At 45.6% G+C, this 144,179-nt stretch overlaps 2 protein-coding genes across 3 annotated transcripts; both read left to right on the top strand.

Moving 5' to 3' along the window:
- The first annotated feature begins 27,846 nt into the window (after nt 1-27,846).
- On the top strand, nt 27,847-94,114 carry RABGEF1 (RAB guanine nucleotide exchange factor 1). 2 transcript variants are annotated; one of them, XM_069761247.1, is made up of 10 exons: nt 27,883-27,942; nt 34,456-34,496; nt 35,036-35,218; nt 36,154-36,323; nt 45,240-45,406; nt 50,002-50,083; nt 71,752-71,884; nt 71,990-72,081; nt 90,576-90,832; nt 91,010-94,114. In XM_069761247.1, exons 3-10 carry the CDS (start codon nt 35,040-35,042, stop codon nt 91,406-91,408), a joined length of 1,479 nt encoding a protein of 492 aa, XP_069617348.1. In that variant the 5' UTR covers nt 27,883-27,942; nt 34,456-34,496; nt 35,036-35,039; the 3' UTR covers nt 91,409-94,114. The 2 variants fall into 2 exon arrangements, with proteins under 2 accessions (XP_069617347.1, XP_069617348.1); XM_069761246.1 differs by lacking the exon at nt 34,456-34,496 and having other exon boundaries at nt 27,847-27,942.
- Nucleotides 94,115-103,673: 9,559 nt separating this feature from the next.
- On the top strand, nt 103,674-137,638 carry TMEM248 (transmembrane protein 248). The gene is made up of 7 exons (XM_069761245.1): nt 103,674-103,824; nt 122,775-122,951; nt 127,499-127,784; nt 131,200-131,350; nt 131,801-131,984; nt 133,104-133,247; nt 135,737-137,638. Exons 2-7 carry the CDS (start codon nt 122,790-122,792, stop codon nt 135,755-135,757), a joined length of 948 nt encoding a protein of 315 aa, XP_069617346.1. The 5' UTR covers nt 103,674-103,824; nt 122,775-122,789; the 3' UTR covers nt 135,758-137,638.
- Nucleotides 137,639-144,179: the final 6,541 nt, after the last annotated feature.

The following is a 144,179-nucleotide window of genomic DNA, read 5'->3' as shown; positions in this document are numbered from 1 at the left end:
CTGGGATGCAGAATGGCCCCTCCGCACCGTGAGTCGGTGCGGAGGTCTTTTTGCACACTCTGCGTGGTCTTTTGTAGGTTTTTGTGCTGATCGCAAAGTTACCTTTCCTATCCTCTGTCTTTTTAGTAAGTCTGGCCTCCCTTTGCTGAAACCTGTTTCATTTCTGCGTTTGTGACTTTCATCTTTACTCACAGTCAATATATGTGGGGGGCTTCCTTTACCTTTGGGGAATTTCTCTGAGGCAAGGTAGGCTTTATTTTCTATCTCTAGGGCTAGATAGTTCTTAGGCTGTGACAAGGCGCCTAGGTCTGGTCAGGAGCGCTCCACGGCTATTTCTAGTGTGTGTGATAGGATTAGGGCTTGTGGTCAGCAGAGCTCCCACATCCCAGAGCTCGTCCTGTATGAGGTTTAACTATCAGGTCATTCCGGGTGCTCCTAACCACCAGGTCATAACACTGCGCTCCTGCAAGCGCCGATCAAACTGAATGGCCAGAGACATAGAATCACTCAGATTGGAGGGTGTGGGAAACCCCAACATAACATCTTTAACGGATTCAGAAAGACCCTTTCTGAAAATTGCCGCCAAAGCATCATTATTCCATTTAGTCAATACAGACCATTTTCTGAATTTCTGACAATACAATTCTGCCGCCTCTTGACCCTGAGACAGGGCCAACAAGGTCCTCTCAGCTTGATCCACCGAATTAGGTTCATCATACAGTAATCCTAACGCCTGAAAGAAGAAGTCTACATTAAGCAAAGCAGGATCCCCAGATTCCAGGGAAAATGCCCAATCCTGTGGATCACCACGCAGCAGGGAAATGATGATTTTAACTTGTTGAATGGAATCACCGGAGGATCGAGGTTTCAATGCAAAAAACAGTTTACAGTTGTTTTTAAAACTCAAAAATTTGGACCTGTCACCAAAAAACAAATCCGGAGTAGGTATCTTCGGTTCTAAAGCAGGAGTCTGAACAATGTAATCAGAAATACCCTGTACTCTAGCAGCAAGCTGGTCTACATGAGAAACTAATTCCTGAACATTCATGCTAGCACAAGGCTCTTCAGCCACCCAGAGATAAAGAGGGAGGAGAAGACAAAACAGACTGGAGAAAAAAAAATGGCTCAAGATCTTTCCTCCCTTCTTCTGAGATGCAATTAACTCATTGCTGGCCAGTAGTACTTTTATGATCAGGTGGCCTTGGAGCAGCATGAAATGACCTTCGCTGGAGCAGTGGTAACTTTACTGACCGCAAACCCTGATCCTATCACCGCAACTAGAAGTAGCCGTGGGGTGTGCCTAACCAGACCTAGACACCTCGACACAGCCTAAGGACTAAATATCCCTAAAGATGGAAATAGGAAAACTCTCTTGCCTCAGAGTAGATCCCCAAAGGATAGGTAGCCCCCCACAAATAATGACTGTGAATAGGAGAGGAAAAGACATACGCAGACAGAAAACAGGGATAAGCAAAGGAGGCCACTTCTACCTAGATAGGAAAGGATAGTACAGGATACTATGCGATCAGCATAAAACACTACAAAATATCCACAGCAGAAAAATACAAAAACTCCACCACCTAACTAAAGATGTGGAGAGTATATCTGCGACTCCAGCGAGTCCAACTAGACTGAGAAAAACATCAGGCACAGTCTAGCAGGAACAAAATAGAAACAAGATAAGCACAGAAAATAAACACACAGCAGTGTGTCTAAAAAAAGAAGCAAACACTTATCTTAGCTGAATTCGCAGCAAGCAGGAGAGGCCAGGCAGAGGACCAACACTTCCAAAGGAACATTGACTACTGGCAAGGACTAATGAGTCCTGCACAGCTAAATACCCCAGTCAGAATTGCAATTAGCAGAAACACCTGTCCAAGACTGCTGCTCAGGAATAACTGCATTACCATCAACAACCACCGGAGGGAGCCCAAGAGCAGAATTCACAACACAATGCACCAAATTAATTATACCAAGGAAGTAGCAGGCACATTAAAATATGTTTCTAGATGGTAAAGCGGCAGATGACAGACAGCAGACAGCAAGCAGAGGTGGGAAGTTGTACCATTAGAGTCTATTGCAGGAGATCAGACAGCAAGCAGAGGTGGGAAGTTGTACCATCAGAGTCTACTGCAGCAGATGAGACAGCAAGCAGAGGTGGGAAGTTGTAACAGTAGAGTCTATAGTACCATTAGAATCTATTGCAGCAGAAGAGACAGCAAGCAGAGTTGTGGAGTTGTACCATTAGAGTCTATTGTACCATTAGAGTCTATTGCAGCAGATGAGACAACAAACAGAGGTGGGAAATTGTACCATTAGAGTCTATTGTACCATTAGAGTCCATAGCAGCAGATGAGACAGCAAACAGAGGTGGGAAGTTGTACTATTAAAGTCTATTGTACAATTAGAGTCTACTGCGGCAGATGAGACATCAAGCAGAGGTGGGAAGTTGTATCATTAGAGTATATTGTACCATTAGAGTCTATTGCAACAGATGAGACAGCAAGCAGAGGTGGGAAGTTGTACCATTCGTCTATTGTACCATTAGAGTCTATTGCAGCAGATGAGACAGCAAGCAGAGGTGGGAAGTTGTACCATTAGAGTCTATTGTACCATTAGAGTCTATTGCAGCAGATGAGACAGCAAGCAGAGGTGGGAAGTTGCACCATTAGAGTCTATTGTACCTGTGTGAAGAGAGAAGATGGATGTTAGTTCTCTGCCATGGAATAACTGCTGTATCACGATGCTTAGCTTCGTGACACTTTGCTTCTGGGATGCTTGCGTGCACCCCCACATGCGATACCATACAACTACAGAATTAGTAGCAGAGTAACATAGTTAGCAAGGCTGAAAAAAGACATTTGTCCTTCCAGTTCCAGTAATGGATAGGTGCCTTATAGACGCCTCTCCATTACTAAGCCGTGGGATTGATGTCACTGGACAATACAAAGGGGACATCAACCCCACAAATATGAATATGAACCCCACTTGCCACCGCTAAAGGGCAAGTGGGAAGAGCCGGGCAAAGCGCCAGAATTGGTGCATCTAATAGTTGCGGCTTTTCTGGGCGACTGTGGGCTGCTATTTTAAGGCTTAAAAGGGTGGAGGGGGCCAATATCCATAGTCCCTTACCAGCTTAAGAACACCAGCCCCTATCTGTCTGCTTTAGTGGAGCGCCCCCAGACACAGGGCCACGGGTTACTCGGTACCGGTCCTCTCTGTCTCAGTTCTGGGGTTGTCACGGTGGCTGGACCCGGTCCGTGACCCTGCTAAGGGGCGTCCAATAAAAGGGGTGATAGTAGTTTGTCAAGGGTTTGTGACGCCACCTGTGGTGTTCGGTCAGGGTGACCGACACTGCTTAGGGGTTCGCTGGGGTGATGGAATGGCAGCTAGATGGTATACCTTCCCACAGGTGAAGTATATCCCCAGGGCTTCCCAGAGTGTAGGTGGCGATGATGTGAGGCGCAGTTAATAACGAGGACACAGGGTTGCAGTCTCTTTACCGTTTACTGAAGACTTCGGGATCCGCAATCCAGAGCACTGTTAACTGGGCTGGCTGAGTCCGGCCAGTCTGAAGGCACATCCAGAGTTCCCTTTGCAGGTGGAAATCAGTGCCTACCAACTAGCGCCTGTGTGTTGTAGTTCTTCCCTGCTGAGCATTCGGGATAGTCCTCACAACTTTCGTATCTGTTCTTTCTCTTTCTCTCCGTCCCCCAAGTTTATGTCTGGATAGGATGCACCCGTTTGACGGGAAGGCTCGGAGCTATTCTGGGACCCTAGAGACGCCCCTCTGCAACTTTGCCCCCTATGTCTGCTTAGGTGATGTATGGTAGATAGCCAACCTAAAATCAACTGTCCTGCCGCTGTTTGAAGTAATGCTTGGAGTCTGTTACTTCCCCGGCGTTCCGGCCACCGGCTACGCGCTTCAGTAGGATGTTGCCGATCACGGGGCACGACTCCTACTGGATATCTCCTTGTGCTGCGATTTCGTTTCTCACTTCTCCACAATATCCTTCGCTTCGTGTCCTTCTTTAGGATACCGCCGCAGGGTAGCGCAGGCACGGTTCCGTGCGTTCTGTCCTTTCTCCTAGGTACCTGCCAGGAACCCACCCCTGACAGGTCCTCCCTGAAGCTCTCCCAGGCTGCGTTCTGTCTAACTTCCTATCCAATCCCCAGTTTTACCAAAGTGTGAGGAGTGGTCTAATACATAGTGCCTTTTGGCGTCACGAACATTCCCTTTAAAGACCTTTCCCTTTTACAACGGACCTCCCGAGGGCCATAGACCGGGTCAGCCACCGTGACATCCCCCTGAGAACCGAAGGACCCGGTACCGAGTACCCCCTAGCCCTTGGGGGCGCCCCATTTTATTTTCACCCCTTTATGACCTTTGAAATATAGGTGCGTCATAGGTCACTTACCCCTCTTTTATTGCGGGCTTCGGCACTGAGCCTGCACCTTTTCTGGCACATGACAGCTGATATGATCAGCTGTCATATGGCTCTAACAGCCACGCGTGGAATTGCGATCCACCCCTGACTGTTAACATGTTAAATTCCACTGTTAATCTCTGACAGCAGCATTTAACTCGCACAAACCGGATCTGCGTCATTAGCTCTACCCATCTGCGCCCTTATCACATGACCGCGGGTCATGAAAGTTGTTCATAGCAGATGAACATTTTTGCCACATATAGCAAATGCTTGTCCCCTGACAGAACTATGCAAATTGTAGCCAATATTGGCCGATGCATTTATTTCACGTAGCTATATAAGATCTATGACATTGGCCAACAAATGAACAATCTTTATGGAAGCGTTGTTTTAAGGAAAGATCAAAGATTTTTCACAGAAACGAAAGAACTTCTGGCTATAGGACTGAAAATGTAAGCGTAGCGGACTTTCCCCAGGTTAGGATGGTTTCATTAGTAGGTTAAAACAAAGTTTGTTGTAAAATTAGACCTAATGAATGTTCTTACGGATGAAAATCGTACATCCAGACAATTCTGGTCCACATAAATGATTGCCTACTCACCGGATCAGTGAGTACATTACCATAGCACATGGGAAGGACTGCGGAAAGCCTTTTATCTTTCTTTCGTGTGACCCTGGGATGTTCCGATCTTGTAACCATAACTTAACAGCAGCCTGGAAAATTATTTCAAGGCCAAAGATGAGCATGTTTTTTGGAAACTGAAACCAATCTATAGATAACATATTCATGGCTTGTGGCTCATAAATCATTCCTTCAGGGGAAGTGAGCAATCTCGCTGATTTACTATTGTCATGTAAATGTCTCACATGCTGATAAGTGAATATCTACATCTAACACCTTTTCCTTTTTAGTTTCCTCATCATAAATGTTCACAAAGCGTGTTCTCACTTCTAATGCCCTGAGAATTGATTACTATACCTATAACACACACCATGTTATGTCTTATAATGGGACCAGGACACATGTATCGTGCGGAAAATCAATAGCAAACAATGTGTCAATAATCAGTGACCCCCGAGAATAGAAAATGGAGGCATGATTTCCAGCACGGAAAGTGGACGTCCTGCAGCGAGCCACGGTCCGTGCAGCCATGTATGCAGCATGTATTTGTAGCACTACACTGCAGCACTGTGCTATTGTATTCCTAACCCTAAGGACACCGATTGTGCTGAACTGTGGGCTCAGACTCACTTGGAAGAAACTCGGGTGAGTCTCGGGTGTCAATACCCGGCACTGTATCGGGCACTCAGGAGCGGAGCGTGTATCTGCATGTATTGCTATGCGGCCGCATGCTCCGCTCCTGAGTGCCAAGTGCAGTGCCGGGTATTGACGTGCGAGACTCATCCGAGTTTCTCGCAAGTGAGTATGAGCCCTTACAATGTGAATAGGGCAGTTTTACATTTTACATATGCCATGCTGGGACACAACCTATGACGTATCTATACATAGACAGATAGATAGATAGATAGATAGATAGATAGATAGATAGATAGATAGATAGATAGATAGATAGATAGATAGATAGATAGATAGATAATGAATGGGTTAACTTAACATTTTAATAAACATATTCTTCAAGAGAAAACATTTATGTTTTTCTTTGAACTTTGCATATTTTTTATATTACAAGATCACAGCGTTTCTGACTAGTTTGTGACTTGCGCCATCTAGTGGAATTCATTTTATCTTCTACCTCAGGAATATTTACTGTGGAGCAATTTAGGCTAGTTTCACATTTGCGTTCGAATCCGCAGCGTTTAATCCGCATCCGCAAGTGCAGGAAAAAACGCATAGAAACACGTACAAACGCAGCGTTTTTTAGACGCATGTTGGAACGCATGCGGTTAATAAAACGCCGCGTTTTCACGCTTTTCCATGCGTTTTGCCATGCGTTTGCGGTTTTTGTGCGCATGGTGGAAAATTTTACAGGAGAAAAATCTAGATAACCAGACTCCGCCAATGGGACTACAGAGGGCATGTATTATGGGATATCTATATATAGATCCTTGAACAGCTGTAATCTTCAGATTTTGCTCCTGTATCCTGTGTCATGATGGATCTTCGCATGGAGAGCTTTTATTTCAACCTGGATTTAAGCATCAAGCTGTTTCTTGCCTGTCCATTTACTTGGGAGCAACACAGAAATCGCAAAAGATGGAGAAGGAGACGGCGTAGGTGTTTTTGGCGACACCAAATTATCGAACTATGTGAGAGCCGTGGAGCCTATGACACGCTGTATGGCGAGCTTAATGCCAACCCAGAGAAATTCCATGAATATACAAGGATGTCGCAAGACTCATTCCGGGATTTGCTTGCTTGTGTCCAAGGAGCCATCCGGAGACAGGACACCCAGCTCCGTAGAGCGATTTCACCCGAGGAACGTCTGCTGGTTACATTAAGGTACATAACAATTCTAAACAAATGCCAGTCATAATTTTGGTTGTTCTGACATGTATTCTTTGTATTTTCCTTTATGTGTTTAGCAGAACAACACCATAAATAGAATTGATTGTAAATTATTTTTTATTCATTTTCTTCCAGATTTCTGGCAACCGGAGAGAGTTTATCATCCCTCCACTTCCAATACCGGCTTGGAATTTCCACCCTGGAATAGTTGCGGACACCTGCCGGGCTTTGTGGAATGTTCTCCGGGATGAGTTTATACCCCTACCCACCGTGGACATGTGGAAGGGAATTCCAGAGAAATTCTGGAGTGTGCGTGATTTCCCCAACTGTTTGGGTGCGGTGGATGGAAAGCACATTCGCATTATCAAACCAGCCAGAACAGGATCGGAGTACTTCAATTATAAAAAATACTTTTCTGTTGTGCTCATGGCAATTGCCGATGCGGACTGTCACTTCATTGCCGTGGACATTGGAGCTTTTGGCCGTGACAACGATTCCCAGACTTACAAGAACTCTGATATTGGCCGCAGTTTGTATGGCAAAAATTTTAACTTTCCACGGCCACGACCTCTTCTCAACACTCAAGCTCCACCAATGCCATTTGTTATGGTTGGGGATGAGGCCTTCCAGATGTGGGAAAACCTACTGAAGCCATATTCCAGTCAGGACTTGAACCACACTAAAAGGATCTTTAACTACATACTGACCAGGGCCCGAAGAATAGTAGAGTGTTCCTTTGGGATTCTAGTCTCAAAAGGGCGCATTCTTGCAACAACCATTAATCTAAAAAGGAAGACAGTCGATGAGGTTGTCAAAGCCTGTATGGTTCTTCACAATTATATAATGGCTAAGGAGCGACTCAACATTGAACTGGATGAACCAGTTGCAAACCCATTGCCAGATTACCAGCATCACCTGCTGCGGTCAACTTCTGAAGTTGGCCACATGCAAGACCAATTTTCTGCCTTTTTTTATTCTGATATTGGACGTGTGGCATGACAGGACAATATTGTGTAAAATGTCCTGTTGGGTTTGGGTCTGTACCAGTTATGTTTTATATGTTACTAATATTTGTTGTTAATAAAGTTTACTTTTTGGTATCTTGACCGTGTCTATGTATTTCCTCTACAAACCACTTAGGTTGTTAGTGGTAGAGTTGTTGACGTCATTGCGTCAGGATTCTGTTTTGCAGTATCTATCGGACGCAGACTGAAGAGACGATGGCTGTTTAATACAAAACAGATCTATACTCATCAAGTCAGCTGTCAGAAATAATGAATTCATGATGCACATATAACAGCCTCATGAATTTACTATTTCTGACATGTCCAGGTGAGCATAGATATGCCGTGTGTGACTGCCATCGTCCCTTCACTTTGTGTGAAATAGATTACGTACACAGAAGAGAAAATGGAGGTTATACAAGGCAGTTCTCTACTGAGTTTTTTGGACACCTGACCTGTTGAGTAGAGTTCTGCATTGTATTGCCGCCATTTTCTCTTCAGTCTGCAACACTAGTCACAGACTAAGCAGAAGGAACAGATTATGGATAAAATACAAGAATACATTTTTTGGCCCACCTCATATCTCTATACTAAAGAGACACAAAGCTGCAGTGTTGTATTTGCTAACTACTGGAGCTATGAGGTGGCCAAAAAATAAAGTGTGCGGCAGTGTTTTATTTGGCGCACGGTGTGTGTTGCCGGCGGCAAAATACACAATTAACCAAACATATTTGGGGGCAAAAAAGATTATTATTTGTTTTTATAACAAAAAAAAATTAACCGCCTGCTTGGGGTAGAGTGCTGGAAATGGGGGGTATGTAGCTGTGAAGCTTGACTCACTGTGGACGACGCAGGGGTGGCAGGAGAAGCGGCAAGTAAATTACTCGGGTCTGACAGATCGGGGATGAGGCTCGACGCATGAGAGGGCTGAGACACACTGGAAGGGTGAGACAAACCTGACATTACAGACACATTGGGAGGTGAGGGGGGAGGAATAGAAATAATCCGCTGTTTTTTTTCCCTTTTTGGGATCGGCGCTGCGGTCTGGGGAGCCTCGGCGGGTTCATTTCTTGCGGCCTGGTCATAGTGGCCGAACTGTCAGTGTCTTTGTCCTGCTGCTGCTGCATGGTTGCGGTAGGAGGAAGGCCATGCCAGGGTCCTGCTGCATCGTGGTTGGGGAGCGGAAGGCCATGCCAGGGTCCTGCTACATCGTGGTGGCGGAGCAGAAGGCCATGCCAGGGTCCTGCTGCATCGTGGTGGCGGAGCGGAACGGAATGCCAGGGTCCTGCTGCATCGTGGTGGCGGAGCGGAAGGGAATGCCAGGGTCCTGCTGCATCGTGGTGGTGGAGCAGAAGGCCATGCCAGGGTCCTGCTGCTGCATGGTGGTGTCAGTAGAGGAGGTCCGAGCAGGAGCAGCAGTTGTCATGGTCAGCGTCGGACTGGGGTGTCTGGGGCCCACCAGGGGAATGGACTCTAGGGCCCACCCTACAGCTATATGCAAATATCTGTCATTATAGTGGAGCATCAGCTGTAAAACACCGGTGGCTGCTGCACATCTACCGTGTGCCCCAATAATTGGGATGTATAATTATGGTAGTTTACATCAATGGGGTTCTTGGTTAAAACAAGTTATCACCGATCCATGGGCTCCACAGGATAGGTGATCGCTTCGGTCCGACCATTAGAAACTGCACCGATCAGAAGATTTGGGAAGTTTTATCCCTGACAGGACACTTTTATCACTATTTTAAAATGCAGCGGCAGGTGGGATGTCTAACCGCAGCTCCATTCATTCTCTTTGGGGCTTCCAGAAAAAAGCAAGAGCAGCCACAGAGTGAATGAATGGATCAGTGATCTAGTCGGACATGCCACTCCAGTCTAATGGGGATAAAAAGTTCCACATTTTGCTGAATGGGTCCAAGCAGTCAGACCCCCACCAATCAATACGTTATCACTTATCCTGTGGAGAGGTGATTACTTTTTTCCACAGGAAACCCCCTGCAAGTGCATCTCCGCCGCTGTGTACAAAGCATTAAAACACTAATGGAAATAAAGAATCTTCTCCTAATTAATATCAGAGAGAACAAATGACCGCCATACACAACACAATCCACTATACCAAGACCAATAATACCACATACAGGAAGAAATACCACCACACCATGACCAAACCACATAGTGACCGAATAATACTACATACAAGGGACAAATACCGCCACACCATGACCAGATCACATATTACCACCCCATAGTGACCGAATATTATGACATATTAGGGCAGCACGGTTCAGATGTTAGCACTGCAGCCTTGCAGCGCTGGAGTCCTGGGTTCAAATCCCACCAAGGACAACATCTGCAATGAGTTTGTATGTTCTCCTCGTGTTTACGTGAGTTTCCTCTGGGTAATCTGGTTTCCTCCCACATTTACAAAGACATACTGCTAAGGAATCTAGATTGTGAGCCCCATCGGGCACAGTGGCAATAATGTCTGTAAAGCGCTGTGAAATTAATAGCGCTATATAAATCACTACAAATAAATAAAAATAAATATTACCAGCATATAGGGACCAAATGATACCACATACAAGGAGAAATACTGCCACGCCCTGACCAGACCACAAATTACCAACACATAGTGCCCGAATACTACAATATTGATTATGAATACAAACCACAATACAACACTGTTATTACCACCAGTGACAATGTACACAGTACCTCTGTATATAGTGTCAGTGTACAGGTAATACAGTGATCACAGGAGACATTATACACAGGAGCTCTGTATATAGTGTCAGTGTACAGGTAATACAGTGACCACCAGTGACATTACACACAGAAGCTCTGTATATAGTGTCAGTGTACAGGTAATAGTGATCACCAGTGATATTATACACAGGAGCTCTGTATATATTGTATAGTGTATGGGTAATACAGTGATCAACAGTGACATTATACACAGGAGCTCTGTATATAGTGTCAGTGTACAGGTAATACAGTGACCACCAGTGACATTACACACAGAAGCTCTGTATATAGTGTCAGTGTACACATAATACAGTGATCACCAGTGACATTATACAAAGGAGCTCTGTACACAGTATATAGTGTAAGTGTACAAGCAACACACTGACTCACCGGTGACATCTATAGTTGAGGTCTTTTTACTTCATCCAGTGCAGACCGCCATTACTTCTTCCAGCAAAGACTCGTCTCTGCAGAAAATAACACAGTTAGCTATAGCTGATCGCTTCCAGAGCACATTCCCTACTATTTTCCTCGACTTCTATACTATGTCAGATGAAGAAAAAAAAGACCACCCTGTGCCACCCTGCTCAGTAGCAGGACCATTTTGTTCTCTCCATGGAAGACAGTAAGATCAAAAGTAAATTACAGCAGTAATAATGTCCCCTGATTGGCCCCTACAGCAATTATGTCCCCATTTGCCACCATAAACCAATAATGTATGTTCCTCATCCTGACCTCAATATAGTAATTATGTCACCCCTTTATTTAATAAGGTGCCAGATCCTTGGTCCCTCTATTTAATGTCTCCATCTTGGACCCCAATGTCCATCTTAATAAGGTCCCTATCCTGGGCCTCTTCCAGTAATAATGTCCTCATCCTGGGCCCCTTTATTTAATGTACCCTCCCTGGGCCGCTATGTCCGTCCCTATGGCCACTACCTTGCCCAACTACAGAGGGGGGGATTCTTGTCACCTTCTTGCGCTCCCCAGCATCCTCTTTTGGCTTCATATTCGGCGTGGTTGTTACAATGGCTGCCGACTGCAGCTGTGACAGGCCGCTCTGCTCTGTGACAGGCCGCGAGCTGACGTCACATAGCAGTAACATTAAAAGGCCTATCAAAGGCTGCAGGAGTCATTTAACAAAACTGCTATGTGACTTCAACACATGGCCTGTCACAGAGCAGAGCGCCCTGTCACAGTAGCAGCCGGTTTTCATCTTGATGTGTGTTGTCGCCAGGGTCGGCTCCAGGTTTTCATGGGCCCCTTTAACACATGCCACAATTCCTGATGTACAGATAAAAAAACAGATATAGTACAAAATATAGGCACCACACAGTGTGCCATACAGTATTACGGGCACCTCATAGTCCTCCATACAGTATTATGGGCACCTCATAGTCCGCCATACAGTATTATGGTCAACACATAGTGCTCCATACAGTATTACGGGCAACCACATAGTCCGCCATACAGTATTATTGGCCCCATATAATGCTCCTCCATACAGTATTATTGGCCCCATATAATGCTCCTCCAGACAGTATTATTGGCCCCATATAATGCTCCTCCAGACAGTATTATTGGCCCCGTATAATGCTTCTCCATACAGTATTATGGGGACCTCACAGTCCTCCATACAGCATTTTGGCCAACCACATAGTCCTTCATACAGTATTATTGGCCCCATATAAAGCTCCTCCATACAGTATTATGGGCACCTCATAGTCCTCCATATAGTATTATGGGCCCCATGTAATGCTCCTCCATACAGCACATCATGGGCCCCCTGCTCCTACATAAAGTATTGCGGCCCCGTGCTTCTCCACACAGTATTATGCCCCCCAACTCCTCCACACAGTATTATGGGACCTCTGCTCCTCCACACATTATTATGCCCCCCCAGCTCCTCCACACAGTATTATGCCCCAGCTCCTCCATACAGTATTATGGGCTCCCCGCTCCTCCACACAGTATTATGCCCCCACGCACAGTATTATGCCCACCCCATGCACAGTATTATGCCCCCTGCACAGTATTATTGCCCCCTGCACAGTATTATTGCCCCCATACAGTATTATGCCCGCACAGTATTTCCCCCCAGCTACTCCACACAGTATTATGCCCCGGGTCCCACACAGTATTTCCCCCCCAGCTCCTCCACACAGTATTATGCCCTGGGCCCCGCACAGTATTCCCCCCCCCCCCCAGCTCCTCCACACAGTATTATGCCCCGGGCCCCACACCCCCCAGCTCCTCCACACAGTATTATGCACCGCACAATATTCCCCCCCCAGCTCCTCCACACAGTATTATGCCCCGCACAGTATTCCCCCCCCCAGCTCCTCCACACAGTATTATGCCCCGGGCACTGCACAATATTTTCCCCCCCAGTTCCTCCACACAGTATTATGCCCCAGGCCCCGCACAATATTTCCCCCCAGGTCCTCCACACAGTATTATGCCCCGGGCCCCACACAGTATTTCCCCCCAGCTCCTCCACACAGTATTATGCCGCGGGCCCTGCACAGTATTTCCCCCCCCCCCAGCTCCTCCACACAGTATTATGCCCCGGGCCCCGCACAGTATTTCCCCCCCCCAGCTCCTCCACACAGTATTATGCCCTGGGCCCCGCACAGTATTTCCCCCCAGCTCCTCCACACAGTATTATGCCCCAGGCCCTGCACAGTATTTCCCCCCCAGCTCCTTCACACAGTATTATGCCCCGGGCCCCGCACAGTATTTCCCCCCCCCCCCCAGCTCCTCCACACAGTATTATGCCCCGGGCCCCGCACAGTATTCCCCCCCCCCCAGCTCTTCCACACAGTATTATGCCCCGGGCCCCGCACAGTATTTCCCCCCCAGCTCCTCCACACAGTATTATGCCCCGGGCCCCGCACAGTATTTTCCCCCCCCCCAGCTCCTCCACACAGTATTATGCCCCGGGCCCCGCACAGTATTCCCCCCCCCCAGCTCATCCACACAGTATTATGCCCCCTCCCCCTGCACAGTATTATGCCCATCCAGCACAGTATTATTGCACCCCCCCCCGGCACAGTATTATGCCCTCGCTCCTCCATATTTATTATGGACCCCCGCCCCAGTCAGACATAAAGAAAAAAAAAATCCTCACCTCTCCCGTTCCCAGCGCAGGTCCGGTGCACTCAGCGTCTCTCCGGCTCTGCAACGCTCAGGACAGAGAGGCTGAGCGCGCAGTGATGACGTCATCGCACCCTCTGCCCTAAGACGTCGCAGAGTCAGAGGGCGCTGAAGACGCTGCAGCTGCCGCAGGAACCAGGAGAAGTGAGTATTAGAACGGGGGCCCGATGCCAGCGCTGGCACCGGGGGAAGGGGCCCTGGTTGTGGCGGCGGTCGGCGCCGCCCGAAGATTTAAAGGGTCCGCGTCTCATTTTTTTCTTCTTCTTCTTCCTCCTCCTCCTTCTCTCTGGGTCGGGGCCCACCGGGCATTTCACCGGTATCCCGGTGGGCCAGTCCGACCCTGGTCATGGTGGTGGCGGTGGGCTGTCCTACAGCACTCGGCATGGTGGTGGTGCTGTAGTGGTGTCCGGCAGTGCTTGGAATTGAGGTGGCCGTGCAGTGGTATGCAGCAGAGGTCGGCATTGAGGTCAAGCGTGACAGTGTAGGCACAGGTGGATATGCCGCCACTGTCTGCTGAAAATATCGACTCTGCTGCATAGCCTGCACGTAAGCAGCATTGCAGGCCTGCATGACACTAAGCTAGAGATCAGGAGTAAGGTATTCCGACATGCCCTGTTCAATTTGATTAAAAAAATGATGTGCTGGCCTCTGGAGGTCGACTTTTACTTGGTCAAGGCTTTTGGTGACCTCCTGGATACATGTATTCATATGGTTAATGGCAGTATCCAGGCGGTCACACAAAGCCTTGATTCCATCGTGAAAAACCGAGCTCAAGTGCAAAAACTCGGGCATGAGTGACCTGTCCGAGGCCCTCTGCCACTGCCGGGAGGAGCTCCCCAAAAAAGGGGCAGAGGCAGAGGACTGGGAAAGGGGAACATCTGATGGACCAGCTTCCTGGTCTCCAGTTAGTGTGGCAGACCCACTTGCTGCAGCGCTGCTGAATGGCTGGGACGGGTCCGTGGCTGTCTGATGAAGGACCGCTCCAGAACCTGGGTCAACAGTGCTGCTCCATGTGCTGAGAAAAAAGAAAAAAAATTAATACCAAACGTTTACAAAACGCCAACTCCTGTGGAATAGAAACATACAGATTATGGCAATACAACACAACCTAATACACCGAAAAAATACTTACGTTCTCTGGACAAGGACCGGTCTTAAAAATGCCAGAATGCGGTGGTATTTATATTTTCGGATCCTTGCTCCAGAACCACTAGGAACACGGCTCTCTTGACGCAGGTCCTTGTTGAAGCGGTCCTTTATCGAACGCCAACGTGTTTTGAAAATAATGGTCAGAAAATGGACTTTTGCCCGTGCTCACACAACTCTCTGTGATGAGAGAAACTCCTGAGAGTTTCTGTCATCGCACACAGTTGAGGGAGCACGGCCAAGGTCTCTGCTGCATCACACTGCATTGCAATACTTACAAAATACATTTCGGACCCGAGTCGGGGCATTGTCCCAGCCATCCCACATCGCATTGGCCACCTCATTCCATAGGCGCCGAATCGTCACATTGTCCGAGTGCTGTGGAACCTGGGTGTCCTACAATGGGACTTGCTCATGGACCAGGGAGATGAGGATATCGTTGTCAATGAGGTCCTCATCCCGTTCTGGAACCTAAAACATAAATGAAGACATTAAATGTTGTATACATTAACATAAGGAAAAGAAAGAAAACAGAGGCAGAGAAATGGCATGAATAATGAAAGTCAAGATAAAAAAGAGTCCAGAAGAAAAATGTAAAGAAAGAGGAAAGTAAAGAAAGGAAGATTCAAGAATACTAAAGTGAGGATACAATAAACAGTAAGCCAGGTATACTTACATGCTGCCGCCTTGCCACCCGACCGTGAACCCGCTGCGCCTGCCCAGCCTCTGACGCAGTGGAAGAAGTGCTCTAAAAAAAGGGGAAAAAAATTGTCACATGTGTAGATGTGACCGTGAATACTTACCAATCTGAAGAGTTGAGTACTCACTTCACTGACATGTTCGGCTTGTGAAGGACCAGGACGTTGCTTCACATCAGAAGAAGATGACATTCTGATGCATGCAGAAAGAAAGAAATGGCAGAAATTAGGACATGTAGAGACAGAAAATAGAAAATACAGGCATTGGCTTTGATATACTCACATTGTTCAGAGTCTTGTTTCCTCCAATGTGCTTTCGTCTTTCTGGTCTGGTTCTCTGTCTGCTGAGTAGTGACCTGCAAATGTCCACTCCCTCCCTTTATCACCTTGTATGTGGGGGGTGGCTAATCAGTTTCTAGACATGTTTTCCTGTGGTGCAACGCATGCGTTCACAAACGCAAGCAAACGCATGTGCTTGCGGCCGCATGCGTTCACATAGACAGCAATGTGTTTTTTTGCCGCATTCCATTCGCTAACAACCGCATACGTTTCTAGGCGGCAAATTGACACCTCTAAAATTACTACATGTACCGTTTACCATGCCAAACCGCAGACGCCAAAACGACGCATGTGTCGTCAAAAGCTGCAAAACGCAACCGATCGCAGACACATGCGTCTCTAATATTAACCCCTCTGTGACCTTAGACGTACTATCCCGTCGAGGTGCCCTGGGCTTATCTGACCCTGGACGGGATAGTACGTCATAGCCGATCGGCCGCGCTCACGGGGGGAGCGCGGCCGATCGCGGCCGGGTGTCAGCTGCTTATCGCAGCTGACATCTGGCACTATGTGCCAGGAGCGGTCACGGACCGCCCCCGGCACATTAACCCCTGGCACACCGCGATCAAACATGATCGCGATGTGCCGGCGGTATAGGGAAGCTTCCCGCAGGGAGGGGGCTCCCTGCGGGCTTCCCTGAGCCCCCCGCAGCAACGCGATGTGATCGCGTTGCTGCGAGGGTCTCACCTCCCTCCCTGCTTCCTCCAGCCCCGGATCCAAGATGGCCGCGGATCCGGGTCCTGCAGGGAGGGAGGTGGCTTCACAGAGCCTGCTTAGAGCAGGCACTGTGAAGGCTGCAGCGCTGCATGTCAGATCAGTGATCTGACAGAGTGCTGTGCACACTGTCAGATCACTGATCTGTGATGTCCCCCCCGGGACAATGTAAAAAAGTAAAAAAATTTTTTTCAAAATGTGTAAAAAAAAAATAAAAAAAAATATTCCAAAATAATGAAAAAAAAATATATATATTATTCCCATAAATACATTTCTTCATCTAAATAATAAAAAAAACCAATAAAAGTACACATATTTAGTATCACCGCGTCCGTAACGACCCGACCTATAAAACTGTCCCACTAGTTAACCCCTTCAGTAAACACCGTAAGAAAAAAAAAAAAAAAAAAAAAACGAGGCAAAAAACAACGCTTTATTATCATACCGCCGAACAAAAAGTGGAATAACACGCGATCAAAAGGACAGATATAAATAACCATGGTACCGCTGAAAGCGTCATATTGTCCCGCAAAAAACGAGCCGCCATACAGCATCATCAGCAAAAAAATAAAAAAGTTATAGTCCTGAGAATAAAGCGATGCAAAAATAATTATTTTTTCTGTAAAATAGTTTTTATCGTATAAAAGCGCCAAACCATAAAAAAATGATATAAATGAGGCATCGCTGTAATCGTACTGACCCGAAGAATAAAACTGATTTATCAATTTTACCAAACACGGAACGGTATAAACGCCTCCCCCAATAGAAATTCATGAATAGCTGGTTTTTGGTCATTCTTCCTCACAAAAATCGGAATAAAAAGCGATCAAAAAATGTCACGTGCCCGAAAATGTTTTCAATAAAAACATCAACTCGTCCCGCAAAAAACAAGACCTCACATGACTCTGTGGACCAAAATATGGAAAAATTATAGCTCTCAAAATGTGGTATTGCAAAAAATATTTTTTGCAATAAAAAGGGTCTTTCAGTGTGTGACGGCTGCCAATCATAAAAATCCGCTAAAAAACTCGCTATAAAAGTAAATCAAACCCCCCTTCATCACCCCCTTAGTTAGGGAAAAATAAAAAAAAATGTATTTATTTCCATTTTCCCATTAGGGCTAGGGTTAGGGCTAGGGTTAGGGCTAGGGTTAGGGCTAGGGTTAGGGTTAGGGCTAGGGTTAGGGCTAGGGTTAGGGCTAGGGTTAGGGCTAGGGTTAGGGCTAGGATTAGGGTTAGGGCTAGGGTTAGGGCTAGGGTTAGGGCTAGGGTTGGGGCTACAGTTAGGGTTGGGGCTAAAGTTAGGGTTAGGGTTTAGATTACATTTACAGTTGGGAATAGGGTTGGGATTAGGGTTAGGGGTGTGTCAGGGTTAGAGTTGTGGTTAGGGTTAACGTTGGAATTAGGGTTAGGGGTGTGTTTAGATTAGGGTTTCAGTTATAATTGGGGGGTTTCCACTGTTTCGGCACATCAGGGGCTCTCCAAACACGACATGGCGTCCGATCTCAATTCCAGCCAATTCTGCGTTGAAAAAGTAAAACAGTGCTCCTTCCCTTCCGAGCTCTCCTGTGTGCCCAAACAGGGGTTTACCCCAACATATGGGGTATCAGCGTACTCAGGACAAATAGGACAACAACTTTTGTGGACCAATTTCTCCTGTTACCCTTGGGAAAATACAAAACTGGGGGCTAAAAAATAATTTTTGTGGGAAAACAAAAAGATTTTTTATTTTCACGGCTCTGCGTTATAAACTGTAGTGAAACACTTGGGGGTTCAAAGTTCTCACAACACATCTAGATAAGTTCATTGAGGGGTCTAGTTTCCAATATGGGGTCACTTGTGGGGGGTTTCTACTGTTTAGGTACATTAGGGGCTCTGCAAACGCAATGTGACGCCTGCAGACCAATCCATCTAAGTCTGCATTCCAAATGATGCTCTTTCCCTTCCGAGCCCTCCCATGCGCCCAAACGGTGGTTCCCCCCCACATATCGGGTATCAGCGTACTCAGGACAAATTGGACAACAACATTTAGGGTCCAATTTCTCCTGCTAACCTTGGAAAAATACAAAACTGGGGGCTAAAATATAATTTTTGTGGAAAAAAAAATATATTTTATTTGCACGGCTCTGCGTTATAAACTGTAGTGAAATACTTGGGGGTTCAAAGCTCTCACAACACATCAAGATGAGTTCCTTAGGGGGTCTACTTTCCATAATGGTGTCACTTGTGGGGGGTTTCTACTGTTTAGGTACATTAGCGGCTCTGCAAACGCAATGTGACGCCTGCAGACCATTCCATCTAAGTCTGCATTCCAAATGGCGCTCCTTCCCTTCCGAGCCCTCCCATGCGCCCAAACGGTGGTTCCCCCCCACATATGGGGTATCAGCGTACTCAGGACAAATTGGACAACAACTTTTGGGTTCCAATTTCTCCTGTTACCCTAGGGAAAATACAAAACTGGGGGCTAAAAAATAATTTTTGTGGGAAAAAAATTTTGTTTTATTTTTATGGCTCTGCATTATAAACTTCTGTGAAGCCCTTGGTGGGTCAAAGTGCTCACCACACATCCAGATAAGTTCCTTAGGGGGTCTACTTTCCAAAATGGTGTCACTTGTGGGGGGTTTCAATGTTTAAGCACATCAGTGGCTCTCCAAACGCAACATGGCGTCCCATCTCAATTCCTGTCAATTTTGCATTGAAAAGTCAAACGGCGCTCCTTCCCTTCCGAGCTCTCCCATGCGCCCAAACAGTGGTTTACTGCCACATATGGGGTATCAGCATACTCAGGACAAATTGGACAACAACTTTTGAGGTCCAATTTCTTCTCTTACCCTTGGAAAAATAAAAAATTGGGGGCAAAAATATAATTTTTGTGAAAAAATATGATTTTTTATTTTTACGGTTCTGCATTATAAACTTCTGTGAAGCACTTGGTGGGTCAAAGTGCTCACCACACCTCTAGATAAGTTCCTTAGGGGGTCTACTTTCCAAAATGGTGTCACTTGTGGGGGGTTTCAATGTTTAGGCACATCAGGGGCTCTCCAAACGCAACATGGCGTCCCATCTCAATTTCTGTCAATTTTGCATTGAAAAGTCAAACGGCGCTCCTTCCCTTCCGAGCTCTCCCATGCGCCCAAACAGTGGTTTACTGCCACATATGGGGTATCAGCGTACTCAGGACAAATTGGACAACAACTTTTGAGGTCCAATTTCTTCTCTTACCCTTGGAAAAATAAAAAATTGGGGGCAAAAATATAATTTTTGTGAAAAAATGTGATTTTTTATTTTTACGGTTCTGCATTATAAACTTCTGTGAAGCACTTGGTGGGTCAAAGTGCTCACCACACATCCAGATAAGTTCCTTAGGGGGTCTACTTTCCAAAATGGTGTCACTTGTGGGGGGTTTCAATGTTTAGGCACATCAGGGGCTCTCCAAACGCAACATGGCGTCCCATCTCAATTCCTGTCAATTTTGCATTGAAAAGTCAAACGGCGCTCCTTCCCTTCCGAGCTCTGCCATGCGCCCAAACAGTGGTTTACTGCCACATATGGGGTATCAGCATACTCAGGACAAATTGGACAACAACTTTTGAGGTCCAATTTCTTCTCTTACCCTTGGAAAAATAAAAAATTGGGGGCAAAAATATAATTTTTGTGAAAAAATATGATTTCTTATTTTTACGGTTCTGCATTATAAACTTCTGTGAAGCACTTGGTGGGTCAAAGTGCTCACCACACCTCTAGATAAGTTCCTTAGGGGGTCTACTTTCCAAAATGGTGTCACTTGTGGGGGGTTTCAATGTTTAGGCACATCAGGGGCTCTCCAAACGCAACAAGGCGTCCCATCTCAATTTCTGTCAATTTTGCATTGAAAAGTCAAACGGCGCTCCTTCCCTTCCGAGCTCTCCCATGCGCCCAAACAGTGGTTTACTGCCACACATGGGGTATCAGCGTACTCAGGACAAATTGGATAACAACTTTTGAGGTCCAATTTCTTCTCTTACCCTTGGAAAAATAAAAAATTGGGGGCAAAAATATAATTTTTGTGAAAAAATATGATTTTTTATTTTTACGGTTCTGCATTATAAACTTCTGTGAAGCACTTGGTGGGTCAAAGTGCTCACCACACATCCAGATAAGTTCCTTAGGGGGTCTACTTTCCAAAATGGTGTCACTTGTGGGGGGTTTCAATGTTTAGGCACATCAGGGGCTCTCCAAACGCAACATGGCGTCCCATCTCAATTCCTGTCAATTTTGCATTGAAAAGTCAAACGGCGCTCCTTCCCTTCCGAGCTCTGCCATGCGCCCAAACAGTGGTTTACTGCCACATATGGGGTATCAGCATACTCAGGACAAATTGGACAACAACTTTTGAGGTCCAATTTCTTCTCTTACCCTTGGAAAAATAAAAAATTGGGGGCAAAAATATAATTTTTGTGAAAAAATATGATTTCTTATTTTTACGGTTCTGCATTATAAACTTCTGTGAAGCACTTGGTGGGTCAAAGTGCTCACCACACCTCTAGATAAGTTCCTTAGGGGGTCTACTTTCCAAAATGGTGTCACTTGTGGGGGGTTTCAATGTTTAGGCACATCAGGGGCTCTCCAAACGCAACAAGGCGTCCCATCTCAATTTCTGTCAATTTTGCATTGAAAAGTCAAACGGCGCTCCTTCCCTTCCGAGCTCTCCCATGCGCCCAAACAGTGGTTTACTGCCACACATGGGGTATCAGCGTACTCAGGACAAATTGGATAACAACTTTTGAGGTCCAATTTCTTCTCTTACCCTTGGAAAAATAAAAAATTGGGGGCAAAAATATAATTTTTGTGAAAAAATATGATTTTTTATTTTTACGGTTCTGCATTATAAACTTCTGTGAAGCACTTGGTGGGTCAAAGTGCTCACCACACATCCAGATAAGTTCCTTAGGGGGTCTACTTTCCAAAATGGTGTCACTTGTGGGGGGTTTCAATGTTTAGGCACATCAGGGGCTCTCCAAACGCAACATGGCGTCCCATCTCAATTCCTGTCAATTTTGCATTGAAAAGTCAAACGGCGCTCCTTCCCTTCCGAGCTCTCCCATGCGCCCAAACAGTGGTTTACTGCCACATATGGGGTATCAGCATACTCAGGACAAATTGGACAACAACTTTTGGGGTCCATTTTCTCCTGTTACCCTTGGTAAAATAAAACAAATTGGAGCTGAAGTAAATTTTTTGTGTAAAAAAGTTAACTGTTCATTTTTATTTAAACATTCCAAAAATTCCTATTAAACACCTGAGGGGTTAATAAACTTCTTGAATGTGGTTTTGAGCACCTTGAGGGGTGCAGTTTTTAGAATGGTGTCACACTTGGGCATTTTCTATCATATAGACCCCTCAAAATGACTTCAAATGAGACGTGGTCCCTAAAAAAAAATGGTGTTGTAAAAATGAGAAATTGCTGGTCAACTTTTAACCCTTATAACTCCCTAACAAAAAAAAAATTTGGTTCCAAAATTATGCTGATGTAAAGGAGACATGTGGGAAATGTTAGTTATTAAGTATTTTGTGTGACATATCTCTGTGATTTAATTGCATAAAAATTCAAAGTTTGAAAATTGCGAAATTTTTAAAATTTTCGCCAAATTTCCGTTTTTTTCACAAATAAATGCAGGTACTATCAAATAAATTTTACCACTATCATGAAGTACAATATGTCACGAGAAAACAATGTCAGAATCACCAGGATCCGTTGAAGCATTTCGGAGTTATAACCTCATAAAGGGACAGTGGTCAGAATTGTAAAAATTGGCCTGGTCATTGACGTGCAAACCACCCTTGGGGGTAAAGGGGTTAAATATAGGAACAGACAACGCATGCGGATAACTGCGGAAGAAACGCTGCGGACACAACCGCAAATATGAAACCGGCCTTAGTTTGGTTTATGGATGAAAGAATGAAAGTAAAAGCAAAATGAAACATGGGTTGTGTCTGGGACAGCAGCTCATTCCTATTCACCCCAGCAATGGATCCTAAGCAGCTTGAACCCTTTCCTATCCGACAAATTTAATTCTTGCAGATTCATTTTTTCCTCGACATCTTCCAAGAACCATAAGGCCGGGTGCCAATTATCACGAAGTGGCAGCGCTTTGGACACATCCTTTGTTAACAAAACTGTGCAGAATCATAGCATCCAACACATTCTATGGGTGAAATTTCTGTTGCGGAGACTAAAGCCTCTGCAAGAGAAATTGACATGCGGTCTGGAGAGACATGCCGCATGTTCATCTCCGTTGGGTGATCCGCAGGCGTCTCTGGACACATAGTGGACATGGGATTTCTTGAAATACAGCCACTATGCTGTAACATCTGGACACTGCAGGTTGGACGCTGCAGAAGTACGCAGCGACAAACCCACAGAAAATACCGATCGTGTGCACATACCATAACTTTTTTATTTTTACATCTACCTGGCAGTATGAAGGCTTATTTTTTGCAAGACAAGTTATAGTTTTGAATAACGTCATTCACTTTACCATTCAATATAGTGAAAAATGGGAACAAAAATTCAAATAGGGGGAAATGCGGACGAAAGTGCAATTCTGCCATTGCTTTTAGGGTATGTTTCCACAGTCAGGAAACGCTGCTTGTTTGACGCTGCGTTGAGTCGCAGCGTCAAACACGCAGCGTCCAGATGTTACAGCATAGTGGAGGGGATTTTAAGAAATCCCGTCTCCACTATGCTTGGTAACACGCATCCGGCGGCCCTGCGACTCCGGACATGCGGCGCGTCTTTTTAGATCGCAGCATGTCCGTTTACCTTGTGGCGACGCTGCGCTGCCGCAAGGTAAAACACAGGGCCCTATGTGTAGGGTGCGATGATTACGGATGTGTGCAATGAACACATCCGGCATCATCGCGTCTCCAGAAGGGGGCGGAGCTTTGGGAGGAGCGAGTTTTCCGCTCCGTCCAAAGCGCCGGCCATATTGAACGTGGACACATACCCCGAAGGTTTTTTTTTATAACATTTATTGTGTAGTAAAAATGACCAGGCAATGTGATTCTGCAGGTTAGTACGATAAATTCAATACCAGGCTATCATTTTGGTGTACATACGATGGGTTGATCCTTTTTAGTGCATCTTTGGAGGGTGGTGTGGTGACCATATGATTTCTTTATTTTAAGATTGAGAAATGGGGTGATTCAAGATTTCAAATATTTTATTACTTCTGTCTTATTTTTAAAGCCCCCAAGGGGATGTGAACTTGCGATCATTTGATCACTTGAATGTTGTACTATACATATTGTAATATTTCAATATTAGAGTATGTAGTAAAAATCACAATTTCCAGCCAAAAGCTGGGCTTTATGAGAGTACAATGATGGTGACGACAGGAGGGCCGAAGGGTTCTGAAATGGATGTCTACGACCACTTCAATGTCATAGTGAGAGATTGACATCAGCATTTAAGAGGAAAGGCAACTGAAGAATAGCCAGGGTCTAGGGCAGTTTAAAAGGCGTGGGTCCCCCAACCCTCAATGCAGGGCCAGAGTAAGGTATTTTTGTACCCTAGGCAGATGGAACCAATGGTGTCCTCCCCGATGAACCCTCAGCCCCCAAGGTATTTTGTTGCCCTTGGCAGATGGTGTCCCACCGATAAACCCTCTGTCCCCGAATGAAGGAATGAGTCAGACACTAAGGTAACAGGTCCCATAATACTCCCTCCTCCTGCTCTGATGACTACTTTTGCTAGAATTGTTACCTTTTTCTCCCAAAAATACCATCAACAGAGGATGTGTTTTCAAAGTTAGATATAGAATCTTTGTTTGCTGACCATTTACACAATATGAGGGACAAATAGCATTATTCCTTCCTGATATCCTATATTTTAAATTTCAGTCCTAAGGACGGTCATGGAAACTAATATAGCTTAACTATTATGGGGGTGTTTGATCTGAATTAAGGTATCTAGCATTTGGCAGATATCCTAATGGAAAGTAAATAGACCCTATGATAGAGAAAGGGATTTGTCTGATGGTTTTTACAGTTTCTAGTGCCATATTCCTGTACGGATAGTGGTTCTGGTGATGTATTCATGTATAGATGGTGATTCATTTGATGTATTCATGTAGTGATGGTTGTTCTGGTGATGTATTCATCACCAGAATCATCATCAGTACATGAATACAAAAACAAAATCCTCATCAGTACATAAACAGAACACCAGAGCCATCAATAGTACATAAATTCAGCACCAGAACCTCCAACAGTACAAGAATACATCACCAAAAGCATCATAACTACATGACTACAAAGGCTGACATACCGCATATGGAGCCGGTGTGGCAGCAGCGGGGCCTGGAGGTGGAGGAGGGCCCCTGCAGGGCGACTAAGATTGAGGGCAATCTGGCCTGTTTATCTGGTCCTAAGGGGCCCCAGCCAGATTGCCCTCATGTACGACAGGCAGGGAGAAATCCCTGCAGCTCCGCTGCCTACAGGAGACAATGGCAGTGAAGCAGAGCTGCAGAGATCCATTCTGCTTCTTGCCGGGGCTTCCTGTCTGACACAGCAGCGTGGCTGGAAAATGTCAGCATTCTGCGCGCAGCTGTTTCAGAGAGAAAGCTTCAGGCGACATAGATGCTGCGGGGAACGTGCGGAGAGATGAGTGGTGCTGTGTGTGTGTGGCTGAGGGGAATGTCCAGAGAGGTGAGTACCTCTTGTGCAGGCATGTACTACGGAGGACAGAGAATGAACTTCAATCCAATATTGCGGCCAGCATGCAGCCAGCAGGTAAGGAAAGGGTGAATCAAACACCTGAAAACTCCGCCCATATGACCGAAAAACCGGTCCCGCCAAATTTAGGTGACAGGTTCCCTTTAACAAGAGGCGGCACTAACCAAACACCATGTAGACCAAGGAGATCTTCAAACAAGTCAGGGACAAAGTTGTTGAGAAGTACAAGTCAGGGTTGGGCTATACTGTAAAAAATATCCCAATCCCTGATGATCACCTGAAGCACCATCAAATCTATTATCGTCAAATGGAAAGAACAAGGTACGACAACAAACCTACCAAGAGAGTGCCGCCCACCAAACTCTCAGCCGGGGCAAGGAGTACATTAGTCTGAGAGGCAGCACAGAGACCAAAGGTAACCCTGAAGGAGCTGCAGAGTTCTCAGAGACTGGAGTATCTGTCCATATGACCACAATTAGCTGTACACTCCATAGAGGTGGCCTTTAGGGAAGAGAGGCAGAAAAAAGCCTTTACTTACACGAAAAATTGTAAAGCTCGTTTTGAGTTTGCTAAGAGACATGTGGGAGACTCCCCAAATGTATGGAGGAAGATCCTGTTTTACACGAAAAAATTGTTAGGCTTCTTTTGAGTTTTCCAATAGGCATGTGGGAGTCTCCCCAAATGTATGGTGGAAGGTACCTTGGTCAGAAGAGACCAAAATTTAACTTTTTGGCCTCCAAGATAAACGCTATGTCTGGCACCTAAACAACATAGTTAAACAATTCAAAAACAACATACCCACAGTGATACGTGGTGGTGGAAGCATCATGCTGCGGGAATATTTTTGGGCACCAGGGACAGGGAAAATGGTCTGAGTTAAGGGAAGATGGTTGGTGTGAAATACTGATTGATGGCTGCGGATGGAGCTCAGCTTCACTTGTTGCTGTCGGAGGCAAACAATGCCGGTGTAACAAAGTGTCTTCTGATATAAGCTCCAGAAAAGAAAATATTCATACGTTTGGAACCGCCACAATTGCGCTGACTTGCAGAATAAATGTAACACATCATCTGTACCATGTGGTAAATGATATAACTGAAATCTAGAAATCAATCCAAAAAGCTGCAGAATTTCAGTTATTTTTTGCATCAAACACACAAAAAAGTTTTATAAAATCTAATCAATAAATTATATGCGTCCCAGCATAGCACTAGTTAAAAATACAACTCATACCTACGGGCTAGGTTTTAGAAATACATGTAAACATGAAAAAAATTGTCAGGTCAAAACATGTGGGTCTTTGTGGGGATAATATTTCAAATATTTTAGCTTTTCTTTTTCAAAAATTAGACCCTTCTGACAACTTTGGAGCGTCCAAGGATGTAAGGCTACTTTCACACTAGAATCGTTTGGCCTCCGTCGCAATGCGTCTTTTGGAGAAAAAACGCATCCTGCAAAGTTGCCTGCAGGATGCGTTTTTCTCCATAGACTTTCATTAGCGACGCATTGCGACACGTTGCATCCGTTGTGCGACGGATGCGACGTGTTTTTGCAGTCCGTCGGGACAAAAAAAAGTTGCTTGCAACTTTTTTTGTCCGTTGGGTCCGCTTTTTCAGACCGTGCATGCGTGGCCGGAACTCCGCCCCCTCCTCCCCAGACCTTACAATGGGGCAGCGGATGCGTTGTAAAACTGCATCCGCTGCTCCCGTTGTTCATTTTCTTCACAGTTTGCGTCGGTACGTCGGGCCGATGCATGGCGACGGGTCCGTACCAACGCTAGTGTGAAAGTAGCCTAAAGCGTCACGCTGCTCTGCGTGTGACATATGGAGATCATGCAGCTGCAGGAGCGGGATGGCCGGACTCCCTCCAGGGAAGGCAGAGGCGACTTATTACCATCTCTGCCTGCGGCATTGCCCTATGCACAGTGCACTATAGGAAGCGCTGTCACTGGGGGTGGAAGGGGCAGGAGTTGGGGTCCTGAGAGACCCTGGCCAGCTCTGCAGTGCAGCCAGGAGGTAACTGGAGCCCACACACCAGCCCCAGTGGCCCCGAAGGTCCTTTATGTCCCCATGGAGCAGACTACAGAAAATAAACAAACTGGGGGGAAGAAACGAAACACCCGCCAGTCCTAACAGCGGGTTATAGCGAACGGCATAAAGTCCAGGAAATAGAAACAAATGTTTTAGCTTTTTGTGGTCAGAAAAATAATTAAAATAGGCACGGACATTTTTTTTCTCTAAAAAGTTGATATAAGTAGGAGACAAGAGACATTACAGATTGGAGTGCACTAGAGACTGAATGCTATACAGTGGACTGCGCCCCACTGCGGTCACCACCAGGTTTGTGATCAGTCAGTACAAGTTCTACAGACTATAACAATACAGTACTGCGCAAAACCGGAAGTGATATCCGCAACGAGGCTTGAGGCGCATCACCGTGTGACGTCAGTACGTCAGGCCTGGCTTGTCAGCGCTCCGGGCTGATAGAGGAGACGTTAGGGAGCCGAGGCTGCGGGCTGACCGGGACAGGTGAGAGCGGCTCTCTGAGACACTGAGGGCAATGTGGCCGGAGGGTGGGGGCTGCACACCGTGTACGGGGCTCTTATAGCGGCACCCCTGTGGCCCCGCCCGGATGTGACTTGTTTTCAAATGTGACTTCCTTATTATGACAGGCCATAATGTGCAGTCACCGCCAGCCCCCACAGATACCTGCTCACTGTGCAGTCACATTGTATGGAGGATCTGACAGTCCAGCTCTGGTCTGTACAGGCATCCCATAATAATCTCCACTACACCTAGCCCTCTTATTGTGTCATCTGTTTTTGCTCCGCGTCCCCCTTTTTACCCTCTGCGTCTGCTCCGCGCCCCCTTTTTTTACCCTCGGCGTCTGCTTCTTGCGTCCCCCCCCCCCCCTTTTTACCCTCGGCGTCTGCTCCTTGCGTTCCCCCCCCCCCTTTTTACCCTCAGCGTCTGCTCCTTGCGTCCCCCCCCCCTTTTTTACCCTTGGCGTCTGCACCTTACGTCCCCCCCCCTTTTTACCTTCGGCGTCTGCTCCTTGCATCCCCCCCCCTTTTTACCCTCGGCGTCTGCTCCTTGCGTCCCCCCCCCTTTTTACCCTCGGCGTCTGCTCCTTGCGTCCCCCCCCCCCCCTTTTTACCCTCAGCGTCTGCTCCTTGCGTCCCCCCCCCCTTTTTTACCCTTGGCGTCTGCACCTTACGTCCCCCCCCCTTTTTACCTTCGGCGTCTGCTCCTTGCATCCCCCCCCCCTTTTTACCCTCGGCGTCTGCTCCTTGCGTCCCCCCCCCTTTTTACCCTCGGCGTCTGCTCCTTGCGTCCCCCCCCCCCTTTTTACCCTCGGCGTCTGCTCCTTGCGTCCCCCCCCCTTTTTACCCTCGGCGTCTGCTCCTTGCGTCCCCCCCCCCTTTTTACCCTCGGCGTCTGCTCCTTGCGTCCCCCCCCCCTTTTTACCCTCGGCGTCTGCTCCTTGCGTCCCCCCCCCCCTTTTTACCCTCGGCGTCTGCTCCTTGCGTCCCCCCCCCCTTTTTACCCTCGGCGTCTGCTCCTTGCGTCCCCCCCCCCTTTTTACCCTCGGCGTCTGCTCCTTGCGTCTCCCCCCCCTTTTTTCCCTCGGCGTCTGCTCCTTGCGTCTCCCCCCCCTTTTTTCCCTCGGCGTCTGCTCCTTGCGTCCCCCCCCCCCTTTTTACCCTCGGCGTCTGCTCTGCACGTCCCCCTTTTTACCCTCGGCGTCTGCTCCTTGCATTCCCCCCCCCCTTTTTACCCTCGGCGTCTGCTCCTTGCATTCCCCCCCCCCCTTTTTACCCTCGGCGTCTGCTCCTTGCGTCCCCCCCCCTTTTTTACCCTCGGCGTCTGCTCCTTGCGTCCCCCCCGCTTTTTTACCCTCAGCGTCTGCTCCTTGCGTCCCCCCCCCCTTTTTACCCTTGGCGTCTGCTCTGCACGTCCCCCTTTTTACCCTCGGCGTCTGCTCCTTGCGTCCCCCCCCCTTTTTACCCTCGGCGTCTGCTGTGCACGTCCCCCTTTTTACCCTCGGCGTCTGCTGTGCACGTCCCCCTTTTTACCCTCGGCGTCATTAGTGATTTTCACAGAGGGATAAATATATTACTAAACTTCTATCCTTTGCAATGTTGAATATGGACTGTACACTGATGCCGTCCGGATGCTTTATGTGCTTCTCACAGACCCATACCCTTGTATTAATCCTTGCCATCCGTGCAGCACCATAGATTATAACGGGTACCTGATGAGTCCATAAATAAACAAACAAAACAGTGCAAGTTTCTGAAATCCGGACATCTGAATAGGCCTCCGTATCAGACTATGGCAGTCCTCTCTGACTTTGTTTAGAATCACATCTCCCAGCATGCCTTGCAGGGTATGGTGGGTGTTTTAGATTTGCAGCAGCAGGAGGTCGCTGATCTGTGTATGTGTGTCATTCCCCCACTGTCCTGGCAGCCATACCCCAACATATCAAGAACCAACCTTCATTTGATTGAAAGGGCTGTATCATCATCATGAATGGGTAAAATTGCAAACTACTAGTAAAAAAAGCAACTTTGCAATTTACCTTTTATTCTACAGTCAGGATCAGAAGTTATTGAGACTGACACAAATTTAACTTTTTCCAAAGTTTTCTGCTTCAGTGTTTTTCTATCTTTTAGTCAAATGTTTCTTTGGTTACTGTAAGTACAATTATCAGCATTTCACATTTCATAAGATTTTATTAAATACATCAAGGTTATGTAAAGACTCAATATTTATAGTGCTGCCCCTTATTTTTCCATACTTCTGCCCTTTGCCATGGCAGCGGGATATCGGCTTCTGGGCCAATTCCTGACTGATGAATGTCCTTGTGGTCGTCAGCGCTTGGCGTTTATCACAATTTCTGTGTTCCTGTTTGTCCACCTGCTTTTTGAGGATTAACCACATGTTCTTAGTGGGACTGAGATCTGGGGAGTTTCCTGGCAAGTAACCCCAAATGTCCATGTCTTCACCGAGACACTTATCTGTCACTCTCACCTTGTGACATGGGTTACTCCTGGACGGTTGGGAGAAGTTGCTCCTGGAGCATGTTTAGATCCCATTCTTTATTCATAGCAGTGTTCTTAGGCAAGATTGTGAGTGGGTCTAAAGCGAAGTCCCCACATGAATGGTCTCAGGAGGCTTTACTGTTGGCATGACACAGGACTCGCCCACTTTTTCTTCTCCAATCATTCTTCCAGATGGCACAATCTGAAGGGGGCTTCATCAGAGAAGGCAACCTTGCAGGACGAACAGGGATTCGACTGTAGTGGACTGGAGTAACGTCGTTTTCTCTGATCAAGCCCTTTTCACCATGCTGCACCTCTACCTTAATATTTCTAGTAGTGAAATAATGTCAGACACTCCCTTTCATACCACGTTGGATTTCTTTTCAGTCCATGTTTCATTCTGTCACAAAAAAGTGTCCAAGCAAAAAGTGGTGAGTTGTGTGTGGGGGCGCAAATTTGTTTCTAGGATTTGCTTTGGCCAATCACTAGCTATTATGGGGCTATTTTTTTTTTTTTTATACATGTCGATGTGACATCCTATGGTAGCCATTGGCCAGTGTAGTCACCTGACTACTATTGTCATTTGTGAATGCAGGGGACAAAGCTTTCCTACGTGGTCTCACGTAAGGAATATTCTTAATGCATTGGGGCTGTTTTGCCCCCCATTTGCACCATTCTGTGAGGCTTAAGCTGCATTCACAGATCAACTTTTCTCATCTGTTTGCTGCCCATTTTTAAAACAGACACTCCCTGTGACTGCATACTTGTTAATCTTCACATGGCACGTTGTGAAGATTCACAGGGCCGGCGGTGAGACTGGCTGGTCATGTGACTGCAAGTATGTGAGAATGCATACTCCTGGGCACATGTCGACTGTGTGCGCGCGCAGCTGCTTTACGTTCACTTGTATTGACTGAGGCCGTGCATGTCTAGTTGGAATGTGGCCAGGAGTATGCATGTCACATGACCGGCTGGTCTCGCCGCCAACAGTGCACACAATGTGAGGATTCACAAGTCTGCAGTCATATAGAGCCCTATGAATAGAAACTTCACATCAAAATTGCCATAAGGACCACAGATATTTTGGATGAAAGTTGTCTGGACCTGTGGATATCTGCAGCATTGGCCGACTATCTGATATGTATGGCGGCTTCCCATGATGAGAATCAATATGTCGATCATGTGCAGCAGTCGGACATCTATGATGTATGGGCACCATCAGGCTCTGATCATATGTCTGAGTATTTGGAAAATACATTTCAAAAACCTGATCTGCACATCCAAACATAGACTGAGTGTGAACAGGTGCTGAACCCAGAGTCGCCAACTCGTATATAGTTAAGTAAATAAGGCAGCACACTGCAGCGCTAGAACATACAAACTTGAAATACGAAATTTGAACTGCATTACTGCACTAGAGATATGAAAAATGAAAGCGTTTAGCGCATAAAAATGGCCAATTTTATGTGTACCTCGTAGCCACTTTACGGCATCTCTCTTATACGAGGTCCTACGCTTGACCTACCTCGCTGAGAATAAACGTCTCCATCTGAATGGGTACATGTGAAACCTCTTCTTGGACTCAAATTCTCTCTCTCTGTGGAGGGGTATTGGACCTACTATAATTAAAACACCTGTGGCTAGGAGGCGGGGAGTGCACGATCAGAAGGCTAAAGAATACATTTCAAAAACCTGACCTGCACATCCAAACATAGACTGAGTGTGAACAGGTGCTGAACCCAGAGTCGCCAACTCGTATATAGCCAAGTAAATAGGGCAGCACACTGCAGCGCCAAAACATGCAAACTTGAAAACACGAAATTTGAACTGCATTACTGCACTAGAAATATGAAAAATGAGAGCTTTTAGCGCATAAAAATGGCCAATTTTATGTGTACCTCGTAGCCACTTTACGACATCTCTTATACGAGGTCCTACGCTTGACCTACCTCGCTGAGAATAAACGTCTCCATCTGAATGGGTACATGTGAAACCTCTTCTTGGACTCAAATTCTCTCTCTATGTGGAGGGGTATTGGACCTACTATAATTAAAACACCTGAAGCTAGGAGGCAGGGAGTGCACGATCAGAAGGCTAGAGAATACATTTCAAAAACCTGACCTGCACATCCAAACATAGACTCAGTGTGAACAGGTGCTGAACCCAGAGTCGCCAACTCGTATATAGCCAAGTAAATAGGGCAGCACACTGCAGATGGAGACGTTTATTCTCAGCGAGGTAGGTCAAGCGTAGGACCTCGTATAAGAGAGATGCCGTAAAGTGGCTACGAGGTACACATAAAATTGGCCATTTTTATGCGCTAAAAGCTCTCATTTTTCATATTTCTAGTGCAGTAATGCAGTTCAAATTTCGTGTTTTCAAGTTTGCATGTTTTGGCGCTGCAGTGTGCTGCCCTATTTACTTAACTTGAGTATTTGGAAAGACATGTACGACAGTGAGTATAGCCTGGTGTATACCTTGGACGTATGCTATTCTGTAGGTTCACAGTGATGTACGTTGCCCTTTGAAAAAGCTGACACTGTGACTTTTCTGTACATTAGGAAAAAGTCCAGGACGACACCCTCCTGTCATCCTTCTGGGTCATTAATCCTTATAGATGTAATTAACTTATACACCGGAGCCGTTCTCGGTGTGTACGTCAAAAGCAATGTGAACAGAGTCTTGCTCCTCTCATCCTGCCTCCCTTAAATGTAGACATTGCTTCAGGGTACCCTAAGGTTTCACTCATCCATTAACCCCAGACCGTGCTTATATTGGAAGAGCATTAGAGGCATAAATGAAGCTGTTGGCTACGGCTGGGAAAGTTCTTCCAAGACCGCTCCATGTGTCCCAGATGTGACCCCGGTGTGAGCTTATTCCTCCCAGCACTCACTCCAGGCCTTCATGTTGTGCGGTTCTGTAGAACTGCTTTATTCTTCCATGTGGCCGGTCATCCCTTCCCTTAGTTGTTTAGTTTTACAGAATTATTGTTTCCCCTTTAGAGACAGACATCACTTGTCTGAGCTTCCAGCACCCGGTAGTATGACGTGATTGCAGTCGGGCTGTACAGGAGCCGATGGAAGCCGTTGTGTTATTAGCCGGGTGTGAGGAGCGGTACTCGTGACGTTCCCTCTTGCTGATGCCTTATAATTTGTAGCATAATGTCTCTTCTCATGATCTGGTTTCTTGTATTTCCTTTTCTTGACATTTCTGGGCTCCTGTTTATTTCAGTGACTTCTCTTATGAGCTGGTGTTTGTTTTTTTTTACATGGAAAAATAGCAAATGCAATCACATGTGATCCATGTGCTAATATTTGCCTTCAGTGCTTTGTGTATTAGTGACATTAACCTGTTGTGCACATATAGGGCAGCCTGCGGGGTTTGTAGTGTCAAATTATGACATTTTCATCTAACGGTGCTCTTCATCAGTACTAATAGTAATGGTTAATCTGTGTATCTAGAGCACGAGGAGGCTCAGGCTTTAGCCCATTTACCTGGTAGAATTGGGGTTCTGGGACCAATTCTCCCAACGTGGTCGTCCGAGTGGGCATGTGTTCTTCATAGTGACCGGAGAACAACGCATTTCAAAGCAATACTTGCACTTTCATTGGGTTACATTAAATAACGCACATCGTAGAGTTGTGTATTATGTGCACCGCTCTAAGGACACAAGCGGATGACCGGGAATCTCTGTCCAGCATGTATTGCTATGAGGCTGCCACGTACGCCTCTAGCCTAAAGAAAGCACAATAACTACTATGAAAACTACTTATCATATTGTTATCTGGTAAAAATGAAACGAGATAAGAAAATAGGAATATTCTGCATTTTGATGAAATATAAATCCTGGATTTCCATTTCTTACCTTTGAAAATAATTTGGAGTTTTAAAAGCCAAATTAAGGCCTCCTTCAGGCATCTTTTTTTTTTTTCTTGTAAGTTTATACATAAATGTAAAACACCGAAAAATGATTCCTTGTTCACATTTATTAATGCAGGCACTCTTGTCCGCACGGTGCTGTGCAGAATAATCACATCGGTAAGTCCGCTGCATTGTGTCTTTGGGTTTCTCAATTCCTCACTATGTGCTGAAAACACGACGAGTAGGGAAGGCTAATTAGTGATTAGAAGCTCCTCGATCTGGGGGTCCATCTATCAGCTGCTGACAATGTCACCGGAATTGATAGGTATATGGCATTGTTGGCTGGCCACGTATGATCGTTTATTCGTTCATAATAAGGTGATTGATAATGGTCTGGAAAGATAGTGCTCGGCTGCAGCGGTCATGTGTAGGCAGAGTGTATAAGGATAATGCCAATGTTGGTCTCTATGAGGAAGAGGAGTGGTTTGTGGTGGATGGCATCATGCCTGAGTCGTTTTTTTTTTTTTTTTTTTTTTAGCTGTAATTTGGAAATTGCTGCCATCGCTATTCCTTTTGAGCATGACATGTCACTAAGACTTTCTGCAGATCTTGTACAATGCACAAAAACTCTTGTGATTCGTCCATCGTCAGGGATAGTTTACAGTGGGCTTTATGTATCTTTAGATCCAGTAAATTAGTTATTTTTGTTGCCTTAGGAAGATGAGCCTTAAATCGGAGCGGCGAGCCATCCATGTGGACCAGTCGGAACTACTCTGTAAAAAAGGCTGTGGCTACTATGGGAATCCCGCGTGGCAGGGGTACTGCTCAAAGTGCTGGAGGGAGGAGTACCAGAAGGCACGGCAGAAACAAATCCAGGAGGACTGGGAGCTTGCAGAACGGTATAGTACTCCTCTACAGAACCGTTACATTTATATTAAAGCCACATTGTCATTGTGATATTAGGTCTTCAGGAGGACGGACATGTCACTTTGGGTGCGTTTATATATTCCATCAAGCAGGTTTCTCTGCTACTATTTCTCTTGTGTGAGCCGCAGCAGAGAGAGGCTGAGTATCTGCATTACATTGATTGGTGTTTATTTGATTGGCAGCCATGAAAGATTGCATTCCACTAGTGATGAGTGAACGTGCTCTGATAAGCATGCTCGGGTGCTAACAGAGTGATTTCGGCGTGCTAAAAAACATGTTCAAGTCCCCATGGCTGCATGTTTTGCTGCTGTTAGACAGCCGCAACACATGCAGGGATTCTCTGTTCGACAGTCGCAACATATGCGTGGATTGTCTAACAGCCATGAGACATGCAGGAGCGGGGAATCGAATATACTTTTTGAGTACGTGAAAGGCACTCGGTTGGCACATGAGCATGCTCAGATAACACCTTATCCGAGCACTTTTTCTCATCACTACTCTGCACAACTCCGCGGCTGTCTGCTGATTTCCCCGGCGGGTTGTCCGTCCATCAGCTGATTTAATTTTACAGAGAATGATGTTTTCTACTGAGCCAATGTATTCTCTCTGTCTGCCTGATGATCTTTCCTTGTGGATTAAAATGATTTTACACCTTTTATTAAATGAGACACAGATTATCAGAAGAGGTCCCGCTCCCTAATGCGAGAGATGGGGGGAGATTTCTGAGCCTGGTACTAGATTGTTAACATGCTCCCATCCATGCCAGTGTGAATGCCCTTCACTTTGATAGATATCTTGACCTTTTCTGTCCCGCTTTCTTCAATCTACGTACCGTAATATGCTGGGCAATTCCCACAAGCAATATTATCTGATCTCTGGGGCCTAAATTTGACATTTGTCATTCTAGCTTGCAGCGGGAGGAAGAGGAGGCTTACGCCAGCAGCCAGGGAGCGCAGGGGGGTCAGACGTCTCTTGGCTTCACAAAGTTTGAAGAAAAGAAATCCAATGAAAAAACCAGAAAAGTGACAACCGTGAAGAAATTCTTTACAGCCTCATCGAAAAGTGTACCGAAGAAAGGTAATCGCAGTCCACGCAACCTACACTGCCTTACTCTGTGCATTGCCCCTGTAATGTTCTGCATCCGATCGGTAGAACGTCACTCTCAGAATACATCGCCTTCTACACCGGAATGGTGTCTTGTTCATCTGTCATGTGACATTCCCACTTTGGTCACAGCATTTCTGAAATTTGGAGTATGCCATCCACAGACTAGTTTCTTTTTCTGTTCCTTAAAGAAAAATTCCTGCAGAGCAGCCAACTTACAAAGTGCTTTGTCCGAGCAAATGTTTTCTTCACTAAGATGATGGCTTGCTGTAAAGAAATGCAGCGCCGAGGCATACTGTGCCCAAACTGTGCCAGACCTAATGATCTGGGTAGACAGACACAAACCTGAGGCAATGGGAGCCCCAATTGTGTGCTTGGTTCTGCTTTATTGCTTTAATTTGCATTTTTATGTTTCATCCATTAACCATAACTTCTTTCTTTCTGCATGTATTTTTTCCTTATCCTGATTTTACCCATCCTCTGGTCATGTTAACTTTTTTGGCAATCTGGTTTGGTCCTGAAATAATTCAGACACTGAAGAGAAGCCTGGTAAGGCGGTACAGGCAGGAGGGAGGGAACGCAGCACTGATATTCTCAGGGACCTCAAGGGTCTTTTTGGCCCCCCCTGGGAGCTGGCCTCCCCTGCTGAAGGTAACGTGGCTTAGCCGGTGCTACTTGCTATTTAGTGTATTGTTGCTGTTGTGTGTATCAGTGTGGCGTGTGTCTGTGCTGAGCTCTGTAAGCTGTATAGGAAGTGTCGCTCCACCTCACTATAAGGCGGCCACCTTCACGCTGCGGAGAGGGTGTACCTGCACTGTGTGTGGTAGGAAAACTCTTCACCCAAACGATGTGCGTATCCATTGCCCCGTAGTTCACCTGACAGGCTAATTTGGTCTCAATCTATGCAGCATTTGTTTAGATTTCCATGTTTTTTACTTTATGGGATACTATACCAGTCTGCACTAGTCCATAACATGGCATTTGGTGTAAAACAAAGAAATGCATGTTTCTATATTTTAATTTTTTTTAACAATCACGTTAAAACCTATTCGTCACACACGATCGTTGATCCTTTACACCCGGGGTTTTCCTGGCTTGTGCATATAACAAAAGCAAGAAATGTACAGTGTTAAGAGAAAACCGTATATAGTAAGTGTAAAATGGGCTTCTCTACTTGCCATGTCCATGCCGCATCTGCTCATTGCTGTAGTCACAAAGCAAACTCGCTGCAGCTCTCAGTGCTGCCAAACATTAGCGATGGCCGGAGCACTCGCCAGATTTCCACAGGAACTTGTGTCTGCCGGGTATGTCCTGACTCTACAGCATCTGATTGCAAAAAAATATGAAAGAGAGAGAGGTGCTCTCTCGAGGGGGTTGTTTGGGCAAAATTGGAATTTTACTCATAGGTTGGTATAACATGTAAAAAAAAAAAAAAATATATATATATATCTCTGCATTTGCCTGGATCTGGTGTCAGTTGCTCCGTGGTCTGTGTTTAACCCTGAAATAGAGAAGTCACCATTCCAGCAGCAGCGGTGTGCCCGTGAATGGCTGCCGTGGTCGGGTGACTTCAGCAGTGCGTCAGCAATGACATGCTTCTGCTCCTGGAATGGTGACATCTGTATTCCGACGTAAACGCAGACCACGGAGCGGACTGTGCAGGATCCAGGTAAGTGCCAGTAGGGGTGTATAGCTCAGTCTACTTTCAATGTACCAAGCCATTGGTAAAATGTCAATTTTTCCAAGACACCACCTTTTAATACAATATCGTATCGATGCGCGATGGAACTAATAACCTGCGCTTTTCATGGAGTTTGCTGATTGTCCATTTCAGCATGTGCAGTAATGGCGATTTTCTTGTCAACCTTGAGCAGATACGAGGATCAGAAATGAATACTGGAATCCTGCTCCCATCACTCCTTAGTGAATATTATTTGTAGATGAGTCAACCTTGTCCTAGGTTCTGCGTCATGTCCCCTGTACATCTAGTGGTTGTTCTGCAGAAATGATTGGGAGAAGTTGTTGTAGAAAAGTAACACTAATGTGGCAAGAATGAAGGACAAACCTGAGAGATTAATTTTATACTGACTAAATGGGACATGGGTAATGGTAGAGCTTCGCTTTATAGTGATTTTTTTGTGGTTTGGTGAAGTCTTTTAATATATAAAAATCTTACAGAATAAGATATTATAAAATACCTCTGGCGTTAGTATACAGTGAAATGTCTGTTTGCAGATTGTGCTATACTCCTCCCAACCTTATGGACTATCCCATAGTTTGCCCATTAAGGCAAAAGACGAGGTTAAAATTACTCTTGTCACGTTAATAAGCTGTAATACTGTTAGTGACGTCTAATGTGGTAATAGCACTATCTGGTGACGTTTAATTGTATTGCAATTTGTTTCTCTGCTAAGCAGTCAATTGCATTGTGGGTGAAACCAATGCATTGTGGGTAAGAAGGTCCTGGTGAAGCAGTCATTTTGTAAGAAGTAGTGATGGGCAGTCCGGCTCTCTTTGATTGCACTATGTAACACAATTTTTGTTCCTGGCTTCCAAATGTAATATTTCAACTGCTTATGTTTAAAGACTATGGAAAAACGACTACATTCAGCACAAAATTAGATTTTATGACCACAGGCCAGAAAAACTTTGTATTGTGTCAAAAAAAGGAAATGACACTATAACAAATTTGACCCCAGGACAGCGGGCAGGTTTCTGGGGAGTAATGGTGGAACCACACACGGAAATGGCAATGTCGGGCATAGGTACATTAGTAGAGGGAGGAAACACAAGGAGTTCATACTGAGTATTCTTCATTGTCCTGATCACAGAAGCAAAGTTTTTGTGAAACAACAACTATTTTCTATTTGTTTTAGGTATAACGGGTTAGGAAAACACACTTTGGACCCAGGAACAAAAAGTAAAATAAAAATTTGTTACACAGTGTTATTGGCTCTCCTGGGTCCGCTCCTCAAAAAAGAGTAGTCTCTTTTAGACCCTAAAAGGATCTCTATTAAAAAGTGTTCAAAATAGGTGAACACAAATTTAAGCTGCTGCTGAAACCCCAAACACACACATCTGATACTCCGACTACTTGCTGTTAACCAATTAAACTGATGAGTGGCTGAAGTTTGGTTTCAGTGGGTGGGATTACGTTCATCGAACACCGGAATTTTACGCCCAGTGAGATCATTCGGAGAGTTTCGTGGCTCTCACTGGGGTGCCGGCTCCCATCGTCCACAGCAGGGAGCCCGTTCTTTGTACCAGATCGTTCACGAACAATCCATCACAAGTAAAAAGCAGTCTAGCAGAATAGTTTTGTTAAACTTTCTCCTGCATTATGGTACTAAAACTCCATATATCTGTTTTGCCATCCACACATACATTATGATTCATATATACCAGCCTATAGACCAATGAACAAGTTAGGCCATGTTCACACAGTGCGTTTTTTACCGCGGAACCGCGGCGGTTTTGCCGCTGCGGTTCCGCAGCTGTTTTCCATGCAGGGTACAGTACACTGTACCCTATGGAAAACAGGACACACTGTGCACATGGTCCGGAAATTGTTAAAAAAAAGACGCGCTGAATAGCTCCCGGAAAAAAGAAGGAGCATGTCAATTCTTTTTCCGGAGCCGCAGCGGTTCTGCACCCATAGACCTCCATTGTGAGGTCCAAACCGCAGTAATACCCGCAGATCAAAAATATATCTGCGGGTTTTACTGCGATTTGATGTGCAGAACCGCTGCAGCAGGAAGTGCGGGGAGCGGGCGGAAGTGCGTGGGCGGAGTGTGGCTGCCCCCCCGTGCTCCGATCCCGCCCCCCCGTGCTCCGATGCCCCCCCCAGTGCTCCGATGCCCCCCCCCGTGCCCTAATCTCCCCCCCTTATACTCACCCGGCGTCCCGGTGTCCGTCCGGCCGTCTTCTCCCTGGGCGCCGCCATCTTGCAAAATGGCGGGCGCATGCGCAGTGCGCCCGCCGAATCTGCCGGCCGGCAGATTCGTTCCAAAGTGCATTTTGATCACTGAGATATAACCTATCTCAGTGATCAAAATAAAAAAATAGTAAATGACACCCCCCCCCCTTTGTCACCCCCATAGGTAGGGACAATAAAAAAAATAAAGAATTTTTTTTTTTTTTTTTTTCACTAAGGTTAGAATAGGGGTAGGGTTAGGGGTAGGGTTAGGGTTAGGGGTAGGGTTAGGGTTAGGGGTAGGGTTAGGGTTAGGGTATTTTCAGCCATTTTAACCCTAAAAAAATTCCTAGAAAACACACAGACTCTGGCTAGAAAACTGCATCAAAAAAACGCATCAAAAAACGCATCAAAAAACGCATCAAAAACGGACCAAAAAAGGACCAAAAAAAGGACCTGCGTTTTCTGCCAAGAGCTGCAGTTTTTTAAAAAACAGTCAGGAAAAAAAAAGGATGGAAATCCTGAACGTGTGAACATACCCTTAGACTGCAGAGGACGGTCTGCTTATTTTGGTAAACACAGAAGGTTTATGCTGTATGTCAGATTGCACACCTTGAGAACGTGTAAGAAGTCAGAACGTCCCTCATCTAGACTCAGTTGTCCTTACAACTTTCCATCTTGACTCATCGATGTTCTCCACCATAAGTCATAGTCCCTAAAGAATATATGGATAAAGATGGTCGTTGCCTTTTTAAATGCAAAGCTGGTGTAAGCCCTAATGATCAACTTTCATGTGCATAAGCAGAGAACAAACCCAATAGGGAAACCTTTTGCACAGAGTACCTGATGATACTGATATTTTACTCCGGTGTTGTGCTTTTTAAAATAAGCATAACATTATTCGTCTTGTCCCACCAACAAAGTGCATTTAGATCTTGAAATAAAAATAAGTTCCACAATTAGACATGTTAAAAAACAAAAAATCTGTTCTCATGCGGAGACAATGTTTTAAATGTGCTCCTACTGTGTAATGGCTGTGTCTGACCACGCAGAGCTGCTCCAGTTCACAGTCAACACATAAAGGGACAATTTTTTTTTTTTTTTTTAACATAAAATTGTGAAACTTTTATTATTTCATGATGTGTTGATTTAAAATGTACTTCGTTCGTGGGATAACTCGCCTCTATAATTCTGTGAAATATATGGTGTTTCCAGCCTTTCCAGCTTTTCAGACCTACACTGGCAGGCAGGTAATGTTAGGTGGACCCCGGCTGCCATGGTAAATCATCCACCATCGTGCTGTGGCCTATGGGCAGATAGATGGATTTCTCTCTCTGTCACATTGTCAGTTGCAATGGACTATGGCACCTAAGTGATTGCACCATCAGCGGGTAATTTTCCTGGTCTCTGATCAGTGCCCGATGAGGCTGTTGGTAGCAGTCTGGATATCGAGACTGTGCATGGTGCTGCCATCTTCTGAAATGCCGTGGTAAAAATGTAGCACACACAAAAATAAAGTCTCATTGGTCACCACAATAACACGATATGGTTTCAGCCACTCCACTTTCTCAGAACCTAAAAAAAAAAACCCTGTGTTCATCCATTGCTTAGTAATCCCACTGGTAATATGGATGTGAAGGGGAAATGGTTCTTACACATGGCGGCTGTCACAGATTTCGCCGTGCTCCGTATGGATGGATGATCCGCGCTTCTCTTGTAAGATTGTGCCTTGCTGTTGGCAATGTCTGTGCTTGTTGCATGTGCTTTTCTTGATGTTTTACTTGCACTCTTAGGGCTTGTTCACACATTGCGTATTTGCTATGGAGAAAAATGTAGCGTTTTACTGTAACAGCAAAGTGAATTCTCTCATGCACATTCTGTTTTTTTTTTCAGATTTGCAGCATGTTGATCCGTTGAGCGTTTTTCACCCATTTAAATGAATGGGGTTAAAAAAAAATGCTTATTTCCCACAGCGTTCGTACAGCAGCAAAATGTTATGCAAATACTAAATGTGTGCACACTCCCTAGGTTTGCCATCGCCTTCCTTCATTTATCATTTGCTTCAATCATACTGTGTTTTAATGTGTCATTGTCGTGTTTTACTTCATTACCCCTCCATTGATACACAAGTGCTTTATGACAAGATCAGAGGTGGGTCCATAACTATATGTGCTTGTGTCTGTGTTTTCAGTGTACGTGGAGTATGTTCATGTATGTCTGTCATGTAGGGACAACCTGACAGCTTCATTTTATGGAGCCAACCAGAGGTGTACCGGTCCGTGTACCTCCATTACAACACTACCTCTTTGATTCAGATCCATGGTGTCATTTTTTTTTTAAATCTTGATTTTTTTTTTTTTCCCAACCTTAATGTAAGTGCAGTGGTGGCGGAGGGTATCGCTGCACCTGTAATCGGACCCCTTCGGTGCAGCCCGCCCTCTGCTGCATCATTCACCACAGATACAGGGGCTACGGTGGGGGTTGTCGCCTATGCCGCATACCGAAACTTTGTGCATGTGTTCTTCATGCTTCACCCCAGCCAAAAGAAGTCTTTGTCTGTGGTCAGCCACACAGTGGTGGACAGCACCAGACGGGAAAAATAAGACTCTCTCAATACTCGTGCTTGTACATAAAAAGCCGTATTTCGCCACAATGGCACAACACTTCCCAACCAGAGAGACATCGGGATTGTTGCACCCTGACCTTTACAGCACTACCTCTGGGCGACACCATAAAATGACGCCGGCAGGTTCCCTTTATTGCATTGTGGGATAGAAATTTTATTTCACCAAATGGGAGATTTAAATCCATGGAATATGTTTTCGTTTTGCCCAGGAAATAATGGATTAAACGAAATTATTAACACGTGATGTATCAGATGCTGTAGTAGTCCTCAGCTTAACTTCTGCAAAAACATCCTTTATGGGGGGAAAAGGTAGTATTAACCCTTTCACGACCACATAACAAATTACATGTGTGCAAAGGGAGTGTATGGAGCCTAGAGATGTTGGCTGTCTTGCCCTCCTGGCATCTGCCTAAAAAAGCACCGAACAGGGTTACCACCGATCGCTGCTGTATAATTATTGAAATGCCACTGTCAATCGCTGATGGCATAAAAAAAAGTGTAAAAAATAGAGAAAAAAAATACTCTGTCAAATGTATGTTTCCCAAAGTGGTATCAACAGAGACTAACCGTCAGCTGAGGCTACATTCACACTTGCGTCGTTTGGCCTCCGTCGCAATGCGTCGTTTTGGAGAAAAAACGCATCCTGCAAAGTTGCCCGCAGGATGCGTTTTTTTTCTCCATTGACTTGCATTAACGACGCATTGCGACTTATGGCCACACGTCGCATCTCTCGTGCGACGGATGCGTCGTGTTTTGGCAGACAGTCGGCACAAAAAAAGTTCCATGTAGCTTTTTTGTGCGTCGCGTCTGCCATTTTCGACCGCGCATGTTCGGCCAAAACTCCGCCCCCTCCTCCCAAGACTGCAGAATGGGCAGCGGATGCGTTGAAAAACTGCATCCGCTGCCCACGTCGTGCAGTTATTTTCACAACATACGTCGGCCCGACGCATTGCGACGGGCCCGTCCTGACGGAAGTGTGAAAGTAGCCTTACCCTTTGAAAAGCAAGCCCTCACACAGCTCCTTCAGCAGAAAAATAGAAAGATATCGGTATCAAAAAATGGTGACACAAGCCAATGTTTTGGTTTTTTTTATTATTTTTTTTTTTTTTTTTTTTTTAAAGCCAACTATACAAGTTTGGCATCACTGGAATCGTACTGACCTGGGGAATAATGTTGCCAGCTCGTTTTTAGCACACCATGAACGCAGTAAAAATTAAACTAAAAAAAACAATGGCGATGTATTTTTTTTTTTTTTTTTACAATTTTACCACTTGTATTTTTTTCTCTGTCCATTATATGGTAAAGTGAATGGTGTTGTATAGTAAACTACGACTCGTCCCAATAATTAATAAAGACCCCTAACCGGTTCATACACTGCACAAACATGGCAAGCACTTCATTAAGAGCTGCATAATGCTTCCTTTTTCTTACTGCGGTGACTAACTGAATACCTTGTCATAACTTCATTATTTCAGTCAACAAATATTATTGTACTTACTATTAAATGTACTAGGTGGAGATTATTTACTTTACAATGGAAACTAATGAGGCACCGTGAGGAATGTGCTCATGAGCTGTTACATGGGAGACAGTAGCAAAGTGCTTTTAAAAATGAGCAACATTGCAAATGATCCCTTATTAAAAAAGCCTCTCCAACGGCCGGAGTTTTTTTTTTTTTTTTTTAATTCTAGCGTTCACAGCTCATTGTGAGGTTACCGGTCTCCCCTGAGTGTGGCCAGTGTCAAGGAGCATGTATTTGCTGTACAGCCTGCAAGCACTTCTCTGAAGCCGGCTGGATCTAGGCAGTTTCATGCCTTTGTGCTGTACAGGAAAAGCTGCCTCTACTGGCAGCAGGGGAGAGAGGGCTGTACGGGCAGGAGCTCAGCCGGGCCTCCGACCCGAACTGTCAATCTTAAGAAGCGTCCTGGTCCTCATCCCCACCCCCCTGTCAGTCAAAGAGCAGGGGAAGTGATTCTAGTGAGTGGTGACCATTACATCCCCTCACTGCCCCGATGACGGTGAGTGGCTGCAGGGAGAATAACACTTTTTCCCTGCACTCTCTCTCTCTAGGCCAGCAGAACATGTTTACACTGCTATTTACCTGCAGATTATTACTATGTCAGCAGGAAAATCCTATTTTTTGCAGCAGACAGGTCCCTTAAAGTGTGAAATCTATCATGAAACTCTGTTACATGTAACTCAACCCAGTAAAAAAAAAAAGTAGTCACGATTGCAAACGTTAGACGTACCATCCATACGTCATATAGCAATGTTTTCCATTTTTAATTATAGTTATAATAAAGCTTATATAAGATAAAATAGTTTTTTCTTGTTCTTTTTTTGGAAACAGATATGAAAGAAGCTAAAGCCCCCAGCCCTTCTCTTACTCGCCAGTACAGTCTCGAGACGGATCGGGTATCTAAAGATTTTATTGAGTTTTTAAAGACGTATCATAAAGCAGGACATGATGTCTACAAACAGTGCAAAGTCTTCCTGGAAGCCATGCACCACAAGAAGGTTTGTGGGTCTATTTCCTTGGCACCGTCATCCTTTCGTTATTAGTTGGTGACATTATAAGCAGTCCATACATCGGCCCTCACAATTGCTTACCTGGAGTATAATAATCTAATATATAAAGCTGAATGTGTGTGTGTCTGGGATTGGCATCTGAACCGTCGCAGCTACAGCCACAAAATTTTGCACAGTCACACGTCTCGACCCCGAGAGCATCATAGGCTATGTTGTGAGGTGAATTTTTAACCCCACGCGTTCCAATTCACCAAACAATTTTGCCCCTATCTACATAATGGGGAAAAAGTGAAAGGAAAAGTGTTGGAGGCAAATTGACAGCTGCCAGATGTGAACAAGGGGGACTTAAAGAATGAGAGCGATGGCGCCAAAGAATATATATCGTACAGTTGCTAAGGTGGGGCCCCGACATGGGATACTCACCACACACGGGGATATGAACACACAAAATGTACCACACACTACCACGTGCTTGAACACATATACCACCCTCAGCACACATTTCACCACACATACACCAACCTCGCCACATAAAAGTCGCCACTCAAAAGTCGCCACTCAAAAGTCGCCACTCAAAAGTCGCCACTCAAAAGTCGCCACTCAAAACTCGCCACGTGCAGAACTCGCCACATGCAGAACTCGCCACATGCTAAACTAGGCTTACGCAAAACTTACCTCATGGAAAACTCGCCACACACAAAACTTGCACAGCGGAAAAATTGCCACATGCACAAAAGTTGCAACACATGCAAAAGTTGTCTCACACAAAAGTTGCACATGCGCAAAGCTTGCCATGCGCAAAACTTGCTGCACACAACTTGCTACACTAACCTGTCACATGCAACTCGACACAGTGAGTATATGTTTATTTTTTTTTTATTTTTTTTCCAAACTGTTTTTATTAAACATTTTCAATTAAACATTTTCAACATTAGTATATTAACATGCAAACATAGGTACAAGGAATTACCTCCCTCTTTCCGGTATTACAGAAGCCCATTATTAAAGACGGTAACTATTTTAGCGTTCCAATTTGCAAATTAAGGCAAAGTACCTCTCAATCAAGATAAACATAAGGCTAAAAACATAGAATTCAACATGGAAATACAATACGAGTGGACTACCACTCTGTAACTAGATAACCCCAAATGATGAGAGAGGGGAAGTTATAGCTAGAGAAAAAATGAAAAACAAAAATATGTTTATTTTTTTAATTTAAGTCTTTTTTTTTTTTTTTTAACCACGCATATAGTGCCCACATTGCTATATACTACGTGGGCTGTGTTACATACTGCGTGGGCTCTGTTATATACTACATCTCTGCTATATACCGTATTTTTCGGACTACAAGACGCACTTTTTCGCCCCAAAAAAAGGGGGGAAAATGGGGGTGCGTCTAATAGTCGCAATGCAGGCTTACCGTGGCGGCAGAGGTGCGGTGGCAGAGGTGCGGCGGCAGAGGAGGCGCAGTAAGCGGGGTCCCTTTCTCCGGTGAGGTGATGCAGCAGAGCCGGGTGAATCCTGTTATCGGTGGTGGCGGCCATTTTCCTGAGGCCGCGCGTGCGCAGATGGAGCGCTCTGCTTCCCGGGGCTTCAGGAAAATGGCCGCCGCGATCTCTATCTGCGCACGCGCGGCCTCCCGCAGCCATTTTCCTGAAGCCCCGGGAAGCAGAGCGCTTCATCTGCACACGCGCGGCCTCTGGAAGATGGCCGCCCCCACCGATAACAACAGGATTCACCCGGCTCTGCTGCTTACCGGGCTGCTGCATCACCATACCGGGGAAAGGGACCCCGCTTACTGCGCCTCCTCTGCCACCGCACCTCTGCCGCCACGGTAAGCCTGCATTGCCTGCACGGTAAGCCTGGGACCCCTCAAACGCCATACCTCTCACTGCACCTCCTGATCCCAGCACCTCCTCATCCCAGCACCTCCTCATCCCAGCATCACCCCACCTCTGCCGACACCTTGCCTCCTGTGACCCTGCTCTGCCACCGCCAGCCCTCAGGTAAGATACTGTAAATTCGGACAATAAGATGGACCCCCATCTTATAAAAAATCTTTTTTTCTGCAGTTTTCACCCCAAATTTGGGGTGCGCCTTATGGTCCGGTGCGTCTTATAGTCTGAAAAATACTGTACTATGTAGCTGGGCAATATACAACGTGACTGTGCAATATACAACGTGACTGTCCAATATACTAGGTGGCTCTGCTATGTACTACGTGGCTGACCAATATACTACACACCTGTGCAATACACTACGTGGCTGTTATATACTACGTGGCTGTGTTACATACTACGTAGCTCTGTTATATACTACGTTGGTTGTATTATATACTACGTCACTGTGCAATATAGTACGTAGCCTGTGCTATATACTGCCTACATATTCTAGAATACCGGATACGTTAGAATCGGGCCACCATCTAGTATACTATATACAGAAGGAGATGACATACAGGTATATACTATATAAAAGAGAAGACACATAGGTATATACAGGAGGAGATGACATACAGCAGGTACAAACTATATACAGGGGAGATGACATACAGGTATATACTATATACAGGAGATGACATACAGGTATATACTATATACAGAAGAGATGACACAGGTATATACTATTTACAGGAGGAGTTGACACATAGGTATATACAATATACAGGAGGAGATGACAAACAGCAGGTATATACTATTTACAGGGGAGATGACAAACAGGTATATACTATTTACAGGGGAGATGACATACAGGTATATACTATGTACAGGTGTATACTATATATAAGGGAGATGACTAACATGTATATACCGAGGTGAAAATGAGAGGTGTGAGGTGAAAATGAGGTGTGAGGGAAAATAGTGGAGTGATCGGAAAATGACAGATGTGAGGTCGAAATGACAAGTGTTGGGGGAATGAGAGGAATTAGGGGGAAAATGAAAGATGTGAGGGGGGGAAAAGGAGAGGCGTGATTTGAAAATGAGATGTGAGGGGGAAAATAAGAGGCGTGATGGGAAAATAAGAGCAGTGAGGTGCTATAACTAACCACAGATATTTACTATGCCCAGGCAACACCGGGCTCTTCAGCAAAACAATATGTTACAATATGTATTCCATGGACTTAGACTCCTCTAGCGTAATTGCAAGTTATTACAATTGGAGAATTGTCAGATGTTGCCATTTACCAACTTCAGTTACTGGTTAACATCTAATAACCAAGCTGTAAGTATGTCAATTGCTGACATATTCTGCGTGGATAGGACGTCAGGGGCAAGTGCCACTTACAGATTGACCTGGGTCCTCAGATGAGGGTGTAAGCTCTGGCAGTATCCCACTGGTTCCCCATTGTTGATGACGACAGCCCACTACAACGATGTCCCAGCATTATTGCCTTTTCATGTCCACATAATACAACGTGCCAGTTTCCATCAGGACCTGTAAAGGTGAGGCATATTCACCCCTAGATCGTGAACCCTGGGCTGCAATATAGACAGCATCCAAGTCCCAGATGAAGTTATTAAAATGTGATTTATTCTGACCAGAACACCAGTGACACTGTATCAACCTGTAATACGTCTTTATCAAGTGGGTTTATTGGATAATGGGACTTTGCGCCTCTATGGAGAGTGCTGACAACAGATTGCTTCTTTTTTTTTGCCTTGGGCTCCCTTGGTCTTAACAGTGCTCATTCCCAGCTACTAGCACACACAGTGCAATTGCATTGCATTGAGCTAATGGATTGGATCTCTTTACATGCCGCTGTCACCATTTATTGCGGCATGTAAGAGGTTATTTGCATCGGAGTGCTAACAGAGCTGCTGGAGAAACCAGAGAGCTAACAATGTCCTTCTGATCTGCAAAAGACCTGGCACAATCTATCGGGCAATCTGACCGCATACTACTGACAGGCTGGATAACACCACTGAAGTAGTGCAGAGCATCATCTGTGGATCATGTGTTCATGGCCCCTTAGGGGACTAATAAAATAATAACAAAATACAGAGTTGTTTAATTAAAAAACACTCTCCCAAAACACCCACATTATTTATTTTTTTGTCTGTCATTTATTCCCCTTCTTCAACAAGCCATCATATATTTTTTTCCTATTGACATAGCTTTATGAGGACTTGGCGGTGGTGGTGGGAGTTATTACTACAGCGCTCATTGGGTGGTAGCAATAGACAGTGGGAGTTTCCAGGTCTTTATGACCACTTTCGACAATACCAAAAGTTTCTGTTTTGTCCCCTTAATGGACTTGAACTTGCCATTCCCTATTCTGTATACTGATCTACAGCAGGATTGCAGTATATGGAAAATGATGGCAGCCATGTGGCCCATCGGCCCCTCGTGATCGCATGTCCCTGGTGTGGTGCAGGCTCAGCTCCTGAGCCCCCTCCATACATCGGCACTCCAAACTTGATATACCAGTACATTGTGTATTGGGAGGGGTTACATATAATTTATCTAGTATTAAGGTGTGACTCACTTCTTATCTGTGTCTATATAGTTTCCGAACACAAAACCCCACTTTTTTTTCCGCTGGACCTCACATTTCACCCTGTTCATTTTTTCTCTATGTCCAGGAGACAAACATCGATGAGTTGTCAGAATTCACTCAGGATTTCTACCAGAACACGGCGGATAAGCTGCAGATGTATTGGAAAGGTAATGTTGTTCCTGGAATCTGCTAATAACAGACATAACCTCCGCTATTCCTAACATAGTAACATAGTTATTAAGGTTGAAGGAAGACTATAAGTCCATCTAGTTCAACCCATAGCCTAATCTAACATGCCCTAACATGTTGATCCAGAGGAAGGCAAAAAAAAACCCATGTGGCAAAGAGTAAGCTCCACACTGGGGGAAAAAATTCCTTCCGGGCTCCACATACGGCAATCATACTAGTTCCCTGGATCAACACCCTAACAAGGAATCTAGTATATATACCCTGTAACATTATACTTTTCAAGAAAGGCATCCAGTCCCCTCTTAAATTTAAGTAATGAATCACTCATTACAACATCATACGGCAGAGAGTTCCATAGTCTCACTGCTCTTACAGTAAAGAATCCGCGTCTGTGATTATGGTTAAACCTTCTTTCCTCCAGACGTAGAGGATGCCCCCTTTGTCCCTGTCTCAGGTCTATGATTAAAAAGATCATCAGAAAGGTCTTTGTACTGTCCCCTCATATATTTATACATTAACATAAGATCACCCCTTAGCCTTCGTTCTTCCAAACTAAATAGCCCCAAGTGTAATAACCTATCTTGGTATTGCAGACCCCCCAGTCCTCTAATAACCTTGGTCGCTCTCCTCTGTACCCGCTCTAGTTCAGCTATGTCTTTCTTAGAATACTGTGCACAGGTATGGTCTCCAGTGTATAAGTGTGGTCGAACTAGTGACTTGTATAGAGGTAAAATTATGTTCTCCTCATGTGCATCAATGCCTCTTTTAATGCATCCCATTATTTTATTTGCCTTTGTAGCAGCTGCCTGACACTGGCCACTGAATATGAGTTTGTCATCCACCCATACACCCAGGTCTTTTTCAGTGACAGTTTTGCCCAGAGTTTTAGAATTAAGTACATAGTTATACATCTTATTACTTCTAACCAAGTGCATGACCTTACATTTATCCCCATTAAAGCTCATTTGCCATTTATCAGCCCAAGCTTCTAGTTTACATAAATCCTCCTGTAATATAAAATTGTCCTCCTCTGTATTGATTACCCTGCAGAGTTTAGTGTCATCTGCAAATATTGAAATTCTGCTCTGTATGCCCCCTACAAGGTCATGAAAAAATGTTAAAAAGAGGAGGGCCCAATACTGACCCCTGTGCTACCCCACTGCTAACCGCGACCCAGTCCGGGTCAGTTTTATGATGTGAGGCTCACTGTACGTACGCCATGCCTTGGGTCAGCACTAGTGATGGGACTTGTGTTCACCGGCAGGGACTTACAGAATTTATATGGTGGTGATGAATTTGATCACTGGGTAATATGTTAGTATTAGGCTGAAATGAGTGTGCTACCGTCATCTTTGTAGGAGAGAATTACAATATGTCAGCCACAAAAAACGGTATTTTATAGCGAGTATGTATAGTGGTCGGCCTAAAAACCTTTGTGCTGCAGATGTCACACCTTGCTTACTTTGAAATCTGGCACCTGAGGTGATCGCCTCTCGCACAGGTGGTCTTGTGACATTTAGAGAGGTTTCATTACAAAGTGTCTATAGTTTACCTTTTTAAAGCTACACCTTTTTATCTATTACGGTAATTTATAAAATGGCCTCCTTGTCCAACTACACCCAAACCACTCATAAGCAACTTTCTGTTTAGAAATCTGCTGATCATTAGCGTGGGCAGGCTTACACAGGGATCAGCATTACAGGCTCTGCTAGATTATGGTAAGGATGGTGGCTCAGTGATTTGCAGCTTTGCAACGCTGGGGTCCTGGGTTCAAATTCCACCAAGGACAACATCTACAAGGAGCTTGTATGTTATCCCCGTGTTTGCGTGAGTTTCCTCCTGGTACTCCGGTTTCCTCCCACACTCCAACGACATATTGATAGGGACTCCAGATTGTGAGCCCCAATGGGGACAACTATGATATCTGTAAAGTTATGTGGAATTAATTATGTTATGTAAGTGAGTAAAATAAATTAATATATCTGCAGCAGAGAAAACTAATACTACTGATATTAAGTGACAAATTGCGGTTATCGAGGTCTCTGTCCCTGCATCTTGGTGCAAAACCTGCCAACAGACTCCCTTTAACTTCTATAACTTGGGAGTTCTCTGCTGTGTGTGTAAATACATGCATTATAAAAGCCAGACCTTTTTCTTTTACTGAGTTTTTCAAATACAAAGAATGATAGACAGAGGATATGTGTTAGTATTGGTTTGTGAAGCAGAACCTAGAAAGACACATCAGTGTGACGTGAATAATGCTCCGTTCACCTCTTCTAACATACAGTTAGGTCCATTTATATTTGGACAGAGACAACATTTTTCTAATTTTGGTTATAGACATTACCACAATGAATTTTAAACAAAAAATTCAGATGCAGTTGAAGTTCAGACTTTCAGCTTTCATTTGAGGGTATCCACATGAAAATTGGATGAAGGGTTTAGGAGTTTCAGCTCCTTAACATGTGCCTGTTTTTAAAGGGACCAAAAGTAATTGGACAATTGACTCCAAGGCTATTTCATGGACAGGTGTGGGCAATCCCTTCGTTATTTCATTCTCAATTAAGCAGATAAAAGGCCTGGAGTTGATTTGAGGCGTGGTGCTTGCATTTGGAAGGTTTTGCTGTGAAGTAAACATGCGGTCAAAGGAGCTCTCCATGCAGGTGAAAAAAGGCATCCTTAACCCCTTTACCCCCAAGGGTGGTTTGCACGTTAATGACCGGGCCAATTTTTACAATTCTGACCACTGTCCCTTTATGAGGTTATAACTCTGGAACGCTTCAATGGATCCTGGTGATTCTGACATTGTTTTCTCGTGACATATTGTACTTCATGACAATGGTAAAAATTCTTTGATAGTACCTGCGTTTATTTGTGAAAAAAACGGAAATTTGGCGAAAATTATGAAAATTTCGCAATTTTCCAACTTTGAATTTTTATGCAATTAAATCACAGAGATATGTCACACAAAATACTTAATAAGTAACATTTCCCACATGTCTACTTTACATCAACACAATTTTGGAACCAAAATTTTTTTTTGTTAGGGAGTTATAAGGGTTAAAAGTTGACCAGCAATTTCTCATTTCTACAACACCATTTTATTTTAGGGACCACATCTCATTTGAAGTCATTTTGAGGGGTCTATATGATAGAAAATACCCAAGTGTGACACCATTCTAAAAACTACACCCCTCAAGGTGCTCAAAACCATATTCAAGAAGTTTATTATCCCTTCTGGTGCTTCACAGGAATTTTTTGAATGTTTAAATAAAAATGAACATTTAACTTTTTTTCACAAAAAATTTAATTCAGCTCCAATTTGTTTTATTTTACCAAGGGTAACAGGAGAAAATGGACCCCAAACATTGTTGTACAATTTGTCCTGAGTATGCCAATACCCCACATGTGGGGGTAAACCACTGTTTGGGCGCATGGCAGAGCTCGGAAGCGAAGGAGTGCCATTTGACTTTTCAATGCAAAATTGACAGGAATTGAGATAGAACGCCATGTTGCGTTTGAAGAGCCACTGATGTGCCTAAACATTAAAACCCCCCACAAATGACACCATTTTGGAAAGTAGACCCCCTAAGGAACTTATCTAGAGGTGTGGTGAGCACTTTGACCCACCAAGTGCTTCACAGAAGTTTATAATGCAGAGCCGTAAAAATAAAACAAAATTTTTTTCCCACAAAAATTATTTTTTTAGCCCCCAGTTTTGTATTTTCCTGAGGGTAACAGGAGAAATTGGACCCCAAAATTTGTTGCCCAATTTGTCCTGAGTGCGATGATACACCATATGTGGGGGGGAACCACTGTTTGGGCACATGGGAGGGCTTAGAAGGGAAGGAGTGCCATTTGAATGCAGACTTAGATGGAATGGTCTGCAGGTGTCACATTGCGTTTGCAGAGCCCCTAATGTACCTAAACAGTAGAAACCCCCCACAAGTGACACCATTTTGGAAAGTAGACCCCCTTAGGAACTTATCTAGATGTGTGCTGAGCGCTTTGACCCACCAAGGGCTTCACAGAAGTTTATAATGGAGAGCCGTAAAAATAAAACAAAAATTTTTTCCCACAAAAATTATTTTTTAGCCCCCAGTTTTGTATTTTCCCGAGGGTAACAGGAGAAATTCGACCCCACAATTTGTTGTCCAATTTGTCCTGAGTGCGCTGATACCCCATATGTGGGGGGGGAACCACTGTTTGGGCGCATGGGAGGGCTCGGAAGGGAAGGAGCTAGACCCCCTAAGGAAGGGAGGGAAACTAGACCCCCTAAGGAACTCATCTAGATGTGTTGTGATAGCTTTGAACCCCCAAGTGTTTCACTACAGTTTGTAACGCAGAGCCGTGAAAATTAAAATAAAAATCTTTCCCCCCAAAATTATTTTTTAGCCCCCAGTTTTGTATTTTCCCGAGGGTAAGAGGAGAAATTCGACCCCAAAAGTTGTTGTCCAATTTGTCCTGAGTACGCTGATACCCCGTATGTTGGGGGAAACCACCGTTTGAGCGCATGGCAGAGCTCGGAAGGAAAGGAGCGCCATTTGGAATGCAGACTTAGATGGAATGGTCTGCAGACGTCACATTGCGTTTGCAGAACCCCTAATGTACCTAAACAGTAGAAACCCCCCACAAGTGACCCCATATTGGAAACTAGACCCCCCCAGGGAACTAATCTAGATGTGTTGTGAGAACTTTGAACCCCCAAGTGTTTCACTACAGTTTATAACGCAGAGCTGTGAAAATAATAAATCTTTTTTTTTCCCACAAAAAATATGTTTTAGCCCCGAGTTTTGTATTTTCCCAAGGGTAACAGGAGAAATTGGACCCCAAAAGTTGTTGTCCTATTTGTCCTGAGTACGCTGATACCCCATATGTTGGGGTAAACCCCTGTTTGGGCACACGGGAGAGCTCGGAAGGGAAGAAGCACTGTTTTACTTTTTCAACGCAGAATTGGCTGGAATTGAGATCGGACGCCATATCGCATTTGGAGAGCCCCTGATGTGCCTAAACAGTGGAAACCCCCCAATTATAACTGAAACCCTAATCCAAACACACCCCTAACCCTAATCCCAACAGTAACCCTAACCACACCTCTAACCCAGACACACCCCTTACCCTAATCCCAAACCTATTCCCAACTGTAAATGTAATCTAAACCCTAACTGTAACTTTAGCCCCAACCCAAACTGTAGCCCTAGCCCTAACCCTAACCCTAATCCTAACCCTAGCCCTAACCCTAGCCCTAACCCTAACCCTAGCCCTAACCCTAGCCCTAACCCTAGCCCTAACCCTAACCCTAGCCCTAACCCTAGCCCTAGCCCTAACCCTAACCCTAGCCCTAGCCCTAACCCTAGCCCTAACCCTAACCCTAGCCCTAACCCTAGCCCTAGCCCTAATGGGAAAATGGAAATAAATACATTTTTTTAATTTTTCCCTAACTAAGGGGGTGATGAAGGGGGGTTTGATTTACTTTTATAGTGGGTTTTTTAGCGGATTTTTATGATTGGCAGCCGTCACACACTGAAAGACGCTTTTTATTGCAAAAAATATTTTTTGCGTTACCACATTTTGAGAGCTATAATTTTTCCATATTTTGGTCCACAGAGTCATGTGAGGTCTTGTTTTTTGCGGGACGAGTTGACGTTTTTATTGGTATAATTTTCGGGCACGTGACATTTTTTGATCGCTTTTTATTCCGATTTTTGTGAGGCAGAATGACCAAAAACCAGCTATTCATGAATTTCTTTTGGGGGAGGCGTTTATACCGTTCCGCGTTTGGTAAAATTGATAAAGCAGTTTTATTCTTCGGGTCAGTACGATTACAGCGACACCTCATTTATATCATTTTTTTATGTTTTGGCGCTTTTATACGATAAAAACTATTTTATAGAAAAAATAATTATTTTGGCATCGCTTTATTCTCAGGACTATAACTTTTTTATTTTTTTGCTGATGATGCTGTATGGGGGCTCGTTTTTTGCGGGACAAGATGACGTTTTCAGCGGTACCATGGTTATTTATATCTGTCTTTTTGATCGCGTGTTATTCCACTTTTTGTTCGGCGGTATGATAATAAAGCGTTGTTTTTTGCCTCGTTTTTTTTTTTTTTTTTTTCTTACGGTGTTTACTGAAGGGGTTAACTAGTGGGCCAGTTTTATAGGTCGGGCCGTTACGGACGCGGCGATACTAAATATGTGTACTTTTATTGTTTTGTTTTTCTTATTTAGATAAAGAAATGTATTTATGGGAATAATATATATATATATATATTTTTTCATTATTTTGGAATTTTTTTTTTTATTTTTTTTTTTACACGTTTGAAAATTTTTTTTTTTACTTTGTCCCGGGGGGGACATCACAGATCAGTGTTCTGACAGTTTGCACAGCACTCTGTCAGATCACTGATCTGACATGCAGCGCTGCAGGCTTCACAGTGCCTGCTCTGAGCAGGCTCTGTGAAGCCACCTCCCTCCCTGCAGGACCCGGATCCGCGGCCATCTTGGATCCGGGGCTCGAGCAGGGAGGGAGGGAGGTAAGACCCTCGCAGCAACGCGATCACATCGCGTTGCTGCGGGGGGCTCAGGGAAGCCCGCAGGGAGCCCCCTCCCTGCGCGATGCTTCCCTGCACCGCCGGCACATCGCGATCATCTTTGATCGCGGTGTGCCAGGGGTTAATGTGCCGGGGGCGGTCCGTGACCGCTCCTGGCACATAGTGCCGGATGTCAGCTGCGATAGGCAGCTGACACCCGGCCGCGATCGGCGGCGCTCCCCCCGTGAGCGCCGCCGATCGCGCTGGACGTACTATCCCGTCCATGGTCATAGGGGCCCACCCCACATGGACGGGATAGTACGTCCGATGTCAGAAAGGGGTTAAGCTGCGAAAACAGAAAAAACCCATCCAAGAAATTGCTACAATATTAGTAGTGGCAAAATCTACAGTTTGGTACATCCTGAGAAAGAAAGAAAGCACTGGTGAACTCATCAATGCAAAAAGACCTGGGCGCCCACGGAAGACAACAGTGGTGGATGATCGCAGAATCCCCTTCACAACAGCCAACCAAGTGACCAACACTCTCCAGGAGGTCGGCGTATCAATATCCAAATCTACCATAAATAGAAGACTGCATGAAAATAAATACAGAGGGTTCACTGCACAGTGCAAGCCACTCATAAGCATCAAGAATAAAAAGGCGACACTGGACTTTGCTAAAAAACATCTAAAAAAGCCAGCACAGTTCTGGAAGAACATTCTTTGGACAGATGAAACCAACATCAACCTCTACCAGAATGATGTAAAGAGAAAAGTATGACGAAGACGTGGTACGGCTCATGATCCAAAGCATACCACATCATCTGTAAAACATGGCGGAGGCAGTGTGATGGTTTGGGCATGCATGGCTGCCGGTGGCACTGGGTCACTAGTGTTTATTGATGATGTGACACGGGACAGAAGCAGCCGAATGAATTCTGAGGTCTTCAGAGCCATACTGTGTGCTCAGATCCAGCCAAATGCAGCCAAACTGATTGGTCGTCGTTTCATACTACAGATGGACAATGACCCAAAACATAAAGGCAAAGCAACCCAGGAGTTTATTAAAGCAAAGAAGTGGAATATTCTTGAATGGCCAAGTCAGTCACCTGATCTCCACCCAATTGAGCATGCATTTCACTTGTTAAAGAATAAACTTCAGACAGAAAGGCCCACAAACAAACAGCAACTGAAAACCACCGCAGTGAAGGCCTGGCAGAACATCAAAAAGGAGGAAACACAGCGTCTGGTGATGTCCATGAGTTCAAGACTTCAGGCAGTCATTGCCAACAAAGAGAATTCAACCAAGTACTAGAAATGAACATTTTATTTAAAATTATTGAAGCTGTCCAATTACTTTTGGTCCCTTTTTAAAAACGGGGTGGCACATGTTAAGGATCTGAAACTCCTAAACCCTTCATCCAATTTTCATGTGGATACCCTCAAATGAAAGCTAAAAGTCTGAACTTCAGCTGCATTTGAATTGTTTTGTTTAACCCTTTCCCGACCTTTGACGCACCGTATGCGTCATGAAAACCTGTGCCATTCCGACCTGTGACGCAGCATATGCGTCATGGCCGGATTGGGCTCCTGCAGGCCGGGTGAAAGGGTTAACTGTAATTTCACCCGGCCTGCAGGGACAGGAGGAGTTGTACTTTAGCCCAGGGGGGATGGCTTCACCCCCCGTGGCTACGATCGCTCTGATTGGCAGTTTCACTTTCAACAGCCAATCAGAGCGATTTGTAATATTTCACCTAAAAAACTGGTGAAATATTACAATCCAGCCATGGCCGATGCTGCAATATCATCGGCTGGAAACACTCATTTGCACCCACCCCACCCCACCGATCGCCCCCCCCCCAGCCCTCCGATCTGTGGTCCGCTCCCCTCCGTCCTGTGCTCCGCTCCCCCGTCCTCCTGTCCGCTCCGCCGTGCTCCAATCCCACCCCCCTGCACTCCGATCCATCCCCCCGCACTGCGATCCATCCCCCCGCACTGCGATCCATCCCCCCGTGCTCCGATCCATCCCCCCGTGTTCCGATCCATCCCCCCGTGTTCCGATCCATCCCCCCGTGTTCCGATCCATCCCCCCATGCTCCGATCCACCCCCCCCGTGCCCTGATCTCCCCCCCCCCCCCCCCGTGCCCTGATCTCCTCCCCCCCCCCCCCCTTATACTTACCTAGCCTCCCGGGGTCCGTCCGTCTTCTTTCCTGGGCGCCGCCATCTTCCAAAATGGCGGGCGCATGCGTAGTGCGCCCGCCGAATCTGCCGGCCGGCAGATTCGTTCCAATGTGAATTTTGATCACTGTGATAAAATCTCACAGTGATCAAAATAAAAAAAACAGTAAATGACCCCCCCCCCTTTGTCACCCCCATAGGTAGGGACAATAATAAAATGAAGAATTTTTTTTTTTTCCCCCACTAAGGTCGGAGTTAGAACTAGGGTTAGGGGTGTTAGGGATGTGCACACGTATTCTGCTCCTCTGTGGATTTTTCCGCAGCGGATTTGATAAATCCGCAGTGCTTAACCGCTGTGGATTTATCGCGGATTTACCGCGGTTTTTCTGCGCATTTCACTGCGGTTTTACAACTGCGATTTTCTATTGGAGCAGTTGTAAAACCGCTGCGGAATCCGTAGAAAGAAGTGACATGCTGCGGAATGTAAACCGCTGCGTTTCCGTGCAGTTTTTCTGCAGCATGTGTACAGCGATTTTTGTTTCCCATAGGTTTACATTTAACTGTAAACTCATGGGAAACTGCTGCGGATCCACAGCATTTTCCGCAGCGTGTGCACATTCCTTTAGAATTAGGCTATGTGCACACGGTGCGGATTTGGCTGCGGATCCGCAGCAGTGTTCCATCAGGTTTACAGTACCATGTAAACATATGGAAACCAAATCCGCTGTGCCCATGGTGTGGAAAATACCGCGCGGAAACGCTGCGTTATTTTCCGCAGCATGTCAATTCTTTGTGCGGATTCCGCAGCGTTTTACACCTGTTCCTCAATAGGAATCCGCAGGTGAAATCCGCACAAAAAACACTGGCAATCCGCGGTAAATCCGCAGGTAAAATGCAGTGCCTTTTACCCGCGGATTTTTCAAAAATGGTGCTGAAAAATCTCACACGAATCCGCAACGTGGGCACATAGCCTTAGGGTTGGGTTGGAATTAGGGTTGTGGTTAGGGTTAGGGGTGTGTTGGGGTTACGGGTGTGTTGGGGTTAGAGTTGTGATTAGGGTTACGGCTACAGTTGGGATAAGGGTTAGGGGTGTGTTGGAGTTAGAATTGAGGTGTTACCACTGTTTAGGCACATCAGGGGGTCTCCAAACGCAACATGGCGCCACCATTGATTCCAGCCAATCTTGTATTCAAAAAGTCAAATGGTGCTCCCTCACTTCCGAGCCCCGACGTGTGCCCAATCAGTAGTTTACCCCCACATATGGGGTACCAGCATACTCAGGATAAACTGCGCAACAATTACTGGGGTCCAATTTCTCCTGTTACCCTTGAGAAAATAAAAAATTGCTTGCTAAAACATCATTTTTGAGGAAAGAAAAATAATTTTTTATTTTCACGGCTCTGCGTTGTAAACGTCTGTGAAACACTTGGGGGTTCAAAGTGCTCACCACATATCTAGATAAGTTCCTTGGTGGGTCTAGTTTACAAAATGGGGTCACTTGTGGGGGGTTTCTACTGTTTAGGCACACCAGGGGCTCTGCAAACGCAACGTGACGTCCGCAGACCATTCCATCAAAGTCTGCACTTCAAAAGTCACTACTTCCCTTCTGAGCCCCGACGTGTGCCCAAGCAGTGGTTTACCCCCACACATGGGGTATCAGCGTACTCAGGAGAAACTGGACAACAACTTTTGGGGTCCAATTTCTCCTGTAACCCTTGGGAAAATAAAACATTCTGGGCTAAAAAATTATTTTTGAGAAAAGAAAATTTTTTTTTTATTTTCATGGCTCTGCGTTATATACTTCTGTGAAGCACTTGAGGTTTCAAAGTGCTCACCACACATCTAGATAAGTTCCTTGGGGGGTCCAGTTTCCAAAATGGGGTCACTTGTGGGGGAGCTCCAATGTTTAGGCACACAGGGTCTCTCCAAACGCGACATGGTGTCCGCTAACGATGGAGATAATTTTTCATTCAAAAAGTCAAATGGCGCTCCTTCCCTTCGGAGCCTTACCATGTGCCCAAACAGTGGTTTACCCCCACATGTGAGGTATCGGTGTACTCAGGAGAAATTGCCCAACACATTTTAGGATCCATTTTATCCTGTTGCCCATGTGAAAATGAAAAAATTGAGGCTAAAAGAATTTTTTTGTGAAAAAAAAGTACTTTTTCATTTTTACGGATCAATTTGTGAAGCACCTGAGGGTTTAAAGTGCTCACTATGCATCTAGATAAGTTCCTTGGGGCGTCTAGTTTCCAAAATGGGGTCGCTTGTGGGGGAGCTCCAATTTTTAGGCACACGGGGGCTCTCCAAACGTGACATGGTGTCCGCTAAAGAGTGCAGCCAATTTTTCATTCAAAAAGTCAAATGGCGCTCCTTCCCTTCCAAGCCCTGCCGTGCGCCCAAACAGTGGTTTACCCCCACATATGAGGTATCAACGTACTCAGGACAAATTGGACAACAACTTTCGTGGTTCAGTTTCTCCTTTTACCATTGGGAAAATAAAAAATTGTTGCTAAAAGATCATTTTTGTGACTAAAAAGTTAAATGTTCATTTTTTCCTTCCATGTTGCTTCTGCTGCTGTGAAGCACCTGAAGGGTTAATAAACTTCTTGAATGTGGTTTTGAGCACCTTGAGGGGTGCAGTTTTTGGAATGGTGTCACTTTTGGGTATTTTCAGCCATATAGACCCCTCAAACTGACTTCAAATGTGAGGTGGTCCCTAAAAAAAAAATGGTTTTGTAAATTTCGTTGTAAAAATGAGAAATCGCTGGTCAAATTTTAACCCTTATAACTTCCTAGCAAAAAAAAAATTTGTTTTCAAATTTGTGCTGATGTAAAGTAGACATGTGGGAAATGTTATTTATTAACTATTTTGTGTCACATAACTCTCTGGTTTAACAGAATAAAAATTCTAAATGTGAAAATTGCGAAATTTTCAAAATTTTCGCCAAATTTCCGTTTTTATCACAAATAAGCACAGAATTTATTGACCCTAAATTTACCACTAACATGAAGACTAATATGTCACGAAAAAACAATCTCAGAACCGCTAGGATCCGTTGAAGCGTTCCTGAGTTATTACCTCATGAAGGGACACTGGTCAGAATTGCAAAAAACGGCCAGGTCATTGAGGCCAAAATAGGCTGGGTCATGAAGGGGTTAAAATTCATTGTGGTAATGTCTATAACCAAAATTAGAAAAATGTATCTGTCCAAATATATACGGATGTAACTGTATATCAGAGTATTTCCGGACTGTGATACATGTAACATTGTGTAGGGGCGAAGCAGCAATCATTGTTCCGAAGACGACCCCCCCCCCCCTCCCCGGTGAGAACATTTTCCTGTATCCCTCCGTCTATCTAACCCCTATGGCTTGGGACCCCACAATTGCAGATCTCCCGTGGACTTTTAGATCTCCTTAGTTCAACTGGTTCCTGGTCAGCAGTGAAAATACATGGCTCAGCCAGGTGTCAGTTCCCGCTCTGCTACATATTCATTAGGCTTTTCTCTGACGTTTCAAGTGAAATCAGAGGAAGGAGCGGGTCTGTGACGTAGTCCAGCTCCAACTGCGCTGAGACTGCTGCAAATGCCGGTCCAGACACACCCCTTACCCTAATCCCAAACCTATTCCCAACTGTAAATGTAATCTAAACCCTAACTGTAACTTTAGCCCCAACCCAAACTGTAGCCCTAGCCCTAACCCTAACCCTAATCCTAACCCTAGCCCTAACCCTAGCCCTAACCCTAACCCTAGCCCTAACCTTAGCCCTAACCCTAGCCCTAACCCTAACCCTAGCCCTAACCCTAGCCCTAGCCCTAACCCTAACCCTAGCCCTAGCCCTAACCCTAGCCCTAACCCTAACCCTAGCCCTAACCCTAGCCCTAGCCCTAATGGGAAAATGGAAATAAATACATTTTTTTAATTTTTCCCTAACTAAGGGGGTGATGAAGGGGGGTTTGATTTACTTTTATAGTGGGTTTTTTAGCGGATTTTTATGATTGGCAGCCGTCACACACTGAAAGACGCTTTTTATTGCAAAAAATATTTTTTGCGTTACCACATTTTGAGAGCTATAATTTTTCCATATTTTGGTCCACAGAGTCATGTGAGGTCTTGTTTTTTGCGGGACGAGTTGACGTTTTTATTGGTATAATTTTCGGGCACGTGACATTTTTTGATCGCTTTTTATTCCGATTTTTGTGAGGCAGAATGACCAAAAACCAGCTATTCATGAATTTCTTTTGGGGGAGGCGTTTATACCGTTCCGCGTTTGGTAAAATTGATAAAGCAGTTTTATTCTTCGGGTCAGTACGATTACAGCGACACCTCATTTATATCATTTTTTTATGTTTTGGCGCTTTTATACGATAAAAACTATTTTATAGAAAAAATAATTATTTTGGCATCGCTTTATTCTCAGGACTATAACTTTTTTATTTTTTTGCTGATGATGCTGTATGGGGGCTCGTTTTTTGCGGGACAAGATGACGTTTTCAGCGGTACCATGGTTATTTATATCTGTCTTTTTGATCGCGTGTTATTCCACTTTTTGTTCGGCGGTATGATAATAAAGCGTTGTTTTTTGCCTCGTTTTTTTTTTTTTTTTCTTACGGTGTTTACTGAAGGGGTTAACTAGTGGGCCAGTTTTATAGGTCGGGCCGTTACGGACGCGGCGATACTAAATATGTGTACTTTTATTGTTTTGTTTTTCTTATTTAGATAAAGAAATGTATTTATGGGAATAATATATATATATATATTTTTTTCATTATTTTGGAATTTTTTTTTTTATTTTTTTTTTTACACGTTTGAAAATTTTTTTTTTTACTTTGTCCCGGGGGGGACATCACAGATCAGTGTTCTGACAGTTTGCACAGCACTCTGTCAGATCACTGATCTGACATGCAGCGCTGCAGGCTTCACAGTGCCTGCTCTGAGCAGGCTCTGTGAAGCCACCTCCCTCCCTGCAGGACCCGGATCCGCGGCCATCTTGGATCCGGGGCTCGAGCAGGGAGGGAGGGAGGTAAGACCCTCGCAGCAACGCGATCACATCGCGTTGCTGCGGGGGGCTCAGGGAAGCCCGCAGGGAGCCCCCTCCCTGCGCGATGCTTCCCTGCACCGCCGGCACATCGCGATCATCTTTGATCGCGGTGTGCCAGGGGTTAATGTGCCGGGGGCGGTCCGTGACCGCTCCTGGCACATAGTGCCGGATGTCAGCTGCGATAGGCAGCTGACACCCGGCCGCGATCGGCGGCGCTCCCCCCGTGAGCGCCGCCGATCGCGCTGGACGTACTATCCCGTCCATGGTCATAGGGGCCCACCCCACATGGACGGGATAGTACGTCCGATGTCAGAAAGGGGTTAAGCTGCGAAAACAGAAAAAACCCATCCAAGAAATTGCTACAATATTAGTAGTGGCAAAATCTACAGTTTGGTACATCCTGAGAAAGAAAGAAAGCACTGGTGAACTCATCAATGCAAAAAGACCTGGGCGCCCACGGAAGACAACAGTGGTGGATGATCGCAGAATCCCCTTCACAACAGCCAACCAAGTGACCAACACTCTCCAGGAGGTCGGCGTATCAATATCCAAATCTACCATAAATAGAAGACTGCATGAAAATAAATACAGAGGGTTCACTGCACAGTGCAAGCCACTCATAAGCATCAAGAATAAAAAGGCGACACTGGACTTTGCTAAAAAACATCTAAAAAAGCCAGCACAGTTCTGGAAGAACATTCTTTGGACAGATGAAACCAACATCAACCTCTACCAGAATGATGTAAAGAGAAAAGTATGACGAAGACGTGGTACGGCTCATGATCCAAAGCATACCACATCATCTGTAAAACATGGCGGAGGCAGTGTGATGGTTTGGGCATGCATGGCTGCCGGTGGCACTGGGTCACTAGTGTTTATTGATGATGTGACACGGGACAGAAGCAGCCGAATGAATTCTGAGGTCTTCAGAGCCATACTGTGTGCTCAGATCCAGCCAAATGCAGCCAAACTGATTGGTCGTCGTTTCATACTACAGATGGACAATGACCCAAAACATAAAGGCAAAGCAACCCAGGAGTTTATTAAAGCAAAGAAGTGGAATATTCTTGAATGGCCAAGTCAGTCACCTGATCTCCACCCAATTGAGCATGCATTTCACTTGTTAAAGAATAAACTTCAGACAGAAAGGCCCACAAACAAACAGCAACTGAAAACCACCGCAGTGAAGGCCTGGCAGAACATCAAAAAGGAGGAAACACAGCGTCTGGTGATGTCCATGAGTTCAAGACTTCAGGCAGTCATTGCCAACAAAGAGAATTCAACCAAGTACTAGAAATGAACATTTTATTTAAAATTATTGAAGCTGTCCAATTACTTTTGGTCCCTTTTTAAAAACGGGGTGGCACATGTTAAGGATCTGAAACTCCTAAACCCTTCATCCAATTTTCATGTGGATACCCTCAAATGAAAGCTAAAAGTCTGAACTTCAGCTGCATTTGAATTGTTTTGTTTAACCCTTTCCCGACCTTTGACGCACCGTATGCGTCATGAAAACCTGTGCCATTCCGACCTGTGACGCAGCATATGCGTCATGGCCGGATTGGGCTCCTGCAGGCCGGGTGAAAGGGTTAACTGTAATTTCACCCGGCCTGCAGGGACAGGAGGAGTTGTACTTTAGCCCAGGGGGGATGGCTTCACCCCCCGTGGCTACGATCGCTCTGATTGGCAGTTTCACTTTCAACAGCCAATCAGAGCGATTTGTAATATTTCACCTAAAAAACTGGTGAAATATTACAATCCAGCCATGGCCGATGCTGCAATATCATCGGCTGGAAACACTCATTTGCACCCACCCCACCCCACCGATCGCCCCCCCCCCAGCCCTCCGATCTGTGGTCCGCTCCCCTCCGTCCTGTGCTCCGCTCCCCCGTCCTCCTGTCCGCTCCGCCGTGCTCCAATCCCACCCCCCTGCACTCCGATCCATCCCCCCGCACTGCGATCCATCCCCCCGCACTGCGATCCATCCCCCCGTGCTCCGATCCATCCCCCCGTGTTCCGATCCATCCCCCCGTGTTCCGATCCATCCCCCCGTGTTCCGATCCATCCCCCCATGCTCCGATCCACCCCCCCCGTGCCCTGATCTCCCCCCCCCCCCCCCCCGTGCCCTGATCTCCTCCCCCCCCCCCCCCTTATACTTACCTAGCCTCCCGGGGTCCGTCCGTCTTCTTTCCTGGGCGCCGCCATCTTCCAAAATGGCGGGCGCATGCGTAGTGCGCCCGCCGAATCTGCCGGCCGGCAGATTCGTTCCAATGTGAATTTTGATCACTGTGATAAAATCTCACAGTGATCAAAATAAAAAAAACAGTAAATGACCCCCCCCCCTTTGTCACCCCCATAGGTAGGGACAATAATAAAATGAAGAATTTTTTTTTTTTCCCCCACTAAGGTCGGAGTTAGAACTAGGGTTAGGGGTGTTAGGGATGTGCACACGTATTCTGCTCCTCTGTGGATTTTTCCGCAGCGGATTTGATAAATCCGCAGTGCTTAACCGCTGTGGATTTATCGCGGATTTACCGCGGTTTTTCTGCGCATTTCACTGCGGTTTTACAACTGCGATTTTCTATTGGAGCAGTTGTAAAACCGCTGCGGAATCCGTAGAAAGAAGTGACATGCTGCGGAATGTAAACCGCTGCGTTTCCGTGCAGTTTTTCTGCAGCATGTGTACAGCGATTTTTGTTTCCCATAGGTTTACATTTAACTGTAAACTCATGGGAAACTGCTGCGGATCCACAGCATTTTCCGCAGCGTGTGCACATTCCTTTAGAATTAGGCTATGTGCACACGGTGCGGATTTGGCTGCGGATCCGCAGCAGTGTTCCATCAGGTTTACAGTACCATGTAAACATATGGAAACCAAATCCGCTGTGCCCATGGTGTGGAAAATACCGCGCGGAAACGCTGCGTTATTTTCCGCAGCATGTCAATTCTTTGTGCGGATTCCGCAGCGTTTTACACCTGTTCCTCAATAGGAATCCGCAGGTGAAATCCGCACAAAAAACACTGGCAATCCGCGGTAAATCCGCAGGTAAAATGCAGTGCCTTTTACCCGCGGATTTTTCAAAAATGGTGCTGAAAAATCTCACACGAATCCGCAACGTGGGCACATAGCCTTAGGGTTGGGTTGGAATTAGGGTTGTGGTTAGGGTTAGGGGTGTGTTGGGGTTACGGGTGTGTTGGGGTTAGAGTTGTGATTAGGGTTACGGCTACAGTTGGGATAAGGGTTAGGGGTGTGTTGGAGTTAGAATTGAGGTGTTACCACTGTTTAGGCACATCAGGGGGTCTCCAAACGCAACATGGCGCCACCATTGATTCCAGCCAATCTTGTATTCAAAAAGTCAAATGGTGCTCCCTCACTTCCGAGCCCCGACGTGTGCCCAATCAGTAGTTTACCCCCACATATGGGGTACCAGCATACTCAGGATAAACTGCGCAACAATTACTGGGGTCCAATTTCTCCTGTTACCCTTGAGAAAATAAAAAATTGCTTGCTAAAACATCATTTTTGAGGAAAGAAAAATAATTTTTTATTTTCACGGCTCTGCGTTGTAAACGTCTGTGAAACACTTGGGGGTTCAAAGTGCTCACCACATATCTAGATAAGTTCCTTGGTGGGTCTAGTTTACAAAATGGGGTCACTTGTGGGGGGTTTCTACTGTTTAGGCACACCAGGGGCTCTGCAAACGCAACGTGACGTCCGCAGACCATTCCATCAAAGTCTGCACTTCAAAAGTCACTACTTCCCTTCTGAGCCCCGACGTGTGCCCAAGCAGTGGTTTACCCCCACACATGGGGTATCAGCGTACTCAGGAGAAACTGGACAACAACTTTTGGGGTCCAATTTCTCCTGTAACCCTTGGGAAAATAAAACATTCTGGGCTAAAAAATTATTTTTGAGAAAAGAAAATTTTTTTTTTATTTTCATGGCTCTGCGTTATATACTTCTGTGAAGCACTTGAGGTTTCAAAGTGCTCACCACACATCTAGATAAGTTCCTTGGGGGGTCCAGTTTCCAAAATGGGGTCACTTGTGGGGGAGCTCCAATGTTTAGGCACACAGGGTCTCTCCAAACGCGACATGGTGTCCGCTAACGATGGAGATAATTTTTCATTCAAAAAGTCAAATGGCGCTCCTTCCCTTCGGAGCCTTACCATGTGCCCAAACAGTGGTTTACCCCCACATGTGAGGTATCGGTGTACTCAGGAGAAATTGCCCAACACATTTTAGGATCCATTTTATCCTGTTGCCCATGTGAAAATGAAAAAATTGAGGCTAAAAGAATTTTTTTGTGAAAAAAAAGTACTTTTTCATTTTTACGGATCAATTTGTGAAGCACCTGAGGGTTTAAAGTGCTCACTATGCATCTAGATAAGTTCCTTGGGGCGTCTAGTTTCCAAAATGGGGTCGCTTGTGGGGGAGCTCCAATTTTTAGGCACACGGGGGCTCTCCAAACGTGACATGGTGTCCGCTAAAGAGTGCAGCCAATTTTTCATTCAAAAAGTCAAATGGCGCTCCTTCCCTTCCAAGCCCTGCCGTGCGCCCAAACAGTGGTTTACCCCCACATATGAGGTATCAACGTACTCAGGACAAATTGGACAACAACTTTCGTGGTTCAGTTTCTCCTTTTACCATTGGGAAAATAAAAAATTGTTGCTAAAAGATCATTTTTGTGACTAAAAAGTTAAATGTTCATTTTTTCCTTCCATGTTGCTTCTGCTGCTGTGAAGCACCTGAAGGGTTAATAAACTTCTTGAATGTGGTTTTGAGCACCTTGAGGGGTGCAGTTTTTGGAATGGTGTCACTTTTGGGTATTTTCAGCCATATAGACCCCTCAAACTGACTTCAAATGTGAGGTGGTCCCTAAAAAAAAAATGGTTTTGTAAATTTCGTTGTAAAAATGAGAAATCGCTGGTCAAATTTTAACCCTTATAACTTCCTAGCAAAAAAAAAATTTGTTTTCAAATTTGTGCTGATGTAAAGTAGACATGTGGGAAATGTTATTTATTAACTATTTTGTGTCACATAACTCTCTGGTTTAACAGAATAAAAATTCTAAATGTGAAAATTGCGAAATTTTCAAAATTTTCGCCAAATTTCCGTTTTTATCACAAATAAGCACAGAATTTATTGACCCTAAATTTACCACTAACATGAAGACTAATATGTCACGAAAAAACAATCTCAGAACCGCTAGGATCCGTTGAAGCGTTCCTGAGTTATTACCTCATGAAGGGACACTGGTCAGAATTGCAAAAAACGGCCAGGTCATTGAGGCCAAAATAGGCTGGGTCATGAAGGGGTTAAAATTCATTGTGGTAATGTCTATAACCAAAATTAGAAAAATGTATCTGTCCAAATATATACGGATGTAACTGTATATCAGAGTATTTCCGGACTGTGATACATGTAACATTGTGTAGGGGCGAAGCAGCAATCATTGTTCCGAAGACGACCCCCCCCCCCCTCCCCGGTGAGAACATTTTCCTGTATCCCTCCGTCTATCTAACCCCTATGGCTTGGGACCCCACAATTGCAGATCTCCCGTGGACTTTTAGATCTCCTTAGTTCAACTGGTTCCTGGTCAGCAGTGAAAATACATGGCTCAGCCAGGTGTCAGTTCCCGCTCTGCTACATATTCATTAGGCTTTTCTCTGACGTTTCAAGTGAAATCAGAGGAAGGAGCGGGTCTGTGACGTAGTCCAGCTCCAACTGCGCTGAGACTGCTGCAAATGCCGGTCCAGGCAGTTTAACCCTCTAGCTGCTACAGTTGATGGCGACTTCAGCGTCTAGGTGATTGGTGATATCCCTCTATCTAATCAGTGCTAAGCAACTCAGGTGCCTAAATGTTATTGCAACCAGGGGCCCATCAATTACCCCCATGGCTGCCCTTTTATTATTAGTCTCTCGGTGCAACTAAAATAAAAATAAAAAAATGCTATATAATGTTAACATTATAAGGGAAAAAAACTGCAACATGTAACTCTAACAATTCAATATTTATTCTGCACCGTGAAGGCTGTAAAATAAAACAAAACAGAATTGATGTTTTTGCTTCTCACACCTCAGATAACATGAAATAATAAAAAAAAAACAAAAAACAAAACACAAAAGCACCAAGCTTTTGCTTAATTCTAAGCTCCATGGGCATGAAAATGATGTTAGGGGTTCTTTAAATGTTGCAAAATATATTGGACGTTTTATTGTACAAGATACCGTATATACTCGAGTATAAGCCGAGATTTTCAGCCCATTTTTTGGGGCTGAAAGTCCCCCTCTCGGCTTATGCTCGAGTCATACCCAGGGGTCGGCAGGGGAGGGGGAGCGGGGGCTGTCTAATTATACTTAACTACTCCCGGCGCTGTCCCTGCTTCTTCCACCGCTACATCTTCTTCCTGTATTGAGCGGTCACATGGTACCGCTCATTACAGTCATGAATATGCGGCTCCACCTCCCATAGAGGTGGAGCCGCATATTTATGACTGTAATGATCGCGAATTGTGACCGCTCAATACAGGAAGAAGATGTAGCGGTGGAAGAAGCAGGGACTGCAGGGACCGTGTCGGGAGCAGGTAAGTATTCGGGGAGGGGAGCGCTGCGCGATATTTACCTGCTCCTTGTTCCGGTGCGGCTCCATCTCCAGCGTCCTCTGACAGTGACGCTCAGGTCAGAGAGCACGGTGACATAGTCAGTGCGCGCCCTCTGCTGAGCGTCAGTGCTGGAGACGGAGCCGCACGAGGAGCAGGTAAATATTGAAAGCGCCGCCGTCCTGAGCGAAGAGAGGGGACTATGTGACTTTTTTTTTTTTATTGCAGCAGCAGCATTATATATGGCACAGCTTTATATGGAGCATCTATGGGGCCATAATGAATGGTGCAGAGCATTATATGTGGGGCACAGCTTTATATGGAGCATCTATGGGGCCATAATGAACGGTGCAGAGCATTATATGTGGGGCACAGCTTTATATGGAGCATCCATGGGGCCATAATGAACGGTGCAGAGCATTATATGTGGGGCACAGCTTTATATGGAGCATCTATGGGGCAATAATGAACAGTATGGAGCATTATATGTGGCACAGCTTTATATGGAGCATCTATGGGGCAATAATGAACAGTATGGAGCATTATATGTGGCACAGCTTTATATGGGGCCATAATGAACAGTGCAGAGCATTATATGTGGCACAGCTTTATATGGAGCATCTATGGGGCAATAATGAGCGGTATGGAGCATTATATGTGGCACAGCTTTATATGGAGCATCTTATGGGGCCATAATGAACGGTATGGAGCATCTATTTTTATTTTTGAAATTCACCGGTAGCTGCTGCATTTCCTACCCTAGGCTTATACTCGAGTCAATACTTTTTCTCAGTTTTTTTTGTGGCAAAATTAGGGGGGTCGGCTTATACTCGGGTCGGCTTATACTCGAGTATATACGGTAAGTAAAACCTAAAGATGAACATATAAATGTAGTATTGCAGTAATTGTACTGACCATCCAGAATAGCCCTGTGTGCCCTAAAATGAACCCCTGAAACTTCAATTCACCCTGCAAAAATAATCTTTTAAAAAATTGCCGTTCTCTACCCATTCATCCCTAGAAAGAGTTAATAAATGTTAAGTATAAGTTACATGGACCCCAAAAAGGTGCAATTGAAAAATACAACTCACCCTGAAAAAAATGAAGCCCCCTCACAGCTACACTGACGGAAACATGAGAATATAAGTCTGTAAACAAAAAGATTTGTGGTCCAAATAGGCCTGGTAACATTTCTTGGCTGTGGATGGCTAGTTTTCTATGTAGCTTTTCTTCTAAATGCTGTATTACTATAAATGTGTGACACTGTCTTATTGTCTTATAAAACTTAGTGCCACCGAATAAAGTGGAGGAAGCAATGGATCAGATTGAGAAGTTCCTCATGACACGTCTGTATAAGCATATGTTTTGTCCAGAGACCACGGATGATGAGAAGAAAGATCTAACTGTGCAGAAGAGAATCCGGTAAGGTTATAGATACCTGAGGCCAGGAATATATTATGTTATTACATATTATGCTGGTCGCCTGCATGTGTTCACCTGTACGTTTCTTATCTGTTTGTTTCTTAGAGCTCTACATTGGGTAACGCCACAAATGCTCTGTGTTCCCGTAAATGAGGATATACCAGAAGTCTCTGATATGGTGGTAAAGGCAATAACAGGTCTGTATCTCCTTAAAGATTTGTTTCATATTGCCTTTGGTTTGGGTGTAATAGAGGTGGTGGTCCCCCTTGTCCATGAGCCAGAAGATCTGCGGAGCGTCAGCGGCTCCCACTTTGGCAGACACAGTCCGTCCATGAGTCGCATTGCTAGCCATTCATTTGAATGACGGCCATGCAATTCTGCATATTTCCTGACATTTATTGCTCTCCAAAACTTATTTTCTGGCTGAGCAGGTGATGGGGATCCCAGGTAACGCACTTTTTTTTTTCTTTATAAGCAGCACATGGACTAATTGATATGAAATGTTGTACCAAAGTTATTCAGTTGATTGAAGGGGATAATGTGACGTCACAAAGGGTGGGGGGTGCGGTTTGCATGTCATGGGTACATACGCGCATGTGCCTCCTATGTCAGTTTTCCAGCATTGCATGGTTTCTTGCCTACTGAAGGTGTGTCAGGACAGTGCACTGTGCTAGTTTCACAGGAGGTTACAGAATACAAGTCCCATGATTTCCCTGTTCCTGACTTATGACCTCCCTCATGGCACTAGAATAACATCATCACAATCTGTCAATAATTATCATCAATGTCAATAACATCATCACAAGCTATCTGAAACTGAACCGGTCAAAAACTGAACTCCTCGTGTTCTCTCCCTCTACTAACCTACCTTTGCCTGACATTGCCATCTCCGTGTGTGGTTCCACCATTACTCCCAAGCAACATGCCCACTGTCTTGGGGTCATACTTGATTCTGAGCTTTCCTTCACCCCCCACATCCGATCACTGGCTCGCTCTTATCTGCATCTCAAACACATTTCTAGAATTCGCCCTTTTCTTACTTTTGACTTTGCAAAACCTCTTACTGTTTCACTTACTCATTCTCAACTAGACTATTGTAACTCTCTACTAATCGGCCTCCCTCTTACGAAACCCTCCCCTCTCCAATCTGTCCTGAATGCTGCAGCCAGGATCATATTCCTCACCAATCGTTACACCGATGCCTCTACCTTGTGCCAGTCATTAAACTGGTTACCCATCCACTCCAGAATACAGTACAAAACTACTACCCTCATCCACAAAGCGCTCCATGGCTCAGCACCACCCTACATCTCCTCTCTGGTCTCAGTCTACCACCCTACCCGTGCCCTCCGCTCCGCTAATGACCTCAGGTTAACATCCTCAATAATCAGAACCTCCCACTCCCTTCTCCAAGACTTTACACGTGCTGCGCCGATTCTTTGGAATGCACTACCTAGGTTAATACGATTAATCCCCAATCCCCACAGTTTTAATCGTGCCCTAAAAACGCATTTGTTCAGACTGGCCTACCGCCTCAACGCATTAACCTAACTATCCCTGTGTGGCCCCAAAAAACTTAAACCATAATCAGATTCCTCGCATCATGTTCTCATACACTTTATGCAGTTAATAGCCCTCTGTGTCTGTACGGTTACATATTTAGGCCGATAACCGGTTCATGCAGCTTTACGTGAACGTCTGATCCTTACACTATGGCTGGTCCGAATAACGAAAGCAATTGTCACCATCCACCTCTCGTGTCTCCCCTTTTCCTCATAGTTTGTAAGCTTGCGAGCAGGGCCTTCACTCCTCTTGGGATCTGGTTTGATCTGTGTTTATTGTTATGCTGTAATGTCTATTGTCTGTACAAGTCCCCTCTATAATGTAAAGCGCTGCGGAATATGTTGGTGCTATGTAAATAAAATTATTTATTATCACAATCATTTGAAAAAGAAAGTGAGGATCTCTGTAAAAGCTGCTGGATTATATAATACCTTAATTCTTTAAAAGAGGACTCTGCACAGAATGACTGTTCAAGCTCCCTCGGCATGGCCAAACAGTTCAGGGCACCTTCCCATCTAGTTTTTTTTTTTTTCCATCAAACTCTGCTTTTCTAAGGCCGGTTTCACACGTCGGTGGCTCCAGTACGTGAGGTGACAGTTTCCTCACGTACCGGAGCCACTGACGCACGTAGACACATTAAAATCAATGCATCTGTGCAGATGTCATTGATTTTTTGCAGACCGTGTCTCCGTGTGCCCCACACATGGAGACATGTCAGTGTTCGTGGGACCGCACGGATTACACGGACCCATTAAAGTCAATGGGTCCGTGTAAAACGCATACCGCACACGGACGTTGTCCGTGTGCAGTCCGTGTGCCGTGCAGGAGACAGCGCTACATTAAGCACTGTCCCCCCCACTGGTGCTGAATCCGCCATTCATATCTTCCCTGCAGCAGCGTTTGCTGTAGAGAAGATATGAATAATAGTGTGTAAAATCCAGATCCAGGTCCCCACCCCCTGTGCGCCCTCCCCCCCCCCCCGCTGTGATTAAAATACTCACCCAGCTCCCTCGCTGCTTACTGTCCTGGCCGCACCTTGTACTGTATGAGCGGTCACGTGGAGCCGCTCATTTACAGTAATGAATATGCGGCTCCACCTCCCATGGGGTGGAGCCGCATATTCATGACTGTAAATGAGCGGCCCCACGTGACCGCATACAGTAGAAGGTGCGGCCAGGAGAGGAAGCAACGACAGCTAACGAGGGAGCTGGGTGAGTATTTTCAGAACAGCGGGGGGGGGAAGGGGACATGGACCTTTATTTTATACATGATAAACTTAAAAAAAAAAAAAAAAAAAAAAGGATTATTCATATCTTCTCTGCAGCAAACGCTGCTGCACAGAAGATATGAATCGCCGTTTCAGCACGATGCAGGGGACAGCGCTAAACTTTAGCGCTGTCTTCTGCACGCTCCGTGTGGTACCCAGTGGGCACACGGGCGGCACATGTGTGCCACACTGATGTGCCACATAAACGCAGGGGCACACGGACACGGATAATTCCGGTACCGATTTTTTTTCCGGTACCGGAATTATCTGGACGTGTGGGACTGCCCTAAAGGTAGAGCTGTCAATAAAAGGAGGGCTGGGTATATCTGGAAAACAAGCAGGTGTGAATGTGCAATGTTTGGCCACGCCAAGGGTGCACCAAATGCCTGTAATTGGTTTGAACATTGTGTGCTGACAATGAAATAGAAGATGGTGGGTCTACAATCCGTAAAATCGTGGTGCTCATGGAGAAGAGTAGAAAATAAAAAATAGGGCCCAGCACTCACGTGCTGAATGATGTTTAACTCAATTCATGGAAATCCAGTTAGAAATGTTTCAGCCCATCCCAGGCTCTTATCAATTATATTTTGATAATCCATGATAAAAGCCTGGGATGGGCTGAAATGTTTCTAATTGGATTTCCATGTATTGAATTAAACATCATTCAACACACGAGTGCCGCACCCTCTTTCTTCATTCTGTGCTGACAGTCTAGTCCCGAGTTTTTGTATCTGCGCCGCTTAATGAATTTGTTGATTTGTACGCTGTCATAGTGTGAGCGTGTGCTATGCCAGGCTTAAATTGGGCGCTAAATATTTCACTCTGAGAGACCCTCTTTACCCCCCAAAGTCGTTTGTGCGTTAATGACCGGGACAATTTTTTACTAGTAAAGGGAATGAATTCTCTCCACTCCCATAGGCATGGAATGCAGTGAATATTCATTCACTTTAGTAACGGGGACACGTGATCGCCCAGCAGCTGCAGGAAGCCTGCGGCTAACACTTCACGCTACTAAAGAGCAATGAATATTCTCTTCTCTCCACGCACATAGTCCTGGCATGGGGAGCAGTGAGTATTCCGTCAGCTGTCTTCAGCATGTAAACAGCGCATGACATCCCTACCATGTGCTGCTTACAAGCAAAAAGCAGCTGCTGGCACCGGAGCAAGACGCTGCGAGGGAGCATAGGAAGGTAAGAGTAATGGATTGGGTTTTTCTTAATGATTTTCTGATGGGGCCATGCATATCAGGATGGGGATGAGGAGGCCAATCATACCTGGATATTAATGGAACCATGCACACCAGAATGGGGATGAGCAGGCCCGTGCACACCAGAATGGGGATGAGTGATGATGGGGGTCATTCCTACCAGGATAGGGATAAAGGAGGCCATGCATACCAGGCTTGGGATAAGGGGGGCACTCATACCAAGTTGGGAATGAGGGGGCCATGCATACCAGGATGAGGGGGTCATGCATATCAGGATAAAGATGAGTGGGCCCATGCACACCAGAATGGGGATGAGGGGCCCTTGCACGCCAGAATGGGGCTGAGGGGGCCCGTGCACATCAGAATGGGGCCGAGGGGGTCCGTGCACGCCAGAATGGGCATGAGGGGGCCCGTGCACGCCAGAATGGGCGTCAGGGGGCCCGTGCACGCCAGAATGGGCATGAGGGGGCCCGTGCACGCCAGAATGGGCATGAGGGGGCCCGTGCACACCAGAATGGGGATGAGGGGGCCCGTGCACACCAGAATGGGGATGAGGAGACCCGTGCACGCCAGAATCGGGAAGATGGGGCCCGTGCACACCATAATGGGGATGAGCGGGCCCGTGCACACCAGAATTGGGGATGAGCGGGCCTGTTCACACCAGAATTGGCATGAGGGGGCCCGTGCACGCCAGAATGGGCATGAGGGGGCCCGTGCACGCCAGAATGGGCATGAGGGGGCCCGTGCACGCCAGAATGGGCATGAGGGGGCCCGTGCACGCCAGAATGGGCATGAGGGGGCCCGTGCACCCGAGAATGGGCATGAGGGGGCCCGTGCACGCCAGAATGGGCGTGAGGGGGCCCGTGCACGCCAGAATGGGCAGAGGGGGCCCGTGCACACCAGAATGGGGATGAGGAGACCCGTGCACGCCAGAATCGGGAAGATGGGGCCCGTGCACACCATAATGGGGATGAGCGGGCCCGTGCACACCAGAATTGGGGATGAGCGGGCCTGTTCACACCAGAATGGGCATGAGGGGGCCCGTGCACGCCAGAATGGGCATGAGGGGGCCCGTGCACACCAGAATGGGCATGAGGGGGCCCGTGCACACCAGAATGGGCATGAGGGGGCCCGTGCACACCAGAATGGGGATGAGGAGACCCGTGCACGCCAGAATCGGGAAGATGGGGCCCGTGCACACCAGAATGGGAATGAGGGGGCCTGTGCACGCCAGAATCGGGAAGATGGGGCCCATGCACACCAGAATGTGGATATTAAGTACAGATTTTACCCCATTTTTTGTTTGTTTTTTTTACTAATTTCTTCCTCTAAAACTTCGGTGCATCTTATCGTCCAGTGCGTCTTTTATAGTCTGAAAAATACGGTACATTTTTACCACAAAAATGCTGTTTTAGCTCCAAGTTTTTAATTTTTCTAAGGGCTAATAAGAAAATTCTTTACAACAGAGGTCCTTTTTTTTTCCTTAGTGTGCCAATACCCTTTATTTAATTGGGAAATATTTTTGGAGAACAGTGCAAAGCTCAGAAGGGAAGGAGCGCCATACTATAGTGCAGATTATACTGTTATGGTTTGCAGGTGCCATGACCCACTACAAACTACACCTCTTAACTAATTCATCTAGGGGTGCAGTGATCAGAATTTTATACCATTGGGCATTGAAGCAAAAATAATGACATTTTTACCACCAAAATTTTGTTTTAGCCTAGAAAATGTGTAAAAATGGCTCCATAATTTGTCCCAAAATTTCTACGGAACGTGGCAATACCCCATATGTGGCTGTACATTACTACGTCCATATGCAGAGGCTCGGAAGGAATGTAGCGTCATTTCCCTCCCGGAGCGCAGATTTTCCTAGAACAGTTTGAGGACTCCATATACAGAGCCCCTAATTGCTAGAAGAGCAGAATCCCCCCTCAAGTTACCCCATTTTGGAAATTACTGTATACTCCTTTGGGAATTTACCTACAGGTGTAGTGCCGATTTTTGAGGGGCGAAAAGCCATTCTCCTTTTCCAGAGCCTTTGTGCTACCAGTAACGTTTCCCCCTATATTTCCGAGATCAGATGGGGACCTAAGTAAGGGCTTGCTTTTTTTTGTAGATTGAGTTGAAGCTTTTGCTGGAACATTTTACATAACATTTGGGATCACATTTATCTGGCACTCGATGCTGAACACTTACTTTGGAGTTTCCATCTAAATCTCCAAGTGACATGACAGATGAACCCCCCGAGGGATGCATTCACTGTAATGAGGCAGCAGAGTTACTCTGGACTCCGTCTGGCCTCTGTTTAGTGGTGTCCTTCTTTTTAAAAGTGCACAAAACTGTAGCTGATGGCACTTTTATACAGTCCTAAAAAGATGGACACTGCCGGATCACAGGTCCTATGAAGTCCACAGTGCCTCCATCTGCCTCATTATAGGGAATCTTCCTCGTGAGGTTCCGTCTGAATCACGTATTTCATCGATTTACACGGGAACCCTGAGGTACAGTAAAGACCAAAAGTTTGGACACACCTTCTCATTTAAAGATTTTTCTGTATTTTCATGACTATGAAAATTCTGCATTCACACTGAAGGCATCAAAACTATGTATTAACACATGTGGAATTATATACTTAACAAAAAAGTGTGAAACAACTGAAATTATGTCTTATATTCTAAGTTCTTCAAAGTAGCCACCTTTTGCTTTGATGACTGCTTTGCACACTCTTGGCATTCTCTTGATGAGCTTCAAGAGGTAGTCACCGGGAATGGGATTTTTTTTGCCTTATAAATGGTGTTGGGACCATTAGTTGTGTTGAGCAGAAGTCTGGTGGATACACAGCTGATAGTCCTACTGAATAGACTGTTAGAAGTTGTATTATGGCAAGAAAAAAGCAGCTAAGTAAAGAAAAACGAGTGGCCATCATAACTTTAAGAAATTAAGGTCAGTCAGTCTGAAAAATTGGGAAAACTTTGAAAGTGTCCCCAAGTGCAGTTGCAAAAACCACCAAGCGCTACAAAGAAACTGGCTCATATAAGGACCGCCCCAGGAAAGGAAGACCAAGAGTCACCTCTGCTTCTGAGGATAAGTTTATCCAAGTCACCAGCCTCAGAAATCGCAGGTTAACAGCAGCTCAGATTAGAGACCAGGTCAATGCCACACAGAGTTCTAGCAGCAGACATATCTCTACAACAACTGTTAAGAGGAGACTTTGTGCAGCAGGCCTTCATGGTAAAATAGGTGCTAGGAAGCCACTGCTAAGGACAGGCAACAAGCAGAAGAGACTTGTTTGGGCTAAAGAACACAAGGAATGGACATTAGACCAGTGGAAATCTGTGCTTTGGTCTGATGAGTCCAAATTTGAGATCTTTGGTTCCAACCACCGTGTCTTTCTGCGACGCACAAAAGGAAAACGGATGGACTCTACATGCATGGTTCCCACCGTGTAGCATGGAGAAGGAGGTGTGATGGTGTGGGGGTGCTTTGCTGGTGACACTGTTGGGGATTTATTCAAAATTGAAGGCATACTGAACCAGCATGGCTACCACAGCATCTTGCAGCGGCATGCTATTCCATCCGGTTTGCGTTTAGTTGGACCATCATTTATTTATCAACAGGACTATGACCACAAACACACCTCCAGGCTGTGTAAGGGCTATTTGACCAAGAAGGAGAGTGATGGGGTGCTACGCCAGATGACCTGGCCTTCACAGTCACCAGATCTGAACCCAATCGAGATGGTTTGGGGTGAGCTGGACCGCAGAGTGAAGGCAAAAGGGCCAACAAGTGCTAAGCATCTCTGGGAACTCCTTCAAGATTGTTGGAAGACCATTCCCAGTGACTACCTCTTGAAGCTCATCAAGAGAATGCCAAGAGTGTGCAAAGCAGTCATCAAAGCAAAAGGCGGCTACTTTGAAGAACCTAGAATATAAGATATAATTTCAGTTGTTTCACACTTTTTCTCTATCGCCTTTCATTGGGGGACACAGGAACCATGGGTGTATGCTGCTGCCACTAGGAGGCTGACACTATGCAAATAAAAAAGTTAGCTCCTCCTCTGCAGTGTACACCCTACCGACAGGAAGTAGGATATTCAGTTTAGCTTAGTGTCCCAGATTACTCACGCCGGGGAATAATTTGTTCCCTGGACGTCGCGTCTTCTGCCGCACAGGCGCTCAGTAATGTTGTTGCCAGCCGTCGCACTGTTTGGCTCAAGAGTCATCAAAGAAGTCCCTTATGAGCCTGCCTTTTCAAGGTTCACGTCCTTTTTGTTCCTAGCTGGACCAAATTATTAAGGACGCCACTGGCGGCACCAGTCCCCTTCTCCAGACCTCGCCTACTTCCCCTTAGGCGGCTACTTCGGTCTTTTCGACCTTTTTCGTAGTTTCGCGGCATCAGTTCCTCTTCGCAACAGCAGAGGCCACAGGCACGTTAAGAGAAGAAGGTATTCTTCGACTCACTCCTTCCTGGCATTCCCGCTACTCCTAAAGTGGATTCTCCAGGTCCAGGACTGGAAGTTCCACCTAGGCATGACCCACGACTAGACCCCAGCCCGTTTCTCAGGCTAGGCAGATGTCTCCTGTTCCTCAGGGACGTCTGGGTCACCTCAGTAGAGGACGCATGGGCCAGGGCACTTGTATCATCTAGATACAAAATCTTCATTTCACGGCCCTGGGATCGTTTTCTTCGAATCCCAACCTCCAAGAGACCCCGCTCTAGTCCCGGGTTTCTTTACAGCCATTGTTTCCCTCCTTAAATCCGGGGTAATCGTTCCCGTCCCAGAACAGGAAAGGTTCAACGGTTCACAGGCTTCTCTTCGAATCTTTTTGTACTGACAGAGGACGACAAGGTTCGTCCCAGTCTGGATCTCAATTTGCTGAACAGGAAGTTTCGTCGGAGACACTTCAGGATGATATTCCCTCGTTCAGTAATCGCTTCCACGGAGGCTCAGGAATTTCGGCTTCAGGCTCCCGAAAGTCTATCCATCTTTCCCGACATTCTAGCCGTTGCTGGTGGCTCGGCAACAGGAAGAAGTTCTGTCTTGTTCAGCGCCTCGTATCTCCGGGCATGTTCTTCGACACTTGTCGGACCAGAGTCTTACTTCCCGAAGACAGGATATCCCTCTTTTGTCAGGAAGTTCGCTTGCTCCAGGATTTTCGGCTCCCCTCCTTTCCGATGGGCCTTAAAGGTCTTAAGGAGGTTGGTTGCAACATCGGAAGCAATTTTCCCTTCGCCCGTTTCATTCAAGACTTCTTCAGCAGGCTATTCTATCACAGGGGACAGGTCTGTCTTCTCCCTGCATCGTCCAATCCGGCTTTCTCCCGGGTCAAACGGTTCCTCGACTGGTGGCCGAGGTCACTTCTCTTATCCCAGAGTAGATCCTTCACAGTATATCCTTCCTTCCAGTTCCCTGGCAGGTGGTGACGACGGACGCCAGCCCGCTTGGCGGAGGCACGGGGCATTGTCACCTGTTCTTCTCAGGGTTGTTGGTCGGCGCAGGAGTCCTCTTTGCCGATCAATGTCCTCGAGTTCCGGATCATCTTTCTGTCTTTCCTTCACTGGGTAAGGATTCTCAGCAGCCTGCCAATTCGAATCCAGACAGACAATGACACAGCAGTGGCATATGTCTACCACCAGGGGTGGACTCGGCGTTCTCTGGCCTCGGCCGAGATTCCAGGATCCTCCTTTGGACAGAGGCAACGGTCCTGGTGAGCTCCGCAGTGCATGTCCCCGGCGTGGACATTTAGGCCGCCGACTTCCTTGGCCGTGAGGGCCTCGCGGCAGGGGAATGGTACTTCAGGAGGTTTCCTGTTGTGAATTCTGTTGTCAAGCTCCCTCCTGTGGTCATGAATGGTACTTCGGCTGGTTCTGTCCATGGGCTTCCTCTGGTGGTTGTGAGTGGGGCTGCGGCTTCTGAGTTTCCTTCCACAGGTGACGAGGTTAATTCGTTAGCTGGCTGCTCTATTTAACTCCACTTAGATCTTTGCTCCATGCCACCTGTCAATGTTCCAGTATTGGTCTTGTTCACTCCTGGATCGTTCTTGTGACCTGTCTTCCCAGCAGAAGCTAAGTTCCTGCTTGTTTTTCTCTTGTTTGCTGTTTTTCTGTCCAGCTTGCTATTTTGATTTTTGTCTTGCTTGCTGGAAGCTCTGGGACGCAGAGGGAGCGCCTCCGCACCGTGAGTCGGTGCCGAGGGTCTTTTTGCGCCCTCTGCGTGGTCTTTTTGTAGTTTTTGTGCTGACCGCAAAGTTGCCTTTCCTATCCTCAGTCTGTTCAGTAAGTCGGGCCTCACTTTGCTAAATCTATTTCATCTCTGTGTTTGTAATTTTCATCTTTACTCAGTCATTATATGTGGGGGGCTGCCTTTTCCTTTGGGGAATTTCTCTGAGGCAAGGTAGGCTTTATTTTTCTATCTTCAGGGCTAGCTAGTTTCTTAGGCTGTTACGAGTTGCATAGGGAGCGTTAGGAGCAATCCACGGCTATTTCTAGTGTGTGTGATAGGATTAGGGATTGCGGTCAGCAGAGTTCCCACGTCTTAGAGCTCGTCCTATATGATTAGTAACTATCAGGTCATTCCGTGTGCTCTTACCACCAGGTCCATTATCGTCCTAACCACCAGGTCATAACAGTTTCCTAAACGGATTGCTCTTCGATGGGGGACTCCAGAGGTGGACCTCATGGCGTCCCGATTGAATAGGAAGGTCCCTCGGGTCGGCCCAAGGTCCCGTGATCCTCTCACAGTGGTGTTGACACTCTGGCCATTCCTTGGTCGCAGTTCGTGCTCCCCTATCGGTTCCCACCCCTTGCCTTGCTTTCCAAGCTGTCGAAAAAGATCAAGGCGGGATGGGTGCCGGTCATTCTGATCGTCCCGGATTGGCCCAGGAGGTCTTGGTTTGCAGACATCGTCAATCTTCTCGCGGACACCCCTGGTGCCTTCCAAACAGACCCGATCTGCTGTCTCAGGGTCCGATCTGCCACCCGAATTATCGGTCGCTCAGTTTTACGGCGTGGCTGTGGACTCCACAGTTTTAAGAGCGTCTGGCCTTTCGGCCCGGATGAGTCACACTATAATCCAGGCTAGGAAGCCTTCGTCTTCCTCCAGGATCTACTATCGTACCTGGAAGGCTTACTTTCGTTGATGCGAGTCCAACCGCTTTTCACCTATGTCCTTTTTCCCTGCCTTCCGTTTGGTTTTCCTTCAGGCGGGACTGGATTCGGGCTTCGCTCTCAGTTCCCTAAAGGGCCAGGTTTCTGCGCTCTTCTTCCCTTTAAGAAGACGTTATCTTCTCAGCCACAAGTTAAGACCTTCCTTCAAGGAGTAGCCCACGCTGTCCCTCCGTACAGGGCCTCTGTGGATTCATGGGATTTAAAAGTTGTGTTGGTTGTTCTTAGGGGTTCCCCACTTTGAGCCTCTCAGGGAGTTTTCCCTGTCAGTTCTATCACGGAAGGTGGCTTTTCTCAGGTCCATCTCTTCGATCCGCCGCGGTTTTGAGTTGGCGGCCATTTTCTGCCGACCTCCTTTCTTGATTTTCCACCAGGACAAGGTGGTCCCAGGCCTCCGCCTTCCTTCCTTTCTCGAGGTGGTTTTCATCTTTCCACCTCAACGAGGACATCGTTCTACCTTCCTTTTGTCCAGCTCCAACTCATCCTCTGGAGCAATCGTTGAACAGGCTGAACCTCGTCAGGGCAGTGAGGATCTCCCTGGCTAGAGCTGCCGCTTTCCGAAAGATGGATTCTCTTTTCGCCATCCCTGATGGCGTGCGTAGAGGCCTGCCCGCTTCTAAGGCGACTATTGGTCGCTCGATCAGAATGGCAATTTTGGAAGCTTACCGGGTCAAGAACAGAGGGCCCCCTCCTGAGATGAAGGCTCACTCTACCCGGGCAGTCGGCGCTTCCAGTGCGGTACGTCACAGGGCTTTCGCCGACGGCTTTGCAAAGCGGCAACCTGCTCTTCCATCCACACGTTTCGCCGAACTACGGCGGACTCCAGCCTGGGCAGAAGGATCCTGCAGGCGGCAGTGGTGAGTCCTCGGACCTGATGGAAGTCTGTTTTTCCCACCCCAGGGACTGCTTTGGGACGTCCCATGGTTCCTGTGTCCCCCAATGAAAGGCGATAGAGAAAACAGGATTTTTGGTTGCTTACCGTAAAATCTGTTTCTCGGGAGAGTGCTGTGTCCCCCAATGAAGGCTCCGAGAAACAGATTTTACGGTAAGCAACCAAAAATCCTGTTTTTGTTAAGTATATAATTCCACATGTGTTAATTCATAGTTTTGATGCCTTCAGTGTGAATTTACAATTTTCATAGTCATGAAAATACAGAAAAATCTTTACATGAGAAGTTGTCTCCAAACTTTTGGTCTGTACTGTAAGTGCAGAGCGCAGGATAAATGTATGCCGAGCCTTACTGCGATCTTTGAGGAGCAGAATGAACAAATCAACAGCAGGTGAAGTATTGGTTTTATTTTTATTTATTTTTTACACTGTTCCTCATGCAGTATAAGCGATTAGGCGACTTTATTCTTCGAGTCGATGCAATTACAGGGTTGCCAGATCTATATAGTTTTTTTATATTTGGCTGCTGTCACACAAAAAAACGCTTTTTCTCTAGTAGCCTTCCACGACAGCCACCAGGAGGTTGTCTCCATTCCCTAATGAGGGACAGGAAGCACAAGAGGTTAAAAACACCTCCCACCTCCCATTAACCAGTGTCTTTCCTGTCCCCCATGGGGCATGGAGAGGTTCCTGGTGCGCTGCTGCGGCGGCTCTAAGCAGAGTACCTGTATTAATTTTCTTGCCGGGCACTTAAGGTCGGGCCCCCCGCGGCTTCCTCCTGCGCTGTGCCTCCCGTCTCCTCGGGATTCTGGGACCGCATTCCCCGGCCTCCTGCGTCCTCTTGCGGGGATAAAGCTGGTCGGGGTGCCCGCCGGAGGCCTCCCTGAGCTCTCCGGCGTTTCCCCCTCCAGCGCGCGCTGTTCGGCGACCCGGAAGTCAGGTGACGCTCCACTTCCGGGTCGGCGCTCCTGTGCAGGAGCGATACAGACCAGAGAGATGGATTACCGAACGGCGTGCGAGGCACGCTGCATCCTCGCACGCCTGCCTGGGACTCCGGAGGGGGAGGGGCGGCTAATTGCCACGCGCTGGTGCAGGCTTATTTTCTACATAAGCTGCGAAGACGTCTCAGGTAAGCTGCTGTAAGCATGGATGCGTCTTGCCCTGCAGCTGCAGAGCCCAGCGCTCCCCAAGCCCTAGTAAGTACGGCAGAGGGGGTCCCATTTAAAAGCACATTTTTTAATATACCTTTTCTTACACGGCTTCCTCTCTCATTGCAGGGAGTCAAGCCTGGCCCTAAAAACATTACCAAGCGCAAATGTGCCACCTGTAATGTAAAAATGCCACCAGATTGGGAGAAAAAGTTATGCCAACCTTGCACGGATAAAATCGTCAGAGCGGAACACCCTTCTTTGATTGATGAAATTCGCTCCTTGGTTAGGCAGGAGGTTCAAACCTCTTTGGCCACACTCGCCCCACCTCCACCGCCACCACCATCCTCACCTGGTCCATCACTCCCTAAAAAGAGGAAAATCCAGGAGTACTCTGAGTCAGAGTCTGAGGGGTCTTATACGTCTTCCTCTGTCAAATGGGAAGATGCGTTACCCCGTAAATCTGCGGAAATTAGGAAATACCTTTTTTCCTCTGAATATATTGAGGAATTGGTATCTGCAGTGAGGAACACTATGGGGCTAAAAGAGGAATCAGTTCCTCAGTCTATACACGAACTGTTTGGCATACATACTGAAAAACAATCCGGGTTCCCCGTCCATAAAAGCATAATTGATATGATTAATAATGAATGGGAATTGCCTGAGAAACGGCTAACAACGCCTCCAGACTTTAAGCATCGGTTCCCTCTTGAGGAGGACCTAATAAAATGGGACATTCCAAAAATTGATGTCCAGGTGGCTAGAGTGGCTAAAAAGACGGCTCTGCCGTTCGAGGATTCCTCCCAATTAAAAGACCCCTTGGATAGGAAGATTGAGAGCCTTCTCAAAAAATCCTGGGAAACATCTACCTCAGCCCTCAGATACAATATAGCATCCACCTGCGTGGCCCGCTCTCTCTTCCGTTGGATACAAGAGTTAGAAAGCCACATCTCTCAGGGTACCCCAAGAGAGGAGGTACTGGACTCTTTGCCTATCTTACACAGGGCAACAGGTTTCCTTGCAGATGCCTCACTGGAATCTATCCGGGTGGCCGCCAGATCCTTGGTCCAGACAAATTCAGCCAGAAGAGCTCTCTGGTTAAAGATGTGGAGCGGAGACGTTACGTCAAAAATAAAACTGTGTTCTATTCCCTTTAAGGGTGACTACGTGTTTGGGCCCTCCTTAGATGACATCTTTGAGAAAGCCACAGACAGAAAGAAAACCCTTCCTGAACAGAGACCTCCCAGGAAGCGTTTTTTTCGACCCTCCCAGCCCCAGCCCTCCCAGGGTAAAGGGAAAGGAAAGACCGGGAGGTGGAGTTATGCTAAAGGGAAGCCTAAGAACATCCTTATTCCCCAACAAACACAACAAGAAAAGCAATGACTCCGATCCGGTGGGGGGGAGGCTTTCGAACTTCGTTCACAGTTGGCAGAATATCTCCAACAGCCCCTGGGTGGTGAGTGTAATCCAACAGGGTCTACTGATAGAGTTCGATGCGCCTCCTCCCAGGATCTTAAGAGTCACCTCCCCGTCATCTCGGGAGACTCAAAAGTTGATGATGGCTGGAATACAGGACTTGCTAGACTCAAGAGCTATATCCATAGTCCCGGTGAACGAGCAAGGGGAAGGACACTATTCCCGTATCTTCATGATAAAAAAACCTTCCGGGCAATCTCGTATTATAATAAATATGAAAGCTCTCAACAAATACATAACCTACCGCAAGTTCAAGATGGAATCAGTAAAAACAGCCATCCCTCTAATAGCTCCTCATTCATATATGGCAACAATAGACCTCAAGGATGCCTATTTCCATATTCCAATACATCCTCGGCACAGGAAATACCTGAGATTTGCGGTCCAATTCAACCAAAAAATCTTACATTTCCAGTACAATGTTCTCCCCTTCGGGATCTCCTCAGCCCCAAGGGTGTTTTCCAGAGTCATGGCGGAAGCAGTTGCCCATATCAGGAGCCAAGACATCGCTATAGTACCATACTTGGACGACCTGTTAATAATTGGTCCTTCCGCCGAAGTTCTCAATCAGAGAATTTCCAAAACTCTGAACATCTTACAGCTTTTGGGTTGGATTCCAAATCTAAAAAAGTCTCAGCTATCACCATCAAAGGTGAGGAAATTCCTCGGAGTCCTCTTGGATTCAGAAGGTCAAAAATCCTTCCTACCAGAGGAACATCGGATGAATCTAATTTCCAAGGTCTCACACTTCAGGAAACAACGTTCTCCGACCTTACGGGTTGCGATGTCTCTTCTGGGTTCGATGACGGCCTGTATACAATCAGTCCAGTGGGCTCAGAGCCACTCCAGAGTTTTGCAGGCGCACATCTTAGGAAACTGGAACGGGAATCCAAATTCCCTAAACAGAAGAGTTTACACTCCAGGGAAGGTAAAAGCCTCGTTAACCTGGTGGGCGATCCAATCAAACCTACTGAAGGGGGTCGACTGGGTGCAAGATCCGCTAATTACAGTAACAACGGACGCCAGTCAAAAAGGTTGGGGAGCAGTGGTCTCGCAAATTCCATTCCAGGGTCTCTGGAATCAGAAGGAAAGCTCCGGTTCCTCCAACTCCAGAGAACTGTTGGCAGTGGAGAGGGCCCTTCTGGCAGCCAGCAGTCTCGTTATAGGTCAACATGTCAGAGTGTACTCGGACAATATGACGACTGTTGCGCATCTAAAACACCAGGGGAGTCCAAAGTTCAACCAACTAAGAGCAATATCAAACAGAATATTTTGCTGGGCAGAGAAACATCTCTCACTTTCAGCGATACACCTCAAGGGGTCGGTGAACGTTCAGGCAGATCGCCTAAGTCGTCACGTCTTGCATCCAGGAGAGTGGAGCCTGAAGGCGGACGTTTTCAAAATGTTGACAGACAGGTGGGGTCTTCCCGATATAGACCTTCTAGCGTCCAGCCAGAATGCACAAGTCGAGAACTACTTCTCCCTAAACCCCAAGGACAGGTCTCAAGGAGTAGACGCCTTTGCTCATACTTGGAGGTTCCATCTAGCATACGGGTTCCCTCCAATACCGTTACTTGCGAAGACCCTCCGGAAGATCCAGGACGATCAGGTCCAGACTATCTTAGTAGCTCCAGCATGGCCGAAGAGGAGCTGGTACCACCTCATCGAAGAACTGAAGGTGGACGGTCCAGTCTTTCTTCAAGTATCAGAAGATCTCCTCTGCCAGGGCCCCTTTTATCATCCAGAACCACAGAAGTTCAAACTGGCAGCCTGGCTATTGAAGCCCAGGTACTAAGAGCTAGGGGCCTTTCAGAGTCGGTAATATCTACTCTACAGAAATCTAGAAAACCTATTACCAATGCCATATATGGCAAAATCTGGAATAGATTCTCCTCGTGGTGTCATCCTCATAAACCTGACCCTTTTCATCCTAATATATCACAAATATTAGATTTTTTACAAAAAGGATTAGAGTTGGGGCTGAAGCCAAGTACCTTGAAAGTTCAAGTGTCAGCCTTAAGTTCCGTCTTTGATCGGGACCTTGCGGGTCGATCGGGACCTTGCGGGTCATCGTTGGATAAAGAGGTTTATGGTCGCAGCATCAAGACATTGTCCAAGAAGACAAATTTTCGTGCCATCGTGGGACTTAAACATAGTCCTAAAAGGTCTTACGGCTCCTCCATTTGAGCCATTATCATCTTGTTCCTCGCAACTTCTGTCCTACAAGACGGCCTTCTTGGTTGCAGTTTCTACCGCAAGAAGAGTAGGGGAAATACAAGCCCTTTCAATAAGAGAGCCTTATCTTACCATAAGAGATGATTCCATTGTGTTCCGTCCAGATCCTTGTTTCCTACCGAAAGTAGTGTCAGAATTTCATCGATCACAGGATATAGTCCTCCCATCGTTCTGTCACAATCCTTCAAATCCGGAAGAACACAGATTCCATACTTTGGATGTACGACGTATAGTGTTATATTACTTAGAACATACTAAATCATTTAGAATTGACAAAAATCTCTTCGTTCATCTTTCTGGCAGAAACAAAGGCAAGAAGGTAGCGAAGAGTACCATTGCCAACTGGATAAAAAAAGGCCATTTCTGAAGCATACTCAACTCAGAATATTGCTGTTCCTGCGGGCCTAAAAGCCCATTCCACCAGATCTACTTCTGTCTCTTGGGCTGAAAGGGCTGGCGCTTCATCGGAGCAGATTTGCAGGGCAGCAACATGGTCTTCCCTACACACTTTTACTAAGCATTATAGATTGGACTTCTGGTCCAATCGGGATCTTGCTTTTGGCCGAAAGGTTCTTCAAGCTGTGGTCCCTCCCTAAATACAGAATTGGTTGGCATTCCTCCTGGTGGCTGTCGTGGAAGGCTACTAGAGAAAATAGAATTATTCTTACCGTTAATTCGGTTTCTAGGAGCCTTCCACGACAGCATTAATTCCCTCCCGATGTTCTTGGATATTTTTCTGAGAACCTAAAGGTAACCGGTGCTATGGGTTCTGTTGTAAGTCACTGGTTAATGGGAGGTGGGAGGGGTTTTTAACCTCTTGTGCTTCCTGTCCCCCATTAGGGAATGGAGACAACCTCCTGGTGGCTGTCGTGGAAGGCTCCTAGAAACCGAATTAACGGTAAGAATAATTCTATTTTATTGCTCATTGCCATATTTTGAGAGCTATAATTTTTCCATATTTTGGTCCACAGAATCTTGTGAGGGTTTGTGGGTCGAGTTGACCTTTTTATTGGTACCATATTTAGACGCATTACATTTTTTATAGCTTTCTATTCCAATTTTTGGGAGGCAAAATGAGCAAAAACCATCAATTCAGGATTTTTTTTTTTATGCCGTTTTTTTTATTGCAATTTTTTTACTTTGTCCCACTATGGGAGTTTACACATTTTGCAGGTTGATCACCGGTATAGCATGGGAATGCAGGAGCATCCCTTTACTATGCAGACTGTGAGCGATGCTCGGAGCATGATCAAGCAACTTTGCTATCTCTGGTGAACCGGATGTCAACAACATTGTCACCATGGCAACGATCGGGTCTCTGTCCGAAACAAGGGCAGAGGGGCTATCATCCCTCTGCCCGCTCTCGATCTCAACATTTAGGGGGTTAGTGTCGGGAGTGGTGCAGGACCACTCCTGACATGGAGTGGCTGCTGTCATCTGTCAGAATCAGGCTAAAAGGTTGTAATATTCTTAAGCAGGAGCACACCTCTCCTCATCCTCCCCACTACTTCATTGTTAGAAGGGGGAGGGAATTGGCAGCTGAGCATTTTTAATAAAAAAATAAATAAGTGATGCTCACGTTTACCATGTCCCTGCAACTTCCTGTCTATTTCTTACTTGGCCCTAAGTGTGTCTGAGTCATGGATGAACCATCTAACACCAACTAGACTGCTCAAAAGTGTAGTAATTATACAACACTGATAACTATTGGCCTCTGCTCTTGTTCCCTTTTTATATAGATATCATAGAAATGGACTCCAAGCGGATTCCTCGTGATAAGCTGGCATGTATCACAGGCTGCAGTAAGCAGATCTTTAATGCGATTAGGACCACGAAAAATGAACCGGCCTCTGCCGATGACTTCCTCCCTACCCTGATCTATATCGTTCTCCAGGCGAATCCTCCACGTCTGCAGTCCAACATCCAGTACATCACCAGATTCTGTAACCCCAGCCGGCTGATGACCGGGGAGGATGGCTATTATTTCACTAACCTGGTGAGTGGTCTGATACATGTTGGATATCTATCGATCATCTTTTCTAAGTTATTGTCCCTTTATTCAGATTTTACACGAGCCTCCCAATTTCACATTTTGCAACCCACTGAATCTGGTCAGAGTATAGCATCCATGTTTTATTGATACCACCTGATAATGGTTATGTCTCCTGTACAGTGCTGTGCTATAGCATTCATTGAGAAGCTGGATGCCCAATCTTTAAACCTAAGCGAAGAAGAGTTCAGCAGGTACATGTCTGGTCAGGCTTCTCCCAAAAAACAAGACTCTGATATCTGGGACGCAGACACATGCCCAGGAGTGAAGCAGATGCACAGGAATTTAGACTTGCTCTCCCAGCTGTCGGAGAGACAGGAGCGCATTGTCACAGAAGCCAAGAAGTTAGAGAAGGACTTGATTGATTGGACGGAAGACGTGACCCGTGAAGTCCAGGATATTGTGGAGAAATACCCGTTACACATAAAAGCTAGCAGCCAGGCCCTGGCCTCCATCGATTCTGAGAATGTGGAGGACGACCTCCTGCCTCCTCCTCTGCAGCCACAGGTCTACGCAGGATAAGCATCACTACCTGAACTACATTTTTTTTTTCTTCATTGGCTTTTTGAGCAGCCCTAAGCCAGTCCATTGAGGATCTAAAAGGCCAGAGATTATTGAATGAAGTTCATACGTTGACCCAAGTGTTGCTCAGACTTGCGATTGAATCTATTTATTATTATGAGCAATCTTGTGTTTCTTGTATTTTTCACAAGGAAGGAGCTACCAGCCACTAAAGTGACATTTAAACCCTAAATAGACATCTGTACTCGCTCTACCTTTGGGATGGGAACATCTTGTGAGTTTCGCCGCAGTCTCTGTGCTGGGAACTAAGTTTTGTATTGTCCTTCTGTCATCTACCCAAATCTCACTTGTTCATACATCCGCTTCTTTCTTCACCGGATTTCCCGGTTCTACTATGTGGAAATTTTTGCTTAGTTTGCAATATTCTCGCCAGCTTTGTACTCTGGAATTGATCATCACCAACACACTAATTTCTCAGTTCCTTTTACACCTTAATCCCGTATGGGGACAGTAATGAAGCCGTGGACAGTAACCCTATGCTATGGCTTCTGATATATCCCATATAAAGAACATTTCTGGCATTTGTTTTACTAATTACTGCAGCAGAATAGACATAGGTGTAAATTTTTTAAGAAATGTAGTAAGTTAAAGCAAAGGCGTTGGGTATAGATTTTCCACTCCAATGGGTTTCCCATATACAAAGCAGTATGTGTCTATCTGTGCATAGCGCTGTATTTATATCCCATATCCGGGCAAGTTTATGTATTGTCTGCAGCTTAAAACCGGTGACCACTAAGCACCATGATGCCATCCTGGTGCTTTACATGTCTCCCTTTGTATTACCCCATCACTATCATATGCCATGTAATACTTTAGCATTTCAGGATTTAAAGCCAAGTTACTTTGCACATGACATATGGAGGCATCATATGTAGCAAACCTCAAAGTATTGAAAAAATATGTGGTTTAACCAGTCACTAGGACTACTAGGTTAAAGGGGGGTGTCCACTGCTGAAAAACCCCATATTATTAGCCCAAAGACGCAGCTTAAAAAAAAAAATCTCTACTTGGCACACAGATGCCGCCATTCTTCCATTCTGAGCCCTGTGTCCTCCGCCAGTCACCTGGCATGCCATGTGACCTCTGCAGCCAATCAGTGGCTGATGATCAGCTGCAGCCTTCACTGTGACACTGTGCTTGAATAAAACTACGAAATCTGCAACTGATTGGCTGCAGCTGTTAGGTGACCAGCAGAAGACGCAGGGCTATTAATGACTGGTTGCCCAGTAGACAACCCTTTAAGGCGCCCACCCAATCTGTAAAGTTTTATGTGGGAAGTCCGCTCCATTTGTGGGGTCCATCCTTGTGTCTTTGCAGCCTGCACATGCAGGTATTGGTGTATTGTTTCCTATATGTTGCATGGGCAAGACAACTACTGGGACCTAGGCATATGTGTCGGCAGGGGGCAGAAAGGGCTTCTCACCAGGGACACCCTCAAAGATAAGATTGGGACGTTCACTTCAGGCTCAATTTTGGATTTTGTCACTTCAAGCGTGTGTCCGAACTACGTTTTTTTTGCTTGAAAAAGTGTCCCTAAAACTGCTCAAAAGATTGAACATGTGCATTTCTATGTCAACGACTTGCTGTGCAGAGGTTCAGTCTTTTCATCGTCTATTAACCACTTTCGGTTTCCAAAGACGTGAAGTGGTTAAAAGAAATGACCGGATCTTTCTTCAGAGTATCTTCTACTTGGAAAACCTCGCAAACCAAGTAAAGATGTTTTTATTGGGACACCAAAAAGACAGATGAAAGAGGGCTTTACTAGGATTTTAAAAATCCTGAAGTGGATTGGCGTGAATGTAAAAGCATCGTGTGAACATCCTTATAGGAAAACTGTCTTGTTATTGAAAATTCAGATATTTTAAACTGCTCCATGCAGCAGCACACGTTGGTGTCTATCTGCGGAGCACGTGCCAGCATTGCCATGTCCCCCTGTCCTCCTGTGTCATCTGCACCTGTTTTGTTTGCTGTAAAAGTATCAGCAATAAAAGACGCACTGGTTCCAGTTTAGGCATCATCTAGTATAAATCCGCCATGCTGCAGTCTTAAAGCCTCCGTGTAGGGGCTCAGAACTAGATTATGGGCACAAATCTGGTACTTAACGTGAAGGTTCCCCATGGGTAAGCCTTCACTTATATATTATTGACGTTTATATATGCTTATATTACCTACACCGCTGACAATATAAGCCTGAGATATCGGAGTCATGGGACAGAGCAGGTAATGGGAGACGTCCCGGGGCGGAGCAGGTGTCGGGAGACGTCCCGGGGCGGAGCAGGTGTCGGGAGACGTCCCGGGGCGGAGCAGGTGTCGGGAGACGTCCCGGGGCGGAGCAGGTGTCGGGAGACGTCCCGGGGCGGAGCAGGTGTCGGGAGACTTCCTGGGGCTGCGCTCTCTGATAACATTGCATTCTGTCCATGGAGAAAGGACTCGAGCTGCGGTGGGAGATGACCACAATCCTGCTCCTCACCACTGGCAGAATACAGCTGTTATCTCCAGATGAACCTCGTGTACAGCTGTGGAGAGCTTTACTTCCCGGATCTGCTACATCCCGTTGGCCAGGACACTTCCACAGGGATTTAGCCACATAAGGTAATTGTGGGAATGCAGTTCCCCACTCTGAGTGCAGGATCACTGTTTAACTTTAAAAAAAAACAAAAAAAAAAAATGTGACCTCGTATATTTTTCTGACTATAGATTATACAGGAGATTTATTTCTGTGATGTTCTCTAAGGTACTATCTGCTGTTCCCATGACCCAAGCATTGAGACTGGGAGAGGAGCTGCAATAATCAGATCAGTGGGACGTTACTTTCTCATGGTTGCTATAAGGGTCATTCACAAACTTTTAAAAGTTAAAGATAATCTGTCAGCAGGTTTTTGCTACCCCATCTGAGAGCAGCCTGATGTAGCCAGAGACCCTGAATCCAATAATGTATCACTTAGTTTACTGGGTGCAGCTGTTCAGACAGAGTTTTTACATCTAGCAATGCAGCAGAGCGGAGAAAGCTAGCCTCGCCCACACCATGGTCGCTGTAGACTGTGACCTGCTTAGCATAGAAGGGTCGGAGTCGGACTATTACCCGCACGCCTGATAGTCACAGCAATGTTAATCACCAGGTGATTAATCCTTCATTGTAAGAAAACAGCACCACGCAGCCGGATATGTGATACATCATTGCGTTCAGTCTTTTAACCTCTACTTCATGATGTCCTTAGTTTGCACAGCGAAAACCTGCTGACAGATTCGTTTTAAGATTTATACAGAGGAAAAGTGAGAATTTGCAGATTGTTGATGGAGCCCATGCTTATCCCATGAACAGGGCTCTAAAATGCTCCATTAGATGGAGGTGGTGGCTGCATGTCCACTCCATTCATTGTCTATGGGACAGCCACGTACGGTACTCTATTTCCGCTGGTCCCACAGAGAATGAATGGAGCAGCACTGGCGGTCACTTCTCTGTTCCCTCCGCGCATTTTGGAGCCTTGTTCCCGCAATTGGCTGAGATCACAGCAGTGAGTTCCGAACCAATCTGCAAATTATATCTTGGTGAATAACCCGTCTCTGCATGTTTTCATATGGTATGGCTGTGTAGGGACTTGTCCGCTAATAAAAATTGTGGAGATCCCTTGGGCCGGTCATGATAAACACAGCGTAAAAGCCATATGCAAATCAAGCTGTAAGTGCACTGGGGGTGTGTCAACTCTCCCAACTGCTTTGACTCGCCCCAGTGCACTTCCAGCCGGAATTGTAGATTGCTTTTATGCTAGTTTTCTCCTGACTTGCACGAGATCCCTACAAATACAGTATCATTTTTATTTTTGGTAAAATGCGCCTACAGAGCCGTATTATTATTTGTAGATGTAAAGTACGCTGATACAACGCCCGTTAGGGCCCTATTACAGGAGCCATACTGGTTGGTAAGAATGCTTGTAACCAGTTGTTGGTCCTTGTAAGGCTGCGTTCACACTCTGCGTGCAGAGGGGAGTGACGCCTCCGTTACCTGCTGCCACAAATCATCGTGTGAGTGCGGCTGAGGGCCACGTGCGGCAGGTGCACCGTGCATCCCCCAGGCCGTGATCAGCCTCATTAGCTCATTCATCTAAGCAGCCTAAAATAAAATCATTGGCTGCAGCACATTTTTCCCATGTAGCCAGCAGAATGCAACCTGTATGGGGTCCAAAAAGCTGCATTAATGATCTCTCGTCCCCAAACTGTTTGGGTTGGTCAATGTAAAAGGGCCTTTAAATGAGCAGAAATCTGCCTGTGTAAAATGACCCGTGTGTCCCACATTGAAGGCCGACGTTCGGTACCGCAGACCATTGCATCTAGCATCACATCATCTTGTGTGTCTGTCTACATCTCCATTGTGATAGATTTCACGTACTTCTATCACACTCCGTGCGTGCTGCTATCTTGTATTAGGTTGTAGTAATCTGATGAGATGCTATTGTAGAAATTGTACAAATGTAAATATAAGACATTGTATGTTACCGAGCTGCTCGGGCCCGGTACCTTCCTGTGTATTACCCAAGTAAGCAATATAACTTGTAAGCAAGAAGTGATTGGTGGCATGCCGGAAAGTAGGTGTCAGAGCCTTAATAAATGAAGAAGCCGGAATTTGTTGTGTTTCTTTTATTTAACAACCTTATTGCTTTAATTACCATGAAAATAAGCAGGTTTACAAATGACTTGCTTTTTATATGTGCTTTTCTTCTCCTGCATTGACTGTATGAAACGCCATCATTGCAGTCAAATGATAAGGATACTGACCAGTAACATCGAGAAATATTACTGCTGACAACAACCAGATCAAACGATAAAAATATTGCACAGCAGTATCCCTACATACATTTTAGGGACGGTCAGAAAAGAACGCACACTGATAAGTGTATAATAGGGTACTATTTTATACCCAGAGTCAAATGTGTTGTATAAAATTGGTAAAAACTCAAACATTAACAAATCATTACAATATTACAGCAAAGAGACGTACATTCCTTAAAGGGGTGGTCTGCTAATAAAACATGTTTAATCCTAAATATTTAATATAATTCAATCCTTTTTTTTGTTTTTTTTTACATGCTTTAATTGAAAAGACCCTACTGTTTTACTACTTTTTTTGCTACTTCCTTTTTGATGTCACTTAGTTTGAGAATACCATGCTGGGAATGTCGGGAGGCAGACAGCTGTCCATTTTAGGGGTAGTGTTGTCCCTGCTCTACTGAGCATGCATTGGTTGTCAATTCTGACATATATTCAGTAGATTCTTGTCACTCTGCATATTGCATAGTGACAGTGCGCTCGTTCGCTGGCTGTGATCAGAAGTAACAAGCCTGCAAAAGAGTACACTGACATCACAAGGCTGCGCTGGTCTCTGCTTTTCCTGCACACTGGGTAGGCTTACAACACACACTGACGGTGCACTCTCTTGCCGGCTAATTACTTCTAATCAGTCAGTGAGCAAGCACAATTCCAAGAAAACGTTGGAATTGACAACCGACGCATGCTCAGTAGAGCAGGGACTAGTCCGACCCCTAAAATGGACTTCACGGATGATTCTTTGTTTCAGAGAGCGGGCTGCGGCAGTGACTTCAGCCTCTGCCCCCTGATGGATGACTGGTCGTTCCGACTATCCTAGTATGCACTCTCAAACAATGCATCATCAAAGAGGAGATAGAAAAAAATAAAGCAGAGTCATGAGGGAACGATAAGAACTTTTTAATTAAAATATATTAGAAGAGATTAGATTATGACTAGTGATGAGCGAGTATACTCGTTGCTCGAGTTTTCCCAAGCATGTTCGGGTGATCTCCAAGTATTGGTTAGTGCTTGGAAATTTAGTTTTTGGCACTTCAGCTGCTTGATTTATGTCTGCTGGACAGCATGAATATATGTGGGGGTTGCTAGGGAATCCCCACATGTATTCAGTCTGTCTAGCAGCTGTAAATCATGCAGCGGCGTGGACAAAAACGAAATCTCCGAGAGCTCACAAATACTCGGAGACCACCTGAGCAACGAGTATACTCGCTCATCACTAATTATGACATTAAATAGACATTTAGGATTAATATACATTTTAGTTTTGAGACGACACTTTTAAGCTTACGATCATTTCCATCATGGCACAGTTACAAGAAAGATAAAGAGGCTTTCCCTGTGTGACACCATGGATAACGAGTGAAGACAAGTTGCAGGTTTGGTTGCTCACCTGCCAAGGATGTGTGTGGCAGAACTATGTGAAAATTGATGTATAATTCAATTGTGGCTGCTGCTCCGGCCGCTGTGCTCACACAAAATGTAGAAAGGACCTAAATGAGAGAAGTGTGGTGGATCCCAGGTGCTGCTGCTGACAAAGATTAATCCAGGCGGTAAGTATAAAAAAAACATTCAATTTATTGGAATTTCGTTTTGGAGTAGAATCTACTCCTTCCTCAGGCTAAGGAACCTTTCACACTGTGCCTCCTGGTTATGCCGCCTTGCAATGTCTTCTCCTTGGTGTCTCCTACCGCTCTGTGACCTATCCCTGAATGCCAACCTTCTGCTAGGGACTCCTGAATACCAACAAACTCTCCTTCAATGACCCCTCCGTGAAGTCCTCTGCTTACTCTCTTAATCCTCTCCTCCCATTCAAAAACTTGGTCATTATTAGAGATGAGCGAATTTGCTCGGGTTCCCTCTTATTCGGCAAGCTATAGTGCTTGCCGAATAAGCTGCAGAGGGAACCTGGCATCCTGGATCGTGCCCGGACGATCAGCACCGCAGCTGCATGTGTCTTGGTTATGTAAGGGTATGTGCACACGCTGCGGATCCGCAGCAGTTTCCCGTGCATTTACAGTACCATGTAAAGCAATGGGAAATGAAATCCGCAGTGCACATGCTGTGGAAAAAAACGCGCGGAAACGCAGCAGTTTATTTTCCGCATGTCAATTTCTGCGGATTCCGCTGCGGGTTTGCCCCTGCTCCAATAGAAATCTGCAGGTGAAAACCCGCAGATGAAACCGCAGTAAAAACCGCAGCGGTTTTTCACCCCGGATTTTGCAAATCCGCTGCGGAAAATTCCGCAATGGAATCCGCAGCGTGTGCACCTAGCCTTACAGGCACAACACATGCATGGACAGCCTGTTTGTTGGGCTCTCCATGCATGGGTGGTGCCTGTCACAGCTGCGACACATTGCATGGAGAGCTGATCGGCCGGGTGCAATCAAGGAAGCCAGGTTCCCTCTGCAGCTTATTCGGCAAGCACTATAGCTTGCCAAATAAGAGGGAACCCGAGCAAATTCGCTCATCTCTAATCATTATACAGGTCCTTCTCAAAAAATTAGCATATAGTGTTAAATTTCATTATTTACCATAATGCAATGATTACAATTAAACTTTCATATATTATAGATTCATTATCCACCAACTGAAATTTGTCAGGTCTTTTATTGTTTTAATACTGATGATTTTGGCATACAACTCCTGATAACCCAAAAAACCTGTCTCAATAAATTAGCATATTTCACCCATCCAATCAAATAAAAGTGTTTTTTAATAACAAACAAAAAAACCAACAAATAATAATGTTCAGTTATGCACTCAATACTTGGTCGGGAATCCTTTGGCAGAAATGACTGCTTCAATGCGGCGTGGCATGGAGGCAATCAGCCTGTGACACTGCTGAGATGTTATGGAGGCCCAGGATGCTTCAATAGCGGCCTTAAAGGGCACCTGTCACCTGAATTTGGCGGGACCAGTTTTGGGTCATATGGGCGGAGTTTTCGGGTGTTTGATTCACCCTTTCCTTACCCGCTGGCTGCATGCTGGCCGCAATATTGGATTGAAGTTCATTCTCTGTCTTCCGTAGTACACGCCTGCGCAAGGCAAGATTGTCTTGTGCAAGCGTGTACTACGGAGGACAGAAAATTAACTTCAATCCAATATTTCGGCCAGCATGCAGCCAGCGGGTAAGGAAAGGGTGAATCAAACACCCGAAAACTCCGCCCATATGACCCAAAACTGGTCCCACCAAATTCAGGTGACAGGTTCCCTTTAAGCTCATCCAGAGTGTTGGGTCTTGCGTCTCTCAACTTTCTCTTCACAATATCCCACAGATTCTCTATGGGGTTCAGGTCAGGAGAGTTGGCAGGCCAATTGAGCACAGTAATACCATGGTCAGTAAACCATTTACCAGTGGTTTTGGCACTGTGAGCAGGTGCCAGGTCGTGCTGAAAAATGAAATCTTCATCTCCATAAAGCATTTCAGCCGATGGAAGCATGAAGTGCTCCAAAATCTCCTGATAGCTAGCTGCATTGACCCTGCCCTTGATGAAACACAGTGGACCAACACCAGCAGCTGACATGGCACCCCACACCATCACTGACTGTGGGTACTTGACACTGGACTTCAGGCATTTTGGCATTTCCTTCTCCCCAGTCTGCCTCCAGACTCTGGCACCTTGATTTCCGAATGACATGCAAAATTTGCTTTCATCAGAAAAAAGTACTTGGGACCACTTAGCAACAGTCCAGTGCTGCTTCTCTGTAGCTCAAAAGTGGCTTTACCTGGGGAATGCGGCACCTGTAGCCCATTTCCTGCACACGCCTGTGCACGGTGGCTCTGGATGTTTCCACACCAGACTCAGTCCACTGCTTCCTCAGGTTCCCCAAGGTCTGGAATCGGTCCTTCTCCACAATCTTCCTCAGGGTCCGGTCTCCTCTTCTCGTTGTACAGCGTTTTCTGCCACATTGTTTCCTTCCAACAGACTTACCATTGAGGTGCCTTGATACAGCACTCTGGGAACAGCCTATTTGTTGAGAAATTTCTTTCTGGGTCTTACCCTCTTGCTTGAGGGTATCAATGATGGCCTTCTTGACATCTGTCAGGTCGCTAGTCTTACCCATGATGGGGGTTTTGAGTAATGAACCAGGCAGGGAGTTTATAAAAGCCTCAGGTATCTTTTGCATGTGTTTAGAGTTAATTAGTTGATTCAGAAGATTAGGGTAATAGGTCGTTTAGAGAACCTTTTCTTGATATGCTAATTTATTGAGACAGGTTTTTTGGGTTATCAGGAGTTGTATGCCAAAATCATCAGTATTAAAACAATAAAAGACCTGACAAATTTCAGTTGGTGGATAATGAATCTATAATATATGAAAGTTTAATTGTAATCATTACATTATGGTAAATAATGAAATTTAACACTATATGCTAATTTTTTGAGAAGGACCTGTACTCCACTTCCCCCTCCAACCTGGAGACAGTGTATCTCCGTTGTGGTCAAATAACTGCTTTGATCTACTTGCTCATTCTTACCATATGCTTACAAAGGATCATAAGAAAGGGACTTTGCACAGAATGAATGTTCAAACCAAGCATAGGTGTTCAGTGCTTCAGGGCGTGGCCAATCATTTAAATACATCTCCCCACCTGGAGCGGAGCTCTGTCCATGAATATTAACCTGTTAGATGCTGCTGTTATGCCCTAACAGTGGCATTAACAGTGCGCTGGCATGGGGGACGTGTCTATGCACCCATAACTCGTTCAAAGCATTAATGGGTTGCTATGACAGCTGGGGGTTTGTTGAAGACCTCCATGCCTGTCATCACTGAACTCCTTTGAAACCCCTGCCTGTGGCTGCGCTTCAATTGAGATTTATTTTTAGTAGATGCAGCAATATTTTGGTATTGCTGTATATAGCACAACAAGCAATCAGACAATGGTTGAAAGTCCCCTAAAAAAAAAAAATAGTATATCTGAAAAAAAAAAAACCCATAAGTTCAAATCACACACCTCCCTCCCTTCCAGATTTTCGGTTCTATTAGTGTGAGGCTATACCGATGTGTATGTTTGATTAATTTCAGCGTGCCAAACAGAAGCAGTGGGTCATATTGGAATCCTCTGTATCCCAGTTAACGTTGACCTCTTTGCCTTGGATTCCGAAAAGTGCTTCTTCCTCAAGAATGTCATTCCCTTTATTAACACGTATTCCTCCAAGTGTGGAATCAGCTTAAAGCGAACCTGTCAGCAGGATTTTGCTAAGTAAACTACAGGCAATTTCAGGTTGGCGCTATTACACTGATCAAAATGAAACCTGGGTAAAGAAATCCATCTTGTAGTCCTTGTGTAATCAGTGTTAGAAGTTTTCAGTTCGTGCTCAAGGGTGGACTGTAGGCAGAGTCTTATCTTCCTGCTCTAAGCCAGGGAAAGCAAGAAATGACATGCCCACAGGCTGCCCCGAAGCACAAACTCTCTCTCTATGATGAGGAACATGTTTGTGCTTCAGGGCGGCCTGTGAGCCTTCCCTATGGAAAATTCTTGATGCAAACATAACACCATATGTTGAAAAGAGCATGGCTTCTACAAATACATAATAACCCTAAGCACAAGTCAAAGTCCACAATAGACAACCTCAAAAAGCGCAAGCTGAAGGTTTTAAAATGGCCCTCACAGTCCCCTGATCTCAGCATCACTGAAAATCTGTGACAATTTCAAAATAGCAGTGCATGCAAGACGACCCAGGAATCTCACAGAAATGGAAATAATTTGAAATAAAACACCTTTATTTAAGACATCGGTGACGTGGTGGCACGTCTAAGGCTACGTTCACATTTGCGTTGTGCGGTGCTGCGTCGGCGACGCAACGCACAACGCAAATGTAAACGCACGCACAACGCAGCGTTTTGTGACGCATGCGTTCACTTTTTCATGGTTTTTGGCGCAGAAAAAACTGCATCATGCAGCATCCTCTGCGCCCTGACCCATGCGCTGCAGTGACGCATGCGTCACAAAACGCAAGTGCAACGCATGTCCATGCGCCTCCCATGTTAAATATAGGGGCGCATGACGCATGCGTTGCCGCGGTTGCGCCCGACGCAATGCAAATGTGAACGTAGCCTTACAGGGCTGCCTGTACATACAAACAGCAGCAAACCGTAGTGGCATATACTATAATATTACATAAAAAGTATTATTAAAGTATTGTACCAAAATAAGCACAGGTAATGTAGGATGAGCAGGAAAGAAAGACATAGTAGTGTCCAAGAGGACAAACCTAGCCAGAGATTGGGGCCAATAAAGTTCTAGTGTACATAGAGTATTCCCAAGGTAGTTCAGAGTCTTTACACTGAAAGTGTAAACTTTTGGCTTTGCAGCAATAAAAATGCCTTAAAATATTCTTATTATTCTGGCATTAGGCAAATATTAATAATTACGGTACTCCTAATTGATTAAAAAGGTTTATTCTGATTTTGTGTCAGATAGAGAAAACCTGCAGATGTCTCTTTTTATATAGTGTATAGTCCTTTTATAACAATAAATAATAATAATATAGTGTATGTAAGCGTCTGGTGTCATTACACTGTCCGTCATTGCCAATGGTGAAATTGCCATCCGTTCTCCCCCCATCTCTGCTGGAAGGCCATCTTGGTACGGTAAGGATGTCCAACCATAAGCCATTAAACATACTTGGTATCACTACTTTTGCAAAAGTCCGAGCTCACAAAGTACAAAATTAACACTTATTATAGACTCCATAAAGCAAGAAAAAAAAATCTACGAGTCAGATGTGCAACTTCTTGGTCACCGCACTTGGCTAAAAGTGCAATAAAAAGTTTTCCTTGGCTGGAAAAAAAAAAAAAAAAAAAGTTACAGGTCTCATAAACTGTTTTAGAAAATTTGGGATTTTTTTAGCCACTAAAGCACAAAAATAATTCCCCGTATGGGACTGATGTGCAGGACCTCGCAGTCCTCCCATTTGTGCCACATCCACCAAGAGCTGTACAAACAAAACCCAGCGGTGGAATTGTGGGGCTTTCACTGTTTTTGGAGATTTTTTATGTCTTTTTTTTTTAAGAACATTACATGATAAAGTGAACGGTGTCATTCAGAACTACAAGTAGCACAACACGAGCTCACACCGCTATGGTGCTTGGAAAAAATGGAGGAAAAATCAAAAGCACAAAAACCTGCATCAGGAAAGGGTTAATGACACAGCTCGCCCTGGTGTCAGGGAGAAACTGTATGTCACGTGATATACTGTTTTGATGTTGGCAAGTGGTATCAATAAAGTTATGCTTTAAAAAAAAAAAAAAAAAAAAGTGCCGAAAAGCGATTGGCTGTCGTCACCTTTGTTTTGCTCACATAACAGTGTTGTTAATAAAGATATGATTGAATTGAAAAAAAAAAGTACTATTGGGCGGAGCATTATGTGACAGGACGCCTGCGTTACCTCCGGAAACAGAAAGTGAGGAAGTGAAGGAGAACGGGAGAGAGTGCGTATACGGCCAGAAATGACCGAGCTCGGGGCGCCGTCACCGGACGCCTGAGACTGGGAACCGGGGGGACAGGCTGACACCGGGAGGCGCCCTCTCAGGTGAGCACGGGGCTTCTACAGACAGGAGCTGTCCTATGGGCCCGGCCCTGCACCAGCAGAGCGACGCTGCACAGGATGCTGCCAGTATTCCTACGGGAGGGTCGGAGCACGGGGGTGTATGTGAGCGTAGGAGGGGGCACTGATGGGACTCTGGCGATGTCTGGGGCAGGTGCGAGGTGCCACTAGTGATGTCTGGGGCAGGTGCGAGGTGCCACTAGTGATGTCTGGGGCAGGTGCGAGGTGCCACTAGTGATGTCTGGGCAGGTGCGAGGCGCCACTAGTGATGTCTGGGGCAGGTGCGAGGTGCCACTAGTGATGTCTGGGGCAGGTGCAAGGTGCCACTAGTGATGTCTGGGCAGGTGCGAGGTGCCACTAGTGATGTCTGGGGTAGGTGCAAGGCGCCAATAGTGATGTCTGGGGCAGGTGCGAGGCGCCACTAGTGATGTCTGGGGCAGGTGCAAGGCGCCACTAGTGATGTCTGGGCAGGTGCAAGGTGCCACTAGTGATGTCTGGGGTAGGTGCAAGGCGCCACTAGTGATGTCTGGGGCAGGTGCGAGGTGCCACTAGTGATGTCTGGGGTAGGTGCGAGGTGCCACTAGTGATGTCTGGGGTAGGTGCGAGGCGCCAATAGTGATGTCTGGGGCAGGTGCGAGGCGCCACTAGTGATGTCTGGGGCAGGTGCGAGGCGCCACTAGTGATGTCTGGGCAGGTGCAAGGTGCCACTAGTGATGTCTGGGGCAGGTGCAAGGCGCCACTAGTGATGTCTGGGGCAGGTGCAAGGTGCCACTAGTGATGTCTGGGGTAGGTGCGAGGTGCCACTAGTGATGTCTGGGGTAGGTGCAAGGTGCCACTAGTGATGTCTGGGGCAGGTGCGAGGTGCCACTAGTGATGTCTGGGCAGGTGCAAGGCGCCACTAGTGATGTCTGGGGCAGGTGCAAGGCGCCACTAGTGATGTCTGGGCAGGTGCAAGGTGCCACTAGTGATGTCTGGGGCAGGTGCAAGGCGCCACTAGTGATGTCTGGGGCAGGTGCAAGGCGCCACTAGTGATGTCTGGGGCAGGTGCAAGGCGCCACTAGTGATGTCTGGGGCAGGTGCAAGGTGCCACTAGTGATGTCTGGGGTAGGTGCAAGGCGCCACTGGCGATGTCTGGGGTAGGTGCAAGGCGCCACTGGCGATGTCTGGGGCAGGTGCAAGGTGCCACTAGTGATGTCTGGGGCAGGTGCAAGGTGCCACTAGTGATGTCTGGGGCAGGTGCGAGGCGCCACTAGTGATGTCTGGGCAGGTGCGAGGCACCACTAGTGATGTCTGGGGCAGGTGCAAGGTGCCACTAGTGATGTCTGGGGTAGGTGCAAGGCGCCACTGGCGATGTCTGGGGCAGGTGCAAGGTGCCACTGGCGATGTCTGGGGCAGGTGCAAGGTGCCACTGGCGATGTCTGGGGCAGGTGCGAGGCGCCACTGGCGATGTCTGGGGCAGGTGCGAGGCACCATTCCTACTGCAAGATTTCATGTGGCATCTGCTGCCACCATACTAGGTTGAAAGCCATTGTTAAACCTAATAAAAATTATTGAAAAGGAAAAGCCGCCATCTGACCCAAGATCTAGGTGACTTGAGCCCAGCTGGTGATGAGGACATGTTATATACAGGGAGCATAGTCACATCGGTGGTGGTGATGGAAATAAATGAGTTAGGCTACGTTCACATTAGCGTTTCCCGACGCAGCGTCATGCGCCCCTATATTTAACATGGGGGACGCATGGACATGCGTTGTGCGACGCATGCGTTTTTTTTGCCGCAAGCGTTGGACGCAGAAAACGCAACAAGTTGCATTTTATTTGCGTCCAAATTTCGGCAAAAAAGGACGCATGCATCGCAAAACGCAGCGTTTTTGCATGCGTTTTGGTGCATTTTTATTTGCGTTGTGCGTTGCGTCGCCGGCGCACAACGCAAATGTGAACGCTGCCTTATGAGAACTATTGGGAGCAAAGCTGACCGATCTTATGGATTATGACGTTGGTCTGATTTGTAGTCTACACCCACAGATATTTTGATAGGATACAACCATTTTTCGTCATTCTCATGTGTTATTGTGTCTTACCACGGTCTGTCAGATAACTTTCAGATGTAGCTTACATAGTTTTATCAATGTCATTGCCAGGCTGATTTTTATGCAGTTTTCTGGCAGATGAGATATTTTAAACAAATTGGCACTTTACACACAAATTTAGATTGATATTGATCTGTTGGCACCGAGATTATTCACGTATCTGCTTGTGTAACTAAACACTAGTGGTGCCCTAAGACCAGTCGGAAATGGATTATTGACCCATATAAACATGGCATTGAGCACCTTCTCGACAAGCAAGGCGCTGGTTCATTGGGTTGGATGCATAGTTTGGGCGACATGCTGCCATTTATACCGGCAATGTGAACAGATGCCGATAACATGCACTGCATATGGGGACAGAACGATCATGTTGGCTATCATTCTCTTCCCATCATTGTTCTTCCGCTTGAGCCAGATTACTCGTGTCCAGTCAGTCTTCACTTTTTAATGGTGCATTGACAGCCTGACATCGGCTCTTCTAAATGCACTATGAGATGGTTTCTATTAAAGACAGCTGAAGAAATAATCCTGGTATGACTATGGGGAGGAGAGTGGGAACATTGCCAAATCCTGATGTCCCCTGTGCTGGTTCATAGTGGGGTTGTGGATTTTAACCAATGCTTTGTTTACTAATGCATCATTTCGTAGTTAGCAGGGTTTGCTCACAGCTCTCCTGTGGATGGGATCAACCTCTCCAGGTGCCTGGTGGCTTTTCATTTAACATATTCCCCCATGAGAGTGAAAGGAGTAGATGAGGCTGTGATGTCCCAGCAGGAGGAGGAAGATGATCAGGTTCCGATAGATATAATTACCTGTGTTTAGTGTTAGTGTACACTGGCCCACTGGAGGCCGCTTCCAGGCATCCGCTATTCTTGGTTAGTAAGGAGTAGAGGATGGCAGAATGTGATGCTGGCACAGCTGATCTTTCATCTCACTTTTTTGGTGTTCTGGCAGCATCAACTTCCATAGATGTCAATGGAATAGAACCCACATTATTAGGCACCAGCAGCACTGGAGGTCTCAGGCAGTAATGAATGGGTCAATAAATGTGAGTCTTGAATAGACGTTTACCTTGGAGAAGGTCGGCTAGAGTGATTTGTGTAGAAGCAGGTCATAGTTATAGCGTTAGCTAATGACATGCAGTATGAATTATGCATCTGTATGTATTCCGGTAGATAATAACCAGCACAGCTATAAATACATTGGTGCTGGCAGTATATTTATACAATGGGGTTTCTGGGTTTTCATAACTAAAGTTAATGAAGCTGACTGCAGGATGTATGGTACGTGTTCAGCAGCCGCACCTAAGGCTGAGAATACATTACTAGGTATACATCTTGTCCGTAGCAGTCAGGCCATTGTTAGGATCTACAATACTGGATCACGTCATAGCCCATTGTGCTTTGGGAGGCCCGCACCTCGTCAAGCGTGTTCTCTACCGGAGATCAAAGTCCTACGTACACCTAGAACCGACCCTGTGTAGAAAAGGACCAATACATATTGCGTATGTAGTCTCGGTCTGTGGTCACAATGGTTATAAGGAAAGGTAGAGTCCCAAATATCATCTAGTCGGGTGCCACAGAACATATAAGCTTTATTAAAGGGACACTGGGCAGCTCTGCTATATACAGGGGTGTGATGCATGACTCGGGGATTCAGAGTACCCCACAAACAGGGTCCATGGGTCGTGCGCTTCCCCCCATCTGCCCCTCAATATAAGAAAAAATGATTTAACAGAAAAAACAAAGGTGGCTATGGAAAATCCTTTATTCACTTATCTTGCTTTGTCGATACCACTGGGGAAAGAATCAAAGCACTGACACATAGGACCTTTACGAGAGGTAATTCTGCAAACCAGAAAAATGGGGTTCATCAAGGCTTTTACATCAGTTTTCTGATGTCAAAAAATCAGATTATATAGCACACCCTTTTCCACAAAGTATTGTGACTTTTTTTTGCTATTTTATGGTAGTCTCGCGATTTAAGAATAGTGGGTGGGAAAGTGGGTATAGTTTACTAGGCAAATAAGCCTGAAGGCCTCCATACACATTAGGGAGCTGTTGGCTGATGATTGCCATCTCTGCTGCCTCCATACACGGGAAGGCTCGGCCAGACGGTCTGTGACCCCTGTGAGAGCCGCTGTGTTGGCTCTCACAGGGGACGCAGGCTAGATGGTGAATTTGGCTGCGACACAGGTAGAGCGGATGAAGATCTCTGTAGGCCGATGCTACCCTGCCGGATAATGCTGTTGAATGCGGATGCGCAGTCACCCATAATCTACCGCCACAAGTAAGTTTAAAACAAAATCAGAACCAGTTGGATTTTTCCATCTTGTCGTTCTTGCAGAATGTTATAGGTCGCAATGCAACCAAAGTCAACATGTAGCTCTAGCCCAAGGGCCCACGTACCTATTGTGCAGATCTGCAATATGGTGCCTATGCTCCATAATATGGCGATACCATCAGTCTGTGCATGATTGTTTGCCATGTGGGTGGTTCTAAATCGCTGCTGTTTATGGGGTCTACATATTGTCTGCCCTTGGTATTACTCACGGTGGATTGCCTGTGCTCAGATTTGCTTCTTCCACAGAGTTCTAATCTTATTTTTACACTTTTTCTCATGGTACCATTGTTTACATGCAGGGCCGGCTCCAGATTTTCATGGGCCCTGGGCAAAAGAGTCCCGTGGGCCCCTTTAAACCTTTAACACATACCACAATTCATAATGCACGGATACGGCAGAGAAATATAGGTACAGTACAATGCCAAAGATTTCACTTCTTACATGACATGAGTGATATCTATTGTGCATTCTACATTAGCTCAGAAACCGGACAGTATAGTCCTCTATACAGAATAATGAGCCCCACATATTGCTCGAAACAGAATGAGCCCCATATATTGCCCCATACAGTATAATGGCCCCATATAGTGCTCCATACAGTATAATTGGCACCACATAGTCCTCTATACAGAATGAGCCCCATATATTGAGCCAAACAGAATAATGAGCCTCATATAATGCTCCATACAGTATAATGGGCACCACAGAGTGCTCCATACAGATTGAGCCGCATATATTGCTCCATACGGAATTGACCCCATATAATGCTCCATACAGTATATGATGGGCCTCATATAATGCTCCATATAGTATATGATCGGCCCCATACAGTATACTGAGTCCCATATAATGCTCCTTACAGAATGGGCCCCATATAATGCTCCAAAAATAATTGGCCCCATAAGATGCTCCATATTAAATTGGCCTCATATAATGCTCCCTATAGAATTGGCTTCATAAGATGCACCCTATATTATTGTCCCCATTAGATAATCCATATAGAATTAACCCCATATAATGCTCTGATGGTCCCCATAGATTGCTCCAAATATTAAAAAAAAAAATGAAATACCTCTCATTGCTTGATGCTGCTCTGCTCTGGACTCCTCACCGTCAGCGTCTTCCTGCTCTGTGCTGCGACTGCTCAGGCACAGGGCGCGCACTGGTGACATCATCGCGCCCTCTGACCTGAACCAGAGGATGGAAGACACTGCAGCGCTGGAACCGGGAGAGGTAAGTATCGCAAGTGCCGGGGCCCGGAGCAGGTGGGGGGTCCACTCGTGGGGGCCGGCACTATAGCGCGCCAGTGTCCCCGACGGCGAGTGGGTCCCCTGCCTGCTCAGGGCCCCGGCACTTGCCCGGGTGCTGACGCCGGCCCTGTTCACATGTTGCGTTTTTGATGCGTTTTTTTTTTTTCTTCGCAGCCAAAACCTGCTTTTGGCAGTAAGAAAAAAAAGCAGGTTTTGCTTTGTTTTTGCTGTATTTTTTGGCATGGTACATTTGTCTTTTGTGCATGCTGACAAATTTTAGTGCAAAAAAAAAAATTGATTCTACTTCATCACGTTTTGGCACAAAAACACAGCAAAAACTGATACCTGCAGTTATTTTCAGCATTGTTGTTTTTTTGTTTTCAATGGGTGAAGAACACTGAAAGAAGCGACATGCTCCACCCAAGGTTATGCACAAAATACAGAGGACAAAAAAAACCAAAGGTGTGTGCATGAGATTTTTGAAATCTCATAGATTTTGCTGGTACTGTAAATCGCAGGTGAAAATTTGCATTAAAAAATCATAATTAAAAAAAACTGCTGAAAAAATGCAACGTGTGAACACAGCATAAATGTACTTGTTAGATTAAAGTACTCGACTCCGAAAAGAATTGTGAAGTGCTGGCCCCAGAGTATCAGCCGCGGGTAATAGAAATGTCCGTTACCAGCCTGCTTGCACATAACGGCTGATATTAGTAATCCTACACACGTGTAATGTCGCTTCCTGAATGACTATTTCACAGCACTAGTTTGATGTTTCCTGATCAGTGCCCACAAAGAAATGTATTATACATACAAGTGTCATTGCTATACAGGGGAGTGAGCCGGGGTGCAGACCAGAGAGAGGGGCTTATTTATACACGTGTGCAAATATAAGGCTATGTGCACGCGTTCAGGATTTTTAGCGTTTTTTCTGCCGCTTTCCGCCAAAAAACGCTAAAAGAAGCTTACATAAGCATCCCATCATTTTTTGTGCACATGCTGCGACCCTCTCATAGACTTGTATTGAAAAGTGACCTCCACAGCTCCATGAAACACCTGGAGCTGCCGGCAGGTCACTTTATGCCGGAAGCCAATGAAAAGTGCACCTTTCCATGCACCACTTATTCCACCATTGCAGTGGTGCAATAAAAAAAACAAAATGCTGGAGTGATGCTTTAAAAATTAAATTAATAAATAGGCTTTTGAATGAGGGGAGCACAGGTAGCATGTGGACCCCCTGAATTTGTCTGCACTAATAGTACCATATCACTCCTGATATCAGGGCAGTTCTGTGGATCCATCACAATGTGGTCACCTAGAAGTTGTGAAAATACTTGATCTGCTGCTGCCACCGGTGACCACAGATGGTGTCCATGATTCATGTGGTCACAGATAAAGGAAGTAATTAACGACTGAGGCGATTGAGACATCAGAACATGCCAAAGGTGGGGTCTGAGGGTGAATACACAATACCCTGGGGCACGATATTTTCTTGCTAGATTGTAGAAAAGTTAAGTATCTGTGAAGCTGTTATTAGTGTCTTGTCCATAGGTATTTCGGGCACGAGACCTTGGCATTCCCTGGTGAGTTTGCCGTCTGATTCCTTACATGTCTATTTACGCTGCCTGGCGTTGCAGAGTTATACACCTATGTATGGCGACATGTTTAATGTGCAGTATTTTGTGGATTGTGGTGAAGAACATTCCTGTCGAGTTCGTTGACATTCAAGCCACAATTGACGTTTCCGATGAGCTGCGGGTTCTGCTGTGAAAATCCACGAGTCCAGTATCCATGCAGTAAAATAACAGGGTTGTTCACCCTGGCTTGGTATAAATCTCAGAGAGGATGCTGGTTCCTCTGGAGCGGGCCACAATGATCCTCTAAAGACATTTAGAGAAGAACAAGGTGTCCATCCAGCAGCCCCTATATCAAGACAAAAAAATCTAAGACTTCACATTTGTTTGGATTAACATTAAAAACTGAAAAAATAAAATCATGGCAGCAGGCATCCAGACGTCTGGGCTACACATTTCGATCAAACCGTTCTTAATCATGACTGTTTTGCTCGAAACGTATAGACCAGACATTTGGACACCCACTGCCATGATATAGCGGTGTTCTGTATGGCAGTAGAGGTGGTGAATCGCACAGAGAGTGACACTCCAAGGTCTACTGCTGGAGTACCAGCCCAGGACCGCGTTCTCTCCCCTACGCTGCCATCCTTGCACATCTGGGGACTCGCTGTTGGTCTACTAATGGAGAATACCACTCCGCAAATCGGATCAAAATAGGTTATTTTCAGAGTGTCACTCTCGGTTGGATGATTTTAACAGGCCGGGGTCACACTTGCAAGTGCAATGCGAGAAACTCGCGCCTCAATACCCGGCACTGCCGCCGGCACTCTGGACCGGAGCGTTCAGCTACATAGAAATGCATGCGTCCACACGCTCATGTCCCGAGTGCCGGCGGCAGTGCCAGGTATTGAGGCGAGAGACTCGCGCTGCTCTCGTAAGTGTGTCCCTGGCCTTATGTGAATACACATCCTGCCCGAGACAAAATAGGACAGCACTCGGAAGTGTCACAAAGATGTATGAATGTAGCTGTACGATGACAGAAATGTTAGCACTCATCCACACCAATTGCCGATGTTGGTTCCATGTAAACCAGCCCCGATTGCTGACAGATGTTCTGTATTGCATAGATTTATTGAGCCATTAAAGGGAAATGGTCACTTGAAACAATGCTATTAACCTGCAGATATGGGGTTAATTTACAGGTTAAAAGCATTGTGAACCTGTCCGGTGCCTGCACTTAGACCCCACTGCTGGAAGGAAATGAGCTTTATTCCTCCCGGTAGCGTTCTGATTTTAGTCATAGGTGCTGCGCCAGTGCGGGTTCAATTACCGCTCTGTGTGTAGAGTGGTGGCTGTAACCGCTCCTCCGCACTGACTGACTGACAGCAGCTCAACAGGCTGTCAGTCAGTGCTGGGAGCGGTTAGAACCACCGCTCTCTATACATAGAGCGATGACTGGACCCATACCAGCGCCACCCCTATGACTGAAACCAAAAATGCTACCAGGAGGGATAAAGCTCGTTCCCTCCCAGCATCAGGGGTCTAAGTGCCGGCACTAGGCAGGTTCACAACACTGTTAACCTGCAGGTTAACCCCATATCTGCAGGTTAATAGTGTTTTTCATGTGACAGGTTAATCTACCATGTTAAAAGATTTTTATGACTTAAGAGTGGGTCTACAGCTTGCCCACAGCTAACCATGGATGGTCATTGGCTTCAGAAATTAATTACTGTAGTTATTACTTGTGCTACCAGAGAAATGTCATTAACTGCCCTCTTTGTGCCGGGCCTAGAAGTCCTTGTTTTGCAGTTTGTACATGGCAAATATAAAGAAAATGGTGACAATCAATGTTGTGTATCCTTATCTACTATATAATTGTCTAAGGGTCACTTCCGTCTTTCTGTCCTTCTGTCTTTGTCTGTCACGGATATTCATTGGTCGCGGCCTCTGGCTGTCATGGAATCCAAGTCGCTGATTGGTCTCGCCAGCTACCTGTCATGGCTGCCGCGACCAATCAGCGATGGCCACAGTCTGATTAGTCCCTCCCCTGCAGTCACAGTGCCCGCTCCATACTCCCCGCAGTCAGTGTCCCCGGCGCCCCGCTCTATACTCCCCGCAGTCAGTGTCCCCGGCGCCCGCTCCATACTCCCCGCAGTCAGTGTCCCCGACGCCCCGCTCCATACTCCCCACAGTCAGTGTCCCCGGCGCCCGCTCCATACTCCCCGCAGTCAGCGCCCGCTCCATACTCCCCTCCGGTCACCGCTCACACAGGGTTAATGCCAGCGGTAACGGACCGCGTTATGCCGCGGGTAACGCACTCCGTATCCGCTGCTATTAACCCTGTGTGACCAAGTTTTTACTATTGATGCTGCCTATGCAGCGTCAATAGTAAAAAGATCTAATGTTAAAAATAATAAAAAAACAAAAAACCTGCTATTCTCACCTTCTGTCGTCGGACGATGCGCTCGCGCCGGCTGCCATCTTCCATTCCCAGAGATGCATTGCAAACTTACCCAGAAGACTTAGTGGTCTTGTCGGATGAACCTCCCACACAGATGGAGGGATACAGGAACCTTCCCCTGATGAGTATAAGGACACGAAACGCGTAGGGAAGTATACCTTTTTCGTATCTACTTTTGTGGGGTCTAGTATAGATACTGGTGATATTTAGCAATGGGGGATTAGTATGGACAGGCATGTGCCATCTCCCCAATTATAACACCAGATAAAAAAACGGTTATTATCTTACCCATTATGTTAATAGGGTGAGATTGTGCAGTTCTCTGTTTTTCTTTCACGCATCGTCTAAGTGGTCATTTTTTTTACCTAAGCCAGCAATATTTGTTTATCCATAGGACATATGTGGTTTAATGTAAATGACTTTTGAGGTGAAAGTTGATATTTTTCCGTACTGCTAAGAGGTCTAGGACCGTACATCTTGAGGCCTGCGGCAGGTCCGTTTACAGGAATCTCATGATTGGGAGGTCTGTAGCAGTCCGGTCCATTGGTATTTTTGTATTTTGGCTTTTCTCTTCCTGAAAGGTGATATACTGTTTGTCCTATATGTATGTTTGTCTAAAAAAAATTTGGCATCTTATTTTAAATGAGTTTATTAAAAGTTAATTTTTAACTAAATAATCACACCCTACTTTTCACATTATATTTGATTGGTGGTCACAGCTTTCTAGGTTATTATTATCTTCATTTAATTTGTCTTAAATGAAAAAACACAAAAAGAATTGTCCTAAAGCCAAATTGGATATAATTCCACACCAAACATAAAAAAGGGAGTGGACAAAAGTATTGGCACTGTTCGAAAAATCATGTGATCCTTCTCTAATTTGTGTAATTAACAGCACCTGTTACTTACCTGTGGCACCTAACAGGTGTTGGCAATAACGAAATCACACTTGCAGCCAGTTTACATGGATTAAAGTTGACTCAACCTCTGTCCTGTGTCTTTGTGTGTACCACATTGAGCATGGAGAAAAGAAAGAAGACCAAAGAACTGTCTGAGGACTTGAGAAACCAAATTGTGAGGCAGCACGAGCAATCTCAAGGCTACAAGTCCATCTCCAAAGACCTGAATGTTCCTGTGTCTACCGTGCGCAGTGTCATCAAGCAGTTTAAAGCCCATGGCACTGTGGCTAACCTCCCTAGATGTGGACAGAAAAAAAAATTGACAAGAGATTTCAACGCAAGATTGTGCAGATAAAGAACCTCGACTAACATCCAAACAAGTTGAAGCTGCCCTGCAGTCCGAGGGTACAACAGTGTCAACCCGTACTATCCGTCGGCGTCTGAATGAAAAGGGACTGTATGGTAGGAGACCCAGGAAGACCCCACTTCTTACCCCTAGACATAAAAAAGCCAGGCTGGAGTTTGCCAGAACTTACTTGAAAAAGCCTAAAACGTTTTGGAAGAATGTTCTCTGGTCAGATGGGACAAAAGTAGAGCTTTTTGGGCAAAGGCATCAACATAGAGTTTATAGGAGAAAAAAAGAGGCATTCAAAGAAAAGAACACAGTCCCTACAGTCAAACATGGCGGAGGTTCCCTGATGTTTTGGGGTTGCTTTGCTGCCTCTGGCACTGGACTGCTTGACAGTGTACATGGCATTATGAAGTCTGAAGACTACCAGCAAATTTTGCAGCATAATGTAGGGCCCAGTGTAAGAAAGCTGGGTCTCCCTCAGAGGTCATGGGTCTTCCAGCAGGACAATAACCCAAAACACACTTCACAAAGCGCACTAGAAAATGGTTTGAGAGAAAGCACTGGAGACTTCTAAGGTGGCCAGCAATGAGTCCAGACCTGAATCCCATAGAACACCTGTGGAGAGATCTAAAAATGGCAGTTTGGAGAAGGCACCCTTCAAATATCAGGGACCTGGAGCAGTTTGCCAAAGAAGAATGGTCTAAAATTCCAGAAGAGCATTGTAGGAAACTCATTGATGGTTACCGAAAGCGGTTGGTCGCAGTTATTTGGGCTAAAGGATGTGCAACCAAGTATTAGGCTGAGGGTGCCAATACTTTTGTCTGGCACATTTTTGGAGTTTTGTGTGAAATGATCAGTGTTTTGTTTTTTGCTTCATTCTCTTTTGTGTTTTTTCATTTAAGACAAATTAAATGAAGATAATAATATCGAAGAATTTGTGTTTGCAATCATTTTCAGGAAGAAACTGAGTATTATCTGACAGAATTGCAGGGGTGTCAATACTTTTGGCCATGACTGTATATACCTACGTGTCTGGGCAATATACTACGTGTCTGGGCAATATACTACGCCTCTTTCTCTCTCTCTGTGTCTCTCTCTCTGTGTCTCTCTTTGTGTCTCTCTCTCTCTGTGTCTCTCTCTCTCTGTGTCTCTCTCATAGCTGTGAAGTAAAAAGAGAGAACATCAGACCTCAATATGATGAGACGAGACTGGCAAAAAATTACATATAATTATGGTGGCATAATTATTAAAGAGAAAAATATATAAAATGACATCAATATTGTATTACATAAATATAAAAAAAAAAATCATATGAAAGATAATAAAGTGCCTGAACATTTTACAGACTAACATGTTTCATATAAATCTAGGTAAATCAAAATAAATAAATGTATGGAAAAAAGGAGACTGATGAATTATACTGACCCCACACTCACTACTTGTGCCCAACGCGCGTTTTGCCTGTGCTTTAACAAGGTCCCTAATAGGCAGGTAAGAGGCTGTGTTCAGCCCAGGAGAGTCGTGGTTCGTCTGGTACGTAAATGAATCATGAAATGCAGCTGTATGACCCCCGATTATATGATGTTGGTAAAGGTTATTTTAGGTTTTGAAACTAAAAAAAAAAGTTCTTGGCTAATGTCATTATAGAGACTTGGGTGCAGAAGTAAAATAAAGTTGCATGTTTTAAAACAGTTCTCCCTACGGAGGACATCTTTTGGGTTTCTTTTATTTTGGACCTGAATACTAACCAGTACTGAGCTGCACCATGTAAATGGATTAAGACTGTCTACAGAGGACTGGGATGTCTGTACCTTGTTTTAATGAAGTCTAAGCATTTTGACTTGTACGCACCAGGCTGCTCATATGTTGGCCAGATCTGTGGATACAGCGCAGGGAATGGACACGTTGCAGAAAAGTAAGCAAATTAGCAGTCTTGGCTGAACAATTAGTCCTGGATCTGGAGGTGGTTATCAGCAGAGTACAGAGCTCAAAGCCAGAAAGTGAGTTATTAGAAGACGCATGATGGTGTATGTACAGCAAAAGTCATCCATGATCGCTAGAAATGTGTAATCGTTTTCTGCTTCAACTAACACTGTATGTAGTTTTGTGTAAGAGCTTGTTAGAAGATGAAATATCTTAAGATAATTTTTTAAAATATATTGTGTGCACTCTGGATCCTGGTGTGTAAATTCACTAGAAAGCTCTCCTTGTCAAAGCTTTGCCAGGTCAAGAATCCTGCTCTAAAAGCTAGGAGCCAACAAGTAGGTTTAGGTTGGGTTAGGCCGTGCACCGAACCTGAAGGTTTGCTCCTTCAAGTAGTGGCACATTTCCACAGTAGTCTCAGCACCCCTCATCCTCAGTAATTACAAAGATTCCTTCATGGCAACAGTACATACCATTCCTCAGTAAATAATTAACATTGTCTGCAGACTAACCTATTTTGACAGTAGTCACAAGCCTTTCTTAGCCCTGTACCTTCACAGTAGTTACAGTAGTAGATACAGCAAGCCTTCAAAAGCATCCCTCTATTTTTCACAGCAAGCCTACCTCAGCCTGCTGCATCTCCAATAAGTCGTAAAAGCCTTTCCTAGCCCCTTCCTGGTGGTCACTGGGAAGCCTTTTGTAGCCCTTCCTAGTGGTCGCTGGGAAGCCTTTTGTAGCCCCTCATAGTGGTCGCTGGGAAGCCTTTCCTAGCCCCTCTTAATTGTCGCTGGGAAGATTTTAGTAGCGCCTCCTTGTGGTCTCTGGGAAGCCTTTCCTCGGCCCCTCCTCGTGGTCGGCGGCAAGCCTTTCCTCGGCCCCTCCTCGTGGTCGGCGGCAAGCCTTTCCTCGGCCCCTCCTCGTGGTCGGCGGCAAGCCTTTCCTCGGCCCCTCCTCGTGGTCGGCGGCAAGCCTTTCCTCGGCCCCTCCTCGTGGTCGGCGGCAAGCCTTTCCTCGGCCCCTCCTCGTGGTCGGCGGCAAGCCTTTCCTCGGCCCCTCCTCGTGGTCGGCGGCAAGCCTTTCCTCGGCCCCTCCTCGTGGTCGGCGGCAAGCCTTTCCTCGGCCCCTCCTCGTGGTCGGCGGCAAGCCTTTCCTCGGCCCCTCCTCGTGGTCTCTGGCAAGCCTTTCCTCGGCCCCTCCTCGTGGTCTCTGGCAAGCCTTTCCTCGGCCCCTCCTCGTGGTCTCTGGCAAGCCTTTCCTCGCCTCTCCTCGTGGTCTCTGGCAAGCCTTTCCTCGCCTCTCCTCGTGGTCTCTGGCAAGCCTTTCTTCGGCCTCTCCTCGTGGTCTCTGGCAAGCCTTTCCTCGGCCCTCCTCGTGGTCTCTGGCAAGCCTTTCCTCGGCCCCTCCTCGTGGTCTCTGGCAAGCCTTTCCTCGGCCCCTCCTCGTGGTCTCTGGCAAGCCTTTCCTCGCCTCTCCTCGTGGTCTCTGGCAAGCCTTTCCTCGCCTCTCCTCGTGGTCTCTGGCAAGCCTTTCCTCGGCCTCTCCTCGTGGTCTCTGGCAAGCCTCTCCTCGTGGTCTCTGGCAAGCCTTTCCTCGGCCCTCCTCGTGGTCTCTGGCAAGCCTTTCCTCGGCCCTCCTCGTGGTCTCTGGCAAGCCTGTCCTCGGCCCTCCTCGTGGTCTCTGGCAAGCCTTTCCTCGGCCCTCCTCGTGGTCTCTGGCAAGCCTTTCCTCGGCCCTCCTCGTGGTCGGCGGCAAGCCTTTTCTATCTGCACTCCCAGCTGTTACAGCAGGTCTCCCCACCCCCACTACTTTCCACTGCCAGTAGTCACAGCAAGCAATAGTGAAATCTTTACCTTCTGCAATTGATAAGACCAGGATGATGGGTGTTATGTTTTTTTGCACCTTATGATATGTTCTATCCTGCAGGATGTTTTTAATAATCTTCTGCTTCCGCTTTACTTTCCGCTTTCCTTTTATTGTTCTTCTGCCTATTAGGGAAACATGGATTTTCCTATTGTGTCTTGGCACTTGTAGCTTCTCTTGCACACTGCCATTAATACTCTTAGCTCCGTGCCTGGCTGTTAGCAGTAATACCTATGCAATGTTACTCGTGGGGCTTCACAAGTTTCCGTCTCGGATTGTGCAGGAGAGTGTTTCATGTGTCAGCATGTAATCATTGTCTCTTGTGACGGAGGCTGGCTGACTGCATGCTTTTGCTAAGCTAGCCCTCTTCTGCCATATCCGATGTATACACCTTAAATTTTATTTTCAGTGCATCAATTTTTCTGAATTCTTTGTCCCTTACAATAAATTTATTGCCACAAATCCACCTGTTCAGCTTAGATTTTTGTTGACAGATCATGCTTATTGCAGGAATTTAAACAAGTTGTCAAAAATTGCAGAAGTTCCTCCCTGGTCTTCCCCTCTATAAGCTAGAATGGAGATCTGTTCAGTATGGGCATCTCCTGTTCTGGGGCGCTCGTGTAATACTAATTTCCTCTGCAAGTACCGTACCTTGCTAGCTATGGCTTTCCCTGGCAAAATTAGCTGCATGCTTGGACTACTGGTAACCAGGCAGGTGGACACCTTTTTTTTTTTTTTTTTTTTTAAGTTTATTTTTTGGCAGGGTATTCCTGTTAACGGACTCTTGGGGGTTACAAGTATGTCAGCACTGAACCATTCCTAGATATAAAATGTAGAGAGGGGTATATATACCCTGTCTCCTCTCTAGATATGTGAAGTTTGTTTTCTTTGACATTATGCACATGGTGTCCCTGAGGCTTTTCATAGTATGGGGGTCCTCAATAAGGAATCATATCAACAAGTTATTTACTTCTCGAAGCAATGTAGTTACATGAGAATACCTCTAAAATACTGTACCTGTAAGGCTACGTTCACATTTGCGTTGTGCGCTGCTGCGTCGGCGACGCAACGCAGAACGCAAACAAGAACTCATGCAAAACGCATAGTTTTGCGACGCATGCGTCCTTTTTTTGCCGGATTTTGGACGCAAAAAAAATGCATCTTGCTGCGTCCTCTGCGTCCTAACGCTTGCGGCAAAAAAGACGCATGCATCGCAAAACGCATGTCCATGCGCCCCAATGTTAAATATAGGGGCGCAAGGCGCATGCGTCGCCGCGGCTGCGCCCGACGCAGCCCGGCAGAACGCAAATGTGAACGTAGCCTAAGAGCGTGACTTTGTATGTTGTAAGATGCATAGAGAGCTATAGTTTTGCCCCTTATATACTATAAAGTCCTAGTGGAGCACATGCATGACCCTTAGAATTGTCCTCTGCAACGTTGTTTCTGCATCATGATGTGCCATGATCGGCACTGATTTGTTACTGGATAGGGGCGGGCAGCGATATGGCCTGAGACCATACCGTGTGCGCAATATTTCCAGTGGCTAAGAAGAGGTATGTGCGCAACTTGGCGCACTAACAAATCATGTGCAGGGTGTGTGATGTGGATGTGGTACCAGACTGTTTGTGATTAAGATTAGTACCTCGTTAATTTTGCAAACTTTGAATTATGTGTTCTATATCTGGGCGCTTTTCGCAGGGCAGATGGTGCGCGTGCGCATAGGGCTCATGATCATTATAGATAAAACTATCTTCTATCTTTACTGCGCATGCCTGGGCGTCCTTCCTATGGTAACCCGGGTGTGTACGCAGAGACCTTATTGAACGCCACATTGGCGCCTGTCTGCTGGATTGTGCGCGTGCGCACTGATTACATCGCTCTCTTGGACCAATTGGAGCTGGTCTTTTTCAACTGACCTGGCTTATGGGCGCTACGTGGGAGCTGATAGGTCGATATACTGGCTACACCTACGGCACCCTTGTGCGCATGTCCGGAATCGACTCTCCAGCACCTTACACCCATGGGTCATTTGGACGCCGTCGGCAGCCCCACAGGTGAAACGTATCTTTATTTATTGAGTTCCACGTATATAGGGCATGTCTGGGAGGTTATCCTCACTACCGTCACCTGACGAAGACGCCTTAAGCAGCGTCAATACGCGTGGGGCCTCCATCCCCCCTCTTGGATCCCCCCGGTCTTGGCCTTATTCCTTGCTCACTCTAACTCCATTTAGGTGCATGCACTTTTGTATGCCTGTTGCTTTCATATCTGCTTTGTGCTTTGAGGGCACACTTATCCACGGACACCAATGGGGTATTGACTCCTTGGTGACTGGAAGCCTGGTGTTGCATTCTGGTAAAGTATTATACTGGGAGTTAGCACTAGGGTAGGTTGCTGCATAGCTGTTTTAGCTACTTGGTCATTTTGCCGGCGTAATTTACAATTTTTCTGCTGGATAGCAACCTGACTAATTATAGGCCTGGTGTGTTACTGGGGGGTATCGATTATCTTTGGGATCCAATTTTTGATAATGTGTCTTATTCTATGAGGGCTCTGTCAGATTGATAGCACAGTGTATTGAATATATGTGCTTATTATTGTATTAACCTGCCTATCTGTTTAAGGGTTTCTTGCATCATTTGTGTATTGCTATATACTGTCATGTGGATCCTTGTTACTGCATTTGGGGGGATGCAGGTAGGTCCGTTTTGTTTTTAAATGCTTTTAAAAGTTTGTTTTTCCTTTTCTTGCTTTTCTATATGGTGGATTGTTATAATATAATTTATTGGGTTGATCCCACTGTGTGCATATTCCTTTTTTTTTCTTTTGTTTTCTTGATCGGCACTGATGATGACATTGCATTAGCAGATGCTTGCCAGGATGGTATCATGAGTCTCTTTCTAATGAGTTGGACCGGTGCCGATCAGACATCTACCAATGCAATATCATGAGTGCCACTCGCATGGCAATGCTATGTGGGAAGGAGCGATGTTGGCAGAACCGTATAAAACACCACTCCAGCATTTTATTTTTTTTCTATTTCGGCACTGAAGTGGTGCTACTGATCTTAGTTCCCTGACCCTAGTCTTAGGGTACCGTCACACAGTGGCATTTTGATCGCTACGACGGCACGATCCGTGACGCTCCAGCATCGTAACAATATCGCTCCAGCGTCGTAGACTGCGGTCACACTTTGCAATGTACGACGCTGGAGCGATAATTTCATGACGTATGTGCGATGTAGAAGCTGTTGGTTACTATGCGCACATCGTATACAATATCGTGCACACCTTTGTTACACCAGGCGATCATGCCGCCACAGCGGGACACTAGACGACGAAAGAAAGTTTCAAACGATCTGCTACGACGTACGATTCTCAGCGGGGTCCCTGATCGCAGGAGCGTGTCAGACACTGCGAGATCGTAACTATATCGCTGGAACGTCACGAATCGTGCCGTCGTAGCGATCAAAATGCCACTGTGTGACGGTACCCTTAGTCGTCTTCAGCTCTCCAATCCAGTGCCGTTATCTTGTGACCCCCAACTTCTGACTGCCCGGAAATCAGAGGTGACGGTCACAAGCTTTCAGCGCAAGTCCACGAGACCCTCATCCTGCCGGTCATAGACTTGCATTGAGTTGTGACTTCCTTGTTGCGCACCAAATACTGTAGCCATCCGGCAGGTCACAAAGTGCTGGAGACTAGCTGGAGGTGTGCTGATAAAAGATGAAGGCGGCGGCTGATAAGTATGAGACTAAGTGCAGGGAACTTGGGTTAGTAGCACCATATTTTGCAGGAGAAAGGTACATCCTGAAGATGGAGAAAGAACACAATGAGGTGTTAAATGGTCTCTGTTATTTCACCATCTTTCATAGCTCAATAGTACAAGCGAATATAAGAAACTTTGTAATAGATCTTGAGGAAATCTGTATCTTTCTCCATTCTGACTTCTGAACTCCTCATCCATGCTGCAAAAAATGGTCAAAGTGAGATGGACTGCCAGCTCATTGTTTTCAGGTAACAGAGACTAAATGCTTTAACATAAGCAATTGCATATTTGATCTTGGAGGCCCAATTAAAGACTCCTCTTTTGCCTTATAAAAGATCTCAAAGATGTCTTGATATCATGCTCCGAGCAATAGACAGGTCAGTTCTGTGATACCGACTGTTCTTTCCACTCACAGGGCTTGTACATCACAATGTTGCTGAACCTGCATCCCCTGGAGAACCTGAAGTCCTACATCAGTAGTCGGCCTCCTCTGGTGGTCTTTATGGTCAGCGTCAGTGGTATGGCCATAGCTTTCCTCACACTTGGCTACTTCTTCAAGATGAAGGAAATTAAGTCACCGGAGATGACAGAGGTACAGTGTTTTGCTAGAAATCCTAGTTTTAAATTGATCTAAAATTCCAGCATGGTAAATTTCCAGCATGGATTTTGTAGCTATATCTTCATGTGTTGAATGTCATCTTATAAAAAAAAATTCTTGGCATCTGATCCAACCAGTTACCCTGTTTTCTGTTAATTGTGGGGGAGGGTGGCCAGAACCTTGAAGCACCGACGAGTGGGTGGGCTAATAGGAGATTAGAAAATTTTCTTCTTGAGGACAGCTGATTAGCATCGTTTAATGACAATATAAGATATCTATGAGAATGGGTTGCCTATAGGTCTCTGGGCTACAAGCACGGCTTAAAAAGTTAAATAAATTGAGTGGTTCTACAAATTAGAAGAGAGTGGATACAGTCCACAGGATTGCTGATGTAAAAGAAATATTGGGAGAACTCAGTGGGGAGGCTGATGATTTCAGCTGTAGTGTGTAGAAGTGTAAAGAAGCCTTCTACTGCCATGGAGAATTGGTTTGCCGGGGAAAGAAGAACAGTACAGTGGCCATATTGGGTAGCAATACAAAGTTCCACCAGATAATTATTATGCTGCCATCTTAAAGGTAACCTGTCACCCCCAAAATCGAAGGTGAGCCAAGCCCACCAGCATCAGGGGCTTATCTACAGCATTCTGGAATGCTGTAGATAACCCCCCGATGTATCCTGAAAGATGAGAAAAAGAGGTTAGATTATACTCACCTGGGTGGGCGGTCCGAACCGATGGGCGTCGCGGTCCGGTCTTGGGCCTCCTATCTTCTTATGATGACGTCCTCTTCTTGTCTTCGTGCTGTGGCTCTGGCGCAGGCGTACATTGTCTGCTCTGCAGTGTGCAGGCGCCGGGAAAGGTCAGAGAGGCCCGGCGCCTGCGCACTGCAGTACTTTGCTCTTCCCTCAACAGGGCAGACAATGTACGCCTGCGCCGGAGCCGCAGCATGAATACAAGAAGAGGATGTCCTCGTAAGAAGATGGGAGGCACCGGATCGCGACGCCCATCGGACCGGACCGCAGTGGGACCACCCCTGGATGAGTATATTATAACCTCTTTTTCTCATCTTTCAGGTTACATTGGGGCTTATCTACAGCATTACAGAATGCTGTAGATAAGCCCCTGATGCTGGTGGGCTTGGCTCATCCTTTAAGGCACATTTGTATTTTCTACCGTATTAGTTACAGAATTAAAGGATCTGTCCAGGACTGTAATATTGATACCAGGTGCTTCTCACAAAATTAGAATATCATCAAGATGTTATATGATGTTGATGATTATGGCTTACAGCCGATGAAAACCCAAAGTCATTATCTCAGTAAATTACAATAATTAGCAAAAACACCTGCAAAGGCTTCCTAAGCTTTTAAAATTGTCCCTTAGTCTGTTTCAGTAGGCTCCGCAATCATGGGGAAGACTGCTGACTTGACATGTCCAGAAGGCAATCATTGACTCACTCCACAATGAGGGTAAGCCACAAAAGGTCATTGCTAAAGAAGCTAGCTGTTCATAGTGATGTATCCAAGCATATTAATAGAAAACTGAGTATAAGGAAAAAGTGTGGTAGAAAAAGATGCACAAGCAACCGCGATAACAGCAGCCTTGAAAGGATTAAGAAAGGCCATTCAAAAATTTGGAGATTTACAAGGAGTGGACTGCTGCTCGAGTCTTTGCTTCAAGAGCCACCACACACAGACGTATCCAGGACATGGGCTACAAGTGTCACATTCCTTGTGTCAAGCCACTCATGACCAATAGACAATGCCAGAAGCGTCTTACCTAGGCCAAGGAGAAAAAGAACGGGACTGTTGCTCAGTGGTCCAAGGTGTTGTTTTCAGATTAAAGTACATTTTGCATTTCATTTGGAAATCAAGGTCCCAGAGTCTGGAGGAAGAGTGGAGAGGCCACAATCCAAGCTGCTTGAGGTCTAGTGTGAAGTATCCACAATCAGTGTTGGTTTGGGGAGCCATGTCATCTGCTGGTGCAGATCCACTGTGTTTTATCAAGAGCAAAGTCAGCGCAGCCGTCTACCAGGAAATTTTAGAGCACTTACTGTTTCCCTCTGCCGACAAGCTTTTTGGAGATGGAAATTTAATTCTCCATCAGAACTTGACACCTGTCCACACCGCCAACAGTACCAATACCTGGTTTAAAATCAACAGTATCACTTAGCTTGATTGGCCAGCAAACTCGCCTGACCTTAACCCCATAGAGAATCTAATAAACATTGTCAAGAGGAAGATGAGACACCTGACAAAACAATGCAGACGAGCTGAAGCTGCTATCAAAGCAACCTGGGCTTCTATAACACCTCAGCAGTGCCACAGGCTGATCGCCTCCATGCCACGCCGCATTGATACAGTAATTGATGCAAAAAGAGCCCCGACCAAGTATTGAGTGCATTTACTGATCATACATTTCAGTAGGCCAACATTTCGGATTTTAATCATTTTTCAAGCTGGTGTTATAAAGTGTTCTAATTTACTGAGATAATGACTTTTGGGTTTTCATTGTCTGTAACCCATAATCATCAACATTAACAGAAATAAACACTTGAAATAGATCACTCTGATTGTAATGACTCTATATAATATGAATTTCACTTTTTTTGTATTGAAGAATTGAAATAAATTACATTTTTGATTATATTCTAATTTTGTGAGAAGCGCCTGTATATTGTGTTTGGAGCCAGATCATCCCAACTCCATACATTTAGTGGCCGTTCTTGGGCACTGTAGCACAGATTCCAGCAAAATATATAGGATCCGAGTTGCAGTATCCTATAAATTGTAAGGAGCTTTGATGTTTAGGCTATGTACCCTGTGCTTATTGGTGGGGGTGGCAGGGGTCAGACTCTCACCGATCCTTTAACCTTATCCAATATTATCAATATCCAAGTCCCAGACCATCCCTTTAGGAGAGTCATTATTATTTATTTATATAGCACCATTGATTCCATGGTGCTGTACATGAGAAGGGGATACATAGAAATTACAGATATCACTTACAGTAAGCAAACTAACTATGACAGACTGATACAGAGGGGCGAGGACCCTGCCATTGTGGGCTTACATTCTACAGGATGGTGGGGAAGGAGACAATATGTTGAGGGTTGCAGCTGCTCCGGTGTTGGTGAGGCGGTTGCTCCGGTAGTGGTGAGGAGGCAGCGGGGTCAGTGCAGGCTGTAGGCTTTCCTGAAGAGGTGGGTTTTCAGGTTCCGTCTGAAGGATCCGAATGTGGTTGATAGTCGGACGTGTTGGGGCAAAGAATTCCAGACAATGGGGGATATTCGGGAGAAATCTTGGAGGCAGTTGGGTGAAGAGCGAATAAGTGTGGAGGAGAGTAGGAGGTCTTGGAAGGACCAAAGAATATCGGGAGATTAGTTCAGAGATATATGGAGGAGACAGGTTATGGATGTCTTTGTAGATCAGTATTAGTAATTTGAACTGGATACGCTGAGAGAATGGGAGCCAGAGAAGAGATTTGCAGAGGGGGGGAAGCAGAGGAGTAGCCAGAAGAGAGATGAATTAGTCGGGCAGCAGAGTTAAGAATGGGCTGGAGAGGTGCAAGGGTGTTAGCAGGGAGGCCGCAGAAAAGGATCTTGCAGTAGTCATGGCGGGAGATGATGAGGGCATGCACAAGCATTTTAGTAGATTGATGGTTGAAGAAAGCACGGATTCTGGAAATATTTTTGAGCTTGAAACAGGTGGTGGAAAGAGATTGGATGTGCGGTTTGAAGGACTGGACAGAGTCAAGGGTTACCCTGAGGCAGCGGACTACCAGTACGGGGGAGAGCGTCATGTCGTTAATTGCAATAGATAGGTCAGGTAAGGAAGATCTATGAAATGGAGGAAAGATGGTGAGTTCTGATTTGTCCACATTGAGTTTGAGGAAGCGAGAGGAGAAGGAGGATATTGCTGATAGACACTCTGGGATTGTGGACAGCAAAGAGGTGACGTCTGGGCCAGAGAGGTAAATCTGAGTGTGGTACTGGAATCCATGGGACTTTGAGTTGTCTCGGGCCAAGTGTATAGATTGAGAAGAGATGGGGTCCTAGAACAGAGCCTTGGGGGACTCCAACAGAGAGAGGGTGGGATATGGAGGTAGTGTGGGAGTGGGAGACACTGAATGTGCGGTTGGTAAGGTATGAGGAGATCCAGGATAGGGCAAAGTCTTTGATGCCAAAGGAGGAGAGGATCTGTAGTTGGAGGCAGTGGTCAACTGTGTCGAAAGCAGATGACAGGTCTAGAAGGAGGAGTATAAAGTATTGTCCGTTGGCTTTGGCGGTAAGTAGGTCGTTAGTGATTTTGGTCAGGACTGTCTCGGTTGCGTGATGGGGCGGAAACCAGATTGTAGATTGTCAAAGAGCAAGTTAGATGAGAGGTGGGAGGAAAGTTCAGCGTGGACGTGCTGCTCCAAGAGTTTGGAAGCGAATGGAAGCAGCAATATTGGGCGATAGCTGGACATAGCTGTTGGGTCGAGGGTTGGTTTTTATATTCATGTTCTATATGATGTATGAAGTACTTGCCTTACTGTCCACAGGACTGGAACACGTTTCTCCTTAGGTTTAATAACCTGGACTTTTGTATATCTGAGAATGAGACATTGAAGCATCTCTTGAATGATACCACGCCACCAGAGAGTACAGTCACCAGTGGCCAGGGCCGCTCCTCTACACAGACACCGCAAGCTTTAGAGGACACCGGACCCATAAATATTTCTGTAGCTGTTACGCTAACATTGGATCCACTGAAGCCTTTTGGAGGATATTCTCGAAATATAACTCATCTGTGCTCCACGATTTTTGGCCACCAGATTGGGCTTACAGGTATCTTGAGTTTTTTTTGTGTGTGTCCTTGTTGTCATATATGCAAAACTTTGTTCTGTTATACCATATATACTGCCAACCTTAAAGGGAAGCTGTTGGCAGGATTGTGCTCGGTAACCTTCAGACAGTGTCAGGTCGGCGCCGTTATACTGATTAAAATGATACCTAGTGATGAAATCAGTCTTGTGGTTGTTGTGTAATCTGTATTTTCAGTTACTGAGATTCTCGTGCTTTGGGGTGGCCTGTGGGGGGTCTTTATTCAGTGCTCTGTGTAGCTATTTATATTGATTGCTTCTAACAGGTTAAGGTACCTTCACACTAAACGATATCGCTAGCAATCCGTGACGTTGCAGCGTCCTCGCTAGCGATATCGTTTAGTTTGACACACAGCAGCGATCAGAATCCTGCTGTGATGTCGTTGGTCGGGGCTAGAGGGCCAGACCTTTCTTTGGTCGCTGGCTCTCCCGTTCACATCGCTGAATCGGCGTGTGTGACACCGATTCAGCGAGGTCTTCGCTGGTAACCAGGGTAAACATCGGGTTACTAAGCGCAGGGCCGCGCTTAGTAACCCGATGTTTACCCTGGTTACCATCCTAAAAGTAAAAAAAACAAACAGTACATACTTACCTACCGCTGTCTGTCCCCGGCGCTGTGCTCTGCACTCCTCCTGTACTGGCTGTGAGCGTCTGTCAGCCGGAAAGCAGAGCGGTGACGTCACCGCTCTGCTTTCCGGCCGCTGTGCTCACAGCCAGTACAGGAGGAGTGCAGAGCCCAGCGCTTAGTTGCCCGATGTTTACCCTGGTTACCTGCATCGTTGGTCGCTGGAGAGCGATCTGTGTGACAGCTCTCCAGCGACCAAACAGCGACGCTGCAGCGATCCGGATCGTTGTCGGTATCGCTGCAGCGTCGCTTAATGTGAAGGGGCCTTTACTTCTTCAGTGACCTGCTCCCTATTTTACATACTGACTATAATATTGAAGAAAAAAAAAATACCATACGGCAGGCACCTGCGCTGCCCCATGATCATATCTGTAGTATGCATTAAATTGTTTTATGTAATGAAATACATTTATTCTGAAAAGAAGAAAAATTATTTCTCAAAATGGCGCCGCCTGTGCAGTATCATCTATTGGCGCCATCTTGGTGGAGACAATTTTTTTTTCTTTTTTCCTGTAGTAAAATGGTGCTGGCTCGACCGGTGCCATTTTGAGCTTTTTTTTTTTTTTTCTTCAGAATTAATGTATATCACTACATAAAACAATTTACTGCATATTATAGATGCGAAGATCATGCTCATGCTTCCGTGCCCGCGCCTGCCTGCTGAATGTGAATTTTTTTTTTTGTTAATACATAATATATTCAGTATGTAAAATAGGGAGAAGCTTACTGAGGGATCAGTGAGCTATTGTAAGTCATAAGTATCAATGGCTAATCAGAGCACCACGTAAAGACCCCCCCCCCCCCCCACACCCCTCTTACAGGCCGCCCCGGAGCATGGGCATATCATTAACTGAAAACTTCAAATACAGATCACACAACAACCACAAGACGGATTTCATCACCAGGTAGCATTTTAATCAGTATAATGGCGCTGACCTGACACTGTCTGTATGTTACTGTGCACAATCCTGCTGACAGGTTCCCTTTAAAATGTGATTACACTGCTATCTTGCTCTAAAACCTCAGCACACAATTTTAAGGCTATGTGCACACGTTCAGGTTTTTTCATGTTTTTTCGTGGTAAAAACGCTATAAAAACTGATTAAAAACGCATACATTATGCATCCTATCACTTAGAATGCGTTCTGCATGTTTTGTGCACATGATGCGTTTTTTCCGTGAAAAAAAACGCATCGCGGTAAAAAAAAGCAGCATGTTCATTAATTTAGTGGATTTTTTGCGTTTTTCCCCGCTATTCTATGCATTTGGGAAAAAACGCATGAAAAAACGCGGAAAAAACGCATGCGGATTTCTGGCAGAAATGTCCGGTTTTTGTCAGGAAAATTTCTGCAAGAAATCCTGACGTGTGCACATACCCTAAATCACAGAAAAGGAAAAAAAAGCCAAATGTCACCATTCTAGCGTACATCAGCTGTAGAAAACTATGCGCAGGACAAATTTGCTTTGATGAGAATCTGAGCTCTGTGATCCACTTTGATTGCTCAGACTAAATGAGCTTTTAGGATGTGGACCCGAAATGCTTTGATATAGATAAGAAACAAACCTAGCAAGTATTCGCCTCCCCCGTCCAGCCGTGGGTCTCATCTCGTGCTTCGGTCTCAGTGTTCTGGCTGCAGCAGTGACGTCATGTCGACCGTGTGCATCACTGCTTTAGGCTATTGCTGAACTCGGTGGCTTGTGCCATCTACATTGGCAGAGTCACTCAGTTCAGGGATTGACTGCAGCGGTGATGTCAGTTGTCAACATAACCTCACCGCTGCAACCAAAATACTGAGACCAGAGCAACAGCGGAGAACCGGAGCAATTCCGGGGAGGGCAATTATCTATCTCATGTTACATTTAACAATGTGTTTGGGGTCCACTTTTCTTAAAATGGGAAAACCCCACATGTAAAAACCTGCTCGAGGCTGCCATGCCAGTCTATAGCCCATCTTCACCTCACAGATAAAGCGAGTCGAAAAGGCAAATTTTTGTAATTCGTTGATGTCTTAATTTCTTAACAATTGATGACGTCCTTACTTGTCTGCAAAATGTATTTCTCACCCTAGAACATGCGTATACACAACAGCTATGCCTCCGTTGGCGGTCGTGTGGCTGTGACTGGTGGCCACAATCCAGCACTAATGACTGAGACCACAGAAAACTCTGACTTTGTAGACATGTCAGTGCGTTATGTTTAAAAAGAGCAATTAAGAGAATCACTTTGTAATAATAAAGTTATGGCTGACAGTATGCTGAGGAGGCAGAATTGAAATTGAAAATTGAATTGAAATATTCCAGGAATGGTATATTGATAAGATAAGATAAGCTGGGGAGCGCCGCGACCCCGGCCGGGGAGCGCCGCACTTGCTCCTCATTTATTACCACTCAACCATTAATTTGTATCCAAAACTACATGCACATGTGAGATAAGCAGTACATGGAGACGAAACGACTTGTTGGAATTTTCTGACACATTTCAGGTAATTTGTCTTCAATACGACTTCACGTTTTACCCTACGTGCTCTGATATATTTTTCTTTCCTGACGAGTCGGGCTATTGGCTTCTGTACTTTGAGCAGAGTGTTCGCCCCTTCCTGACAGTGGGGTGACTGCTCTCTGCTGCACTCAGCCTGTGTAAGCTATGACTGTAAAGCTCCTTCCTGATTGCTATTGATCTTCCTATGTGACCTTTTGCTTTTATTACTGTTTGCGCGCCATCTATATATAACCCATTTATATTTTCCCCTCTAAGGCAGAGAGTCCCGTGAGGAGATGAATATAACGTTTACTCTGCCGGCTGCCTGGAACTCTGATGACTGCATCCTCCATGGGCATTGTGAGCAGGTGGTATTTACCACGTGTATGACTGTGACCGCCCTGAGCAATGTGTTTCCCGTCACTGTGTGAGTAGCTATTATTTGTTCTTCTGATTCACAACCAGACACTTATAAGGTTCTTTTCGGATATAAGGATGCTCATATCACTGTTAAAGAAGTTATACAGAATTAAAAATAAAACTATGGCTGCTTTTCTCCAAAACAGCGCCACACCTATCTACAGGTTGTTCGTAGTATTGCATCTCCACACTATTGTGAATCTGTGACGCTGTGTCGTGTGATTAAGGCTGAGCTATTAGATAGCTAGGTCTTTCTAACCCCTTCCCTGACATCAGACCTCACATTATGCACAGAACCATTTCCATACAGTTCTGTTATTTCACACAATTTACGTCTTCTGAATCCTCTGATCTGCTCTGACACCTTTCATTTATTAGATACTTAATTGTTCTAATTCTCTATATGAAAAATGTGATTTACCTGAAGAATAAAGAATGATCTTGTTTCTGTTTTTAGACAACCACCTCATTGCATTCCTGAAACCTACAGCAACGCCACCCAATGGTACAAAATTTTCACCACTGCTCGAGACTCCGGGACAAAGTATGCCCAGGACTATAACCCCTTCTGGTGCTACAAGGGCGCTATAGGAAAGGTGTACCATGCGCTAAACCCCAAGCTCACCGTTATTGTTCCAGAGGTGGGTATATGGCTTCCGAAGTCTCCTCTTACCTCCTGGTGCTACATGCACCTTCTTCACAAGGCAATGGCTTCAAGGGGTTGTCCAGTCCAAATCGATAAGTCTGCAGTCACTCTGTGTGACTTCAGACTTATGAATCCCTCAGTGCACGCACTGTGCGCTACGAGGATTTGCCGGTTTCTGAGCCGGGACCGGAGGGTATGTTTGAGTTATACAAACTCCCAGCCAGAACCCGTTCAGTTGATGCCGTCTTACTCCGTATACTTGTATTGAACAACGTGGCCCTCAAGTAGACGTGGTTGTAAAGTGGGCACCTACATACAAGTGTATGGAGCGAGGCTGCACCCACTAGATGGGCTCTGGCTGGGAGTATGTATAACTCATTCATACCCTGAGGTCCTGGCTCAGAAACCGATGAATTCCCGCAGCGCACAGTGCATGCACTGGGGGGATTCATAAGTCTGCAGGCACACAGAGTTACTGCAGACTTATCTATTTGGACCGGACAACCCCTTTAATTCTCAAATGGGTATTCTAGTCTCTATATATCAACTAGATGATAATTGATAGATCAGTGTGGGTTTTCTGTTCCCATTTTTCTTCTGGCATTGCAGATGCCAAAATAGTGACTTTGGAGCAACCAGAATGCCTGAACGGCAGACTCTTTACTCACCTCTTCCTAGCCTCAGTCTTCCAGGCAGGAGAAAACGGGAGAAAAGTTCCCCTGAATGGCCATTGGTGGGGATCCAACGTTGGGACCCTGCGACATAAATGAGTGGCCTTGTGTGGTACATGAAGTGCTGGATCCGCCACAGCGGGGCTCTTTATCTGTGATGACCATCTGTAGTAATAGGTCCTTTACACCTGGCAGTGCACTGTATGGTCATTTTAGCCGGTTGTGTGATACCCCCATTATTATTTTGGGGATCGGCATAGTGTACATTCTTGGGCAGATACTAATGTCCACAGTCAGATTGCAAAATATGGTTTTTAACATATGCAAGGGTTCTATCTAGTCCGTCCTCTTTCTTTCTACCAACAATCTTGCCCCTTGTTGATTTAAGCGTTTTTGTATTTATCACTTTTACAAGTGTATTTTTTATTTTTTTTTCACAATAGGATGACCGCTCTCTTATAAATCTGCATCTGATGGACACTAGTTACTTTCTCTTTGTGATGGTTATCACCATGTTTTGCTATGCAGTCATCAGGGGTCGGCCGAGCAAGCTGAGGCAAAACAACTCTGACTTCTGTCCTGAAAAGGTATTTTCCAAGTGTTCTCAAGTGTCTTTAACCTTTTTTATAGTCCTCAAAATCTGTGAAAATGACTGATGCAGAAGTGCAAAGTTTTACTTTTGTAAAAAGATTCTGTTAGAGGGCAATCGGCACTGAGAGGGGACCCGGGGGTCTCTCCCCTGTGTGAGAACCTCACTAGTAAAGAATACAGGTCAGAGTTAAATGCAAATTTTAGGATTACTTCTGTAACGTAACAGCACTACTCCATCAGGGTAAGGCACGGTTAGACTTTGTAAAACCATGTGTGGTTTTTACTGTCTAGTTCCTGGCAGTATGCAACTACAGTCATGGCCGAAAGTGTTGGCACCCTTGAAATTGTTCCAGAAAGTGAAGTATTTGTCCCAGAAAACTTTTGCAATGTACATTTATTTCCTGTTTGTATTGGTAAAACAGAGGAAAAGAAGTGAAGACCTGTATAACAATACATGTGTAATTGCAATAATTGTCTGGGAGAAATACTTCATTTTCTGGGCAAATTTAAGGGGCGCCATCACTTTCAGCTATGACTGTATGTGTTTTCTTTTTTTTGTTTAATCCTTATACTCGCCTTTACGGACCCTGTTTGTCACATATCTTGTCGCTGGTGCTGAAATCCCCGGGCTTATCACTGCTTGGGGCCTGGGAGGGTTCTGCACAAGCCTGTGAAATGTCACCTTGCGTGCGTGCACAGAACCCACCCAGGACTCCATCAAAGTTCAGAGTCCCGGCCTGATGTGATAGGCCCGGGAATTTCAGTGCGAGGAGCCGAGGGGCCGAAGAGGTGAGCAGTCAGGTGAGTGTGATGACTTAATTTCTTACATATTACATTTATTGTGCTCTGGGTTTTCGAGAAACCCCAAAAGTTAAAGGACAATACATTTGTGGAGAATAACTTTTTTTTCTGCAGATTGAATTGCCTGGGGAAATAAAACTCACAAACAGGCTAATTTTTCATTGTGATCATCTCATCTGTGCTGCAGACAATGATTACAGGTTGTCCGTGCACAATGTGCCTTTTTTTTGCCCCTAGAAGTTCCCCTGGCATTCGTGGCCTGTGTTTAGCGTTGTCATTTCCGTGGGATGAAGCCTTGACACAGGCTATTTAGGACAATGACATTGTTGCTGGAAGAAGAGAAAACCTTAGTCTGGGTTCACATTGCGTTAGTGGGTATCCGCTAACGGAATCTGTTACATAGCGCCACTAACGCAATGTAACGGATCCGTTAGCGCACCCATTGACCGCAATGTATGTAACGCATCCTAACGCATGCCGTTTTTTGCATGCGTTAGCGATGCTCCGCTATTTTGTGACGGACCTTGAACGCTGTCTGCAGCGTTTTTGGGTCCGTTCTCGCTAGCGCAGACCGGGCATCTGCGCTAGCGGGATCGCTAAACGCAATCCCTTTTTGGACATTGCGTTATTGCAGTCCGTTTAGCGCATGCGCTAAACGGACTGCAGTAACGCAATGTGAACCTAGCCTAGTGGCAGGAGACCATACGGGAGTGAGCTAATCTATCTCCTGAATACACAACATGCCTCTTGTGCTGGTGCAGCCATCTTTAGAGCTACACTTCACCCTATTTATAACGCAAATGCACAGTTTTCAAAGTTTTGTCTTTCAGGGTGAGATCAAACTTAGGTTTTCCATCACTGAATGGCATGTAGAAAATCTGCAGTGTAGCAGCAAAGGAGATACATTTAATTTATTCTGTGTATTTTCACTGCGGATTTGAATGGGGGAAATTTGCTGCTGACAGTCCGCAGCTTATTGGTTTGCAGGTAGAAATGCCTAAGGTTATGTTCACACAATGCAATTGCGCTGCGTTTTTATTGCTACGATTTTCAAAATGTGATAAGATTTTCCAAAATCAAGGTGAAAAGTACCACCCAATTGCATTGTGTGAGCATAATCTTAGGGGGTTCCACATGGATCTGATGTGCTGCAGGTTGTCCGCAGAAGGTCTCATCCTCTGAAATCCAAAGTGACAATGCGGGACTTCCTCTGCTCTGCTAAGGCCTCATTCAGAAGTCTGATTTTCACGTACGAGTGCTATCTGTGGTTGTTACATATAGACTATCAGAGGTGCAAGTGCTGTGGGCTATTTACACATCTGATGTTTAGTTTTTTGACTCGAACCAAGTGGTCCTTGGATAATGTAAAAAATGTCAGATTTTTGATCTTACCTTCACAATGCAAGTCAATATGTTCTTGAAAAAAATCGATTTTCACAGACTGTCAGAATGAAGGAGGTGGAGAAATGTATTTTTTTTATTGATGTATGATAATAGGATGACTCTCATACCCCACTCTGATCACAACATCAAACTCTGATCAGAATAATTGGTCCAATTTTTTAGTACGTGAAAAATCTGAGATCTGAATGAGGCCTAAGAGGCAACTTGATTCAAAACCAATTTTGCATAATTACATTTCTACCAGAAGGTCCTGATTTTTTTTTTTTCTTTCCTTTTCCAGGTTGCACTCTCTGAAGCATAACCATCATCTGTCCCATCAGTAGATACAACTGGAGTCATTGCCTGTTGACCCCACCAGGAGAATGTGTCCTGTGTCCTTCGAGGGGGAGGGAGGAACACACAATATTGCAATGTTGGTTTCTTCCAACCAAAGACATTTCAAGTGCCTGTAATTGATCTGTACATATTTATAAATAGGTACATATGAAGAAGCTCGGTGCAAACGTTCTGCGTAGCAAGAACTTGCCTTTTGCCCCTTGTACCTGTGGAATAGCTGTCGTTTCCTTGTGTAGATACGTTTTAGTGGATGTTTATAGTCGGCAGTGCGAGTTGCCTGATTGGTGGGTATGTCTAATGAATGAGATCTGATCTCAAGCAAAGCTGCACTTTTTGTTTTCAAAATCTGGAAAAATCACATGTTTGAACGGAAGAAATATGGCTGCTGCATGGAGAAGGCCTGTAATTCTGGTAGCTCTATATTAAAAGCATCCATTCTTCATGATGCACCTGTTTTTGGATTTTGTATATCCTCCAAATAACATTTGTCAGCTCTCCCTGTGAAGTGGATATATAACACCGCTGATTCGCAAGGGCAGTGTCTGTTTGTTTTCATGCTAAGGATCCTGAAACCTTGAGATGGTGCCCTCAAGTAGGGGAATAATCAAAATAATTTGAGGTGACCCTTCTAAGCTCTGATGGTGCTGTCTGTCGGAAATGTTATTATGAGTCATTTACTTAAAGGGGTTGTAGATCACCTGGAGCCCTACCAATTGCCAGATTGGAGCATTTTTATCGTTAGAAAGTAAAGGCAGTACACTAATGATTGTCCACTGCTCCATTCATTCAGTATAGGGCTGCCAAAAAGCCCAGCAGAGCACTCAGCGGTCCTATAGAAACCAAACCGAGCGGCAGTCCATCTTGGGGAATATTGTGCTATTCTAACAGAGATAAAAGTGCCCCGTTCTAGTGATCGGTGTGGATTCCAGCCATCAAACCCCTTTTGATATGTTACCCGGGACCGGTGGTAACTTCTTTTTACTGGACAGCCCTTTAAAGGCTTTGTAGCCAGAGTTTATATCCTGTTTATGTGGCATTCCATTTGCCCTATCAGAATATATTGCATAGGCATTGGAGACCCCAATCAAGCAGATTGTTTGGAGTTCTTAAAGAAGTTTAGACTTTTTTTTCCCTCCTCCCCACCCCCCTAAAATTCAGGCTCAATACATCTAGTTATCATCATACAGTCTTCTGCTAAAGCCATTCACTGCCCGCAAGAGTACCACGTTGTTGTGGCAAGGGATTGCCTGTATAAATCACATGTCTGTCACTGATGTGTGATTAATATTTGAATATACAATTTTATTCTTATTTTTCCAATGAAATTCAAGTAAAGCCACATCCAGGCAGCCATTTTATTGTTTTCTGTACTAGAAAAGAAATGGCACCCCTTTTTAATGAGTTTAAAGATGAAGACCTACACATCTATACATACAAGCCATTGCTGTACTTTACTCTTCCAGTTGAGTTTCTTATGGTCTGCTACAAGATAGATTTGCTGTCCTGCTTTTTTTTATAGGTAATATAATAGTTATTAGTAATTTTTCATGCAGCTTCTGGTCTTTAGAAGAAGCTACAGGGGAATCATGCATTACGTTGAACATCAGTCTTAAGTATAGATCCGCCACCACAAACCCACTTACTGGCTTTCTCTCAAACCATTTGCTATTTTTCTTACTTTTCCATTAATCATGCTCATGACAAATCACAGCTGCTTCTGTTTGAGTTTTTCATATTTTTGTCACTTTTAGTTTGTTTGGACGTGGATTGCTGAAAACCACGTAGCCTCCTGGTTTATGAGGAATGCTCTTTGGTTTTCTAAATAAAGCTTTCCCTGGTACTGTGACTGCTGCATTTCCATTCATTTATAATACCTAAACTAGACATTCAATCACGTAACATTAAAACATTGTATTCTTTTACGTTGTTTCCCAGTCTTGCCAATTGTCTTACATCTCATTATAATAGATTCGGTAAATCTGCTGAGGTACCTGCATAACTTTTGATAAAACTTTCTCCAAAATCAATTAGTTTGGCTTACCTTATTCTCTACTGGTTTTAAGAAAGCTGGTTGATGGCCCTAATATCATTCTAAAGTGTTGGAGATTAAGAAATGTCTTCTTCAGAGGAGGCCTAGAGTCTGGCATAGTATATACCGCTGAAAAATAAGTCCATAAAGTCCAACCTTTAATGCTTCTGTGTTGATCCAGAAAAAGGCGAAAACCCCATCTCCGACATGGGAAGAGAGAGCAAGAGGATCTGCAATCTTGGACCTAATTCTTACCAACAGGGAGGATATGGCTGAGGAAGTAAAGGTGGCTGTAAATTTAGGAATCGGCGATCATGCTATTCTTGAATTTTGGAGTACAAGAGGAGAAAGACCAGGAGTACCCAGACTTTAAGGTTGGACTTCAGAAAGGCAGATTTTAATGGAATCAGAAAGAGAATATGAAAGGTCCGGTGGCTGGATGTTCTAAAGGACAAAAATGTCCAGAAAGGATGGCAAATGTTGCTAAATGAAATTCTCACCAGTCACCACATAATCTGTAACAATTCCAAAAAGAAGAAAGAATTGGAAGCATTTAACCACTTCAAGATTCGGCCCTTTTCCGTTTTTGCGTTTTCGTTTTTCACTCCCCTCCTTTCCAGAGCCATAACTTTTTTTATTTTTCCGTCAATATGGCCATGTGAGGGCTTATTTTTGGCGGGACAAGTTGTACTTTTGAACGACATCATTGGTTTTACCATGTCTTGTACTAGAAAACGGGAAAAAAATTCCAAGTGCGGTGAAATTGCAAAAAAAGTGCAATCCCACACTTGTTTTTTGTTTTGGCTTTTTTGCTAGCTTCACTAAATGCTAAAACGGACTTGATATTATAATTCTCCAGGTCATTACGAGTTCATAGACCCGAAATATGTCTAGGTTATTTTTTATGTAAGTGGTGAAAAAAAATTCTAAACTTTGCTTAAAAAAAAAAAAAAAAAAAATGCGCCATTTTCCGATACCGTAGCGTTTCCATTTTTTGTGATCTGGAGTCGGGTGAGGGATTATTTTTTGCGTGCTGAGATGACGTTTTTAATGATAACACTTTTGTGGTGGCTACTTTGAAGAACCTAGAATATAAGTCATATTTCTCTGTCGCCCATGACGGCACCACGGAGAGAGGGGATCCGCCCACCAAGGACAGGAAACCAACAGATAAAAAGGGCGGTACCACTCTCCCGCATCAGTTGGTTTCCTGTCCTTGATGGGAGACTTATAGACTTACCAGAAGGAAGATCGTCGTGGGATTCCAGGGCCAATCAGTCCGACTCAGGCAGCTAAGGTCCCTCTGCCTCAGCTGGTGTGACCCGAAGCGCCACCGCTGGGGCTAGTGGGCCTCTAGGGTGTGCGGGGGAGGTGACATGGAGATCGCGGTCAATTCCCTAGGTAAGATGCAGCAGCGGCAACATCCAGGGGGGTCCCTCTGTGGTTGCGGGAGGAGCGGCGCGGCTCTCCCTTTGGCAGCGTCAGCCTGCACACTGCATAGCCGACTGGCGTGCAGGGAACCGCGCGTTAGGGCAGGCTGCAAAGAGACCGGGAGCTCCGGTGGACAGCGGGTCATGTGCGGCACCATCTTGAGCAAACTGCGCGAGCTGGATAACACGGGCTGCATCAGTAATCCGTTGGTAAAGGAACTGCAGGAGCAGCACGGTGGCCTAGTGGAAATCACTGGTGTTTTGCAGCAAGGCAGTCCAGGGTTCAAAGCCCAGCATTAGAAATTACAAATGGACTTTTGCTAGTTTTTCCTGGAAAAAAAAAAAAGCGCAGCGCAAACCACAGCACTAGCCACAAAAAAAAAAAAAAAATGCCGGAGCAGCGATAAACATACAGGAAGGGTCCCTCTGTGGTTACGGGGAGAGTGGCGCTCTCCCTCCTGCAGCATAAGCCTGCAATCTGCAAAAGCCGGGGCCCCAGGTGTGCAGCAAAAAAAAAAAAAATGCATGCTGCCTCTCCCAGAATCTTCTCCACAGAAACACCAGGGCTGAGCTTGGGGCTGAAACCCTCCTGGGGGGAGTCCCTCAGCCACAGAGACCAGTGAAGAGACTCCTGGGTGAAGCGCTTCTGCCCGCAGTGGAGGCACTCTGCGCCAACGCCGACTGGCAAGCCACCGCTACTTCGGTTGCCAGGCCTGGACCTCATGGGGGAGAGAAAATCATTGACAGCAATACAGCATTCCTGATGGGATGCCGCTTCCCCTCATGATGTGCTCTCGGCGTTACCAGCTCCCCCTGTTTTTTAGCAGGTATGGAGCCAGCACAGGTAAGTGCATGGTGGAATGTTCCATTGATAGCTCATACCTTTGTGCAAAGCTGTGCTAGAGCTTCATATGCGAGGTATGTTTTCACATATACACAGCCAGACCTTGGACCTCTAGGCTATAATAAAGCCATATGTCCAGGCTACATCTCATGATTTGGCTTAAGTTAGTTGCATGTCTTGTCCGCGCAGAGCCTTATGATTGGACTTCAAAGTGACCTTTGGAAGCATGGTTTTCATTTTTTTGGGGGGGTCTGATTAACAGGTGTCTCACTTTTTCTTTGCAACTTATCTACTCTATGCCTTGGGAGGACATATAGTGTTAATGGAGCACATTGTCTCCATGAAGACTGTCCTTCAGCTGTGGCTCATTAGTTAGCTCCTTTGGGTGGGGTCAGTCTGACAAATGAGGTATACTATTCAAAGTGGAGGCTTATCCGTATCTCTGAGAGATTGTTCTTTTGCTTTTAACTATGGGCCGGTTTCACATCTTCAAGCATGACTGTAGCTCTATGCTTATATTGTGTGTGGCTGGACATCATATGGCATCATGATACTTTTATGCATTATATTGACTGCAACACGTTGCATCATGATTCCTCTATGCATCGTATTGAGTGCCTCTGTGTGTCACATTGCATCTTAGAGCCTCTATGCATCTTACCGAGTGCCCCTGTGTGTCACGGTGCCTCTATGCATTATATTGCGTGTCTGTGTATCATATTGCTTCTATGCATTATATCGCGTGTCTGTATCATGTCACATCATAGTGCTTCTATGCATTATATTACATGCCTCTACGTATCATATTGCATTATGGTGCCTCTATGCCTTACGTTGCGTGCTTCTGCATCATGTTGCAGCATGGTGCCTCTATGCATCTTACTGAGTGCCTCTGCGCGTCATATGGCATCATAGTGCCTCTATGCATCATATTAGGTGTCATATTGCATCTTGGTGCCTCTATGCATTATATGGCATGTCTCTGTGTATCATATTGCATCATAGTGCTTTTATGCATTATATTGCATGCCTCTATGTATCATGTTGCATCATAGTACCTCGAGGCATCGTATTGAATGCCTCTGCGCGTTGTATTGCATCATGGTGCCTCCATGCATCGTACTGAGTGCCTCTGGGTGTCATATTGTATCATAGTGCATCTATGCATCATGCTGAGTGCCTCTGTGCTTCATATTGCATCAGTGCCTCTATGCATCATATTGAGTGCCACTGTGCATCATGTTGCATTATAGTGCCTTTACGCATCATATTGAGTACCTCTGCTTCATATTGCATCATTGTGCTTTTATGCATCATATTGAGTGCCTCTGTGCATCATGTGGCATCTTAGTGCCTCTATACATCATATCGAGTGCCTCTGTGTATCATATTGCATCATAGTGCCTCTGTGCATCATGTTGTATTATAGTTTCATATTGCCTCTGTGCATCATAGTTCACAGTGCCTCTGTGCCTCTGTGCATCATGTTGCATCATATTGCATCATGTCGCATCATAGTGCTTCATATTACCTTTATGCATTGTATTGCATCGTGGTGCTTCATTGTGCTTTTTTGCTTCACATTGCATCAATAGCGCCTCCATGCATCAAAATGTGTGCTTACGGTCATCTTATTGCATCATATTGCTTCAGTGCCCCTGTGCTCAGGGGGTATCATTAGTATCATGGTGCCTCTGTGCTTTCTAGTACTTCGGTTGGCTCTGGGTTAGACCTTCTGATTTAGGTTATGCAGCCACGCACAAGGCATATCGTTGGTCAACCATTTCACATTTTTGTCTTGGGCCCCAACCCTGGCCTATAGTCCTAGTGGTTTTGTACCCAGTTCTAACTTCTGTTGATTCATTCTTTACAACAGAGCTTAGCTGAGCAAGCAACTTTGCTTGAATAGTCTGAGAAAATTAGCAGTTCTTCCGTATGGAACAGTTTTTCTCAACCTATAAAGGGACATACTACTGTCCTGGGAGCAGAAAATACCAAGAGGTGGAAGGAAAAAATCCTTCCCAATTCCACATGTGACAGTCAGGCTGGTTTCCTTGATTAACATCCAGTAGACAGATTCTCGTCCCATAAGTCTATTGTATTATGGTTACCAGGGACGGCACGTCTGCCTTTGGCACCTTGTGGCGAATCGGCACCTTGTGGCGAATCAGCACCTCTCTGGTGAGAAGAATCCTGCTTTTCTCTAGCCATAGAGTATGGCTACTCCTTCCATGGCTGTCTGGGTGGATAAATAACACTGACAAGCTTGCCCCTTAGGATATGTATATGCGTGTAATATCAGTAAAATAGGAGTGATGATCCACGTTTCCCTTTCAGCATTTCTAATGAGAAGGCCAACTCTGGTAATGTTGGGAAATATTACCTGCCGGATTGTGTATTCCTTAGTTGCAATAATATCCAACCCTTGTTTGGGGTTTAGACACCTATGGATTCGGAATAGATGTGATCTCCTGGATGAGTAATGTGTGTACACCCTAATGCTCTGCCATTATCCATGTACTAACTGTTATTGGTTTGATCTCCCCGCAGTCCAGGACCGGAGGCTAGTGCGCACGCGCGGGGTGAGAGCGCGCCCTTATGACGCAAGCAGATGCCGCGGTGCATGACTGGGTAATCCAGTCTGAACAGGCACATGTTGCTTCTCCAAGTCCCCTCCTCGTGGAAATATAGAGCAGGTGGTCGGGGGCCGGTACTCAGAGCCCTAATATGTGGCAATGGTCAAAAGGCTGGTCACCCAGACTTCTCTGGTGCAACTCCTCAGAATATTAGCCATAATATTGATCATGAATGTTTCCAGGAGTAGAGAAGACCATATAGGAACCACCAAACTGCTGAGGGGTGGGGGTGGGTTACCTGGAGGAACTTCCTTTCAGGTTCCAAGTTAGAAGAGGGAGTTTCCAATAACAACTGTCTTAGAGTTTCTGCAAGGAATTGGAACAGGGGCTAGCCACAAATACTTTAAAAGTTCAGGTCTTGGCTTTAAGGGCCCTGTACAATTACGACCCGGCTGGGTATCGGGGATATCCAGGTTCATCAAAGCGTTGGCCAGGTCTAGACCCATCCCCTCTCGGTCTACTCCTCCTTGGAATTTAAACTTGGATATTATATCCCTATCCAAACCTCCTTTTGAACCCCGGTCAGAGGCTTCTCTGGGAATCTGTCCCTTAAAACATCACTTTATGAATCTGTGAGTTTCCAGGTTCATCAGGGCAGCAGGTAGTTCGAGGCCACTTCCAGTAAAGTTCCCTTCAACGGGATATATTTTCGGTCCTTAAAACCCTGTCTAAACCGCCTTCGAACCCTTAGAGGATATCCCTGCTCGTCGCCCTCTCTTCTGCTCGTAGAATAAGCAACATACAGGCACTATCTGCTAACCCTCCTTGTAAACGGTTTTTAGAGGATAGTGTTACTCTCAAAATAGATCCAGCATACCTCCCGAAGGTGGCATCCCGGTTCCACAAAACTCAAGATATATCTCTCCCCTCCTTTTGTCTTAACCCTAAAAATAGGGAGGAGGAATCATTGCATACACTAGATGTCAGGAGATGCTTCATGCAGTACCTAGAAGCCACCAGAGAGAGTAGGGAGGATGCCTATCTTTTTGTGTGCTTTCAGGATTCCTGGGAGGGGAAAAAAGCCCCCAAAGCTACTCTGGCGAGATGGATCACAGATGCTATCAGCCTATCATACTCATCAAGTCGAATGTCTGTTCCAGGGGAGGTCAAGGCTCACTCAACGAGAGCAGTGGCAGCTTCTTGGGCGGAGAAGGCTGGAGCTTCGATTGACCAGATATGTAGAGCTGCTACTTGGTCATCACTTTCCACATTCTATAGGCACTATAGATTGGACCTTATCTCCTTTTTGGACTTTACTTTCGGTAAAGGGTTCTGGAAGCTGTGGTCCCTCCCTGAATGTACAAATCTATGAAATCTCTCCGTGGTGCCGTCATGGGCGACAGAGAAAAATATAGTTCCTACCGATAACGGTATTTCTCTGAGCCCATGACAGCACCCGTACATTCACTCCCTTCACTCATGGGTGTGCACGTTAATATAGTGCCATA

Source organism: Ranitomeya imitator, chromosome 3 (assembly GCF_032444005.1).
Source record: "Ranitomeya imitator isolate aRanImi1 chromosome 3, aRanImi1.pri, whole genome shotgun sequence".
NCBI lineage: Eukaryota > Metazoa > Chordata > Amphibia > Anura > Dendrobatidae > Ranitomeya > Ranitomeya imitator.
The sequence above is the reverse complement of the archived record's forward strand: the minus strand, read 5'-3'. Positions and strand labels throughout refer to the sequence as shown.

What these genes read in the sequence shown, in the direction of transcription:
- RABGEF1 (XM_069761246.1), top strand. Translation starts at nt 35,040, where the DNA reads ATGAGCCTTAAATCGGAGCGGCGAGCCATCCATGTGGACCAGTCGGAA. An exon ending in GACTGGGAGCTTGCAGAACG is followed by an intron (nt 35,219 to 36,153) that starts GTATAGTACTCC and finishes TTGTCATTCTAG; the next exon opens with CTTGCAGCGGGAGGAAGAGG. An exon ending in GCTGCAGATGTATTGGAAAG is followed by an intron (nt 50,084 to 71,751) that starts GTAATGTTGTTC and finishes TATAAAACTTAG; the next exon opens with TGCCACCGAATAAAGTGGAG.
- TMEM248 (XM_069761245.1), top strand. Translation starts at nt 122,790, where the DNA reads ATGTTGCTGAACCTGCATCCCCTGGAGAACCTGAAGTCCTACATCAGT. An exon ending in AGTCACCGGAGATGACAGAG is followed by an intron (nt 122,952 to 127,498) that starts GTACAGTGTTTT and finishes TACTGTCCACAG; the next exon opens with GACTGGAACACGTTTCTCCT. An exon ending in CTGACTTCTGTCCTGAAAAG is followed by an intron (nt 133,248 to 135,736) that starts GTATTTTCCAAG and finishes TTCCTTTTCCAG; the next exon opens with GTTGCACTCTCTGAAGCATA.